Source organism: Lepisosteus platostomus, chromosome 1 (assembly GCF_059453375.1).
Source record: "Lepisosteus platostomus isolate fLepPlt1 chromosome 1, fLepPlt1.hap1, whole genome shotgun sequence".
Taxonomy (NCBI): Eukaryota; Metazoa; Chordata; class Actinopteri; order Semionotiformes; family Lepisosteidae; genus Lepisosteus; species Lepisosteus platostomus.
The window spans coordinates 70,060,336-70,204,514 of NC_142611.1; the positions used below are offsets into that span (position 1 = coordinate 70,060,336).

The 144,179-nt window shown below is 36.5% G+C and overlaps 1 protein-coding gene across 2 annotated transcripts; it reads right to left on the minus strand.

Moving 5' to 3' along the window:
- Window positions 1-5,389: 5,389 nt before the first annotated feature.
- On the minus strand, window positions 5,390-119,446 carry spock3 (SPARC (osteonectin), cwcv and kazal like domains proteoglycan 3). Of its 2 annotated transcripts, XM_088636202.1 has the most exons (12): window positions 119,289-119,446; window positions 119,017-119,148; window positions 69,624-69,663; window positions 54,332-54,376; window positions 53,817-53,931; window positions 43,206-43,317; window positions 37,741-37,849; window positions 23,166-23,282; window positions 18,716-18,937; window positions 15,024-15,086; window positions 9,147-9,284; window positions 5,390-8,031 (listed from the first exon to the last, which is right to left on the minus strand). In XM_088636202.1, the coding sequence occupies exons 2-12, from the start codon at window positions 119,146-119,148 to the stop codon at window positions 7,868-7,870; spliced, it is 1,257 nt and encodes a 418-aa protein (XP_088492328.1). In that variant the 5' UTR covers window positions 119,289-119,446; the 3' UTR covers window positions 5,390-7,867. The 2 variants fall into 2 exon arrangements, with proteins under 2 accessions (XP_088492328.1, XP_088492338.1); XM_088636212.1 differs by lacking the exon at window positions 54,332-54,376.
- Between the last annotated feature and the right edge of the window lie 24,733 nt (window positions 119,447-144,179).

Sequence of the window (144,179 nt, forward strand, 5' to 3'; positions counted from 1 at the left end):
CTACTCTGTTGAGCCCCTGAGCAAGGCCCTTAACCCCAACTGCTCCAGGGGTGCTGTGTAAATGTGATTTGATCCCAAGCTTCTCTCCCTGTCTGTGTACCTCATGGAGAGCAAGCTGGGGTATATGAAAAGACAAATTCCTAATACAAGAAATTGTATATGGCCAATAAAGTGATCTTATCTTATTAATTAAACATTAAGATCTGGAATTTGTTTTTCTCTCATTAAAACAGCCAAACCCAGACTACATCCTGCTAAGTAATTCTAACAGCTGATCTGTGATAATGCCTTTTTTGGTAAAGGTTCTAGAACATGCTGTTGACCTTCAGTTAAGGTAATATGAACCTTTGGAGTGTGGGTACACAACGATACAACTATTGAAACAGGCATTGGAAGCTTATGAGTGATAAGATAACTGCTGTCTCCTCATGTTTCATCCATTTTTGTCAATGCTGATATTGTTGATCATGCAATCTATATTACAGAAGGTTGTGGGCTCGGAAATTGTTTTGTCATGGTTAAATCACGTCTGATAGAAAACAGTTTGTTCAAATTGAATATGGCTTCTCTTAAAAAAAAAAGTGGTCACATTTAATATCCTAACGAGATTGTTCTTGGTCCTGTTATTTTTTGTATCTATATGTTATTATTGTGTCAGATTTTTCATAATATGGCATGAGTTCTCATTTCTATGCTTATACTGTAACACCCCGAATTATAGTATGTTTGGATTTTCAAATGTTTTGAAACCTGGCATTAAAAAAACCCCAAAAATGTATGTGCTATAAGGCCACGGTATGTTTCTAGATCTGTCAATTTGCTAGGCAAATCCTGGGCTCTGTCTGGCACTTCGATAAGTTGAATCTTTATATCTCTAAAAATATCTTCAGTGCATCTCACAAGTGTCATTAGAAAAAGAAACAGCTTTAAGCAAGTAGAGTTGCAAATTTATTTCCCATGCATATGACACATTGTACAGTAACTGCAGCTGGGGGATATAGCATTCTTTCTGTAGTGTGTCTTTTCAGATTTATCTGTGAAGTACGGAACTGCATAGGGTTATTGAGATGCTTTTGTAGGTATTCATTCATTACATTCATAGGTTCATTCAATACATCTTCTTGTCCATTGTCTTCCTGGTCTCCAAAAAAAAACTCATCTGGCTTGTCAGAATGTGTAGCATGTTTAGTGAGTAAATTCCTCTTTAGCAATAGGAGATTAATGCAGTCTTGAGTTGGTAACTAGAAACATAAGACATAAGGGAGGTACTGGTAACCTTCAATAAGCGAAAAGATAAAACATACTGATTAACTTTGTTGTAATACTGTCTTGAACTTTCTGTGTCAAGACCATACCTTTCCACTTCAGTGCAGTGGCCTGTGTTTTAAAGACGTGATCAGAAGTTGATGCACTATTCATACCTCGTTGTTTCTTCAGGCATTTTATTAACTTTTACTTTAATGAGCCAATGATCCATTTCATTAAAATGTCAAGCAAACTCTATAATACATATGTATGAGTGTGGCTGATGCTTTTATGTAGATACAGTATCTTACACCAAGTAGTGCAGAGACCTTAATGATGGTACAATGCACAAACATAAATCTGTCAAATATTGTACATACAGTAGCACTATCTACAGCCTTAATGCGTTCAGTTTTAATTTGATTATTCTAATATACTTTTTTTCCTCATAAAAACATTATACGATGATTCACAGAGCAGTTGTTATTCAATGGAGAAACCTTTAGTGGTGAGTCTAAACAGTCACAAAGATTCTTAAACTCTGACTAAAACCTGTTAAGGGTACATTATGTTGCTGGCTGATTGTGTTTGTATTGATATAGTTAATCTTGAGTGATCTTGTCTGTGCTTTCCTGTCCAAAGCATATTTTAAACTAAATGGTTAAAAATGTTGAACAATTTCATGTAAAACGTGAAAGTAGAATTTAGCAACTGGAAAAATATGTCATGTGTCTATATAGATGCATTTAAACTGTAGTAGTTTTCAATCCTTCTACATTCAGTGAGCTTTTTAAATAACATTTATTTTAAGGTGACTTATTCGGTAAGTAACATTATAAATACTTCTTCATTACTTCGTTTTTTATTTGATTATTACAGGCTGCATTGTTTATTTACTGAATGTTAAGGTTAATTTTTCTTTAAAGACTAATGTATTGTATTTTTTCCACAATAATCTTGCTTCACGGCTTTATAGACTTTAAATTATATACACAAAACACAGGATACAGAAAAGATAAATATCTTGCTGATTTATGATGTGTACTAACATGTAGCAAGCGTAAGACGATGGATGATGAACAATGGCTGAAAGAACTCTGAAGGAAATGTTCAGCTGTCTGTGTTTCTGACAAGTGATTCTATTAAGTCCTGCATGCAACAAGCTTGCACACTGTACATTGTAACACTGTATATTGCAACACTCCATCACGGTTGCTGGTTTCTTAAGAAGCACATTAAAATGCTTCTTATTCACAAATTAACATTTAGGAAATTGTATTCTAAAGTAAAAAGTTCTATAAATTATTTAGATGTGTTAAATCAAGTTTAAAAAGTGCATGATGTTCATCTATGTAGACTCAGGTGCTCTATCTCTGTCACGCCCTCTGCAGCCAGAGGGCGCTCCTACTCTGTCCTGTCTCTTGTTTCCGGTGCTTTGCTGTCCTTCCGGAGTATATAGCTCTCTCTGGGGCTATATACTGTATGTCAGGGTCTTTCTTTTGCCTTCGCTCAGCATTGACGTTCAGATGTCCTGAAACCCGCCTAGCACCAGGTCGCCCCACGTCCACTACCTGAGGGCATAGGTTTCTATACGGCATTTCCTTAACAGCTGAGCCCGGGCTAACTCCCATCTCGCCGCTACGCACAGGGTCTCTTACGCTCTCCTCCCATTCTACGGTTCATCCCTTCCAACATCTGTGACAGAATGCTGAGCCCTTTTCAACCCTGGTTCTCCTATCCTTATCGCTGGATATCACTCCGGTCTTCCGTGCCTGTGAGTGGATCCTGTGCCTGGCTTTCCTCGGGTAGATCAGGTAGATCACTCCGATATCAGTGATAGGATGTTGAGCTTTTTTCCTCTCCCTTTCCAATTGCTGGATATCACTCCGGTCATCCGTGTCTGTGAGCGGGTCCTGTGCCTGGCTTTCCTCGGGTTGTCCACACCAATATCAGCGTTAGTCTGGTGAGCTTTTTGCCGTTCCTCCATTCTTTTCTCTGGATATCTCTCTGGACATCCGTGCCTATGAGTGGACTACGGTCTGGTTATCCGTTTTTTTTCTTGGTGTTTTGATTTTTCACTTCCTGGTTTCCCCTTCCATCTGGTCCCCCTGTCCTGTGTGTCTTGGAACTTTTGGTTCCTATTTGTTTTTTGTAGTTTGTCACCCTGTTCTCCCAGGTTTATGTTTGTTGTGGTTTGTGCTTGTGTATGTGTCTTTTTTGTTTAAAGCCTCTGGAGCGCTACTCTACTCCCCTTCCTCTACCCAATAAAGGTTTTTATCCTGGAGGAGGGGGCAGCTCTTAGCCGTGAACTCCCGGAGGTTTCCTTTCAGTTAAATGAGGTTTTTCCTCCCCCCAGTGCTGTGCAGCTCATTTGTTTTTTGGGCGTCAGGAGTCACCCGTGAAGGGGGGGTACTGTCATGCCCTCTACAGCTAGAGGGTGCTCCTACTCTGTCATCCCTAGTTTCCATGTGTTTGCTTGTCCTTCCAGTGTGTCTATGTGTGGGGCTATTTTATTTCCAGGTCACCCTTTCCTCCTCCCTCAGCATTGAGGGATCGGATGTCTTGAGACCCGCCTAGAACCAGGTCGTCTCCTCTGCGGCCTGAGGGCATAGGTTTCTACCCGACATCGCCTGACCTCCTGAGCCCGGGCTAACCCTCATTTTGCTGCTCATTTTTGCTCTCCTGCCCATTCCACAGCATGCCCTTTCCGACATCAGTGACAGACGATATACACAGTTTTCTTTTTCCTGTGTATTACAGGAAGTGGAAATGAAAAACAGGAGCTAAGGGAGTTATCACATTTTTTATTTTTGAAAGGAGGAATGCTGGGGGCAGCTAAAGTTTATAAATTGGTTTTGTTTTAAACAATGGAACTTATGAAACATTATTATGTTTCCTGTCGTGCAGACGGGATCTAATTGTTTTTATTAGTGACAAGTTGTAAAGTAAAAACATTTGGTTACATCTATATTATATTGGGTACTTTGATGAAACTATGGTATTTATGAATGTGTAAGAGTATATATTTTTATGAATGTTGAAAAGAACATAATGAATTGATATTTATGTGACATTTCGATTTGTAATTTAATAAAGGAACTTTGTCTTCAAGTTTCTTCACATGTACTGTATTTGTGGGGATTATTTTCTATTATAACAATTATAAAGCTGTGGTCCACATAAGAGTATATGAACAAAATTAACTAGGCTGCATGTGGGTAACAATGTTGGGGCCCAGAATGTACTGTAGTCATCAAAGAGTCTACTCAGACATGCTGGCTGGAACTGCTCTATATAATCTGCAGCTCACTAGATAGAAAATGCAAAACAGCTGCAAATATATAGGACAGTAGTATGTTTTAAAATGTGGAGGTGGACAGTAAATGATGAGGTGGACGAAAAAGATTAAATAACGAGTTTTTTGACGGAATGTTCTGTAAGACTTAGGTGCTTATTTTACTGTTAAGCATAATGTAATACAACACTGGAGAGGATCAATTAGAATTTCAAGGAATCATGGAATAAAGATATAATTAAGGTTACAGGGAAACCTCTTATTACTAATTTGAAAAAAGAAGACACTACATACTGTACCTACAGTATATGTTTTTGACAGTTAATGTTTTTCAATATACAGTATCAGTCAAACCCCATGACAACTGCATTATCATTATGTTTTAATAGTGGGGTATGTGAACAGAAATACTGATTTTTCTGGATCAGGTTGCCATTACTTTTGTTCAAAAAGTCTTTAGTACAGTTTGCTTTATCAAAGGATCATGGATACATGTGTTCCATATGCAGTGACTAACCATAATCTAAAACATTTTTAATGATATACTGAGAAACTGCACATTTTAAGAATTCATTCATAAATCCAGACAATCATGAAAATAACACAACATGTTAATTCTATTTTCATATACAGTACTTAAATGTTTCGCTTTTGGAAAAAAAATAGTTGTTCTGCCTAGTTTTCTAAAATATGAAAATGAAACTGAAGATATTTTCTTACTGCTCAATTTTACAAATAAAACTTTTTTTTATCAATCATTGGAGTAAATATTTACAATAACAATATATTGCAGATAACAAAATATGAATATGGTACATGGTAAAAGATAATGCAATGGCACCATTCAGCAATTGGCTAATATTTTTTTATTTCTGCAACTCATACATACACTATAAAAATGCAATTTCTGAACAACATTTGTACCGAAAAATACTAATAATGAGATAATGATTTTCCTTGTTTAAATGCAAACAAAAAACAATAAAATAAAAAGAAAGACTCCATTGTTGTAAAAGCCAGTTGTACAAATTACTGTACACAAGCTGAATCATTCAAACGGGCACACAAGAACTATAAGCACCCAATTACTGGAGTTCCCATGATTATGAAATTGACTACATGCTGGTAAAATTAAAAACAATTACAATAATGTCCTATATATAAATAGCTGTTTTATGCAATATAAGAACTGTATAATGCAGATTATGTACTCAGAACCAAATTAATAGGAAAACATTTCCAGTCATAGCAATTGAACAGCTTGTGTGCTTTTCTACAGCCTAACATCTAGTCTCATAAAGCATGCTGTCTTCTTTCTATTCCTATATCTTCAAAAGGCACCTTACAGCCTCTACTTATGGAACTAAGAATACATAAATTGAAAAAGCTATGTTTATACAACTAAACAAAGGGATTACGTGTATTCATGTGTGCATTTGTGTTTACTGGAACCTAGATAAGTTTCACATTTTAATCATAAAATGCTTTAGTATGTTAGGGAAAGTGACAGCTAAACTTTAAAAGACATTTAGTTAAAGAAATTTAAAAGTGAGTCAAAATTATATTTTGTGAGTAATAAAACTCTAAGTACCATGATTAAAAAAAATCTATAAATGCCTTATTTTGAATCATTTATATTGATAAATTTAGGACTGATAAAAATGAGAAAAAGACATTGTCATTATTGAACTATGTATGAGTAATGATCACAAGCACACACTCACACATACTACTTGTACATCTGTATATATGGGATATTTGAATATCATTTAGCTCTGACAATTTTACAAGACTACAAAATCAGAAGTGTAAAGAGACTCAATTTTGCTTTGCATATAAGAAGCAGCTACAGACAGATTTATTTCAACAGTTCTGCTTTCTAATGTTGTGAAACAGCTAATTAATATACATATCTCATTATTCACAGCAACTTCTGATTGCTCTTAAAAACAACTTAAACCTGAAAGGTATTCTCTGTAAGATCCATGTATCTGGAATACAGTATGTCTACAAATGCAGAACCATACCAAGACATTGGGTGCTGCTCTATAGAAAGTAAAACAGAAAATTTGTGTCAAGTTATAACTGCCGTTATAACTGATATTTTTGTACATAAGTTTTAGATTTAGTGATAGCCACAACACATGGTACAGTACATCTTAAAACTTATCAACACAATGTAAGCCTTTGTAACTTAAAACATATACCTGCCATGCTAAGCAGCTTCAAAATGAAGGAATCACCTCTGCTCTCCTATTAGTTATAGAGAGTATCAAGGTTGCATTTCCTCATTGAGTATTATGTATTACACAGCAACTCATGAGCAATGTCTGATGAGGGAGAACATTCTTTTCAACTTGTAAGTTCATTCGACAAGTTGTATTGTTATGTAAATATATATCGGAAGAAAAATACAGTTCATAATTGGATATATTTTAAGACAAAAATATTTAATCTCGATACCTCTTTAAAAATGTCTTTCTAAACTGTAAATGTAATTTCTATAGAAAACAACACTACAGTACACAGAATTCCACATAAAGTTTGTGGATGAAAAAACAACATTTTTGACTTATAGTGGAATCGCCTGCAGTATATTGGTCATAATAATCAGTTACTGAAGGATTTCATACTGCCTCCACTCTGAAGTACATCGTCCGCCTTCTGTGTTGATTTTTGTAGTTCTATTAACAATACACAGATTTTTCTTCCTAATATCCACTTAACTAACCCCTCCCCCCCATTTTGTGGATATAGCACATGAATAGTCTTAACTGTTTTTTAAGACTTATTTTAATTATAGTAATAAGTGGTTTGTTCCGCTATAATACAAGAACTTAAACAGATAAAGCAGAGAAAACTAGATACAGGTCTTGGAACATAGTAACGTAAGTAAGGATAATAATAACATTAATTTGTCACAGGGAAAAAAATATGGGCCCAGACAAAAAATTTAAAAAAAAATCTCTATCGCGTTTTCAGAAAAAATATCTTCTACATGTATTGTAAACACAGAGTCTGTGTAATTATGCAGCTCTTCAAGTGAAAGTGTTTTCACTTTTAATTTTGAGTGCCATCTCAAGTATGTCTTCTTGATTTGGTTATGTTAATTTTATGCAGAAGGTGCTCTTACAGCACGACTTCTTGTAGGAATTGAATTTGGAAAAAGGACAGGGAATATCAGAGTGTCAATGGAAAAGTTAAATAATACAAAGTATACATGTTGATTGCAATCTTTGTGATGTTAGTATGGTAGGTAATCTGAAAGGGACTTTTGCCTTAGAAACGTGCAATTTGAACAAAAAACAAGCTTGGAAAGGGTTAGGACTATGATATGTATCCTTCTTCGTCGTCTTCGTCATCTCCCTCATCTTCATCATCATCAACAATTTCATCTTCATCGTTTAGTATGTCTACCTCCCCATCTTCGTCATCAGACAGTTCATGGAAATGTCCACTGCCAAAGTCACCAGAAGCATCCACGTCAACCCCTACAGAAGTATGGCAAACCAAGAATAAGTTTATTAAACATGAAATACAGTCATCAGTCAGTTGTGCACCATCCAACCGAACTCTATTTTAAAAACTTATAAACCAGTCAATATAATCCGTCTAACATTACAGGAAGAAACAGGAGAAACTGCTGATCGGTGTTACTGTAGTGAAAATCATATAATTCAGCGAGTCATGTAACAAATGAAAGGTTAATCAATATAAAGGAATATAAATTAATACTTTTATATGGGTTATTTGTGGAATGAAAGCTTATTATTGAATTCAAATTAATCAAATTAATACTAATTTTGTATAGTTCATTTGGCAGTTTTGTGTTTCTGTTTCTACATTTTAATTTAGATCATATTAAAAATCAAGTGTGGCACAGTGGCGTAGTGGTTAGATTTGTTGCTTTGCTTAGCTGGGGTCCTGGGTTCAATTTTGGACCTGGGGTGTAGTCTGCATGGAGTATGTATGTTCTTCCTGTCTTTGTGTGGGTCTCCCCCAGGTGCTCCATTTTCCTCCCACAGGCCAAAGGTCTATTGACTATTCATAATGTCATAGTTTTAATAAGTTAATTTAATATTTGGCCCTGATGTGAGTGTGTGCATGTCTGTGTATGTGTGTGCCCCATGGTGGACTGGTATCTCATCCAGGATGTACCTTGCCTTGCACCTGTTGTTTCCTGGGATAGGCTGTATTGGATAAAGTGGTTAGAAAAGGAATGGATGGATTAAAAAACAAATCCAATCATCTTCAGTAGATTCCAATCATTTCAACTTTCATTTCTATGAAGTATTTCAAACTTCATAGAAATGTACCCAAAAAGACCTGCACCTATTTTTGCTGCTGAAGGTGCTTTCTCTGAATATTGTGTTCCAGGCTTTGAATGCTTATGCAATCAACAAATTTAATCTTTATCTCTTTAATTTTTCCTGACTTTTATTGTAACATATCCTACCCTTAGAGGTCTAAAGCATTCAGGTTTTGATTAAAATACTAATGTAAAATACTCATCATTTTGTAATTTCACAAAGAGGAACATCATATTAAGGGCAAAGATCTGTATATCATACCCACGTATTGAACATGTTTTAAAATATGTACATACCACAGTCTAAAGGTCCATGTGTTCTGGATCCAACTATTTCATTTCCATATCTATCGACACACCAACACTGACCAATACTTCCATGACACTGAGTAGATGTATAGTATCCATCATCATCACAGGAAGGTATGTACAACCCTAGGGATAAATTTTTGTAGTCTTTTATTTTATGTTACAATGCAGAGACTAGCTTCATGTGCTAGCAAAATATGTTATATATATATACAATATTTCAATATTCAGCAATAGTTCTATACAGTACATTTAATATTTACAGTAGTTATTTACATTCTGTGAATTAAAATATATTAGCAGCTCTATATTCTAAGTGCATAACTGACTGAGCACTAAGCATTGGTGATATCTGCATCTTACCCAATGTTAGTGATTTAAGTGTTTTCACAGTAAAAGTCACATATTGCCTACATTTTGTAAAGTGGTATGGAGCTCATGGAAAGCATGTTATATGCTATGCAGTTCCAATAGGATGGAGAAGTACAGTTGATGTACCTTTACAGTAGCAGTAAGCTAAACTGATAAATAATTATCATTCAGTAGTTGGGTTAGATCCTAATAAATGCAAGAGAGAGATGAGATATGCAGATATATTAGGCGTCGTTTGTAAGACCTGTTCGGACCCCCAAAAAGGAAACCCCAAAAAATACAGACGCCGCATTCGGCTGTGGTTCTGCTGGAACCAAGTAAAAGTTTTGGTCAAACTACAGTACATGCATACTGCATGCATGCATACATAACAAATGACAGGACAAGCACAACACAAGTTGTTTATGCTTGTATGAGCAAGTGGATTCGGTTTTGATGTTCTAGAAGCACGTATGCTGCAGGTGCCAAAATGCGAGACAGCAAAAGGGTGGCAGAATTAGCTGCTAGCAGTAGCAGAGGGACCGGCTAGGTTGGTGAGTGTGGGAAACCAACTGCTAGGCCCATGGCCGAGAGGAAAACAAAAACTCTCCGTGGGAGAAAATATATCTCTGGAGATTCTGGCCCAATGATTGCCTCCCTATGGGCACGCTAGGTGCATTAGAATATGGATACTGGTTTTTCACTCAGTCTGGAGTTTTGTGACTGGGGAGACTGTACTGACCTAGAAGGAGTAACATGGAGATACCCTTGTAGAAGTGGAAGGTGGAGGTGAGCGGGGTTTTTGTTGCCTTTCCAGTTTCCATCTATATAAGTGAGCTACGACAATGTCGTCATGTTTATACTGGTTAACATGGTGACTTGCCAAGCTTGGAGGGAGGCAGTAAGAGAGGTGGTCAGAATGTAGCTGTACTATCTAGATTTAGATTGGAACTCTGTGTGTGTCGCGGCGTAAGGCACTGACTGGAGACTAGAAGAGCTTCTGGTCCTGATGGAGGACGATGAAGAAGAGAGTTGATTGATACTTGCTGAATTTAGTTAGGAACCAATTTCAAGATGAATCCCCCCAAAAAGATGGAATTTGTGGTATATATGTGGCTAGAGGCATGGGAGGGAGAAGAGTCAAAGGCCCACCAGCCAAAAGGAGGTGGAGGGGGGGTAAATGGGTGTGAAACCCATAGCTTTAGCTCCCTAGGGCCAACTAGAGACAGCACAGGGGTGAATGAGGAACCCTGTGTTTGGTGCAGGCTGACTCCATGTGCTTGCACCCATGGGGAGGAGTGGGAGTCAGCAATTGGTGGCTTCTGTAGTGGATAGTGAAAATAATGATTGGGGAGAGACAAAACCACATATATACGGAGGGTGGACATAATAATGAAAACACCAATGAAACTATAAAGGAGTTGGGGTGTCCATTGTCTTCAGAACAGCTTAAATTCTTCTTGGAATACTGTTATACTCTACAAGTTTTGAACAGATTCAAGTGGGATACTGAACCAATCTTCAAGAAGGAATGCCGCAGGTTTTCGAGAGATGAAAGAGGTCGAAACCTGCATCACACTGAACATTCTAGATCTTCCCATAAAGTTTCAACAGTGTTTAGATCAGGTGATTGGGAAGGCATAATAAGTATTGTCCTTATCTGTCAGGGAGGTTTGACTTGCGACCCGTGTACCTCTTTCCTAATGCTGTTTACCCTTGTTTGTCGTATGTCATTATGATTTTCGACACTGCTCCCTTTGACACTTTAAATAATTTTGCTATTTCAATGACTGATGCACCTTCAATTCGGGCACCAACTATTCGACCTCATTCAAAATCTGTTAGATCTCACATATTAAAGTGTTGATTTTAAGATTCATTTTGTAGAGGAGCTTATTGGTAATTAGTATTAAAATTAATATGAAACACATGTAAGAATCCTTTTTGACTGTGATTTAGTTATATCAGTTATTTTGTGCATTTCTATTATTTTGCGTGAGACACACCTGTCTGTGATGAAACGAGATGCATATTGCTCGTACGAGAGAGATGTGCTACAAGAAGTCCAGAGTGCAAGATGTTTATATGCATTCAAGCAAAAGTGTGAGGGATAGGATTTAATCTTCCTCCTGAATTTCTGTTATAACTTTGTAACAATTCCATATTGCAAATAGGTAAGAGATAAAATAGAGAAATGATTGGTGGTTTGAGATTTGTGATGTTTAAAAAAATATTCAAACCATTTTATTCAAGGTTTTTTAATATCTGTATCTCTAAATAATTACAGTCCACTGAGATATAGATGATCACATATGTGAACTTTCGGTCCATTTTTAAATTCCATAAACTTTCATATATCCAAATAACCCTTTTGTTTTAGATAAACAGAAAAAAAATGGAAAATTGTATGAAACATAAACTAAGAAAAACATCATAAAGGACAAAAATAACATTTCAGGCATTATAACTTTGATTCATCTATATTAATTTAAACAGTTTTAATTGCTTTACTGAAAATTTAAATATAATTCCTTGCAATTTCACACAATTGCAAAGTAGTCTGTAGAAGCATGTTTATGCATTTAAGTATTTATTTGGATAGATGACATACTTGGATATATTGGAATTGTACTGGATATGTTTTTCTTTTCAAGAAACAGTGTAGCTTCTCTGTATTGTAATTTGGAAAAATTAATTAATGTCCAATGAAACAACACATTTTCTAGTTCTCCAATCAATTGCTATACACCAAACCTTTTTTTAAATGATTGAAATATGAGGTGTGGGTGGCAATGCAAATCTATTTCCCTTTATAAAGTAACCATCTTTGCAGTGTTCCGACATTCAAGAATACAAAAGAGCTGTCATTAATTCACTTTTAATTCCTGATATTTTGATTCCCATTACCCCGTTTTCCATCAGGTATTGGGTCTAATGCTGTTTGATCCTTTTTAAAATAAGCTCTCCTTGGATGCTGTCCCCATGAACTGTGTGGGCAGCACATCTATGGAATTCATTTCTCAAAGTGTCAAAGTGTGTAAGTGGCATTTCACAGCTCGGTAGACTATTTCTATAGACCTCATCAGGTTTAACAGTGATTTAGCTTAGTACAGTATAAAAGTGAGTTTCCATACGCAAACAGAAATCTTCAATTATGTGACAATCCTTTTCACTGCAGTTGCAGAAAATTCGGTAATGACTATCTCACTTTCATACAGTGCTCCTATTTTACATATTCTTTCTAACGCAGCCCCTTGAACCTTAATTCTGTCACTGTCTATTTTATTGGAAAGACTTGAGTGAAAATGTTTTCCCTCTTTAATTAAGCTTTGGATTTGAATTTATCATTACATTTTTAATTCCACGGGTGATTAAAACAGATGTGTATTAGTATGTTATTTTACATACTTGAAAGGATGAGTGAACGTTTCTTACATATGACCAAAGTAAAACTGACTATAGACTCAGTATGTATTAATGTATTACAATGTATTAATGTAATACAAAATGTATCAATATATTGATCAATACATTTTCATATCAAAGGCTAATATACACTAGCTCCTTTCTGATACTTTTTTATGCTTCTGACGTCTGTCTGGTGTCACATTAGTGTCACACTCATGTAATCAATGCTGCAATCTAGACTTGCAGCATGTGTAGCACAAAAGAACATGAGGCTCTGCATCCTGTTCTATGCTTCAAGTCTATTTGTGTGCTTCTGTTTGTGTTAACTAGACCATAAAAACACATAAGTGAGCTTTAAGAATGCAGTGCAACTATTTTTGCATCATACAATCACAATATGGTGCCCCAATGGCCCACTATCCCACCAGATATTACAGGATGCATGTAGGGCTACTGGACATTTCAAATGTCACTAGTTTCTCTGTGCTGTAAGTCAGACCTCTGTGACTTAAGCAAATGATTTCATGCAGAAAAAACATTTGTCAGTACTTGTTTGGTTTCTGTGAAAAGTTTTGCTCAAGGTTCATTTTAAAACAGACTATGTGAAGTTTATTTGTTGAGCTAGAAAAGTACAAAGCACTCTAGAAGGATCATTCCTTCATAAAATTTCATTTAAAAAAAAGCCATTTCATCTGCTGGCAGTGCACAACATGAGTACTATATGGTACTGTAACAGACTGCATGATAATAATATCACAAATTCAATACGTAATTTAATTAATCAGCATGATCTTCTGTAAAGAAACAGGTAAAGGTTTATTCCATGCTGAAAGGAAAAGAAAAGAGACAAAAGTTTTGGCGGTGGAGCCTTCTTCAGGTGTTTTCAGCAACACTTTGGTACAGTGGTAAAGTGTGCACCTCTCACCCAGAAGGTCCTGTATTCAATTCCTGGTCAGGATAATCTGATGCATACTTATTGAATATGTTCTTTGGTTATAGAGTTTCATTGGTATCCATGATGTGTAAATCAGTTGACAGGTAAATGGCAAAGAAATTGAGTAACCTGAGTAATTAGCAAAATTGGAGTGAAAAGGTTACATTTTAGAGATGTATCAGCTGCATAAAAACTGCAAACAGTATAGATTCACTATAAGAACTCAGTCATTGGTTTCACTTTTCTGCATCTTAAATATTTTAAATATTTTACAAAACATCTCTAAAGTGAATTAATCATGGTGCTTTTTGCATGCTTAGCTTTTGCTAGATTTCCTTTCTTGGTTTATGCTGATTTAGTTTCATTTATTATTTTATTAAACTACAGTATGTGTTACTGGACAATGAATAAACTGTGGAAAACTGGAATACTAGTAATAAACATTGTTGGGCACCAAGAATTCTCGCACACCATTGTCTCGCCAAGCTCTAGTGTAACAAAACCATAGCAAAGCAGAGCAAATGCAAGGCACACCACAGTAAAAGTATGATAGTATAAAGGCAAACCTTCATTATAGATATCTAATAATTTATCTAATACAAAAATCATTTTCAATCCACTTCTCCTGCTGCGTCATATGATATTTCAATTAAATGATATTTTTAGGTAATATGAGTAATGCAGGTTTTACATTTATAAAAACAGAATGCATTTACAAAATCTCCCTTTACTTCAGCAAAAGGCAAAAGTGTAAACATAAATAATACAAGAGTATATGCAATTTAAAGCCGAATAGGTAGAGTACAAAGGAAAAATGACATTGTGTACAAAATTAATCCAAATAATAAATGCATAAAAGGTACATAACAAAACAAAGCAAATACATTTATTTAGAATTATTTTAAAGTAACAAAATGGCTGGACTGACTACACTTGTAATGTCAATTTCTGTTTCAAAAGTCTCTAATTTGTGATCCAAACAAAGAAACAAATAATTTCCCATTAAAAATTATTTTAAAAATTAAAAATTAAAGATAAATGAGAACAAATAAAGAATAGTTTTAATTAAGTAATGTAAAGCTGTTGCAATCATTTCATTTAGCTTTGTTTTTGCTATTTTCCTTAACCAAAATTACATATACTTGCAATACCGACACCAATGTATGCCTTACCTAGGAATTTCTTTCCAGCTTGCTGTCTTTGAATGCTGGAGAGTTCCGTCTGACATGGGGGGTCTGTAAAAGGTATTTAAAACATTACATGAAATGCATTCCCATCATAAAAATAACTGAAAAACTGAAAACTGATATTCTTAACATTTGTATTGTTTGCATGTGATTTATTGTATTATAGTCATATTGTAATATTCAAAGTAATGTTTTGCTTTACAGTCAAGCAATTTCTATTAATCAAATTAATACAAATATATTGTTCTTATTTTTATACATTTTGAGTAATTCCGTACATACAGTATATTTGGGATATTAGAAAAAAATGTTGTGTTCAAACCAACTATTTAATTTGAGATCACATTATGAATGTTTAACTTCTTTTTTTGCATTTTCTGTGTAGTTTGCTTTATTGTCATGCTGCATATTGAAACATAATCTAATACATATGGAATCATACTCTCCCACAATAGCAGACAAAAGGTTTTGGTTAACTTCAGAAGTTATTATATTGCTGCCATCATAAATTACATCATCAATCAAGACAAGAATGCCAGTGTTTTAGAGCTAATCCATCCTTTCTCAAAAGTACATGTATAACCTTTCAGTACATTATACATTTATACTCGCTTGCCTCATCTTTGTATCTCACCTGGTCTTTCTATTCTTGGTGCTGATGAGAGTTTTACATCTTGTGGTATAACCACAGCTCCTAATTTTGCAGTCTTTGTCTTTTGTGAATGATGGATTTTGATACCTTAACCTCTGAATTCTGGAGGCTGTTAGGGATTTTGCCAAGTTATTTTAGAATTTTCCTTGACAGCTGTGATAATTGTTCTGTAATCAACTGCAGATGTGTTTCTTGGCCGACCCAGTCTTTGCTGATTGGTAATTATACCTGCGGTTTCAATCTTCTTCAATGTATTTCAAATAATTTATTTTTAGTATGCCGAATGTGTTATGGTATAGTCCTTTTTGAGTTTTTCTTTCTTTGAGCAGAAAGGTAGTTTTGTTTTCATTATGGTTTCGAACTACAGACATTACAAAATGCTGAAGTCAAAGTGAAACAGGATGATAGGATGTTTACTTTTATGAGAGCCTAAGTAACTGACAACAAACATTTGATCAACACGAGACACCTGTGACCCACTTGTCCGAATACTTTTGCTGCTTTAAAATAAGAGATGCAACACTATCATTTTTTTAAATTGACCCATTTGTTTTTAATTGCACAAGGAGCTCCACTTATTAGTCATGCTTTTTATTAAAAATGATTTCAGTCGTTTGTTTAGATCCAAATGAAAGTGAGAGAAGGAGGAATAAGTATAAAGTATATGGCAAAGCTTGCCTGCGTAAGAGAATGGCAGCCTATCTGAAGCTGAAAAGGTGGAAAGGACTTTTAAACTGGAAACTCAATTGGGGTGAATGATGGTATAAATATTTCTAACGTCCCAAAGGGGTATTGAAATTGGATGTTGGCATAACTGTAAGAGTATTTGAAATAAGAGAAAAACATTATTTGGAGCTTCTGTACTTTGTTGGGTTGAAATTACTGACTTGTACAGTTCCTGTGAAGATAGTACTGAATCCCTTTTAATTAAGGTGTGATAAAATGGACTTAGAAGGAGGGACTGAAAGATTCAGGGAGTGCACCCTACAGTGATGCATGAACGTAAAACCACAAGTGAAAAGCCGACAAATAGGACCTCGGTATTTGGCAGCTCCTGGAAGATGCTGTCGATCCCCCATGGTGGAGAAGCAAGCCGGCAAGACTGCTACAGATATTTGAAAAACATGGGACTGGCAAAGCTAAAGTGAAGTCTGGAATGACAGACTGGAGGATGTCCCATTCTTTACATTGATCAGGAAGTGTGGTGCTTAAGATAACCTTGTACTAAAGCATATGGAATTTGTTAGAGGACAATGATAAGGGAGAACTGACTCAATAATCGGGAATGAGATAGTTGAATGTTTGTTCTGTGTTACCCTAAATATACTTTTCTGGAGGACTGTAGTGAATTGAGTGTTTTGTCCTAAGGTTTTAAACAAGTATAGCGAGAGTGATGACTGTGTTGTGAAAAAGGTAGCTTTAGTGAGGGAATGGAGTATCTGGCTTGGAGGAGATGTGCAGGCATATTAATCTGTTGGCTGCTTGTGACTACCGATGTGGCTGGAACAGGTATGTCAGGAAGAGTTCTTTCCGGACCCAATGTAGACGACACAATCCAAGGTAGAAAGTGGAAAGACTGGGAAAAAAGGCATCCAGAAGACAGGAATGAAAACAGGGGGGTGTGTCCATGGAGTGCTGGTGGTCGGGGGAGGTGTGGCCGAGGCAAACAATCCAGAGATGAGTCAACAAGGGAAATCCAAAACAGGGCACAAGTCCAAAGCCAGACGATCCATCCAAGACAGACAATTAAACCAGAACCGGGTCGCAACCGGTGGGGGGAACGGGAACAGGAACAGAAACTAAAACCTTAACGGGGGCAGGCGTATCCAGGTCCCAGACTCGCTTGGTGCGGAAACCAGAGCAGAGCCTGGAATAGTGTCAGCATCTGGCTTTTAAAGGGGGAACTGAAAAGGGGCTGGAACAGGGAGCAGGTGCGGGGGATGAATAACAAACAAGAAAGGGCAGGAGCGCCCTTAAGAGGAGGGGTTTGCGATCGTGACAAGGTAAGCATAGGGAACCACTTGCTAGGAGAATACAAGGAGATACAAGCTCTGAAATTCAACAAAATGCTTTACAAAGCACTGAGAGGCTGACAGTGTAGCAATATAAGACCAAAAATTCCCGGCAGGACAAAATAAATCTCTGGGCAGCAAGGTACAGTACATAGAGATTTCAAAGAAAGAAGCAAGAGGTGGGGGCAATGTGACTGATTGATCTTGAGCTCTGTGGAAAGGTGGAGTCTGAAGAGCTGGAAGAAAGAGGTGACAACACAGCAGCTGCAAGGAGTAGAATGGCTGAGAGAGACCAATGTCTTGGTAGAGCTGGTGAGGAAATTGTTCTTGTCCTAGTTTGTAGGAGGTGAACCCTGGTCAGATCTCCAAATCCTGCTGTGCTAGGAAAATGGCGAGCACAGAGAAATTGAAACTGGAGCTGGTGAGCAGCAGTAGAAATGTATAGAAACAACTAACATCTTGTATGAAGTTAAGGATGTTGGAAGGGACGAACAGTGGAGAGGCAGGAGAGCGGAAAAAGACCCATATGTGTAGCGGCGGAATGGGGGTTTAGCCCGGGCTCAGCAGTTCAGGAGTCGTATAGAAACCAATGCCCTCAGGCAGCGGACGTGGGGCGACCTGGTGCTGGCTGGTCTCAGGACATCCGAACGTCAATGCTGAGCGAAGGTGAATGAGAGACCCGGAAATATATAGCCCCAGAGAGAGAGACACCGGAAGGACAGCAAATCACAGGAAACTAGGGACAGGACAGAGTAGGAGCACCCTCTGGCTGCAAAGGGCTTGACAAAGGCATTGTATTCCTTTTAGCAACACAGGGCATGAGACAGCATACTCCAAATTGTGTGACAGAGAACATTTTAGAACTGTCCCAAAACGTTTTGGAGAGCACTGTATGCATATACCATTTGTTTCACAGACAAAAAGTATACAGTTTATTTCCCAGTAAATTAAGCTTGTTTAGACTATTTAATAATATCATTAACAAAATATTATTGTAAATCACGCCTTCTTACCTTGTTGTCTTTGGAAGCAAGAACACCATTCATTATTGGATATCAGACCATCTCTGTAAGTGTCACAGGAGTTGAAGAATGACTTGGTGCAATGTTCATTTTTGTCAAGGTATAGACTTGCAAGCTCTGATTGATCCAGCAGAAGGTCAAAGTTTGTGTCCAGTCTGTTAAACATCCATCCTAGAGAGTCCTTGCAAATAGGTAAAATACTTGTATCAAAGCCTAAAAACAATAAAAAAGTGTCACAGTTAATGCAAGGAATACTGAAAATATATAGGAAAACTAAGGTTCTGCCAGCAAAACACATTTTTACGTACCCTTTCATATATTAGATACAAACACGGTTAGTGGACACTCAGTCTTAGAAAATGTTTTAGGAGTTCTTTGCCAGCAGTTTATGATGATGATGATGATGTGATGGATAAAACCATAAAAAATATAAGATATGCAAATGTTTTTTTTATCTTTTTAGGTTTTGATTTTTTACTGTCTTCTTTATCACAAACCAGTATTTTCTACGTTTTTCTCTTCCATAATCTTCCATAATTGTACTATACATGATATTGTCTGGATTTAGTGATGCAATGATTAATTCAAACTTGAAGTTGGAGGTCAGCTTGTCACAATTCTTCTTTTGACGTTCATACAATGCCAAATACATGTCCATAACACCGTAAACATGAAATTAAAACGGAGGACTTCGATCAAAGATGAAAACAGGAGCACCTGGTCTGATTTCAGGAACATCAGTGGTTCAATATTACCCAGGTCCTCAGAAGCAAAAATCCAACCAGCAAAATGATTTCTAAAAGCTATAACTTATCCACATTGACATTTACCTCCCAGTTTTTACATTTACAAAGAAGATAATATGGAATTTCATAAAGCAAATAGTAAATTGTACTGTAACTATACCAATCTGAAACATACTGTATCTGTAGAACAGGCATACAACAGCTTTTCTGAAACCATTCATGAAGGAGTTTATACAGAAAACCCTCATGTCTACTGACTCACCTGTATTCAAATCCCATTTTGCAGTAAATGCATCATGATGCGGCATTTTAATGCTACACATAGAGCCAAATGAGAGAAAATATCAAAGGAGCTGAATTTAATTCTCTCTAAATTCACTCCAAGAGGAGTCAGTCACTTTTTTTTTCCATCTCCTTGATACAGGATCACTGGTGTTTGGAAAGTGAGCTGGATCAGGGGAAGCAATTGAGTTGAATGTAGGTTTTATGTTTTGTACCGATGCAAAGATACTGGTTTTGTTTAAATGCCTTATTTTTCCTTCTTGTTTTGGCATTACTCAACAACAACAACATTCACATATTCCTGATAATCTGATGTTCCAAAGCCTTATTCTGCCCCAGATGTGTTATGATTTTACTACACCTTGGAATATCCTCAGTGGTTGAGCTCTTTTTAGGCCAAAGCCACCACATATTTTCATTTAGTTTTCTTAATAATATTAACCTGTATGATTATTTTCACTTTTTTACAGGGTTAGTCCAAGTGAAATAATGCAATGTTTTCTGACACCACAATGAACGGATAACATGGAAAAGTAGAATTTATAGTAAGCACTAAAGTGTGACCTAGATTTACAGGTATTTGTTTTTTATTATCCCATTTTCGGATGGAAAACAAATTTCATTTTCAGCAATGCATGAATGGTTCTATAAATTCATAAACCATCAAAAATTGCTTTGAATTTATGTAAGAGTTGCTAGATTAACCTGTGGATTTAAAGGTCTTTCATTTATGCTTATCCAGGTGTTTTGTCTGCAGAGCAAATCCGGAATCCCTCTTTTCTTATAGTTTAAACCTGAATGCACTTTATATAGCTACATTGCAAATCATAAATGAATGAAAAATATATCAACTGACATTTACGTAAACTTGGTTACATATCAAACAGAATTTAATTACTGTATAAAGTGATATTCAATATATGAGTAATTAGCCAGGAACAATATGTACTGTATATAAACTGACATTTATGTAAACTGTTTCTTGGAATTGAAAGCCGAGGAGAAGACTAATTTATTAACTGCCTAATTTTATAATAGTGTTGGGGAGTATCTTGCTTAAATCTATTAGAGTAGCAAGCTACTTAAGTGATTTTAATTTAACTTTTCATATAAATTAGCTGCCATTTCCTGGACAAATTAGGAGCAGCTGCATTGCAACTGTTTTACAACCTTGATTGTCACAAAAGTTTAAATAAACTGATTCTACAGTATATCTTTTTCTGCAGATGAATGTAAATCCTCCACATACAGTCCGACTATGATAATTTACCCTTTAAGATGTACTGAACATTTTTCCTGCTGTATGTGCAGAAGGCAACATTAAGTTAGCCAAACTCATTTTGGAAACTAACAAACTTGTAGGAATGTTTTCGCACCACTTAAGCAAGTTAACCAGTAAACTGGTGAGGTACAGTACCATTTAAAACTCCAGTGGTTACATATCTGTCACAGTCCGCTATGATTTAGTTGTAAGGATTGTATTATTATCACCAATGACAAAACTTTTTCCAAAGAAATGTCTTTTTTCCAAATGGATGTCTTTTTTCACATTATCATGAAGTCTGCAACAGCTTTTAAAATCTTGGTTTGCCAAACTCAGTTCATTCAATAACTTGGAACAAAATGTATCAAGTCCCCACCACTGGAGTAGTTCTCCTGAACTAACTGCAGAAAATCAACCATATGTTTTTCTGAGAAGCAGTTATGCCAACATCCAGGAACAGAAAAGCAGGTGACACACAATTGTTCTAGGAGGTGATAAGTGGGTAGGAGCAGTACACAAATGTGGCCACAAACTTAAAATTGACTTGCAGGGAGGTAATTATTTTAACTATTCAAACTAATTTTAACATTATTTTAACATCATCCTCATCAAAATACCTACAGTATCTAATTTATTTAACACGCACACTTTTGGAGTCTCACTTATATGAGCCTTTATAGTAATAATGAGCTTTGCAGTATTTTGCACCTACTGTACTTTTACAGTCCAGATGTAAGTTGTCATTCAGAAGAACAACACCAAGATTGAAACAAACTAACTAAACACGACACAGGAAGTACACAGGTAAGTCATCAAAACAAGAAAGCAAAACTCAAAATTTGCCTGCTGAGCATCCTTACAGCAGAGGTGACTCCACAAGAAAGAAAGAAAGCTCTTTGGATTTACAACTTCTTATGTGCGTCAGTAAAACAAAGCAAAATTCGCTGTGGAGACGCAACGCAAAGTACGTGTGACTACCTTCAAGACACACCCGCTCCAGTATCAAGACCAGCTGGCACACCAGCTGGCATCAGCTGTGGATGGATCTCCAGCAGTGCCAGCTGGTCTTAATATTGGAGCGGGTGTGTCTTGAAGGTAGTCACACGTACTTTGCGGCCCTGAATTACATCAGCAGTAATAATTTATGTGCAAAACTGAAGGAGTCTCCTTCAGTAAGAAGTCTCCTTTATTTCCTTTATTCTCCTCCTTTTTCCATGGTTTTGAAATATGTTATCGTCACATAACTGATTCAATTAAAAGAAGATACTGTACATGGTATTATGTAAGTTATTATTGTTAAAATTGCTATTTTAATTCAATCAAATAAATTAAAAAGTCTAGAAACCGACATTTATGTAGATGCAGTTATGTGTTAAAAATAATTTAATTATAAAGTGATATTCAATATACCATATGAGTAATTAGCCAGGAATAAAACAACAACTGACATTTACTGTTTCTTGGAATTGAAAGCTGAGGTGAAGACTGTTGGAGATGGAAATTGTAATGTCACAAAGGCTTGGAATAAAGCTTCTGATATCTACTAAATTATAAGAATTAAAAAAAACATAAGCGAGTTCGAAGTAAATTGACATATTTTTGATCCCACTGATAAATTACCTTTTAAAACATTTTAGTATTTAGTATTTTGGTGCCAATGTTAAAGATAGTCTTAAACTACCTTAAAGAAATATATTTGCCCATATGTAAAACATGTAACATCACAGCAACACAGCAAGGACATTTTTCATTCTAAACAAAAACAATTGTCAGAGTCCTACTTTGAAATTGTACTTCTAAGATACATCACTAAGAATTTTTGCTAACAGATGATCAATCTTGACAGCCATGTGCAGTTAATTATTATGAAAATAAAATACTTAGGTTAGCACTAACCCTGTTTATTTAATGCAATTTAAAAGCATCTGCAAAAGCACAAATTAATTTTAAGAAAGTAGCTTTCAATGCAACTAGCTATGTGCGGTACAAGTAGCTTTAGTTTCTCCATCATAATGCCACATGTTACATCAAATATGTGTCATGCTTGTACCAATGCAGAGACAAATGCAGAGACAGATCATAGTTACAACATAGTACAACATAGTTAAAACAGTTTCTTTATAGAAAATAAATAAATGCAAAAACTCACGACTCCTTTCCGGTCTTTGGATCTTGACTTTTTTGTTCTGGCTTCCATTTTCATGCAGCACTTTGAACCAGTCTCTCAACCTGCTGACCACTTCCCTGAGCTCCATGTCACTGCAAGCTATTAGAAGAGTTATATTATTGAAACAGCCAATTTAACAGTAGTCAATGAAGCCTAATGATCTTGTTAGTTTTAATGGAAATTAATGAAGCCCTTTATCTTGAATCCAAAAACAAGCCTTTTCTTTTTATATCAGGAATTTTTTCACTTGGTCCCATTTTAATTGAATTTGTGAATGCTTGCTGTGTAAATGACAGAGGTACTACAGTACCCTGTACCCCTGTTTAACAAAGCCATGCTACATTTTCAAAGGACTGACGTGCCATTACCAACATGACACTTTTGACTGATACCCCATCTGTATTTGATAAATCCCTTGGACTTGCCTATTTTTATATGTGGAACATGGATTAGTATAATGTATACATTACATTAACTTCATACAATATGATCAGGAGAGCCAGACAAAATGTGACAAAAATTTCAAGTTCAGCACAGAAGTCAGTTACAGTAAATACAGTAGGATACACTGTTTTGGGCAATATGTAAATTGTGGATGACAATATTACTATGCTGGGGGAAACCACTATTATGATATGATTGTAACATGATGTGAAGTGTTTCTTAAAAAAGTACCTTTTCTGTAATGCTTTTCTTGTATTTGCTTAAATCTCTCTCAGATTACTACACATTTACCTGCACTTTGAATATTCAAACTGTTGTCGGGTATTCCTCTTGCTTGTGTTAAGAAAGACCTTAGAAATCTTCACTTTCTTGAACTGCTGTGTGTAATTGCTGAGACTGCAAAATTCTGTGCTTTGAATTGTATTGCCTATTGTTCTGTTGGCTCACAGAGATAACAGTATTATTTTAATTTATAATTGTCTTATAATTACTGTTTTACATTATCATTCTTCTGCTGTACTAGCACTGTGTCCTAACCAAGGGAAACATCCTTTAGAAATTAAAATGTTTTATTGGGATCTAGAATTCTAAAAAAAAGCTGAATGTTAATTAACTTATCATGTTGTCTCCACATAAATCCAGTCCCTATATTGATAATGCCAGTGACTGTCCCACTTGGAAGACAATTATAAGACAACTATATTATGTTCCTTTAACCCTCATTTCCCCCAGGGAATAATAAAGCTTGACTATAAACACCAAGAAAAGTATGTAAGAACTTGGTATGGTATGAGTTCTGACCATCTACATAATCACAATTCCACTTACAATACTAATGTGACAAACAGTAAAATAAATCTAGATCGACATGATACAATTTTGTGATATATACAGTATTATGCATTACCTGTATCATATAAAATATTGTGACATATAATTTTAAAGTACAATGCCTTTCCATAGATACATAAAAAACATTAGGAAGAAAAAATTTCCCAAAATACTTAGACATAAATAATGGTCAGTGTCAGAGGAAGTGTGCAATAATAAAAACATAATAAACTAAAGAGAAAAAAGAATCTTTTCTTGAAATACGATGATTACTAAAAAAATACAGAGGTTCTTCAGTTGATAACTGTTTAGTTTGTTCTGCATTCTAATATAAAAGAACACATAGTACAAATTAAGCTTTACATATCCATAAATAACTTTCAAATTGCAAAACATATTATTAGAAAATATAAGAAGTGGAGGAATAAATAGCTTGCTTCTTGCACTTTTGTAAAAGGCAACTTTACAAAAGGTTTATAGTATAAAGGCAATAAGGAAATAATAAACTGAAAATAGATAATGTCTGAACAACACAACTTGATTTCGAATGATTTTTTATTACTTTTTGTTTTGGGGAAATGAAACAGTACAATAGCACAATCCCATTGTCTATTAACCCTTCTCCAACCCAGGTGGCAACCCCCTCCCTCCCCAAGCACAAGAGGACCCTAAGAATCCCCTTCAGATGGCCGTATTTATGATGATGTTTGCCGCTGGAGTCCAGCCTTGAAGGCCCCCAGTCCCCTCCTAGGCCCACTGGAGAGTTCCATATGTAGACCACCAGCACAATCAACCACCCGCTTGGCAGTGGTAATGCCACCTCCACCTCTTCTGCTTGAGAAATCGAGTGACGAGTCGTCGCTCGACAAAAGAAACTCTGAGATATTTTCCCAAGTACTACTATATGGTAAATAATGTTGAAGAGACCCATCCAGAAAACACTCCCACATCATGTAAAACGCAGCTTGCCACTCGTAGTGAGAGAGAAGGGGTAAGTAAGACCCATGAGGACATTTTTGAGGAGTCAAATAACTTTTACTGTATATACAGTAGATAGCTAAATTGTCCATTGGTAGTTATGGTTTTAAGATGCCAAATACAAATGTGCTCTACACAGTATATACAGTATGTCTTCATCAACCATACACGTCCCTTTTTCTTGCTCTCATTGCCATTGGTTTATATGAGAACCTGACAAGGTGAGTTTAAAGAGAAGAGACTAGCTCTGTTGTTCCACCTATATGGAAGCAGCAACATCTATTTACTTTCTCTAAAGGTAACTAACATGTTTATTAAAGTAGTCTAAACTGCATATGTTCCAGGACCAAAAATTGAAGTGAATCCAAATCAGATAGGGATGTATAAAAAACAAGTGCAAAGGCAGAGATAACATAAGCACCGAGTTCTGATCCTGAAAAGAGCTTAAGAGACAGAAACTGTCTTTAAGTTGCTGAAGATTTAGGGTATTCAACGGCAGTAAAGTTAGGGCATTCAAAAAATCTCTTAAAAAGATCGCCACATAAAACCCTTCCTCCAGGAGAGAGCCCCCTCTCCTCACCAAACTAAAAACAAATGTTCATGAACAGTTTTTATTTATATTTTTACACAAGTATACTCAATACTAAAAACAGATGCTAGAAAAACAGACGAAAGCTAGACAATTTTTTTCAGTTTGGTATCAACTGTATAGCTAACATAAACTAAGACAAGAAATATTCTCAATAATAAGAGAATACAACTAGTTGTTTAGTGTTATACAAATCTGTCTTTCCATTTGATTTAATGTGTGTTTGGGAATTAATGTTGACGGAGTGAAAAAAACACTCACTGTAGCCACATCCATGCTTTCCTTTGGTATGGTGTTCCAGAGCTTTGTGTATAAAGACAAAAGCCCCTGTCGCCTCCAGAGTGTAAATGAGCAGTGGAGACACATAATAAACATGTTCTTTCTGTTCTATCTTTATTAATCTAAATTTGCATTAAAATACGAATCAGAACCTGCTTCCAAGATGTCACAGATTTCTGTATAAAACCTTTGAATTAATTTGACTACATGTTAGTTGTGACCTTGCATATTCCATTCAAGAATTGAGTCCCTGGAAACTTCCCAGTTCCACATGGCATAATCTGGCCTTCACCACAGAAAAAAGCTATGCATTTGGCTGCTGTTGCCTGAGAATAATCTACAAAGAAACTGAGGTGGTGCCTTATTATTTTGATTGGGATTTCTGGGCATCCCATATAAGAACCTGTTGAACTTTAACAGGAAGGCAGTTTGAAGTCTCTTATTGAATTCTTTTAGTTTGTCCTGAAATTTGTCAAACATCTGAAGACAGTGAAGAAGGCAGTTAGTCCTGTTTGATAGTTGGACTGTGCTGTTTGCATGTGCTGTTCCCTGAACAGACCCAAAGACTCAGCCAGCATTTACAGTATGCTCCCATTCTGCAGATAATGTCACTCTGGGCAGAAAAAGCTTTCTTGATCACTTATGTCAGCTCCACCTGAATAGACTCTTGTTTGAATCACTTCCCATATTTTTGCTGCCTGAGGAACTCTTTTTTTCTTGGATGTCTTCTTGAGCCAAAGCTTATCAAGGACAGAGAAAATTATACAGAAGGGTGGTCTATAATCAAGTCTTGAGTAGTGTACAAGAGTAGGCTAATGAGAGTCGACCATATTCTCACGTCACGTGATCTCTCCAATTTCTTAGTTTGTCACATAATGAGTTTTCTACTTCAGTTATTTTGTGTTGAGATAATTAATACAAATGGGACATAAACCATACTGGCAATCTGCAGATCCTTAATCATACTGGCACAGGCTTAATGTCCCATATACAATTCTGTTTATGATTAATATATTATAAAATGTAAAATTATTTCAATTAAATTACCTTTTCATAAATACATGGCAATATTTATCATTATCAGCTATAGCTGTTAAAAGCAAATACAAGCTTGAAACTGAGTTGTGATCCTACAAAGAGACTTTGTAAACAAAACCACACGGTTACCTTTTTATGCTAAGCTCTGAATTTAAATTATGCAAGAGGAGAAAGTAGTGACTATAAGTCAAGACAGTTTTAAGTTTGAATGTTTAATGATTTTCTTTCATTGTTACTAATAATTAAAATAATTGATAAGGTTAACACTGCAGATTCCACAGATAAGACCAGAAAAGATTTCTCTTTCAAAAATTAACTGTTTCCACAGGAAATGAAAGCCAATGAAGTATGTTAGTTGTTCTAACAAAATACAAAGTAATTGATCCTAAAGTGAAATGAAAACATGCAGAAAATCTGTTAGTTATTTCCCTAGAGAACAATCTGTTTACTTGAATGAATGCAGAGTTTATCATACGTTGCCTTCTCTCTTTTAGCTATGAAGCATTCCCAGTTGCCCAATGATAGGATCTGCAGTTACAGAGGCTGTTTTAGAATTATTTTTTTTCTCAAGCTCTGGAATGAAAAAGAATGCATTTGCAAAAATAAACAAACTCCCGCTTCACTAAAATCTACTATAATGTCAGCAAGAAAAGGTGATTAAAATTCTTTTTCTAACAAACACAGTAATAATCCAGATTTCTACTGCTAAACCATTTTCATTGATTTCAGAAGTTATCATAATAAGTGATTAATGTCAATGTAGTAAGGGAAATGTTACATGTCACTTTAGGACTGTGTGAACAGAACAACAATAAGTTAATTTATATTCCTTTGGCACAAAATCACTGTTTACTAATGGTTACATGGGCAGGTACAGTAAACTTGAATAATAATGTATAATATTTTAACTTCTTTAGTCTTGGCACTGTTTTTATTGCCAATCAAAAAACACCAGCAATTGTAAATGTGCAACACATGCTAAGATTTTCTTGTCTTTTTCATTTAATTTGCCATGAAAATTTCTGGTCATGTACAGTATGTACTGTATGGGCCTGATACTACAACAAAGCATTATTCAGAACAGAACATGAGGCCCACATTGACTCAAAATTCAATATAAGATGGACAAAAATAAAATCATCATTGACTATTCAGAACGGCTTCTCATTGTTTTTATCTGAACTCTAGTTATACCTCTGTGATGAGTGCAATATCTTGACAGTAAAATTAGGTGTCCCTCTTCCCCCTGGATCAGAATTAAAAACGTTTGGCTTGCCGTGGTGAGATACCATACTGTGGAAGGTGATGAGACACACAAATCTTACAAAAACACTGGCCCTCTACGACCATGATTGGAGACCCCTATTTTAAAGTGGTGTGATGACTATATTTGCAGTAATGGCTAACTCTATAAAAAACACTGGTTTACTATATACTGTATAGTCCCACATAAATTATTTGTTCATCTGAAATAATTCCTAATTTCTCCACCTGTTTTGATGTACAGTGAGAAACTGGTACAGAATGTGTGCCCTCCCATCAGGCAAGTGCTGCACTTGGTGGTAGATGAGAGTGAGACAATTCCAATATGTAAACTTCTAAAAAAAGTCCCTTACAAATGCTCATGATGCAAAATCAAGATTCCAAACACATGTAATCAAATAGCAAAAATAACACTGAGAGTAATAAAAAACAAAATACATTATAAGATGTAAATAAAACTTCAATGCAGGCAATCATCATGATACGTGATACATGATACAGTACATGATAAAATACTGTTGTTTTAAAATAAATAGAAACGTATAGTTAAATTCCACCATAGTTATCTATATTGTTTCACAAATTAATTTAATAATATTACCTTCATTACAGTAAATAGATTGAAACTTTATAAGTAGTCAAAGACTGCGTTTTGATTTGTGGTTTCATCTGGCACATTTGGCAGCATCTGATAAAACGAGATGAGAATGCAAGCCCATATTTAAACATATTGAAGCAGCTGACAAGATACTTTAGGGCTGGCCAGGCTGACTTTAGAACTGGAAGGTGATGTGTGTTCTGCAGGGGAGATGGTGGATTTGCTCATTTTAATAATAATAACAACATTACTTTATTAACCCTTTACAATTTCTTGCATTAGGAATTATCTTTTTGCATAACCCAGCTTGCCCTCCATGAGACACACAGACAGAGAGCCTGGGGCCAGAGTGCAGGGTCTGCCATTGTACAGCACCCCTGGAGCAGTTGGGGGTAAGGGCCTTGCTCAGGAGCCCAATAGAGTAGGATTCCTCTGCCGGCTGCGGGATTTGAACCAGCAACCTTCTAGCCACAGGCACAGATCCTTAGCCACAGACCCATCGCTCCACCCAAGTGCAGTAGAACCACAGAGCAAACAGTCCTTTATTCATAGCTGTGTCCCTATTGACCCATTTCAAACATTCTAAAACCTGATGTCTAAAATATCTGAATTTTAAATTGAAGGTGACATATATAAATGTGAATAAATGGGAAATTAACATTGTTTGGAAACATGAAAACAAGTTAGGTTTACTTTGGATTTATTTCTAACTAACGAGCAAATTCTGTAGTATCATGTTGTGACTGGTAGAAAATTAGTAATCTTGCTCTTGCTATCCTTACTCAACTGTAATATTCTCTTGTATTGTCACTGAACAGAAATTTCTGACTGGGTACAGAAAGGCTTCCTTCTATTGACAGCTGAACTGAGGAAATAAACTAAATAGCAACGCCCCATGGCTCCAATAAGGCTGGTTATAACTGTATCTTTCCATCCTTTAGTAGACACCCTACATATCCTCTTGAATAGTATTTCTAACACTGATGATAGTAAAACACAGACAATGCATCACATTTCTAGACATACAAAATGTCGCTGTATGTCACTACAAAAATGTACAGCTTAAAACGGCATAAGAGGTCCAATTGCCAACATATGTAAACATGTTTTAGATCAGAAATAGACTATACACTGTATGTCTTTGTTTAGTATCCCCACAGCTTCTAGTTTTCTTAATTTGTTTTGTACAAGTTACAAACGCGTGCATTGCTGAAGCTGAAGGAAAATGGGAGATGCTAAATCACTGAGACCATATAGATAACATCTTGTATTCACCAAAAGTATCAATAATGATGCAAAAAGGAAAGTTTTGATATGACCATTAAAAAGGAAAGACTCATTGAAAAGTGACAGCATTTAGCATTTCTCAAAATGCCTCTCATAGATTACTGAGAGCTCAAGACTATAAAGGAATGATGGACATAGAGGATGGAACATACAAATGGTGCATGACTGGTAATAGCTTTAAAAAGGATTGACACAGGATTTATATATGACATAGATAGGTAATTAAGAGAAATGTAAGTCAGAAAATCTTTTAGATGCCAGTAAGTTCGCCTATTGTTCACCTTTGATCATCTTGTCCTGTCAAGCTTATGCATTTAAGTATTGTGAGATGTGTATTAGGACCACTGTATTGTCAGGGGAAAAATAACTAATAGTTAAATGAAAGCGTACTATACCATCTGTTTGCTTCTTATCAGTGTCTGGATATTCATTAAATCAGTAGAGTGAATGATAGATCATAGATAAAAAAATTATGATGACGGTGCCATTTTCTCAAGTCTGAAATGCAGCACTTATTAAACAAATATCAGGCTTATTAATGCAGCTCAAGATTGCTTTAACCTTGTTACATCTCCAGTTATAAAATTCCAAAGCTCTTGGATTTTTAAAGTTATCTAGTGTTTAACAGAAACAAATACTATAGATAGAAATATCTTTACTTTGAGTAAAGAGAAAAGATTGAAGTTTATGTGCATCTGGATCCCAGTAATTTCTGTTCAACGGCTAAAAAATATTACAGCTTTTGTTGTAGATATTTATGGTCTTACAGATGCAGCCATTCAAAACAAGCGGGGTATGCTGCAGTATAACATGGTGGGTGTGTCGCAGTATACTGCATCATACCGTATGCAAATTAGATAGTGTTAATAGTATCCGGAATCACCTTGTAAAACCGCCAGGTGGAGCTAATAAAGGTTAACCTCTCCTGTACAGCATTTGAGCTGTCACCAGAAAACGCCGGTTTAGAATCCTGATCACTGCTGAGGGACAATCTTTATTCAATTAAGAATTTAAGTTGTATACTCTTTAGACTTTAAAATTTAAACAGTGTATTACAGCATGTTAATCGTTAAAAATTAAAAAGGCAGTATATTTTATAAAAGCAAGATTGTTCTGTTGGACAAAAGTACACAACCTACCACCTTTATCATAAATATTTTAATTATGCAGGGATATTTTATGCATCAAAGTTTTTACCGAAGATATTACTAATAGTATAAATAATGAATGACCTTGGACAAGCTGTAAGCTCGAAGTATTACCCTGGTCCACAACCAAAGTAGATAATAGGCATCTGGTACAATGTTATTATGTACAGTACATGGATAAAGCATTCTGATATTATAGCAGGAAATTTTAAAAATCATAGCCATATGCGCTATAGCACAGTGCACTCTAATTGTGTTATGTATGCAACATTCTCTTACAAGAAACATCCGCTGTGGATTTAGGCAAAATATACTGTATGCTATTAAACCATACAGATAATGTAAAAAAGTTCTATAATTCAACATTTAGAAACGAAATGACCTGTACGTTTGCAAAAACATATCATAGCTACTTAATGTAAGGTTTTCAACTTACTGTAATTTATCCAGGAATTTAAATGATGTATGTTAACAACATGCATAAAAATGCTGTAATACACATATTTTGGTTCAGGTACTAAGAAATGAAAATGACTTTGGCAAAGGTTGGACTCTGTGGGTTTAGAAAATATAAAGTGATTGCTAATAGCAATCAACCGTTTCAGAAACAGCCTTGGTTAAAACCAAATCCCATCCAATATGCCTCTGTTCTTTCATATATATTACATGACAGCGATAAATTAGAGAATCTTTCACAAATATCATTAATAGTGACAATGTAACAAAATATAACATGTAAGGTATTGCTTTTTAAAATCAACCAGAAGTTTAGGAAACATAATCACTTCTTAAAAGCAAATTCCCCCAACATCTTATTCATTCCACAGGTAACTACTGTAGTAAATATAACTGACCTTTTAAAAGTAATTTTACCCAAGAGTGCTAATGTGTTACCCAAGATTCTAACAGCTATGGATTCACTGGTATCCACAAATTTCTTTACAGGGTAAACAGCTCTGGGATCAATAAGTCAGCAGGAACTATGAACATGGAGCTGGACTGAGTAATCTCCTCTCCTTCATATCATGATATTATTTTATTCTATCCATAAAATATAATTTCTATTGGGATTTTAGTTGCTGCAGCTACTGAAGTAACACGACCGCAATATTGAACAACCAAGCAAGCCTTTTAAACAGTTCATTTTCAATAGTGCGTAGATCATCTCAGAATACACACTTTGTGAGCCTGCATTTATGTAGGGGTGTGCTGTCAAGAATGCTTACCATCTGATATTACTTGCAGCATGTGGAGAAATTCTAGCTTCACACACTTTCATCAGTGCTTGGTATGGAGGGAGATCAGTGACATCACAGAGTGCAGACATGCAGTACAGTAAGAATACACTACTGTGCATGACCAAGCTGACAAATTTGGATTTCAGGTGGATATCTGCGTCAGCATGCATAGGATGCGAAGGCACAGGTAATAGGTCTATTCCATCCTTAAAAGAGAAGAAAGAAAACACAATGTTTCGGCCGGGGAGACTTCTTCAGGTCATACCTGCTCACTGAAGAAGGCTCCACGGCCGGAACGTTGTGTTTTCTTTCTTCTCTTTTCAGCAGAATTTTGGAAGGATGTTAACCATACATAATACAAAATAACTTCATATGCAACAGTACATGAAAGATACTGTTTGAAGAGTTAATTAATATGCAGCTCTTTCACTTTTTAAAATCCCAGCCCAGAGTCTCACCAAAACAAACAATAAATAATAAATAACTTTATGTGGGAACTTTTTAGAGAAAAAATGTCAACATAGTTTATGCCACTACATAAAGTGTGGTTGTACCTTAACATTATAGTTAACTAAAGAGTGCTACAATAATACTGTAGAGTGTTATTAATAATACTACAATTATATTTTTCAAACAAGAATGTTTCCATCTCATTGAAAGATATTTTCCACATGAGACAAATGACATTTACACCCAAATTACCAAAAAGGAAACATTTTTATCTCAAATTATTAATTATGTGCAACACAAAAGTTCAAAACTAATTTCTAAATCATTTGAGCATATCAGTTGAGTTGAGAAAGATACTTCAGGTCAGAATTTCAAAACAATCACCTAGATCACACAGTATTTGCCTACTTGTACTTATACAACCATAAAAAAGTAGGTACTGTAAATAAATGATGGATGATATTCATAAACCTTTCTCTAGGATACTGTATTTCATCTGACTCTTAGGGCAAGCAAATGTACTAACCATTCATAAAAAAATGGAAAAACAGAGCCAGGGAATCATAATGACTAATCATCCTCATCTCAAATGCATCTAAAGCTATGGGATAAAATAGCAAATCAGATCTTTGGTAGATAAATATGCATTGAGGCTGACTGTCCCATGTCAGAACCGCAATAACCATGGTTCTGCCACTACACAGGCCCTCCAACACTTGTAAAATAATTCAACTGGTGTGTATTAGTTTTTTTATACATGAGGGTGGATTTGAAATGAAATTGTCTCACGCAACTTTAACAAGTGGGTTTATTTGTGTACTGCGTGTAAGAGTATGGAAAATGGGGAGGTGTGGGTCATCAGGTGAGGTGCGATGAGGTGAGGATAACATTTCTGGTTGGAAATTTCAGCAGAGGTGGTTTGATAATCATCTATCTCTGAATCAGTTTTAATATATCATTTTATTTAAGTCTTATTTAAGTATTGTTTGTAAATAAAGACAGGAAACTCCCTTGGCATTACAGCCATCGTGGATTGTTTTATGAGTTGATGTCCCTAGAGTCACACTATCAGATGCAAGGATCTTGTACAGGATCCACAGTAAATGAAAGGCACAATCTACTTGTTCTAAATCCATCCAAACTAATCTACTTGATCTCTCTGATCACATAACTGGTGTCACAAAACGGACAAACTTCATGACTTTATGTAACGTATTTTGGACTTATAGAAATATTTTCATCAAGTACTACATTGAATACTAAATCTGCAAAGCTGCAAGACTCCAGGAAAATGATTAAATGAGAAGGGAGAAAGTAGTTTATAAAGAATCATCACATTCTTCAACTAGACAATGTGGAGAATCAATCAAAATAAACAGGAAGAAAATAATGTTGGAATACAGTAAGAGCACAGAGCTTAAATCCAGATAAGTAAAATTAAAGATTGCATTAATCTGACCTTGGAATATGGTGTGCAGTTTTGGTCTCCATTCTAAAAGGTTGTTGCTTAAGTACTGTACAAAGCAGCACCAACAGAGGGAATGTAATATTCAGGCAGACTAAGGGTTAATATTTCCAGTTAATATTTTTAACTGACAACAGAAGATTACAAGTGGACTTGACTCAGTTATTACAAATTCTGAAAGTCACCTAACCAAACCAACTTGGAAGACTTGAAAATTAGTAGAAATACAAGGAACCAGTGACGGAAGTAAAAATTAAGTTTACGACTAAGACCAAAAACAGGACATTTTATTACACACAGAAATGTGGAAGTTTGGAATGAATGTCTAGGACATGTGGTTAAAGCTGACATCATTGAATCCTTTAAGAAAGGAACTGATAGATGTCTTACAATCATATTGTTACTATGCTATCTTGCTTGCTTTACAAGCAGGATGGGCCCTTTGTTTGCAACCTTTATGTTAAACAAATTAACTAATTTGAATATGCCAAGAGTCTTGTAAAAAAATATTGGCACTCACATTTTTTTTGAAATCCTTGAATGAAATGGTGAAAATTGTTGATAGATGAATAGTAAGAAATTTGTGCATGTAAATGATCTGTGACCTGCACATGCATAAAAGACACACAGGTTCACACTGCAACTATGCCAGGGCTTAATGACAAAGAGTGGCCTACAGAGCAAAATATACAAAGCATGTAACCCATATCATGTGTTGTCAATTAAAACGTTTATAAATAAAGCAATTCTATAAGCCAATGTTTATAGAATAACTCCTAATTCTTTATCCCATCTCATATTTATCTTGAATTTGGGCTTACTCTCTTTTTTCCAAGTTGCAACATTTATTAAATTTCCCTGTATATAAGTTTTTTTTTTTTAGAAAACGTCTGATTTGAATTCCAAATAGAAGGAAATTAAATTCCTATTTGTAAAAATATTGTACCATTCAAAGCTCTAAATTTTGAAAACATTTCACATGGTTTGCTGAATAACATAATTAAATTAACCCAATGAAAAAACAAATGGCACAGAGATAAACATGGTCAGTACCTGTATGGGAGACCTCCTGGGAAAAACTAAGGTTGCTGCTGGAAGAGGTGCTAGTGGGGCCAGCAGGGGGCGCTCACCCTGTGGTCCATGTGGGTCCTAATGCCCCAGTATAGTGATGGGGACACTACACTGTAAATAGGTGCCGTCCTTTGGATGAGATGTAAAACTGAGGTCCTGACTCTCTCTGGTCATTAAAGATCCCAGGGCATTCCTTGAAAAGAGTAGGGGTGTAAACCCGGTGTCCTGGCCAAATTTCCCATTGGTCCTTACCAATCATGGCCTCCTAATAATCCCCATCTATGAATTGGCTTCATTACTCTGTTCTCCTCCCCACTGATAGCTGATGTGGGGTGAGGTACTGTACTGGTGCACTATGACTGCTGTTGCATCATCCAGGCGGATGCTGCACATTCGTGGTTGTGGAGGGGAGTCCCAATTTCCTGTAAAGCGCTTTGAATGGAGTGTCCAGAAAAGCACTGCATAAGTGTAAGCAATTATTAACTAAATCAATGAATAGGTAATAAAAAGAATTATTTACAAAATAATTGTTAATTATTGTACCTGGTAGTACTGTACCTTGGTAGTGTTTTTAACTGAATTTAACATTTTCAATATTGACAGTATTGATCAACATAGAAAATAAAAATGTTCCACAAAAGCAAAAAGCTGCAGGAATGTTTAACAGATCTAGTATCAAGTATAAAGTATAAAGATCAAGTATAAGTTCAGAGAGCTCTGCACATAATTATGTACTTTTCCTTTTTATACTAACAGAAAAAAAAACATGGCATGAGAAATCTTAATAACCTAGTTCATATTGCAATGGAAAATACTTTAGCATCCAATAAGAACAATAAAAAGGAGCAGGGATCACAAACAGTACATAATATTCAGTCATGAAAACTGCAACTTCAGTATATTTTGACAGTGAAATGTAGAATCCACCACAGTGACATTGATGAGTCATTAATGTGACATTTGCCAGATCTGACACATTACCTCAGTGACCCTGAGGATCAAATTAGTAACAGTACAATATGATGTGATGCATCTCACACAAATCTGAGCCAATATTTGCTGACTGCTTCAGGTGAAAATATGTTTTCTGGGATTCCTGGTGCGAAACAGTGCTTATATAATCCTCTGTGTCACCACACATTACTGTAAAATCTGTATACTGTTGAACAGACAGAAAAGCGTAGGGAAATAAGATAAAATATTTCTTTTCTTGACATGGTGTGTCACAGGTTTTACAACACAAAATGAAACACTGGCACCTGCAAGAAGAAGGAAGATTTATTTGCAAAAGTGAGGAAATCTTGACTAATAATTTCGCATGATACCAAATAGCAGGAACTATCTGAAAATTCCCGACAGTCACATTCAGTTGCGTAACCTGTAACCTTCATTTTCTAGGGTAATATTATTAATCATGAACACATATTGTCTTACAGGTCTCACTGTAAAGGGTAGCTTCCACTGTCACCAGCCATAGGAACAGGATGATGGAAATATTTGAGCAAGTTCATAAGCAAATGATTAATGCAAACGATACTAGAAATTAAGTACCATTTACTGTACATTTCCCTATAATTCTACCCACCAATTCATAGTTAAAATAAATAATTTTAATTTTTATCATTTTATCAAAATGATTACAGGCTACTGTAAATGCATTAAAGGTCCAATTGTATAAACTGCAAAATTTACCTTAAAACTACCTTAAGAGTTATTTTTACAACTAGCCAATAAAACTTTATTGGACTATATAATTTTACAATTAGCAATTAAGTTCCTAATGTTTTATTACATATTATTACAGAACATCACCTTAGGGAGATACACAAACACAGCAGAAGAACAATTGCAATGGAGTAAGTGCTTATTATTACTTACTCTTCTTTTCCACTTTATTCTTTGACTTATTTGAAAGGCAGGGACAATACCCAGGACACTTCATTGAGATCTGTTTCCCTGAAATACATGCTTGGTATTCCAACTTGCACTAAAAGACAAAATAAGAAAGAAAAAAAGGGTTAACTAGGAAAGCAATACGGAATGATTGCATCTGACTGTGAATTCAAACTGAATTGTTGGACTTTATAACTTATTGGTAACCAGAAAGCTTTTCTATGGTACAATTCTTTAATCATAAAATAAAATCTGTTCATGCAGACAGGGAAATATTCATAGATTATTGCAAGTGTTTTTTATAAAACAATTAAAAGTTGAAAAAGGAAGCAATTTTTGACATTATAATACATTACAATTTTATATGCAATTGTTTAAATGAGGGAAATAATGAATGTGATCATTCTTAATAGGATCACTGAGAGCAAGATACACACTTCATGTACTGCCAGAACACTTGTTTGTTTAATACACAAAAAATATATAACTCTCTCATTAAAAAGAATATTCAGTTCTGGAGACAATGCATTTATTCTGCATTTTTTATTCAATAATATTTGAATAACTTAAGTATTTTACACACATTCCTAAAGCTTGTTAGTACTTTGGATTTATCCATGTAGGGTTTCCATTATCAGGAAACTGCTAATGCTGGTGAGGGATGCCTGGCAAGACCAAGCAAATACAGTACTGTATGACTACTCTCTCGCTGGATGGGATACCAGTCCAGACTACTATTTCCAACCAGTAAAAAAAGTCCTAAGGCATTCAAGACTATATATATATACACTATATAAATATAGTATATAGTCCTATGAGGTATTAAGGTTAGTATTATTAAAACTGCACATGTGGTATGTGACCAGCCAGTAATGTTTTTAGACAAGGCTGACTGTCACTGATCAAATCAATGAAAGAGATTTTCAAGTCGGTCCTCAGGGGCTTGCAAAAGATTTGGTTTCATTAGAAGTAGTAGTAGTTAGCATTTATTTTACGATTTACACCATCATCTCATCACGATAGTGTGTAGGACAACATGAAAAAAATAATGTAATTCACTTTTTTTAATTCATCCCACCAGTAAATCTTTAATACAAATTAATTTAATGACTATTAGAAAATACAGTACCTATGAAAATAAAACAAAATATATGAATACCATGTCTGTAGAAATGCTTTAAAACATGTAAAGTAGTAGAATGCGCTTTTAAAACATACCTTACTTATTCTATCAATATTTCAGTTGCAGCATTTTGGTGTACTACGTACAGTACATTATTTTTTAATGGACATTAGTACTGAAAACTAGGTAAAGACCAGTTTTATCAGTCTCATGCAATATTTGTTTCACATTTATTTGTTTACGAAATCATAACTCCTAATAGTGATTACTGGCCAAAGCACAATCCTTGGGGAAAATGCTTTTATAAAAAGGGGTACTGCTGCAGGATGCTAAACATTTTATGCTATGGGATTTTTTTTTCTTCTCCCAACTGCCAGATGTCCAATCACTACAGCAAAAACCCTCTCTAGGCTCTTTTAAAACATCAGCAGCTGATAACCCTTGAAAGGTGTTAAGTTGGTTCAGATATTCCAATGATAGGATCAATTTGGTCATTAATAGAAGAGATGGAATGGAGACCTACAGCCATTACGGTTCATCAGGACTTCCAGGTATTGAACACTACTGACTTAAGGGGGATTTTAGTGGTTCACATTTGTCTGGATGTCTTAATGGTTTATTTTTTGCAGATTTCTAACATAATTAAATAACTCACAACTTTATTCTTTAATGAGGAAATACTGTATTTTTTTTAACATGGCAAGTTTTTCAACTAATTAATGTTAAGTGATAGAAAATCTGTGATACCAAATGTGTTTATCCTGATGAAGGCATTTTTGAGCTGAAATATTTACAGTGTATAAAAAATTACTATGGATTACAGAGTACGCATCCACTTTGTCTTTACAGTATATCATTTTAAATGGTTCATGCTTCGTCAGCAAATTCCACTTCCCAATCTGTTGGAATTGTAAATTAAAATAAAAAAAATCATTACCATTCACTTGCTTTGGGTGCTGTTTTTATTTCAAATCAATCTCTTGACAAAAGTCACACAACGCAACACAACACTAGGGCTTCATTAATGAAAAGATATTTTATTACAAAAATAATTCTTTACACTTTTTAATTACTTTATCAGTCTCATACAGGACAGAAAGTATAAACACTAGGTCTGCTCTTGGTGCTATAACTCATCTTACCCTTTCTTAATTTAGAGTGTTTGTTTTTTAAATGTATAAATTTACACTTTTAATAACACTATCTAAAGGCAATGTGCGATGGTCAGATAGGTAATGTCACAATAAGAAAATGATTTAAACATCAGCAGCTTTAAATGGAAACATGGTACAGCAAGTGGAAATTAACACCATCCAGAGTAGGACTTGGTGACAAATAAAAACGACATGTTCCCTTCGAGAAGCAGAGAAGCAGAGAAGCAGAGCAGCAGCCTGCAATCTTAAAATACTATATTCTCAGTATCAGTAAACGGCTTTAATAATCTGCAAGAGCTGTTTTGTTTCCTTTATAACTTCGTAAGTCATTGAGATGAAATAACACAGCGCTCTTGTGTCAACATTTGTATCCCACAGGTAAAGGCAATTTAGAGCCTTTTTCTCTGCCATATGTATTTTTGAGATTGAAGTCATGACATGGAAAATGATAATCCTTTCATAAAATGACTGTCCCCCATCCTCAACTGCCATTAGAAATCGGAACAAAGTGGTTCCTGTCTGATCTTTTAAACCATTTTTCACTGGCACATGGACAGCTCATAGGCAGGCTCATGGGTAAAATCTCTCTCATACACCATCTATTAGAAAGATGATAGAGTATACTTCTGACAGCAGAAGCAATAGTCCAGCCTTAAGCCAATAAATGTGCACCAGAGGAATAAATGTATTTTTAAATCCTTTAAGTTAGTGATAATCCTACTGGTAGTAACTCTTCTTAAGAATCACTCCAGTGCTCATTTGGCCTGACCCTTTATATCAGAATCATTAATGTCAAATGGAAGCTGATGAAATTTGTTGTACATAAAGCAGAAAGGAAACTTGTCTCTAGGAAACAACATTTCCCATCATATAACAAGGATGAGAAAAGAATTGTTCTAGGGACATCAGGCTTATCCTCTAAAAAACATCACATATGCTGGAGCAAATATTTGATAACTGAAGTTAAAACAAGCAAGTATTTCTCATAGTGGTATATACTGATACATTTACTGTATATAATACATGATGTACACAAATTACATTGTTTACATCAGGGGTGTCAAAGTCTCTTTAAAGCTGCAACTGGCTGAAGAGCTCTGAGAAGCTGTTAAATTAGTCCGGTTAAGCCAGAAACAGGTTTAGTTTGTTAAGGATTGAGTTGGAATGAAATCCCACAAACACATAGACCCTCCAGGAACCGGATTAAACATGCCTGGTTTACTTCAAGGTAACAGAAGTGAAAAAAAAGGAAGAGGAAAAGATAAACATGTACTGTACATTAAAGTCCTTGAAATGTACAATATGTACAGGATCAAAAGAAAAGCCTACATTTTCTGAGAGAATGTTATTGGTTAAAATCATTAACATGTTAATAAATAAATGCTACAATCTGAAAAAGAAATCTTGTCAGGATTTCTATTTTTAATTGTATTCTATTCATTTTTTTTTTTACAAAATATAATTTTTATTTACAGTACACATTCTCATTTAAGACTGTTATTTTCCAGCTTTTAAGATCAATTAAATCTTACAGTCCTACCCATATAAAGGTTGTCAGTGCAAAAAAAATGTATTTTTTTTGTTTTTATACAGCATGTTAAAATAAATGCAGCACAATTCACATGGTAACTTCTGGATCCAAAAAGAACTTCTTGCATACAAAACAAAATATACACATAAACTGTAAAAAGGCATTGGCCAGTATTTTCTTCAGGAATTATCCTATTGTTTGTGACTTTAGTCTAGTTAAAATACTTCAAATGTATACCCATATCTTCAAACACCAGCATCCACTCAAACAGCTATCCTCTTCCTTACAGTATAGTATCCTGATCATACAGTCCCATCTTACTTTAATTTGCACAGTTTATTCATTTTGAATATAATCTTCACTAAATGCAGTATTTGAAGAAGGTGAACTTGAATTCTTTAGGACACCTGTTTTCTGTGCAGGGACTCATGTATTTGCAGGTCACATCTTGGTCTATTACAAGGGAAAGTTCCTTTTAAATATTAGCAGAGGGACACATCTCACTTTGGACCAAGATACACAACAAAGACGAGCAATCTAGGCATTCAAGTAATCTAGTGATTGACCAGCCGGGTCTAAAATATGCAGCGCCATACTATATTTACTTCCAACAGAATTTAGTTATATTATTATACCGTATGTCCATCATGTTTGTCCTATACTGCATCTGTGAATAATAGGGAGGAATATGTCATGTCATTGTAATACTTGTTCTCCATTCATGTTCAACTTATTTCCATTTTTGCCCATTGCATTTTAACTGGGTTCTGCCAGTTCCCTATCTTTATTCTTCATTCATATTCATTTGCACTCTGTCACAGTGCTAATCTGATTGCAGGTGCAGAAAGACGGGTTAATAAAATTCTTGACATACACCACTTTATTTGTCACTAATGTCCCCACTTATCCAGAGTTTACAGCCATGTTAGTCACAATATAGCAGGATTACGGCTGCAATTCATTTTGCACTTATTCCACAAAGCCCAGTAATGCAGATGCAGAAAGTGTCTTGAGATTTTTTCTTCAATCCATGCGATTTGAGGTCCATGTTTGCTCCTGGCCATAAGGACACAGAAGTTTAAACCCCCTTCTATCTATAAATCACGAGCCTCTTGCATTGGGGAGCAGCTGGAGAGAACGGAGGGATGTTAAAATGACAAATGCTGGGAAACAATGGTCTAGAAACCTGTATTTATACCTCCAAACCGGCAGGAATGAGGTCTTGTTCTCCTAAACCTTCTTTAGGAACTTGCGTTTAATGTGTCTTAATGTACCAAAGCTCAAAATTCAGTCTAGTTTACCAATCCAGCTGACATTCCAGTTTTGATGAAGTCTGTCTCCATGGTTTGGTCCAAAAATGGTCAAAGCATATTTTTTAAAACTACATTTATAACCTTCAGACTAGAAGAAAAATGAAGCTCAAGTATAACATTTTAAATAATACTTTACAATACCCTGTAGAGACTATTTGCCTGATGCATAAAACATATTAAATGTTGTATAGAAAATCGAACTATATAGAGTAATACAATATTTGCTCCATATGTATTTGCTGTATATGTAAACGTGGCACATAGCCTCTCTTTAATTGAATGGTTTCAATATTTTCTGTATTTTGCGACTATGCCGCATCTTTATTCACCTTTGTGGAGTAGGTATGGCCGTCTGTTCCACAAACCGGAGAAGGATGGACAAATGAACATTGCTTGCATTTTGAAGATCCTGGCTTCTGCGTAAGCACCCCTTCTTTCATACTGGATAAGAGAGAGAAAGAAATCAAAATCACTCTTGCCCATTTGACAAAGCTATTTCAGCACCTGCAAAGTTTATATTTTCGCATTACTTTTTATTTTTTTTACACAGTTGAGATGTAAGTTTCTGGCTAAGATGTTTGACAGCCCTTTTAATATTTACACAGCTAAGGAATACAAAGAATGATATAGCATTAGAATGTGTGACTTGAGTAGTTAAGAGTTTTACATTTAGTTACAGACATCGGTTCATAGGCAAATTTAACCGGCGAAAAAAATTACTCTGAACAATAAGTGAAAGACAGTGATACTAATGAAAAAAGTGGCTTCCGTGTATAGAAAGCAGGAAAGGAAAATATCAACTTCAAAATGTCATCCCGACTTAAGCAGATTGAAGTCAAAGAGGATTCTCAGAGGAGGTAAAAAGGGCAGGGCCTCTATAAAAATCTTAAGTCTTAAATCAAGAAGTATTGGTTTAAATATTGAGCAACGCTTGCTCTCTGAAATAAAAAGGATTTAGAAAATGAATAGAAGAGCAGGCAGGCCAGGATACTGTTGAAGGAGGACACAAAGAGTGGTATGCTGGGTAAGAGAATTCTGTCATGATGCAGAGCTGTACTTGGTGAACACTAGAGATGCCACTGGATTAAAAGTGTGAGCATGCATACTAAAAGAGAGACAGATGGTTTCTCTGTTTTATTTAATATTACCAGAAATGCGTCAGGTATGTTTTAATACCCAAGGCTGGAACACATGGTAGGCTAATTAGCTAAGTACTATACAGTACTTTGGCCAGGCTAAAAATAAGCTTATCATTTATTCTTGATAATTGAGTTCTTTTATAGGCTGTTGAATACTTTCCTCACATAAAATATTCAGGAAATGCTTTAGGAAGTCTGTTTACAACACTAGACTCACAAATAAAATTTTGTCATTTCCCTGCAGGACATGCAGATCATTCTTAACTTTGGCGACTTAAAATTCAAAGCTAGAGAGCTAGAATTTGTAATATGTAAGTTCGAGAAACTGACTGAAATAGCAAAGATCCTGTAGCCTCTAAAAGGAAAATACATTCTGGTGAAAACATTTTTTGGTGTGTGTGGTTCAGGAAAGTTCACTCTTTTTCTTGACTGATGTTCAGCTTGTTTTCAAGCAGTGCATTTTAACATGAAAAAATAAATAAAACCGAGATCTTAGGGGGCTCTGTTAGATGTAGTTTAAAAGGTTATCCATTTTTATTAGGGAGACTGAAAGAAAGCACATTCGTAGAAAAAAAAATGATTGCTAGAAATTGAAACAGGGTTTCAAAACACTTTTTCAACACCCACTTAAATGTCTGTCAGTATTGAGCAGAAATATCTACAGTACAGTATACTACTGGAGCACACTTCTATTAGGGGGTTATGAAAATCAGTTTAAACAGGCTATATACAGTACCAAAGAACCGACCTCACAGCTGTTTTTTTCTTCAATTAAAATGAATTAATTATGTAGCACATTATTGTTACAGGCTTTCAAACAAAAGCATCTTTGTTTCTTAAAATTATGAAACAACAATAAAAAATTGTTTTTATTTCTAATGTCAGAAAGATTTGTTCCCCATCAACCAGAATTAATAGGCCCTCATATTAAGAATGTTGACACTTTTTCACAACCAATGACACATTAACTGCAGCTTCTGAGGAAAAAAACAGAAAATACTTTTGAACTCAGGTTAACAGACTAATACGGACAAAATAACACTGTTATTGTCCAAAGTTACCCTGAGTGTCTGTTAATTGCGAATGTCTTTTGTTAGCTCATACTGTAAACACACTATTTTATGAGAAAAGAAGTATATATATATACACCATACAGTATATAGTTTTTAAATTGTTTGGCTTTTTTCTTAATAATTGCCATCAACACAATGACAATTGCTCCTTTTTGTTATAAATAAACAAGTTATTTAATGTGTTTTATACTGTAAAACATTTGTTAAAACGTACTGTACAAAACACAAACATCACCCACCACAGGCAACTGGCCTACTGTACCTTTATTGGGTACCATCAATATTCCTAATTTTGTGTAGTAGTTTTACCTTGATTTTTATGTTTTTATGTTTTTTTTTACATATTGTTTGCATTTCAGTTTAATTTTAAAATATTGTTTTGTAAAAAAAGCTAAGGCAGTCAAAACAGAAACAATACCCATGGTAAGCAATTTGCCTACCCCCTGTTACAAGCATGGTTATATCCACCATAACGACAGCCTCACTTTGTGAAGTTAACTTTCTTTACTTCAACTGCCTGTACTCCAAATAAGGGACAACAGGTAGAAGTCTGATACACAAACACATACAGTACAGCGTTACTCCATCTCAACACTAGTAAGCCCAGAGAGGAAACAAAACACATGTACAGTACAGTACTGTAGGTTCCTCCTATTTTCGTATACTCTAAAACATTTGCTCTACCCTACAGGGCATCACTGATATCCATGCCTTTTAGGTCTGTTTAAAGGTATGCTGTACCAAGGCTGTTATTTATTGTTTTATTATTTTATTGTGTCTGTATTGTGGGCAAGTTCAGCATTTCTGATTGTGCAGACCATATTCTCCTTCAGTGTTTTTTGCCCGTTAAATCTGAAGTCTGTTAAAGCGAAGATCGCTAAACCGAGAGTTTACTGTCTTGTGGATTTCAACATTTGAATTTGAATGTCCGACCATTTTTCTAAAAGTCTTCTCTCCTGCCCATGTTGTTACCCTGTATAGGACTGCACAATGCATTAGCTGTAATGCCAGGTAAACATTTATCCCTGAGCCGCTATCATATAGTTTATTTCCTATTTACAAGGAAAAATAACCAAGTCCTTAATCCTGATTTTGTTTGTGTTCAAAATCATTTGCCAAACAGACTGAGAGTACAATCAGTATAATTTGTTTGCAACTAAACTAGCTGTTCAGAATGAAGTGAAGTGACCCTTAATCTAATAATTTAATCTAATCTGTGTAAAATTAATAACTAAACAAAGTATGTAAAGACAGTAATTTAAATAAGGTGAAAGATAAGTCACCACTGACTGCTTTAAATTATATTAAACATCTTAATTATATATCTTTGGCTTAATTTAATCTCAAGAGTAAAAAATATTCTCCAAAACAGACAGATTTATAATTACAAAAACACTTAGATTTAAGTAATCAGAGGTTTTCTACAAATTACATGGAACAACAGTTCTTGAATTTACAGTGGTATCAAAGTATTCACCCCCCTTGGACCTTTTCACATTTTACAGTAGGGATTTTCACATTTGTGATTGGGATGTTTTGTCACTGTTTGACACAAACACTCTAAATCAAACTGAAAACAAGATTCTACAGAATGTCTACAACATTAATCAGGATTTATTTTATCATAAATATGAGTAAGCCAGTTCCAGAGGGAACCACGTTTTCCAAAACATGACATTACCTCTACCATTCTTCTGAATTTCTCTTACTCCAACACTCTCCTAACCCAACTTTGTAATGCTGAGAAAATTATAGTCTGGATTTTCCATTCTACAACAAGGTTTACAACTTGCTGTACACTGCTTTTGATTCTGTTGTCTCAGTCTCTGTGAACTGTGGATTTATATACCTTCACTCTGGTGCTTGTTGGTGGTTTCGCTGATAATTTCTTAGGGTTTTCCTTAACAGCTCTGATACTTTTTCTGTCATCAACAACAGATGTTTTTCTTGGCTGACCCAGTCTTGGCTGAATCACAATCATACTTACTGTATGGTTTCCTTCATCTTCAGAATATTACAAATCATTAACTTTGGTGAGTCCTGTTTTTATGGTGTGGTTCTGATTGACTTTTCCCTTTCTTTCAGCTTCAAAATTGCCTGACTTCAACAGAATTTGTTCAGTTTTCATTTTGACTTTCAAATACAGAACTGAAGTCAAGGCACTGCAGGTTGATAGGATGGTCACACATGTCAGCCAGCACTTTCACTCCTTCATTATAAAGCAGTTCCATGCTAGCATGTGAATTGACATGAAAAGGTTAAGGGGTCTGAGTGGACTTTATTTAAAAATAACATACTGAGGAGTTGTTTTTCATGAGAAATGATTGTTATTAGAGTTCATGCACAAATACTGCACCAGTTTAGACTTCAGAATCCCAATACTTTTGGAGAACACTGTACATTCATAGATTCATTCGCAGACGCATTGGTGGCCATTTTGAAACACCAATTAACCTGGCAATGTGTCTTTGCATTGTGGGAGGAAACCGGAGCTGTTCATCTCTTAAATATTTAAAATATCAATTTTGTTAGTGCAGCATATCCTACTTGGCCATTATTGAATAACCTTAAAGTACATGTTTGTAGTGTTATTAGTCACATACCAGTTTGTTATTGAAAACAGAGGTTTCAGGAATTCTTAGATTTTATAAATTCCATAAATCATAAAACACTACCAGCAAGAAGACATAAATACTTAATACTATTTTACAAAACCAGGTTTTCAATAATTTAATCTCTTAGTGTATAAAAGTGATAGTTTTTTAATAGTGAAATCTAACTTCACAATCACTGGTTATACAGGGAATCAAGCAGTGCACATAAAAAACATAGATGATAAGAAAATGATCATATATAGCATATATTAGTTAAATATAACAAGTAAAAATTGAGAGATTACATGGTTTTGCTGAAATACAACAAAAGATGACATTTCATAACTATTGATTCTAATGCTCAGATTTACACAGGTTATTATTTCAACACAGTTGTTCTGCTCTAGGTCACTGTGATGGACAGTTTTGTGTCAATTTTCAGTGATATGTTATCACAGCCATTACTCAACACCATCATGGTAGTATTATGAGATTTAAACACGCTTGTGTATTGGAAAATCGATGAAACAATAGATGTGCATGACAGATGACTGTCCTTTTTATCAAACCTGCAAGGAAATGTATTGTGATCCATAAGCACCATGCTGATGAGTGAAAATATGTACTGTTTCTTCCTCACAGTTCACATTTAATATACATTTTGTCTTATATACTAATATCTGAGAATATAAATCTAGATATTTTCCAGACACCCTTGCATTACAAGGGTAACTTTGAAAAGTATGTGAAAAAAAATTAGGCCATCTTGTAATCTGGCTATTGTTTTTGCCAGTTCAGACTGTAACAGTTTTAGTGCATTAAACCGGAGTAATTTACGCAAATTATCTGTTGAAGAGGTAGAAGAGAGACACAGTCCAATCAAAATTACTTGTGCTACGCTGCCAGATTTTCTTGGTCCAGAATCCAACATTATACACTCAAATCACTTCACAGACCCTTTTTTGCGATCCATTCACTTTCTTGGCAAGGAATTACAGTCCATTTCTTCCTGCCAAAATTTTAATAATTGGACTACACATGTAAAGATTGAAATGTAACCAAACAAGCAAATATTACAGAAGAATCAAGTGCAGAACATAATCTTAAATATGCCCTTTCTAATATATTTAAATTTACAGATGCTTTATAGAAAATATACACTGAGAGGCAATGTAAACAAATGAGTACTGGAACCAAAATCAAACAGGAGATTCGTTTTTAACTTTAAAATCTGAAGCACAGTGGAGGCAATGTCACAGCCTGAAGGACATGCATGGTTGCTTCTAGAACTGGGTCACTCGACTATTGATAATGTAACTAATGGCAGCAGAAAAATTAATTCAGAAGTTAACAAACATTTTGTCTGCTTATATAACAGCAAATGCTTCCAAACTTATTGGGTGATGCTTTATCATGCAGCATTACAACGGCCAAGGCAACTAAAGAGGTTCATCACAAGAAAAAAATGGAAACTCTTTGACTGAGGTTGAGTCAATATCAAGAAATAAGTCCAATTGAGCATGTATTTTATATGCTGAAGTAATAAAATGGAGGTGGAATATTCCCAAAGAATATGCAAAAGCTCAAAGTGGCTGCAGTAAAGGCTTCACAAAGCCTCTCAAGTGGACACACACAAGATTTCGTGGAGCATAATGGGCTGTAGACTTCATACAATTACTGCCAAAAAGGGATATGCAACCAAATACTGACTTTTACAGTCTGAAATGTACTATGAAATTTACTCATTTAAAGGTTTTGTGCCTCAAGACTTATAGATACTTGAAATCACTGGATTTAACATAAAGCATGTTGAAGTCATCCAGAATGCACAATAAAATTAATGAATAAATTAGTTACATAATTTCATATTCTTTATTGAGTAGATTTAAAGAAGCAGTAGATTAAATGAAGCTATCATCTCACTAATATCTAACACATCACAAATGCCACCTATCAACAATGTCTTCCAGAATTTGCTGATAAAACATCCGATTCATTGTTCTGTCAATGATGGGCAAGCCATCCAAGTTCTGAGATAGAAAAGTGGCCTCACACCAAGATACTTTCATCTCCGTGCTTAATAGAGTTCTTCTGTGGGGAGGCAGTGTTTGGTTTTTTGTTACACAAATAACTTTTCACTGTGGCCAAAAATTTCAACTTTTGATTCATTTGTCGAGAAAAGATTCTTCCAGTAGTACTGTAGATAGCTCTTTGGTGATGTTGAGATGGGTGGTAATGTTTTTATTAACGAGCAATGGTTTCTTCCTGGCTATCTACCCTGTGACTAACCCACTGGTTATTGGTTACTTGGCTATAAGTCTAAGAGAGCTCAAAGAAATCACAAAACAATATTGGCCAATCAAAACAATAGAGCAGAATTTCTTTCTGAAAGGTCTCTACTGAAAGAAAAAAAAAGTGAAAAATAAACAAAATAGGCAAACTGCAGTGTTCCCCAGGAAAGTTTAAAAAACAGGCCTAAAATTAGCCGTGCAGTGGAATAGCACATTAATAAGCTTACACCCAAAAAATCTAGACCAAATTAACTTGCTACTCCATAACCGCCAGATTAAATATTCTAAGATCCACATGTCCTTTCCTCTTGATGGACAGATAAGACTCCAGGCATGAGACATTTGTATTGTGTATTTGTAACGTCTGTTGCACAAAATGGTGACATAAATAACAAGGACAGCATTGTCCACATATACACCATCAATACAATATCAATATCAAAAGAGTTTTCATAATCTAACTATACATTGTGCTTTCCAATATCACCTAGACATCTGTGTAGTATCTCCAAAACATAGGAAAATGCTCTTCATGAGGGTTGTGAGAGTAAATATGATCGTATTACAAGAATGTAATGATGTGTTGAGGCCAAAACAGTTGCGTCTGACTGAGAGCTCACAAGCAAGGCTCAGGCAGTGGTGAGGTGGAAAACACCACAACAAAAGAAAAGAAGAGCCAAAAAAGAAAAAAAAGAGATACAGAAATAAACCCAACACTCAGGGCTCCAGAGCAGTAGTGGTAAGGTACGGGGAAAGTGCTGAAATAAGTAAGCAAGTGCAAAAAATGTTGAGAAAAAAGAAAACTGGCTTTAAGAAACTATGAGGTAGCAAACACTCAATAGCTCAGCTAATGACAGCCCGGAGTGAAGGGTGAGGTAAGAATTTAAGGGAAAGGAACTCCTAAAGAAATAATAAATTGCATTATTACATATATAAATACATTTCTTTTTGTGTTTTTGTACTAGTACACAAAATACAGAAGCTTACATCTTGATTTTACTGTGTAAGCCAGGGATGTATTAATGATTGCTCTTTGTTACTTCTATTTAGTTATATAATAAAGTCTTGAGACCCATCTGTAGGTGTGATAATTTATTAATTACTCTCATCAGGGGCTGTACAGTATGTATGGCACCGGTGCTCATTATTAATTTATAATCCTGAAGAGGGTTATATGAACTATCCTAAGGAATTTATTTGGTAGAACTGAAAAAAAGATGTTCTTAAAATGTTCCTAATGTTTACACATTACACATTTTGTACTTTTCAATTTGTGATAAATAAAAAGACACCTCTGACTTGATCATTTCTGCATTTTTGAGTTGTTTACTGCTTTTCTTTTTCACATAGACAGTCTTCTGCTGATGATCGATTTAACTGATCAGGTCTGGATGGCGCTTTTACAGCTGTAAAGAATTAACGTCAGTGGGGACCTTAGCCAAAATCATGGAGAGCTACACTGAAATCACAGAGTATTCAGTCTTTTTCATCCGTTTCATCCATTATTAATATTTTTAAGTATACTGTCATTTATTGTCTAAGTAACAGTCTGACCAACATAGGGATCTTATTGCTTTTAGTGAACTTGGAATGGAAAAAAGTAATTCCGAATGAGTTTATTCAAGTGACTATTTTGTCTCTTTCTGGCGCATATATTGATGAAACACATTTAAGTTTAAGTTTAAAGCGATAAAAGAGCAAACATCCATCTGGAACTGGTAGGTTTAAAATTTGGTCTTGTCCATATGTCCTGTCACAGCCTTAAATCTGCAATAGTGCCTGACAGGCTTAACAACACTGTCTGACAGACAACAGACAGACACTATTGCAGATGCAAGGTCCTTTCTGAAAACAAGGTCAGTAGAGCAGTTTAGATATTACTTTAATATCTGGCATATACAGTAGCTAAAGGTACATATGTTATTATATGTTCCTTTCTATATTATTAAATATAAATAATTTGCATATTTATATATGCAATATAGATATATATTATAGATTTTATGCACATATACTCTATATAATGTTCATTGATTAATTTGCACATTGGTATTTACAGTTTTTCCACAGTTTATTTCAAAGAACAGGAAAGCATATTGCAAAGCTGGCAACACAGTCACCATTGTAAGGAAACTGCATCATTGAAATGTGCTATAAAGGATTAACTTTACCCACAGCTCTAAAGGGATTGAGAATCTGATTCTAGATAAATGGATAGGCATGGTTAATCTAATCACAATTCAAATAAAAATAGCGGTCAATGTATATTTCACTGACTGTGAACACTTAATGGACACCAAAAGTCCAGTTAAACCAGTAACCTGCTGCTGAGTAGCAATAAAAACCCACAGACATATTGTCTCTCCTGGACCAGGATAAGGTATTTTTATTTCTGTACTTCCCAGAACTATCTCACATTTTTCTTGCATAACTACATTTTTTATATTTATGTGTAGTTTACAATTCCTAAATCCTTACTTTTTGACTATTTCCACATATATCGTTAGCAAATTTATCACAAATACACTGAAATATTCAGGAATTCTGTGAACTCTCTAGTTTACTCTCTAGTTTCTTAAAGTAAAGCTTGCATTATTCTAATTAATATTAACTTATTATTTCATTATACTGGGAGCCAAACCATTTAAATGCGATTCTAATTCTTTTCTATTGTCTCTACTGTTGTTTCTACTGTCTCTGCAGACAAAGACCGCAGTCTTGCTCTATGTGGTTTAGCATGCAATGCTGATGAACCCTAATAAAGGTGAAAGATCTGTCGGTGGCTCAGCACTGTAACATGTTAAGAACTAATTAACATTCATTCCCAATATATACCTGTATATGGAAGAGCAGTACTCCAAGCACAAGCTCTGTGGGGCTTCACTCCATACAATGATCAACCATGATGATCGAGCTCTTACTATTACTCTGTGTATCCTTTCCTGAAGCTAGTTTTCCTATTACATGATGTACCATTATTTCTCACAGCTTTAGGTTTAATAATGAGTCAATCTTGTCAAATGCTTTCTGGAAAATTCATAGTTTGCAAAAATCCAAATAAGAAGCAACAGGGAGAAAAATACACAAAATCACACATGCTTGCAACTTATTGCTCTCCCTGTATGATTGCGTATGAATAGTGTTGAAATTATTATTTCACATTTCATAAATGTACTGTATATGTTTGCAGATATGTATTAAAAGATAAGTGTTACTTATGTATGATTTAATGTAGGCATGGCATAATCCTAAAGATGGTAAAACAACTCCTTTGTACAGTGACTAGAAGTCTCTTCACCTTTTATAGCATATATTTATAGCATAGTCTCCAACATGCTATCTCTCTCAATTTAATTCTTTACTGCATTAAAACAAAATATAAGTTCAATATAACAGATGCAGTGTTTGCCACATTTTCCCATTTTGTATTTAGTTTTTATAATTATTTGTCAGAATTATTTTTGAAAATTTTCTCAAAATGATCATCAAAAGAAACGTATAAACTATATTTATATACTGTATATGTGTTAGAAAATAAAGGATGTTAATTTTGTTTAGACATTTTTGATTGATTAATGCTGAAAGACCAATACAATCGGGTGACTTTGAACATTGTATAAGTCAATTCTTTCAACTCATGAGTGGAAATTCAAAATTATTAAAAAATATATTTTATTTTGGTCATAAAAATAGCTAAAAAGATCTATTCAGATGCTCAGTAAATCATTTTCACACACATAAAAACACAAAAAATGAAAATGGCCTCTCTGCTAGTAAACTGGATAGGGCTAAGTAAATCAGACAGCTAACAAATTAACTAGTGTATGAAAAATGTTTTTTTACCTGTGTGTCATCCTTCTTTGACTAACGCAATTTGCTGTTTGGTAGTCCTGGGCCACACACACTTTATGACGGCTACATTTAACCTTTAAGCAGGGATCTCTGGTGGGGTCCAGAGCTAGAAATTTGATAAAAAGTGAGAGAAGTTAATGTATTTTTATTGTATGAAAGATGTTGCATTTTTTCTATATACAGTACATAACACCTTCATTATTTATAGGATTAAAAAACAAAAGGCAAGGAAGAATAAAATGACTTCCATAGGCTATACTACATAAATATTTTTTTTTACAATATCCTGTATTTTATTATCCTGTAATTAACTTTTTGTGCTTAACAGTTCCAGCATTCTATGGCAGCTTACTGCTGCATGCATATATTCTCCCAAATCAGTCAATTATTGAATGAAAACAGGTGTTTATAACTATCTTTAGTAGCACATGTTAATATCACACAGCTGAATACACCCAAGGGAAAAGTAACAGACCACTTATCTGCACAAGCCACTGATGGTTTACCTTGATGGGATAAAATATGCACATCTGACCATAGAATTGTAGAAGCTGTTTACACAAAATGCAAATATAATTCATATAAATTACCATGCATGTTTTTTCTACATTTTAATTCTAAGTCATTTGAATTTTATTTTTTCTCTAATAAATTAAACACTGAGCACAGAGATTTTGTCTGACACTAAATACTTACTGTATTGTATTACAGTATACTGACACTGGACACCTACAGTATTCATATCCTATTTTATAATAAAAATCCATATCATCACCATATTAAGAACAACATTTCCTGTAATAAAAGAACATACGTCACATGCTGTAGTATTAACTGGTATTTTCCCTCTCCAAAACCTATGAAAATATCACATTTCCGAAGGTAACATTTTATATTTACTCTTATTAATTGCCATCTATTGCACATACTGTACATTTGTTCACTATCATTCACGGTCAAGAGCGATTGTCTTTTACAAGCAAGAAGATAACTTAATAGTACAATATGGGTTCCACTATCTCTTGCTGGTTGAGCAGGTCTTTTCTTGGGAGGTATCTGGTTGTGCACTAAGTAATGGCAAGCTCTCTCCTTGACACTCTTGCTTTGTTTCCTTGTTCTTATTCTGACAACTTTTCAATTTCAAAGCTGGGCTTCTTCCTGGATATTCTTATTTTTTTCTGGTTCAGTTAAGGGCCAAAGTCTCCCAGGAGGTGATATTGATGTTATATTTCTTTATCTTTGCTTTTTCTCTTATCTGTGAAAAGCTCCTTCTGTAGTATCCTGGTGCGATTGCCTAGACGAAGCAAGGATAATAAGGGAGCAAGATGGCAGATGAACATATTTCTATTCTTGTAGTGACTTTTTGGGAGAGAACAAAGATGTTACTGCATTTCTCCTACCATGTGATACATAAAATTGTCCTCAAAAAGCTTGGGTAACATGACTCTAGTCCTTTTAAATTCATAATATGAACCACTGATCAATCAATGTTTAGAACAGCTAATTAATACAGGGTTAAATGTGTTGACTATAATACCTGGGTGAACAGGATCATGGTCAGTCTCAAACATAAGCATCATCATTCAGAAACTCGAAGACGTACTGAATTAAAGGAATGAATCAATGCATCATCAAACATACTCCATCCTTCCATCCATTTCCTAAGTGCACTTCCAATTCAGGGTTGCGGAAGAGCCGGACCCTATCCCTGCAAGGAAGAGGCGCAAGGCAGGGGCAGGGTACACTCAGGAAAAACGCCAGTCTATTGTAGGGCAGGCGAAAAGACGTGCACACTAGCACAAGGGCCAATTTTCCCAGAGCACAATTAACCTAGCAGTATGGATTTGGAATGTGGGAGGAAACCACAGCGCCTGGATGAAACCCACGCAAATACGGATGGAGCACGTAAACTACAAACTGCAAACCAAGGCAGACAGCAGCCCCGCTCTGGGGCTGAACCTAGGGCCCCAGCATTGCGCGGCAACAATGTGGACTACTGTGCCACGGCATCACCATGCCTTCCTCAAACATATTAATTTCATCATAAACTATTAAATAGTTCAATTCTGTTAATATGGTAATACTAAGTGTTTTGTCATCCTCATCACTGCTTACAGTAATCCTGGTGAGGGTCACAGTGGTAGAAGGTTGGCATTCCCAGGCCAGCCATGAGATATGATACCTCCAGCGTGACCTGCCTCTGCCCCTGGGTCTCTTCCTAGTGGGTCGCACCCAGTACACATCCAGCGGGAAGCCCCGGGGAGAGATTCTTACCAATGCCCGAGCCACCTCACCTTGCTCCTCTTGATCTGGAGGAGCAGTAGCTCTACTCCAACTTTAATGGACACTGCCCTCAAATGGTTTAAGTCTTACCTCACTGATCGCTGTCACTTTGTCTCTCTCAATGGGTACAGGTCTGAAATTGGTCTTGTCAAGTCTGGTGTCCCTCAGGGCTCAATACTGGGCCCCTTGCTCTTCAGCATTTACATGTTCCCACTTGGTCAGCTTTTAAGATCACATGGCCTCAGCTTTCATTTTTACGCTGACGATACTCAAATATACATCCATACCAAACCCGACACTGATGTGGCTGTCTCTATTCTATCTAATTGCATCTCTGACATAAAAATTTGGATGACTCAAAACTTCCTTCATCTTAACTGTGACAAGACTGAAGTCATGCTTATTGGTACCCCCCATCAACTTCGCAAAGCCAGTCCTGTAACCCTGTCTGTAGATGGCTCTGTACTTGAGCTCCAATCAAAATTGAAAAACCTTGGGGTTATATTCGATTCTGGCTTAACATTCGACCCACATGTACAGCATACTGTCAAAACATCTTTTTTTCACCTTAGAAATATCGCAAGACTACGCCCTATGCTATCATTAACTGTGGCTGAAAAGCTGATCAACATATTTGTATTCTCTCGAATTGACTACTGCAATGCTCTGCTCCCTGGGGTATCTAAATCTACTCTGAACAAGCTGCAGTATGTCCAAAATTCAGCAGCCAGAATCCTGACCAGATCTAGTGCAAGTGTTCACATTACTCCTATCCTGGAGTCCTTGCACTGGCTTCCGGTCAAATTCCGCGTAGACTTTAAAATCCTCATGCTCACCTACAAGGCTTTACATGGCTTGGCACCTCAATACCTGTCTGAACTTTTATCGCCCTACTCCCCACCTCGCAACCTCCGCTCTTCAAATTCTGCCCTCCTTACTGTCCCCCAAGCCCGTCTACATTGTATGGGCGACAGGGCCTTCTCCTGCTATGCCCCCAAGCTCTGGAACTCCTTGCCCAAGGATATTAGAGAGTCACCTTCTCTAAACTCCTTCAAATCCAGACTCAAAACCCTCCTTTTCAGAAAAGCCTTTACTTAACTGGTTCCATTCTTCACCCCTCTGCTCTTCTTAATACCATCTTCCACGGTCTCCTCTATTGTTATTGTTGTATTGCTGTAATTATAATTGTGTCCTGTCTTGTGAAAATTTTCTTATTTATTGTTGTAGTCTTCTTATTTATTGTTATTGTCATCCTGTAAAGCGCTTTGAGAAGCCACCTTTAAAGGCGCTATATAAAATAAAGTTTATTATTATTATTATTATAATGATTTACCAAAAAATGAATCATCAGGAACACTCTTTGATCATTTGTGTCTTACCCTGGTTTTACTTGCCTCTTAGCCCACAGATAGCTACACAAATTCTTCTGAACAATACACTTTTTAAGCAATCCAGTTAAGAGCTGCTAAATTTTGCAACCTCCTAGTCATTAGAAAATGAATGACTGACATTAGTGATTGACAGACTAGCGATTCCTGTTGTGTCTTCGAATGATGTGATATGGTGTACAGTTTCTAAATATGCATGAACATGATATGGTTAGGCCAATAGGTTTATTTATCTGGATTAAAAAACACCATATCAGGCTCGACCTGGCTGTTGCTCTGTTGGGTGAGCTAGCATTGGCATGGCAGCCAGCCTCTGTTCCACCCACCTGTCACTCAGCACCAGTTGCAATAGACACCAATTGACAGGAGAGCTGGATTACCATCAGACTCTGCTCTGGGCTCTGATATAGAGTGTGTTCTCTCTGTGCTTTGAAGATGTCCGTCCGTGTTTTTGAATTTTTCATGGCCTGACTCTGGCTTGTTCTCTCAAGTTCGCCGGTTATGGTCCCCATGTACGACCCGTTTCACCTGAACTTGTCCAGTCCTCTGACCTGCTTGACCATCCCACTTGGAGTACACCTTTATGCTTCAGCCTGTCTCCAACTCAGCTGTGTGGTTTCCTAGCTGTGCAGCTGCCTCTCTGGCTGCCTGCCTACGATCTCAGCTTGGAAACCCTCATGCTATGCCACCATCCCACCAGCAGCTTTGCAGCTCTAGTCTGCCTGTGCGCTGCAACGCTCTGCTCTCCTGACTGCATGCTGCCTGAGCAGCTCCCCACTGTGCCTGCAATTCCCCAGGTCTCAGCTGCCTCTTGCCCCACTAGTGGGTTCGTCTATACACCTCCCAATCTACAGAGCAGTGGGATCGTTCTACACCAGAGTTAATACAGTATTTGTGCAGTACTGAGCAGTTTCCTCAGTACTGTTTCCATGCTTGTATAAGGGATTATATTCTCTTTATTGCTGAGGCAGGCTTTGGAAAATTCAGCAAAAGCTCAAGTGAACCTGTAGCAGCATTCAATAACTCAGCTGCACTGCAGAAGGATGCTTTGTAATAAAATGGTATATAGACATCACAGTTAATGAAAATATAGAATATAGAATGATGTACACCTGTTTTACTCCTAAATGGAATTTAAAGGCACAGTATTATTAATTTATTCAGTTGACTATTTTATCCATATCAATTGCCGTTTGTACATTATGTTTGCTGGTCATTTGACTTGATCAACTTGAATGAAGTTCTTTGCTGTAGGGTAATACAGAAATACCCCGCATAGGATGTGAATCCACAATCTTCCATTTATGATTCCAGAGCCTTAACCTGCGCTCCACACTGTTGCCTATAGCTGATATATTGCTGAGGATTACTTGAGGAACTCAGGCTGGGATTTTGGGAGATCTGGGAGATTCATCATCAAGATATGAGATGGCTAAGGAGAATTTCTGTAATTATATTTTGTACTGATGATGCTGGTGATAGACAGGTGAGGAAAATCTCTCTTGACATGTCTCCTTTTTAAAAGATTGTCATGACCTTGGCATTCTTGAAATAATTTAGGATTTCCTGTTCGTTCTAGATCTGTATAATAAGGGTGTGGAGGTGTGTTATTTCTTGTCCACAAAGATTTAAAATGATTTTTAAGGGAATTTCATCACCTCCTGCTGTTTTGTTGTTCTTCATTTGTGTGATATCTTTTATAATCCCTTTAAGTGTTGTCAGAGTTCCTGTGCAATCTTTAATGGGGTGTTTTAGGTTGGAATTGAAATGCTGTACTATCATTGACGATGGATTCTTTATTGAATAGATCTTTAAAACACCCCTTCCAATGATTGCTTCCCTTGTGATGATCATAGTGATCAAAACCTTTCCTTATCTGGATCCATTCCAGAAACTCTTTTCTTTTTTAAGCTTTCAGGCTTCCAATTAGAATAAGTCTATTTTCCTTCATAATCTTGACCAAATTATGGAATTGTCATAGAAATCTTCCTTAGTTGTGTTGTATGAACAAAGAGTAGGTGCATATGTGGGAATCACATACTGTAGGTGTGTTGGTTCCCTGCTAATTAGAGCAAAGAATCTAAATGAAGTTATCTGAGGAGAGTTTTCATTCATAAACAGACACACAAAATAAACAGGTAATTATCTGAAAGTTATCACTTTCCCAACTCCCTTAGACCGAGAAAGTAATTAGAAGATACTAATCTTAGTTTAAAAAAAATAATTTTAAAATGTATTTTTCAAAGTATTTTGCAACCAGCAGAATTAGTGTAAAAGAAAAGTGTTCCCCAGGTTCAACAATAATAAAGTAGAACTTTATACTATTTGTACACATCTGTCTGTATCTATGCAAACATAAATTGTATATACAGTACAGCATACAGAATATATGCACAGTACGTTCTAAGCAAATATTAATTTACAGTATGAAGCTAAAACAGGGCAGGGCATTTTATTTTTAAATAAAAGTATCGTAGAACACAGTGAAATTGCACTTGTTCAACATGGTGACATCGTTTGAAAAAGTGTTGTGAAAGATTACCAGAATGGGATAGAAAAACCCACCTCCCAGCCAATAAGTCCACAAAATGTCTTTTGTTTCAGTGACCTTGAAATCCTTTATTATCAGGATGCTTGTTGTGATAAAATTCTACTGCAGCACCCATATACAAAACAGCACATTCATCTCAATGTGTGTTCATTCTAATTAAAATGACAGATGTGGTATTTTGCCCCCTTTCCTATATGACACCAAACCACTGAAATATTCTAGCCTTAAGAATGACTTTTAGTTACCTAGGGTGGAATCAACTGGGATGGAAGTCTGGTTAAGAGGAAGATTAAGGATTTCATTTCTGTCACAGTTCTTTTTCTCTTCATTTTCTCTTGGGTATATCTATGTATTCTTTATTCATTTAGGATAGTTATTTTCCTCTACAACACTGTATTTTATTTTTAATACCCATGCTTAATGTTTCTGTTTTGTCTTGGAACATTTGCAGGCCTTTTGTTGTCTGTTTTTGTTTATATTTGGTATGAAAGAAAAACACATTTTGTCATGATACAGGGGTATTTGAAAGAAAAAGTTGCTTGTAGGTTTCCTAAAAAGTATGACTATGTGACTGCATCCTCTTCAAACTGAGAATTGAACAAAAGATGCTTTCGTCATTGTACTACACAGGAGTTTTCAAATTTCTGTACTGGCATCCAAACTGGGAGTAATAAGCAATGGACAAAGCAGAAAGATAATATTCCACTTCAGATAATTTATTTTATTTCAGCATTTGTCCCTCTAACATTCACATACGATTTTTTTAACCTCCCTGCTAGAGGCTGCTGAGTTTCATGTAATTTTAGTCCATCTACAAATGCGTTTATGAATCGTATTTCAAAGTCGAAGCAGACAAATGTCTCTTATGCATCTTGGATCTCATTGGATCTCTCTTTCCCTATTTATGTGTATTAAATGATTGTGTTACAGTATAACATACAGATATGTCACAAAACACACATGGAGAAAAAAGAGGGCTCACACCAACATTAAAATGAGGAGACAGAAAAACACAATCCACAGTGCCATGGAATGAAACAACAGGGGCTTGGACTGCAGTTGCTGACATGCACAGTAATTGTTTCACATGCATGTGCTTTTGGTAGAATCTAACAGAGGAGTACAGTACATCACTGATTATACTTAGGTGAATGTTAGGGGTTGGAGGGAAATTTTATATTGTACATTAAAAGAGCTCACTTACTTACACATCACTTTATTAGCCCTATAGAATTTCTTGCATTAGGAATTCATCTTTTCACATACCCCAACTTGCTCTCCATGAGACACAGACCGAGAGAGAAGCTTGGAGTCAGAGCACAGGGTCAGCCATTGTATAGCACCCCTGGAGCAGCTGGGGGTAAGGGCCTTGCTCAGGAGCCCAGCGGAGTAGGATACCTCTGGCGGCCACGGGATTTGAACTAGCAACCTTCCTGCCACAGGCACAGATCCTTAGCCACAGTGCCACCGCTGTATGGTGTCTTAGGCACGAAGGTTAAGTAACAGAGTGCAGCACTGGATGCAAATTCTTATTGTAAAGTACTTCTGTGGGACCTATCTAACTTTTTTGACTATTTGACGTTTTTTTGGGTAGAAACCTGGAGGGTTTATATTTATTTTTATATGGAGGCTATATTTATGTTAGCATTTTTATTAGCATTTAAATTGCTATAGATGGGAGTATTGTTGCAGCAGGTTGAACAATAACCCTTTAGTTGAACAGTTGCACCTTTTGTTTCCTCAAATCTCTGGTCAGAGTTGAGAGTTGCTACTGTATCCTCCTCAGTGCAATGTGGATTTTCAGTACTTTATGCAGCAAAGGATAATTTGTTGTGAAAGGAAGTTTAAAAATCTTCTGTTCTGGTTTCAGTCAAAATTAACCACACTGTGCTAAAATGAATTAATATGTATCGATTAATAGACATTAATATTAATACCCATTCATAGAGATATTTTCATACCCCATTCAAAATGTAAACAAATGATGAAAAGTGCATTAAAAAGGAGAGAAAATATCTGACAAAGGAATCATCCAATTTCATTTCAGAATTAAAAATCAGATAAACTCATGCCAAAGACAAACAAATACCATGAACTATTATCCGTTTTGAGATTATTGCCCTAGGGTACCCTTAGGCCTTTTTCTGATTGAATCAGAAACTACAGCAACAAGGCATTCGTTCATACAGCATTCAAAATCAAATTAGCTATTTTTTTAAGCTAGCAGAATACAGAATGTTGGCTCAGTTGTTATCGATCGGTTTTGAGATGAAGATATAGAAAAAGCAGTGCTTAAATAATAAAAAAGTACTGTCAGATTCTTCTCACCTAGGTTTTAAAGATCTCAGACTCAAATGGTCAAGAATATTTTAAAGCCTGTAACACATAACACTCTTAAATTTGCCATTACAAAATTATTGTTCTTACTATAAGTATACCCTGCTAAAATAAAATGTATAACCATATATGTATTAATTCAATTTTTTGTTCCCTGTTAACATATTGTACCGTAAAAGAGACATTGCTTTTTAGTACTCTCTGTATGAGCACCATGAAATTAATGTTATGTCAGACAAAAACCAAGTCAATAGTTTTAAAAATGTATCCATTCCCAGAATTTACAGGAGCAGTGTGAATTTTTCAACAGGTCAAATTAGAGGGATGTGGATGTGTTCAGTTATAAAAAAGGATACTTATAATACCTAGATGTAATTGTGCTTCACAAAATTGAGCATTTAAAATGTAAGATTAAAAAGAAATCATTTTAGAGAGCATTTGAGGGCACTGAAATCCTACCACTTTAAACCACACGAGAAGATCCTGAAGGCTAGCAACACTTTCTATCCCTGGAAATACTTACTAATGGAATTACTTCCCATTCCGATTAAAACACTAAGCACATCTTAGAAGTTAAATAGGTTTTGACGGCACCTTCACAATAATGATGTTCTCTGCTGTAGTTAAGATGACCTCTGTCCTTGAGAGCTTAATGCAAATCCTGAACTAGCTTTAGAAGATTATCCACCAGCTATCTTCTGACTCTGGATTCTAATGATGTTTTGCAGAAACTGCTTGTACTGTGGCTTTTTCAATGAACTAAACACAGAGCAGAGTAGAACCTATTTTAGATACTGAGAAACATAAATGTACAGGTGTAGCTTTATTCTACTTGAACTGTGTTTAAGTAGTAGCAAATAAAACTTGCAGCGCTAATTAGTAAATTATATTCAAACAATCAATTTATATTTTCACATAATTTCCCTTGTGGTAAAATGCCTTTAAGAGCTTTACTGTAATGCAAGAGGCAATACAATACACGGAAATACAAGATTGTTTTGCTCGGAAGTGTGTAAGCTCCAGTATTGTATACTAATCTAAAAGTGTGTTTTTTAAAAGGATTTTGAAAACACCAACCGCACAAACAGAAAATTGTCAGTCCACATTTTAGAAACTGTATTACAGAACACCAGAACAGAACGTTGAATACCAAGCAACCTGTGATTTAAGTAAATAACTGAGGATTTATGAGATTCATAAATATTCTAGATATTGGGGTACAAATCCATTCAAAGTTGTAAATGTCAGAAGCAAAAAAACAGTCTTTAACCATGTATGAAGTCAATCTAAAGAAGCTAACAGCTATGCTAAGATATTCAGTCATGTTGTCAAATGTGTTTCCTTGGGCTTCCTTTAAGAAAGCGCTGAATGAGATCGTCAGATCAATTAGCCACTAGCAAAAAAAACATGAGGGGAATGGCCTTCTATAGTATGTAATATTTGTATTTTCTTACTGCAGTGAATTGTTCATTTGTTCCCAATTATTGACAACTATAACAGCAGCATTTCTTACAAGATGCAGCTTAGCTTCTACCAGACAAAGGGAATGTATAATTTTATCGACATTTCAGAATGGAAAAATGTCATATATTAGTAGCATTTCCCATCTACACCTTAATTCAACAAACTAAACAGGTCAAAGGAGAGAGATCTGTTAAAGTTATATTATCTGGAAAAAAGATCATGTCACTGAATATTCACAAACATACTACATAATCCTGAGAGTGGCTGTAAATACCTACTGCGTGTATAGGAACAATACCAACTAGAGTAAACATATACAGAGTAAACATAAACAGAGTAAACATAAACATTTCATCAATTTCCCTACGGGATTAATAAAGTATTATCTATCTATCTATACTAAGAAATAAAAAATGGGCCAAGGTTAAATGTCCATGGAACACCACAATAATTTCATATGAAGAAGAAGTATCCTGATCTAAAAAATACTCAAAATGAAAGACAGAACACATCATCATAGTCCCATAAACTATAGTCCCATATATTATAAACAATGGCTTACAGTGTCAAATGCTCTACTCTCCCCAATCTCAATATCACAAGAAAACTTGCCATGACCTATTCAGATGGCAGTATTACCAAACTCATTACTGTACTAAAGCTGCAACTTTGTAAAATCCCTGGCATATAAAAAACATACAAACCAGATCTACAGTAGCAAACAATCTAATTCTTAAGACAAAGAAGGGCAATGAGAAGGATCACCTACAGTACAGTTCAAAGGAACTCTGGGATACAGTTTTAAATCTTCACTAGGGTTTAGCTGTAGAAACCTCAGGAAAACTTGGAATAACACCAAGTTACATATACAGAAAAGTCTGATTAAATTATCAAAATGATACGAAATAAATTCCCTAAGAATGTTTTAATAACTTGCATTTTCAGATTTGATCAAACAGATACTACTGCTACTTAAAAACAGTAGCAGTAGTGGTAGTATGCACATCTTGTAATCCTAGAAATTTAAGTCTGAGTTCAGACCCATCCTGGGACTCAGTTTGTTGTAGTCTACTTGAGTTCAGACACTGGACGACAGGGTGGAGCAGTGTATAAACCCATTTTTTTCTCTTTTATTGTTCTCTTTTTTATTATATTATTCAGAAAGAGCAAAGGTTCTGTTTACCACATAGGAACATAAAAAGGCCATTCAGCCCATCTGGATGTTAGTACCTTATTGATCCAGATCTCATTCATCTGTTTATTGAAGAGAGCCAAGGTATCGGCTCCAACTACATGGCTGGGCAACTTGCTGCATCTCTAATAGGAGCACAGAAGCAAACTGAACACACTTCCCTGCACACACATTGTCCACACAAGTACAGCCATCAACAAAATATAGAAATTTTAGCTGAAGTGGCTAAATAGCTAGAATTATATGATATCAAAAATGAACCTTTTGGGTTTTTTTTATTGAATCCTGAATTTAATCAGATAAGTTAACGGAGAACACAATCTCATTTACAATGAAGACTTGGAGAGTACTCATTGCACAGCATTTACGGCAACAATAAAAGTGAAGTACCTTGCTCAAGGGTACAACAACATCCCGCCAGGGATTTTAATCCAACACCCTCCATTAACCACTACTGTTACTTTTTGCCTTTGTTTAAATTGTAATCGGGGTGAAAGGAGGCATCATGCAATATGTATTTTTATATTTTTCTGCTAGGTATAACAGCTGTGTATAACATGACATTTAATATCTTTATTTAACAAGCATGCGCTAACATACTAAAATATCATAATCTATATACTCAAATCACCTGTCATACAAAATAAACATTACATGACAGGCTTCAAATTTGTGAAAGAAGCATGAAGCACAAAAATTAATAATATGGTAAAAAAGGCCAAAAGCATAGAAAAAACAGCGTACAGTAGGTGTTAAATTTTATGTTTTCCCCAGGTGTCTAACATACTGTAGGTCGCAGAGGGGTGTGTGTATTTTTTCTCTCTGAATGGTGCTTCCTGTCTACCTTTTATACTCAGAGCAACTTTTGTTATCTGAAGAATACACACTCTGGTCACAGTCTAAAGATACTATTAGTAGTAGTAGTATTATAATAATTTGCTGCATTTTTTTATTTAAACATGACAAGCAGAAAGAAAAACAAGTTTTAATAAGATGTTTGGTCAAATTCTACAGTAATGCTGAAAAATGAGCTTACAAATAAAAAGATAGCATGCTTAGTACTTTGGCTTTCACTTGCTTGGCTGAAGACATGATGACACTAGGCCAAGATCACAGCTGCCTCATTCTCCCCAGAAGAATCCCCCAAAACACAGCTGTAGATTTCCAAGACCGAGCTAAGAGTTTGGATCGGCTGTGGTTTGACTAGAACCAAGCAGAATGTGCGTGTAGCACACAGAAATGTGCACGATGCAGGTTTGCACTTATCTGAGCTAGCAGATTCGGATGCAGTGCCTGAGAAGCGAGAAGCATAAGCTGAGGATGACAAGACGTGAAGCAGCATGCAGGTGACAGCACTAGTGAGTCGTTTGGATTAGAGCAAAGTGGTGGGCAGAGGAAGACGCTTGGCGACCGCAAGAGTAGGCTGACGCAGATCATAGAAGAGAGCTGCCACTAGAAAAAAGTTAGCTAGATGATAACATTTTCTGAGTTGAATCCCCGAAAAAGAGAAGGAATACCAGCTACCATATGTGGCTGGAAGCTTTGGGAGGGGGAAGAGCAAGAGGCCAATACTGGCCAGTTGAACGCCACCCCAAAGGAAGTGTAAATTGGAGACAGGAACTCATGGCTGTAGCTCCCTAGGCCCGGTCAGGGACAGCAGGAGGGTGAAAGAGGAAGCCCGGATCCAGGACCAGGTGGGAGTTAGCGATTGGGGGCTCCTGTAGTAGATGGCGAAAAGAAGGATTGGGGAGAGAGGAGAGACAAAAGAACTTGTACAGGCTTGGGCCATAGGTGCGGTTGGAAATTCGATCACAAACGGAAAGAGAATGGAAGGGAGGGGAACGGAGCCGGCTTGATTAGGAAAAGAGACGCAGAAGGGAACAAAACCACTGCGGAGACAGCAGCCACAATTGCTCAATTTTTGTGAGGCTTGCTGGCATCAGGAGACCAGAGAGAAAAATGCAGACGGCAAGATGGGCACAGAGCCACCTGTTTTCGGTGGAGCTCTGAAGCTGGTGAGGTGAGAGCGGCTCAGATCCTAGATGTACGTGATGACAGTAAGGTCCCAGCAACCCCCAAATGCAGAATGGGATATGGAGCTGCGCAGTGTTCAGCTAGGTAGCTGTGCTCAGCCAGCGAGTTTTTATTTGTGGGGAAGAAGAAGTGCGACACTAGAATCAGATCTCCACCCAAGCTATTGTTCAATAACACCAGGAAACGTTTTTTTTCCAAATAACTATCTTCAAAATGCTATTTTATAAAAACATTATATTTAAATTATGAAAGATTATTCAAAGTCAATGCCTTTACAGATAAGTAACATTAAACTATTACAGAAATGTAACTGATACTATGTATTAGCATGTTTCTATAACAATTTTAAAGTAAAAATGGTCATATTTATGAATGTTCCACTCATTGCTTTTCTTGTGCGTTTTTATTTTTTTCTTCTTTTCTTTCCTTTTGCTTTTGTCTTCTGTGAAAATTGATCCATTACAGATTTCAGAATGTTATCTGTAAAAGGTGATTTCAGTAATCTATACCGTTTCAGCATATGAGGATAGGGGTTCAGCATACAGTATAGTGCATGCTATGTTAAGAGTTTGAATTATACCTTTAAAGATGCTCCATGAAAGTGAGCAATTCCTGAATCAATATTTGTGCTGAAAAAGTTCCAAAAGGTTACCTTAAAATTCAGAAAACTACTACTATTCTACAGAATATTGCTAGAAAGGAAATGGAATGGGTTTAGAACTTCTAAATGAAAACCTACTGGTTAAGTTCAGATATACTGTAGTAATAACAATTATCACTACTCCTTGGTGAAGCATGAAAGAAAAGTGAGAAATTGAATTAAGGAAGTAGGCCAGATTAAACAAACCTAGAGTAGAATTTATCCAGGACATACAAAGTGTGTCACCAAATCTTTGGTGACTTGGAGACATCTGATCTGTCACATTAACTTCACATCCACAAATCTAATATTGTAAGTACTCATGGATGGTTTTAGTATTGTATGTTCTAATTTCTGCAATATTCCCAGATCGGGAACGGTCATCTTTCTCAATGCCATTCACATCTATACTTGGCTTACCAGAACTTGAAGCATCAATAAGGATGGTTTGTCCCTCTTTATACTTTTTCACACCCTTCTACAAAACAGTCTGATGCCTTGTCACCTTTTGTGAGGAACGTAACTACTCTTCTTTTCTTGGACACACTTTGCACATGAAACCTTTTGGCTTAGAAAGTAATGTCCACTAATAATAGGAGTGCAAATGCATCACGTTTAATAAAGCTAGTTCCTTTCCAAACATCCCTTGAAATTTCTTTATAGAGGAGTATGTGCTGCTCTTAAATCCAGTGTGTATAGTATACAGTATATATAGTCATTATAGAGCATTGCCACTGAACTAATGCTGTACTGGTGCATAATTCATAATGCAAATTACTGTATATTAAGATAAACAATTGTACTTTCGCACACATATTACTAGGACATACAAATTATACTGTAATTACAGTGAGTGGCATTATATAGACTTATCCATCCCTTTTCTAACCACTTTATCCAATACAGGGTTGTGGGAGAGCTGGGGCACAAGCAGTGGGCGCAAGTTGGATAAGATGTCAGTCCAACACACAAACTTTAACATCCACACATACTGGGGCCAGTTTTGCCAGAAGCCAATTAACCTACTAGTGTGTTTTTGGACTGTGGGAGGAAACCAGAGCACCTGGAATCCCACGTGAACACACGTGCTGTGTTTTAGTGTACATGCTCCAGAAGAGTATGTATTTCTTAACTATAGGATTTGCTTAATAACCTTGGAGAATAAAAACTGGATTACAATTGGTTTACAATGTATACTCCTTCTAATATGACAGCATTTACAATTTGAACATCAGTTGTTATTATTATTTTGAATTTCAGTAAGGAGTATCTGAAACAAGTGCTAGATAAAACTCCATGTTTAACTGATGTAATGTTTTATGCACCATCTTCAAGCTCAGATAACAAGCACAACTGAAAGAGCTACTGATAATTATTTTAATTTACAACACCTCACATTTCCTCTCCTAGTATTGGAAACGTGCATAAAAATAGCTTAAGGAAATGAAAGTTTTATTTGTATATCTCAGAAATAAATCTGTTTTGTGTCATGAAGTCACCCAATTTAATATTTTCACATAATTGTTCATTGACAAAGCACTGCAAAGGAAGAATTTTCTTTAATTACAAAACATGCTCACAATGTAATAAAAAGAATTGAGAAGCAGGTCCTATTTTTGAAAAGTTTGAAATGTTAGCAGGTAAAATAGCAAACCAGTGGGAGTGAGGTAGAGAAGATTAATATCTATTTATACAGTATCCCATTCTCAAAAACCAAGAATAAAATATTTTAGTTCATTTATTATAATTTTTAATAAGACTGTGAGTCTCTCCTTTTTAATTGTAGAAAATGTCACATTTAGCTTCTTAATTTTACAACAAGGTTTTAACAAGTGACTTGTTATTTTAGTGAAGAACAAGTAAAAACGTTCTACAGAAACTAAGTGAATTGTCATTAAAACAATTATACCTTGATCAAAAGGTTTTCCAGGATTCCATGTTCCAGGTTCCTGAAAAAAAATGCATTTGGGTTATAAAAGAACAAACACTTTAAAATTAAGAATAAAATTTGAAAAAATATATACTGTATATATACAAACCTCAACCTCCTATACATGGAAGCAGCATTAAAAAGAAAATGAAAGCAAAATTTAATGAAAAATATTAATTTCAATATTTTTAATTACACTTTAAGGTTAAAAACCACTGTGATATAAACATTCTAATATTCTAAACAAGCAAAATAGTTAGGACCAAATGTGTTAAATATGTGAAATGAGACAATAATCAATTTCATTTGGCTCATTAACATTTGAAAGTTTTAATAACAGTGATGGCTATAATGATACAGAACAAAACAAGTATTTGAATTATGAAAGATTAATCATGCGTGAGTATAAATAGTACAATTTATTACATTACAAAAATATACTGCTTTTCCCAGAATCCAATTTCTGAATACCTTAGAATAGTTTTATTAGGGATGTTCACTCTTGCCTGTATTATTTGTCTTGTCTTTTGAAATCACTATCTTAAGATATTCATTAATCTACTGTCAACAATCTCAACATCACAGCTCAAGCTACAGTATGCAGATGACTAGTGTATACTGTGATACTGTAAGTGGACAGTGTCTTAATCCCTGGCTCAGCAAAAAAAATATTTTGAAATTTTTGCTTGCCATTTTGCAAACCACTGGTTTACGTTTCATTTCACTTCAGGCTGAACACATGACATACTGTACTGTACATTTATTATATTCTCTACATGTTACCACTGCAAAAAAAATTAAACAATAAACCAGTGAACTGCCTGTATGGATTGTAATGTTAATCTAAATAGGATTCCAAGAAACAAAAGTCTCTAGAAAAGGATTATTTAAAAACAACCTAACAGCTGTATTTGATACAGAGCACATGACACAGTAAATTTCGATTTTTAGAAAGTTTATGATAAGTGTTCCTCAATTAAATTCTTAAATTGAAGGCAGTGGCCATACCAAATATTCATGGCATGTACAGTATTTGGAGTGAGAATCTATTAAAGATTCAGATGTTTTAGAAGACACCTTATTCACATCCTTCAAATAACGGGGCGAAGCAATTAAAACGGTGAAAAAACAGGACATGAAGTTAAATGTGTATCGTATAAATGATGTAATGTCATGTCATTTCCCAAACCCCCTTTTAACATACGGTGTCGCAGGAAGCCGGAGCCTACCCGGAAAGCAACAAGCACAAGGCAGGGTACACCCTGGATGGGGCGCCAGTCCATCGCAGAGCAACTGCAAGCCAATCATACAGTACATGGGGACAATCTGGAGGCCATGGTAAAGGCTGAGGGGGGAAATTTGGCCCAGACACCGGGATAACTCCCTACTCGGGGATCTTTAATGACCACTAAGAGTCAGGACCTTGGTTTAAAGTCTCATCCGAAAGACGGTAAATGATGTAATTTTATGTTAAAATTCTACAATGCATTGGTGAGGGATGTGGAACTTCAGAACAAGCTATGCAGCCATGTTGATATCCTTGCTTCTACCAAAAAGTCAGTGGATTAAATCTTCAGATCCATTAGCTACTAGCGACAAAACAAGCTAGACTGGCCAAATGGCCTCCTCTCACGTACTGTATATCCCTTATTATTATACTCTTGTGTTCTAAACTAATTATTCTGTTGTAGTCAATATCTTGGAATTATCACTTGTTAAAAAAATAATCAGTATACTCTCAACAACACAGGGTTCTTCCCTTTTTGTGCGTGTTACTTAATGGGGAACCTGCCTTTAAACCTATAATCTGCAGTTATTAAGAAAATACTCCCACAATCCTTTCTTTTACAACTCACAACTTGTAAAGTACAACTCCTCTTAAAGCTCTAAATAAAATGTTAAAATTCCCTAAATTGTTTCCTAAAAAAAATGGGACAATATACTATAAAACGTTTAGTTTATTTCTAATAAAGTCCTTCTAAGATATCATCTGAACCCAAATAACTAAGTATACAGCTAGTAAATCCCTAAATTCTATGTGTTTGACAATGCACTTACAAATACTATCCATTTGTGCCCATTGGTTTGTGTTCCACAGTTGATTATGAATATCCACTGGGTTGACTTTTTCAATACCTTTGAGAAATACTTGGATAAGGTCTTCTTGTAGTCCTCTCTGTTTGAAATTAAAATATTCAGTTCTTTTAGCCTGTCAGTGCAGGGCACTCCTTTAAGACCAGGAATGTATCTGGTTGCTCTTTGTACTAATTCCAGAACAGTAATATCTTTTTGATTATCAAGATTTTACATAATGTTCTAAGTGTTGTATGACGCTGTACAATTTTTACATAACATCCCCAATTTTAATTTTACACTTCTACCTGTACAGTACATCCTCCCAATTTGAGTTTATTTTTGCTTTTCACACTGTCTAAAAGATGTAAATGATGGGCCAACATGAACACTTAAGTATTTTTCATAAGTAACCTCTTCTATCTCAGCATTTCTCATTTTGTATTTCTAGTTTACATTTTTGCTACATGCATGTAATACTCTGCACGTACAGTATACAAGCCTATGCCAGGTGTTGTTTTTCAGTCTTGGAATTTATTTAGATCTTTTGAAATGCAATTTATTGCTTCTACAGTGTTTTCAATTCTCAATCCAAGCACACAATTTCCTCAATGCCTACCACCTGTAATTTGAGAATTAATCATTCAAGGGGTACTTTCAAAAGCCTTCTGAAATTCAAATTACATGGTACTGTATCTTGTACAGTAGTACAGTATGTCCATGACTGTTGCACCTTATGTAAAGCTGACCTAAGTATTCCGGGTTTCCTGGTGCTGTCAGTCAGGCTGGTGTCATTCCTTAGATTTATACTAATTCTTTGCAGATAGCTTTACAATCTTGCATTGAAGAATGGGGTAGATAGCTTGACAACCGATGGGTTTCCAAAGATGCTCATGTGACATCTGTATCATTCCCTTATCTCAGAAATGTATGGCAGTAGAGTTTTTTTTTAATTATTATATTTTGGTAATTTTTTTTTCATTACATATCTCATAATTTAAAATAGTACATCTTTAGTCAACTGGGGTGAACCTCACACCAGCTGATGAGAATTGTTCATGCTTTCGTCAGATTGTGTCCTACCGGAGCAATCTGACCTTTTTCACACAATACCTACAGGAGAGTTAGGATCAAAAGAGTGATGCATATCTCACTGACCGTTCAGAGGCATCATCACCACAGAATCAAAGTTGTATGTACTGTAGATCTGGCAATTGAAGCCAGTGGAAATTTAGCAGATTACTGTTTGCTGTCAATTTGTGGAATCCAATCATGGCTAATAGTAAATTCCTATTTTGAACAGGCAATATTTGGATTATACAGCCTAACTCAAAAAGATTGACTTAAGTCTTCTGTTTATACTGTAAAAGATCATTAATGTATCCTTAACACTAAAATATAGACACTCACTTGGAGTGGTTTCTTATGAATCATAACAGCAATATAAAGGGTAGATGTTTGGATAAATTTGCATTATCTTCTAAGAACTGCTTTAAATTACACAATACAAACCCGTTGTTCAAATTATAATTTGACTAAAGTACTCCCAGGGAAGCATTACTGAAACTATCCTTTAAAGCTACAGTTCAGTAATGGGTCGATACAGATTGAGTTTCGAATTTTGAAAAGTAAAGAACATGTCCCGAAAGTCAACAAGAAATTAAACTGAAATTTAGGAAGTAAAAAAATCCTCCATCAATGCTAATGACACTAACACACACATTCTTTCACAGGATTCGTCATTATTATGCTGTAGCTTTTTTGACACCACTGGAAGTATTATTTGAAACAAATCAGTCATCCATTTTAACAACATGCAGTGATTCCAAAAGATAGGTATGTTAATGATAGCAGAACCTGGTAGCATTTTCCCCTTTAAAGTGTTCTTAAGTTGATAAAGAGTTGAGACTCATGATAACAAATTTGTGTGCACTGTTTTCATACTTTTATTTTATGCGAGAACAGTTCTAATTATTAAATGATAAAGCTCTAAATAAAATGTAAAAATACCTTGAATTGTTTTCCAAAGTAATGTGATGAAATACTACACAAAGTTTGGTTTGAATCTTGACGATAAAGAGCTTCTTCTTAGATATCATCTGTACCCAAATACTTAAATATACAGTTAGTAAAGCCCAAAATATGTTTGACAAGTTACAGGCAGTTCATTTGGCCAGTTTCCTGCTGAATCTACATCCATTAATGTGTAGCCCTCCTGCATTTAGTACACCTACTCCTGATGTTATCGCCAGGAGAAGCCTGGCCCATCTAAATGATTCTTGGCTCCCCACGACTTCTGTATCTATTTTACCACTGTTCTCTGCAGTGCTCACTGTTGACCATCTGTTGAATTCTTCTCAACTCAAGATGTCACAATTTCCAGTCAATGTCAATGGTTATTGTCTTTCCAAGCTTCCTTAGTGTTGTAATTGCCATTTTCCACATGAACTATTTGAATTAATCAATTATATTTTATCTGCTTGACAGAACTTAAATCTATTTTCACTGTTGCACATTTAGGGAGTATACTTACAGTACAGTCCTAAAAATCAGTTACTCAGTTAAGTTAAGCCGTGCAATGTGATGTATAATTCCTCATTTTTATATTTATATGAAATATACATGGATAATTAAGAAAACACTTAATTGAATTAAGGGAGAACAGATTATGCAAGACCAGAAGAATTTAACCAGGACATTAGGGTTTTTAGACATGCCATGGTTTTTAATGGCCATGTAAGCAAAAACTTGGCTTGACGATTCACCAGAAGGCCAACACCTCCTAAAGAGCAGTATCTCTGGTCTTCATGTCGGGGCATCCAGAGGAAAAAGTGAAACCTACGCCACTTACAACCTGGATTTCCAGGGCGGTCTCTCAACTCAATAGAAGCCAGGACAAAGTATTGAATAGCTTTGTTTCTGAGGATTGACAAGATCAGCCTACAAGCTGGTAACACTGATGCCACTTCAATGCAGGATACGATGTAGTACACAAGACACAGGGAAGCTTCCTCCTTCCTACCACAGGATTACGCTTCTTAGACATACAAAGAGACTTTCCATTTGCTATTTGTCCACAATCTGTGCTTCCCATATTTCTGGACTGCGTATAACTCCTGAAATAGTTTAGAAAGGTAATGTTCAGAAAATAAGAATACCCCAACGACTCACTCATCAGCAGCATCACAATAAGCATATACAGTAATTAAAGCATTCATGATCTCCTCCACTTATTTCACGAAATATAGTGTGTGCTGGTAGCCTCGTCTCTGTGGCCAAACTGTTGTTCCTACTGCTAACTAGGTTAGCACCAAACATAACTACTGTATACTGTATATACACACAGACAATAAACTACTCAAAATTACGGGGTGTCTGAGTTATTAAAAATGTATTTTAATTGGTGGTTTTATTATTTTTCAATCAACATCTGATACTATGGACGGCAAATTCTTCTTTCCGTCCTCTGTTACTGTGACCCTTAATAAGCAGTTCTCTGATAATGGATGATAACATCATTTACATTATATGTTACTATAAACAAACGCATGGCACTGCTTGTTAGTGATGCCTACTGTAGCTTGTCACAAAACATTTGAAAACCACAAATTGGTCAACCTGTTGGATATAATGAATAACAAACACAAATAATGCCATTTACTGTATGTAATGTGGGAAACAAATGTCAGATCAATCCAATTATATTTTCACTACTACCTTGTAATAGGTGATTGTTAATATGATCATTCATCTGTGTCAATTTTGTAAAACAACCCTTAGATTACATATGAATTATGATGATAATAATACAGTTCAATGCTGGAGGTATACACTGTTCAAATGTTTACATTTTAAAATAAAAGCATTGTAGTCTATAAGTCCTTAAAACAGGCAGAAAACATGTACTATTGTTTAACTAGGACTAAATCAAATGCAATTAAATCATTAAGTCATCCTTCATGGGGAATGAGCCAAAGCAGTCCCCGAGACAGGATAAAAAGGCATGCAGGGAGATGATGTATAGATGATGGTAGAGAAGAGAAGACACGAAAGTAATTTGTACAATGAGAAAGAGCTTCCTCCTTCACAGAATGGGAATAGTAAACTTCAACATTATTTGACCAGTCTTAATGTAAGACTTACTGTAAGGGACTGTTGTTTTTTTGTATTTGTAATTTACTGATTTCCTATTTACTGTATTTACCAAGTGAAAATAAATCTCACTTTGTCAGTGTTGCATTACTTTGAATGGGGAAATAGGGTCCCATTTGTTTAGCATGTGTTCTAGAGAAGACGTTTAATCCTGAATAAGATCTTTTATTTCATTATTTGACTTGAATTTCCTTTTTGCGAAATGCTATATTTATCCATCAGTTGTCAGGTACAGTTCCACATCCCCATGTCGGTAGAAGGCAGGACTGATGCATGTGTTGTTAGAAATACAGTGCAATGCAAAAGTATTCACACCATTCCTACGATGTCCCATTTTGCAAAAAAAAAAAAAAGATACATAAACTTTTTAAAGTTTATATTTTATTCAAACTTGAATGCTCAAGCTGAGTCTTTAGAAGACTTGTAAAGCTGAGAAGTTACAGTAAATGTCAGCACAAAGTAAAAAGAAAACACTGAGAAGCTGATTGCATAAAAATCTCAGAGTGTAGTTTGAGCAAATGTGGCAGCATTTATAGCTGCAAGCATTTTTGGATCAATCTCTACCAACTTTGCACACCAGCTTGGTGCAAATTTTGCTCATTCTTCTTGATGGATTTTCTTAAGTTTCTGAAGTTACATATAGTCTTTCTGCAGAGTCTCTGTAGTATTCAAGTCAGGACTTTGAGTGGGCCTCTGAAAGGCATTAACATTCTAATTCTTAAACCACTGACCTGCTGCAAGGTGACATTTTGTCTAAGTTTTAGATCTGAAGCAGATTTTCCTCTAATTTGCCTCCATCTATGTACTCATCAGTCTTGACAGGCTTCCCAGTCTCTGCTGATGACTAGCAGAAATACAACATAATGCTGCCACCACTATGCTTGACAGAAGGGGTTTGTGTCAGATGTAACACTGCAATTAGAACACAAAGTTCCAGTTTTATCTTATCTAACCACATTTTTTGCCATATGTTTACAATATTACTTAGGTGCTAATATGCTTTTGTTTTTTAAAGAATGTTTTAATTTCAGTTCCATGTGGAGTGACTGGGATATTACTGACCCATAGACAGTCTCATCTCATACCTAACCTCCTCCTTGCTCAGTTGCTCCTTTTGAAGGAACAGCTTGATCTACAGTAGGTACTGAGTGCATTACACTTTTTAATAATGGACTTCTCACTGCTCAAAGAGATACTGATGGTCTTTGTAAGTTTTTTATACAATTTTTCCCTATTTGTGCCTTTATACAAATTTATCCTTAAGTTGTTTTGAAAGCTACTTGGTCTTCACACTCAAACTGTTGACGCTCACAACCCGATTGAGGAACTTTTATTCTGAAATCACGAGAATCACTACTAAAGCACACAGACAAGCCAGTCGACCAATTGACTAGTTAGTTAATTGTGTGGCTCATTAAGGTAGTTTTGTGCACCTAAATTCATCTAGCCTTTCTGCAGCAAATTTTGTAAATGCTTATGTAAATCCCAACTTTCCCCCCTTTCTTTCACATTATCATCACTTTGAATTCCCTGACAGGTGTTGTAAACTTTTGAAATTACTGAATTCATAAATTGTATTTCATGTATCCTTTACTCAACTATTAACTCATACTTTTTGTAACATTATTAATATTTTTAGATTGAGGGGTGAACTGTTACTTTACGGTTATGTAGTGTCTTTGGACACAATTTGTTGTCCAGCTGCAAACACATGTCTTAGGACAGCCTTCTATGTGCTGTATACTATGTGTATAAATTCAGTTAGGGTTTCATAAAGAACAAATATTAGATGAAAACAGCATGATTGACGATCCCCAGTCCTACACCTCTACCCTTTCAATGGCAAATTAACTTAAAATGGCAGAAATAGCTGTTCTTTCAAATTACCATTGCTCTTTTATGTCCACACATATTTCTGATAAATGTATCTTGTATACCCACATTGGTTAATGTCTCATATTGCAGAATATTTATGAAAATATAATGTTTCATTTAACAAGGACTCAACCTCTCACAATGCAAATCTGCATCTAATTTGTTACTGTAATATTTCAGACAGGCAGCTAATGTGTCTAAACTTCTGCTACACAGAAATCCAGCAGTGCATCTTGTCAGTGCCTTTGTTTTTCCCATCTTTTAAAGGCTGTCACTTCAGAAATCTCCATATGGCTGTTTACTACTGCCTTATCAGTTATTGTTGTGTACCTACTGATGAAAAAAAAAAGAAAATCTGTCTTATTGATGACTACCTTTTAACATGTGTTGTCTGCTTCTCAGCAATGATCTTTACTCTGTATGAGTGCACATGGGAATAATAATGCTGTAGGCATCTAAAATAAGAAATGTGCAAAGGAATGATATAGTTAATTCAAAAAAGAGAAGTCCTTTAAGGAACAATTCTAAAATTACACTGATTCTCTGAAAATTCTTTGAACCTGTTCTTAGCCTGCTACAGAAAAAACAAAATATTGAGTCAGTTTGACAATACTGCTTCTTTGCTTTATGATATTTTAGAAATATTCTTTTGTAATGATTAAAAAAAATAAAAGTGTTATCAGACTGGAAAAGACCATTCATGTAAGTTTTATCAGAGGTTCCACTCTTGTCGAGTCACTGCACTGCTGTACACATTTTAAATCCCACCAAAAGCATCCTTTCTCACTCTGGCGATAAACAGTACCTAAGAATTGTGTGATACACTTCCTACATCAAACACATGATAATAAATATTTATAATTAACAGGCATTATAATTATTATCTGACCACAGAAGTAGAACACACCATTTACAGTGAATATCCAGATTCAGTTACCATAAAAACTGTTTCACTCTCCCTGAAAACCCCCACATGCGAGAGAGTCAGTAAAAGAGAATGTTCTGTGACATCATGAATTGATTTTTATTGTGTGAAAGATCACTGTGGATAAAAACACACTTTTGTATACATCTTCGGACCTTTAGATCGGAAATTAGTAAGAAAATAAATTATAAACCAAAACGGAAAACTGAACTATTCTATGCCATCATTATATTTTATTTTAAATATTTTAATATTTGTTAAGTCAATTTGATTAAAAAGATTTAATCAAATTGCCTTAACATACTGGTTCTGTTTCTTAATGAAAAGTCAGATCGTATTTCAAGCAGCAGTGCCTAACATCATTGAAACTTTTAATTTCTCTGTAATATATCCAATTATTTACTAAATGCCTTTGGAAATCTCTGTATCCAGATAGGTCAAGTGAGAACAGTTCAACCTTGAAAGCACAAGGACTTTCACAGTTACAGTACAGTCAACTGTTAAAAACAAGTCCTGTCACATTATGCTATCACAGTGTTATTGTGCCAAGCACCAAAAGTGTCAGTTTCTAATGACTGGGTAGCACAAAGCAAAAGATGATACTGGCTGAAAGATGGCTTCTTGGAATTAAATAAAATTGTACTGTGAATCTTGCTAAAATCAGAAATTCAGCTGCCAAATATTATTCAGTTAACGGATAAATTATTTACAATGTGTTACAGTCAACATATAGGGAAACAAGACAGCAACTGATACACTAATCAAACTTGGGTTTCACTGGCCCTGATATATACAGTAAGCCAGCACTTGAAGCAGGATAAATCAAGCTTCCTATCCTATTTTTAGGGACTCTGTTAACTGTTAACAGTTGTGGTTTTAAAACAATAAAATGCATTAACATGATCAATCTGTGATGAGCAGTAGTAATGATGAGTACAATCTCTTCTCCATAAATACAATTTGATATATGTCATGTAAACACAACTGAACACTCAGTTAAAATATATCCCTGTATGTACAGTACTGTATGAACCCATCAAAACTGCAAAAAGTAAAATTATTACTAGAGAACGGTGTAGTTTGAACTTTGTATATGTGTAATGTATATTAAGAAGCAATTAAAACAGTGCTATCCTCTTAAAAGTAATCTTCCAATAAATCCTCGGGTTATGTCTGCTGTTGAATGAAATGAAAAATAAACACAATAGAAAAGTTTTAGTTGACGGAAAAAGCATTGTTTCTCCATTGTTGACAAGTGTTCCAGTTGTTCCATTTTTTTATCCTGACAAATATGGACCTGGTGTTGGAAAATTCCCATCAAAGTAATTGCAAGAAATCTTTAAATTAAGCCAATATTGCTGTTTTGAAATGGGCCCTATATGTTCTCACGTGTTGAAGAACTTTGACTAGTTCCTCCTTTTAGCAAGTTGATTTCTGCTGTCCTTTTCAAACTGTCCCCCTTTAACGCAAATATGTCATCTGATTGAAATATTGTTCATTCCACATATTTCACAAGTTAAGAAGAGTATGAATATCGCTTATATCCATCCATTTCTTAAACCACTTTATCCAATATAGGGTCCCAAATTCAGCGGATCCATCCCAGCAAGCAGTGCACGCAAGGCAGAATACAGTCTAGATGGGATTTCAGTCCATCGCAGGGCACAAACACACACACAGTCCCGGTATGTCTTTGGACTGTGTGAGGAAGCCCACAAGAACACAGGGAGAACATACACACTCCACACAGACAGCACCCAAGGTCCCGAATTGAAGCCCCATTGCTATGAGGCAAAAATGCTAACTTGTGCACCACCATGCTGCCCACCATTCATTAATAATGAAAATGCATGTTGTGAGCAAAAAGATTTTCTTAAATGCATTTGGTCATAGTGTACATATCAGCTGTGTTAGTTAAGAAATAAAAGAATGTCTGTTATTGTTCTTTGTTATCAATTTTCCTCCTGACTCAGAGGTTATATCAAACAGTTTTTGTTCCACACTGGTGCTGGATTGCAAAGAGTTTGCATAATTATAGCAGGAGTATCTGAAGCATGTACTGCATGTGTTACATACACATCATAATTCTATAAAATCAATGCTTTAACTTTTAACAGTTCACCTCCAACAAATAAATGACTGACAATTACACAAAGAAACCAGTAACATGGGATGGTGAATACTAGAATGTCACAGCAGTTGATTGCAGTTGTTTTGAAGCCCACCTAGCAGCCATTACTTGCCTGATGACCATTTTAAAGACACCTAGCAATGTTACTCAGCATTCTTATAATGAAGCCCTGTGTGTCATCACAGCAAGACATGACTGGAACACTCAGCCAAAGCTACTGTAAATGCTATCATCAAACTTTGAAACAGGTCAGTTAGTGGCAGAACAGTCTGAAGATATTCTGGCAGGCTATGATTTGTAGTGCTGAAGCCTCATCATATCCAAATACATACATACTCGTCATCACTGATTGATACAGCAGTGTTGTGTAGCAAAAGTACATGACCTTGGTCACAGAAAATGGAATGATGTATTTTTTTTTAAATGAATCAAGGTTTAATCTGAGCATTGCTCATGGCTAATTTTACATGTACTGTATTGATACTAGTGACAATGATTTGTACAGAACTGTGCTGGGTTGGCAGAATAAAAGCAATGATGTGGATTACAATTGCTCAGTCTTAATCACAAATTGTTGATGTAATGGGTAATGTCAAAGCTGAGTAAAAAAATATCTTGTGACCAGTTCTCCTTCCACAGTTAGAGCAAAGTGGCATTTCCAAATGATAATTCAGGGTTACACAAGCATTTCTTTGTGAACATAATGTTCTAGTGTAAGACTGGCCCACACAATTGCCCAACATGAACTCAGCTGAAAACCTGTGGGATGAGTTGGGCTGTCATGCCTGACAACAACATCCTAAAACAAGGCCATCAGAGATTTGTTATAGACCTTGCAGCATCGACAGACAGCACCACCACAAGCACTTGTAAGACACTGGTGTCAGTTTATTCTCATAGATTTTTGGCATGTGTCAGCTTACCAAGTATACCTGGTATTAGGCATCCATGACCCCTGTATGACTTCTCAATATTTGTAACCTCAATCGCAAATTTGGTTTGTTTCTTCTGCTTAGTACATTTAACTATGAAATCTGTAACTGTGTAAACTTAACAAAGAAATGTATTTGTCACATGAACCCTTACAGAGTCATGATATTATTTGAATACTGCAATTACATTTTGATGGCCTCGCGCTTTATTTTAAGCAACAAATCTGAATATACCCATGGGCATTCAGAATTTCATTACGTTTCAATATGTTTACTCTGCTCTCTTACTTTGTAGGAGAAAAAATACAGCCACAGAAATAAACACAACATAAAATACAAAAAATAACTTAAAAAAAACTAGTTACAAGATACACGTTACCTTTCAGTTATTCATGTTTTTAGCTGCTTACCATTTAACTGAGCCATTTGAACATCTTTTTTTCAATTGTTTTCTGTCATACCCTAATTTTTTAAATTTCAAACAATCAACAGGCAGAAACATGTGCTTCCAGATCATGAAAGTGGTAATTCTGTTCGCTTATGAATGTTGTTGACTGGAACTTCAAAGTGAAAGTGACAGTAGTCATTCCAATGATATATCGCAGCAGCAATGCACTTGACCGTAGATTTTAAGACAGGTGCATCTTTATTTTTTATCAAGGAACAAGTAAATGTTACTTTCCCACTGAAAAGTAGAAAGAAGAAGCAAAGGTGGCAGGGACATAAAGAACTGGAAGACAAAGGACAGAGCTGGTGAGAATTGACCTTTAATTGTTGCTTTTCGCCCAGCACACATTGTCACAGCTCCCAATTTAAACATACTTTTTATAAATATATAATAAAGGTAACATAAAGGAGTAATTATAATTCACAGGAGAAATCTAACATGCAAGCATACAGAAACGTTTTTTTTTAATTCTCCAGTGACTAGTAAGAAGACCATTATGTTTCCTCTTGTGTTTCAACACTTTACCTAGCAAAAAAGATGTTGCCACTGGTGAGTGATTTATTTTCTTTGTGCTAAGAAGACATGTAACTATTTTCAGAAAAGTTCTTCAATAATCACATCACATCCAAGCAGTGCCATAAGAAATTTACATGTAGACATAGAGCTGCTGCACAGAAAAGTGACTATGTGGCTACATGAAAGCCACTTTGCTCAAAGGAAACAACAATGAAACCGAACTAGACAAATGATCACATTAAATTAGGTAATACTGCAATGAGTTGATGAAACATGCTGTAAGGGTTTATATGTCAACTCTGCCTAAAGTGGATCCACTTTGCTGACTAGACCAGTGTGGTATTTCAATACTAAAACATTAGTATTTAAAATTAGCAACAAAACCTGGATGAAATCATGAAGCTTAGACAGCAAGGGATTATTTTAAAAATTGAAGGATAATGCTAATATGTTTTACTAACTCTGGAGGTGCTGCAAGTTCTGTTTTTTTCCATAATTTACTGTACTGTACTGTTATAATTTACTACTATTAACACCAATCTCAACAGGCTCTTCAAAAGATTTGATCATTTTAAGAGTATTTTTTTCTTACAAACACAATAAAATGATACTGTGGGACATGCATAAAGTACAAATAAGATGTCAGGGGTCTAAAGGACAGTATGGTGGCACACTGGTTAGCATGACTGCCTTGCACCATTAGGGCCCTGGGCTCAGTTCTGGACCTGAGGTTCTATCTCTGGGTGGAGTTTGTATGTTCTCCCCATGTTTGTGTGGTTCCCATGTTACCAGGGGCTCCAGTTTCCTCCCACAGTCCAAAGACATGCCAGTTGGTTACCTGGAAATAATGACCCAGGAGTGAATGTCTGTGTGTGCCCTGTGATGGACTGCCGTGCTGCAAAGGGTGTATCCTGATTTGTATACAGTATGTTGCTTATTGTGATAGTCTGCAGCTTCCCTGTTACCCTGGATTGGACAAAGTGATTAGAAAACGGATGGATGTACTGTTCGATACATTTTATCCTGCAAGTGTGACCTGACAAAATACAGCAACACTAACCAATACACCATAGTGCTGCCCTTGAGTAGTACATTTTAGGCAAATTCTAAGTGAAATTTTGCATTTAACCTTCTAGATTACCATTGATCTTTATCTTACAAAGGGCAGTTATTTTTCTCCAAAAAACGCTACAGAACATAATGGGCTGTCAGTTTAGAACAGAATAATACAGATGTGTATGCAAAACACGGCAATGTGTAAACTCTTGAATTGCATATACTCTACCTCCATTAGAAAAGGGTTACATTATGTTACGTGTACATCATGCTAACATTTTATCTACTCAAAATTGAATTAAATATAAGAATGTTGACCAATGATGCGAAAATCCTTAAAATGAAATTCATTTGTGTTTTTCTGTAGTTACATCAATAAATGTGTTCCAACAAACTACTTTAGTGTTCACAAACTAATTCCACATTTAATCCCTCAGTATATATAAACCTGCCAGGAAGCTGTGCTCAAAACATAATTACTATAGATGGGAATGTAAATTAAAGGCTGAACTTCAACTCATGGAAATGTTCCAGCTCATTATATGCAACTCAATAGTGTGAATTACCCTTTGAATGCCAACAGAAAGCCATCAAGATTATAAATGTACTGTATTAAAACATTATAAAGGATACATTCTGGAAATATTATTTACTTTCACAAATAAAATTTAAAAATCTATCCACCTAATTCTGTATCTAATTTTGCCACTCCAGCAGTGGTTTCTACTTGAAATGTCTTTTTTTTCTTCAAGTCTCAACAAACCCCATGCAACAAGGTCTCAGGTATCAGTATCAGCCCTCCAAGCCACCACTGTCCCTGCACTGGCACTATGGATCTGAACAGTGTTCCATATAAATGACCAGGAACCAACGATGTGAGTAGGGGGAAAGCAGAAGCTCCTTATGTAGCATTACAATCATTTTATCTGCATCCAAACCAGCTAACCAGGGTCATTTCTGTCAGGCAAAGAGGCCCACATGTAGACATCATCCAGCAACTATAACAGAACAGGGGATATCCCTAATTTAAAAAATGACAAAGAAGAGGAGACCTTTTTCCAGAACTTGAACTCTAAACATTCTCAAAACATGACTAAAATGTGCCAACAGTGCCCTGTTGGATAGCGCATACCCAGGGGACTACGATCTAGCTATATAGGATATCATCTTTGTGCAGTCAAATGTACTGTGTAGAAAAGCGGATTTTATAAAAGGTTAGGATTTTTGTATTATCCCAAAGACTGTAGTAGGAAATAGCTTGGCCTATTATAAAATGCAAGTCCCTATTTCAGCTAATAACAGTTGATAACAGCTGATATGACACTTGCATTATAAAAACAGATAGAGAAAACCTGTCCCTTTGTTTACCCTTGAGATTCAATAGATAATGTATTGGTTGTACAGACAATCTCACCATCTAAAGTGCACCTTAGTCACACACTGGTAAATTTCCTTTGCACTGCAATGAGCCAAAGAGAGAAGAGAACTGCCTGTGAGGAGTTAATAAAAAACAAAAAATGGTCATGCCATTTGTGATATTTTTAAACTTTCTACTTCAGAAAAATCTCCATTAACAATGTACAGTAATTGTGGGGCCAAAATGTAATCTGCAATATCTAAAAGTTACACCAGTAAACAAACATGTAAAATACTTGTAGCCCGACCAGACATTCTACAAGTTGACACTGGGAAGAGTCTCAGTATTACTCAAAATTTAATTAAGGAAACGTTTTTTTTTTTAAATTATGGAAACCCAATAAGTGAAATGGGAAATACATCAATCTGGTCAGTTCACTGTCTAGGACTACAAGTTTAAAAATGTTGTACTGTATATAAAGTTGTATATTGTGATGGCAGATAAAGAAGAGTAAATATCAATACCAAAGGTGTCACGGCTATAGTCCCTCCTCCTTAAGGGTGCTCCGGCCCTTTCACTTCAGACTTGATTATGTGCACCTGACCCCTGTTCGAAGTCCACCTTAAACGCCAGGTGCTGACGTTCATCCGGGCTCTGCATCTGATTTCCGTATCGTGCGAGACCGGGACCTGGAAGCGCCTGGTCCCGTTAAGGTTTTAATCTCTGTTCCCGTTCCCTTTCTGCCGGTTCCGACCCGGTTCATGTTTTTAATTTCTTGTTGGATGGATCACCTGGCTATGGACTTATTCTTGTGTTTTTGGATTCCCTCTCTGGATTATTTTTGGATTGTTTGCCTCGGCCACACCTCCCCCGTGCACCAGCACACTTTGGACACGCCCCCCTGTTTTCATCCCCGTATTCCTTCATGATCTTTTTCCTAATGTTTCCTCACAATTCTGGATTGTGTCGTCCGCATAGGGTCTGGAAAGAACTGTTCGTTACAAAAGGATGTCAATTGTTTGAACTGTGGTATGACCAGAAGTAGGCCAGCTTCCTCCAATACAAAGTTTAATGATGGCAAAATGATATGTACCAATCAATTCTCTACACTAACAGAGCACCAACATTGCATGTCAACACTACTGCCAAAGTGCTAGCATATACAGCACAAGTTTCACCATATTAATGAAACCTGAAACCAAGCTCAATTGTGAATATTCCCACTCATGCCAATCAAAATCATTCTTGGCATCCAGTGACAGAATGACACATGGGGAATCAATGTCTTTGCTATTTTAACAATGTGTTGAGAAGACAACAAACAACATTAGAAGCCAAACACCCTTTAATACTGTTTATCAAAGCTTGGTAAACTAATTTGTATTTCTAAATATCCATCAAGTTTTAAAATATATAAACATATAGTGTGGTATCTGGACAAATTAGTGAAATGGGACGACAGCTCACACAAAGTGCAGGACTCATTATACAATAATGAGAAACAGCGGCAGTATTAATATCCCTACAAAAAACTTGCATGTACTGTATCATGTCAAGCAAAAGAGTATCTAATTGGGGCCAAAACATCAGATAAAATTCAGGAAGGATGGCATCAGTGCCAGGAGATTGACCCTTTGTCATGTCTGATAGAGACCTCCTCAGAAAGAATATACAGTATTTACTTCTAGCACAACTGTCTTTGCAACAGACGGAATAGGTAAGTAAAGAGATTGGGGACACCTTGTACACCTCCCATGATCAAACTGGATACCAAAGCAATATAATTTAGAGCACAAAATAGGAAATGTCGAGTTTATTTTCATGAATGTTTAATTCCACTTTCTGGTGGTCTACTGATCAGAATATCTGCAAAATATTTATTACTAAAGCTTCAAAGATAGTAAGTGACTGGGTTGACTATTTACATAATATGGTCTAGGTCCCCAGTATTAAAAATTCAGCACAAGAACCAGTGAATTTATTTTGATGTTTATTTCTAGTTTAGTAGTCACTGAAAAAAATAAGCTGTTGAGCATGTTCTAGAAAAGCCAACTTGGATTCCAATTCAGTAATATTCCTAAACTGAGATTTATGCAGTTCTGTGGCAAAGAAGTAGGTTATCTTTCATGAAGCCTCTGAACAATATATACTGTAAGGAAATATATCATCAACTGAGACATAGTGGCATCCACAATGTCTCAATTTGCCATAGCATTGTTAATATTCTAGCAAGAGGTGCACACAAATTTAACAGATAAAACTGGCAAAAACTGACAGTGTTCTGTTGCAAGATCTACATTGTATATAATAGAAAAGAGGCCAAATATAGATAATTTTGGAGTATGTTTTATATATATCTGAAAACCACGTAGAGTGCATTGGCAGAAAGGTTAAATAAATGCTATACCCACATATACTCCTTTCCTAAAGAAAAAGACCCAAATGTGAACCTCTCTCCACTATTTTCACTTCCCATGTTGAATCTGTAACAGTAATGCTGTCATGATCTGACTCCAAAACACAACCCTCACACATAGCCCAGCTAACAGAAATAAAAATGTCCCCTCCATAAAAAGGGAAGTAAACAATTGGCTTATGATTATCAACAGCCTAAGAAAAAGAAAAACAAAACTGCAACAGAATGAAAGGAGGAGAAGGTGCCTGTACTGGCCAAAGAAAAAAGGAAAAATAAATCAATAAGATTTCATTTCTCAGCAACTGCACAAAAAAGAAGAGGTGATAACTGGAGCTACAGCATCATGCTGCTATTCTGAAATACCGTACCAGTCAAAAAAATCTTTATTTTGAATAACATTTTTTTGACAATTACCAAAACATATTTGCAATATTTTGTGAAGTAAATACAGTATAAAGTACTTCACCAGCAATGTACCTAGAAGACGAAATAATGCTATATCTATCATCTCTTACAATTTAGATAAATAATCATAGTAATTCCTGATAGAGCAAAATGCATACCTGCAGTATTTTGTTAGTTCACTTGTTAATTTTAAATAAAAACCTATCAGGTTAAAGAGCAAGTTGTTTCACCAACAGAGATAGATATACACCTTGAAAACCTCCAGACTGCTTTGAAAAGAAGCACAAACTTATGACAATAACTGCATTATCTTAATGCAGGTTTTTCTAAAATTGTCTTATTAAAAGACATATTAGAACAAATATATTCAAAGTAGAGATGGCAGGCAGAGGTAAAGAATATTCATCCTAATAGCAACATAGACCTAAAGTACCCTGACATACATATATTTATAAATGTTATTGTTAAATGAATGAATAAACAAAAATGCATCATTAATGCACTGAGTTCTTTGAGTTTCATACTGTATGTGATATCTTGGAGTGAACATCATGGTACCCTGGGTAATGTTTAGAGAAGACACCTGCTCAAGTGAGGCATCCAAGTACTGGCAAACAGCCTGGACAGAACATTTTTATGGGCTGGGCTAAACTGTCAAGACATCCACTGGACACAGAAGAGGGATTCAAGTTATTTTAGATGATCACCAAAAATGTGTGATTACTGTTCTTTCTTTCAGTTAATAAGTGTTATTTTAATTTACTTAAAGTCAATGCATTGGTATTTTAATAATCACATAATGGAGGGTTATTTATGTCTTTTATCCAAACATCGTATATACTGTAATACATTATGTGATGATGTAGTGGTGGACTTGGTTATATATGCGAATTTGGTTATGTTTGAAGATACTCTGCACCGAACCTTTGCAAACACCAAGACTTTACTGTACTTGGTTTCACATAACAATAGCAGGCAACATAAATCACACAGTACAGAAACTGCCTTGAAAAGGTAGATCATCAGCATACAAGAAACATCAATGCTCTTTTGCAGAGCTGTGACCCAACAGAAAACAAACAATTAAGAGTAATCTGCCATTGGGCCAAGATGGCAACTTCTCAACATATCAGAATTAAGCAACAACCTAGGTACTGTACATATTTGTTTTCTATTCTCAAATGTTCAGATTTCTAGTAATAGATTATTTGTTTTATAAACTCTGGGTTTGGAGCTGGTAGTTATTAACCAACTCAGGTTAATCCAAAAAGGGACCAGTGAACACACTTCCACGTGTCAAGGGAATCCTATCACAAGCTGAAGATCCACAGAGACTAAAAGAACAGGTGTCAGACAAGTCAGTCACAGGGGTTTGGTAAACCAAAGTTTTTCTGGCTACTTTAAGACCCAACTCTGGCAGAACTCAGAGTTGTTAAATGCTGCTTCAGTAATCCCAGACACAGCAGCCTAATAGTACAGCCCAAGTTCACACCAATGACAATTAGACTAAAAGTCTCAACGTGCATTCCAAGCATGTGTCTTTCTTGGTTGGGCCACATGAGAGTTTCTTTTTTTATTTTATGACCAGAATTTCCTTTCAAATGAACCATAATTTAATGTTTGTTCCCAACACAATCAATACATATTTTTGGGGAATAATACCATGTATTGGAACAAAAAATATTTGCAATTCTCAATGGAAGCAGACTACACAGGCGCACTATTTATTGACAACAGCCATTCCTATTTCTCTAAAAGAAATCTTGCTAAATTATTTTTGCTCATTTTATATTATATTTTTTATTAGAGAATCCTTTGTTCAACTTTTTTACTGTACGTCAAGAACATTTTGCAGAAGCAGTTGCTTCACATGAACTTATTAACATCTGTATTTACAGTATATGCACACAGAGTACTGTAAGGTATGCATTTTTGGTCTTTGGAATTTGGTATTTAAAAATGGTTTTGGTATTTGGAATCGCAAATTCGCTATTCTTAAACCATGTGATTTATGTTCACCACTTGTAAATCAATTTGCCAAACCACTTTTTACACCGTGCCCCACAGTGTCTACAGGACAAGCAGCATTGATTGAAGGAATGTGGCTTTCAGTGGAATAAAAACACATGTTATAAGGCTTACTGCTGCATGGCAAGCTGGTGTTACATCGGCATCACAAGACCATCTGACCTTAAATTGCCATGGCAGGTCATGAACCAGGCTTTAACACTTGTGCAAATGTCCTTGAAGTCCCCAGTCTAAAATGACCAGCAGCTGATTGCTGGCCACAATTTCATGTCTTTCTTGTCTCAGTTGATTGTGAAAGCTGTCTTCAAAAGGAAAATGTACACTAACAGGAATTCATTACAAAGTGAAAGCCCATGCATGTAAAGGACATATAACACCAGTGATATCAGATGTTAGTTTTCCAATTAAGAACGTTGAACATTACAGTGATTCAGCATCTCTGAATAAGGGAATGTTAAAGATAAATTCTGATAAAATCATACAGGCACCCTAAGAGGCAAATCTACAGAAACACATTCTTCAAACCTGAGACATCTTTTAAAAGCCACTGATTATAGTAAGAGACACAGTTTAAATATGAGGCAATTTTGCGCATATTCATTCTGTTACCAAAATGACAGTATGAATTATGAATTCCAGGTGTTATTCATTTCAACTATGCCTACATTACATTAATATGGCGTGGCAGTTCAATATACAAAAGTTTAATCTAATCAGGCACACATTTGTGAGCAAGAAACAACAGAAACTAAAAAAACAAATATATTTTACAGAAAAAAAACATGCTTTGCTCATAATCTAATAGGCTGACACGATCTGAGAAGTTTGTAACAGCGGCAGTCAGGAAGAAGCTGAGTCATTCCTTTCTTACTGCCAAACAGAATCATAAATAGGAGCATTGTACCAGTGTTTTTACAACACATAATTGACTAAATCACATTAGTCCAAGCTGCCAAGCACAAAGTACATTCTGCAACACATTGCAATAAAAATGTCTGTTTTAAAAAGCTTTGGTAATGTGACTGGTAAAATTTGAAATTAACATTGTCATTTTCTGTATCAGTTGTCAACCTATATTTTACAGGGGCCATATGAAAAAATCATTTTATGGTGCATAAAGTGACAGAAATCTTGCTGTTGGTCTTTTAAGCTTCCAAACATATTTTTTCAATTTAAAATATGTAAAATATCTTTCTCAGCCATTTTACTAGTGTTTCCTACAGTATATACTAATGACAATCTGTCTCCATAGAGACACCAAATAGCAAAAGCCCGCTGAACTCTGAAATGACAAAATGCCATTTTGCATGAAATGCCAAAATCATTATCCCTAATATTTCTTAATGAATTGTGGCCAATTTCATGTGCTTTGGATTCTAGAAAAAAATACAACTTAGTTTTAAGAACTAATTTTAGTTCTTTGAACATGCACGGAACATGAATTAACAGGACATACTTTTAAGAATGTGTTTCAGAATTGTATTACCTAGGGCTCTGGAATAATTACTGCAGAGATATGTATAATTTGTAGACTAAATATCCTCTAGAAAGTAAAAGACATAAGGAAAAATATAGTGTAATGTATCAATGAAATATAAAGTCAATATTAAACACTCTAAATATTGTAATTGTTACGATCCCTGCCTCTTGGCAACGAAAGAGGGAGAAGAAGGCGTAGCCTTAGTTCATTAGTCCACCTATCAGTGTACGCTTTCACCACCACACCTCCGTCTCATCTGGTATTTAAGCATTAGTCTTTCCCTACCCCCTCGCTCAGTATTGGTTTCCCTTTCGAGCTACTTAGCTGCGCTACGCCTTCTACCTCCTTGTACTGTTCTGGTTCCGACTTTGGTTTATCCCCTTTTACTAGGTCTTTTGGATTACGGCTCGGCTTCGGTTGCTTTCTCCTAGTTTGGTTCTCTGGCTTCCCCTGGACTCTCGGCTCTCTCCTTCGTCTACGGTTTTGGATTACGGTCTGGCTTTGGCTACTCTCTCCCTGTTTGGATCACTGGCTTCCCCTGGATTCTCGGCTCTCTCCTTTGGCTACGGTATTTGGATCATGACTTGTCTCTATCGGCTCCCGCAAGTGGGTTCACTACTTGGTTTCGGTTTCACTGGCCGAATCCGTAACAGAATACGCTCGATTTTGGATCAGCACTGGCAAGCTTTACTCCAGTTACAGGCTTCCGTCCAACAGATTTCAGCGCACCTGTCGGCAATGCAGCCTACCAGTAATAGTGAAAGTAACGCTGGAGCTGCCGCTTCTGCTCCGCCCCCGCCAGCTTCTACACCTGCTCCTTGACCTCTTCCACTTACACCCCCTGACAGGTTTGACGGCAACCCTACGAAATGTTGGGGCTTCTTGGCACAGTGTGCGCTGGTTTTCAGGCTCTATCCGGTAACTTTTTTTTCTCCTCAAGACAAGATTGCCTTCGTAGTTTCTCTGTTAACTGGCCGTGCTCTGGAATGGGCTACTGCCTTACTAGATCGCGGGGCTCCTGAGGTACAGGACTATGATCTCTTTTTAGAGAAATTTAAGGGTTTTTTTTGTCGTTCCTCAGCTGGACAAGACTCCGCCTACCGCCTCTCATCTATCCGCCAGGGCCGCAGGTCTGCACAGGATTATGCCATAGACTTTCAAGTAGCAGCAGCAGAGACTCACTGGGATGAGGTCCTAATTTTTCTTTTTCTGCAAGGATTATGTGAAGAAATAAAGGATCACCTGGTAACTATGCCACAGTCGGGCAGAACTTTGGAGAAAGTAATTTCCCAGGTGTTGGAGTTAGAGTTTAGAATTCGTCATGTCTACATTGTTTTGTGGTAATAAACAGATGCCACTTCTTGCTTTTATTGACTCAGGGGCAGCGGGGAACTTCATCGATGCCTCCTTAGCTCAAGCTTGGAAACTGCCCCTGACCCAGGTGACTCCTCCTCTTTGTGTACAATCTATTGATGGTTCCCCAGTGTATCCAGGACTTATAAGATGGCAAACTGAACTTATAAGATTGCAAATTGGCGCCACACATGTGGAAGATATCTGCTTTTATCTCCTCGAGACCCCATCACATCCCCTTGTACTAGGCTTTCCCTGGCTCCAACAGCATGACCCTAACATTTCATGGTCCCGTAGAGAAATTTTAACTTGGGGACCCCAATGTATTGGTAGTTGCTGTCGTCTGCCTGTAAGAGTTGCACTCATGGAAACACCCCCTTCTGGTGTTCCTATGATACCCCCCCAATATTCTGATCTACAGGAAGCCTTTAATGAGCAAGAGGCCTTGGCTCTCCCACCCCACCGACCTTATGACTGTGCCATCGACCTTTTGCCAGGAACTATTCCTCCTAAAGGTCGTATATTTCCGCTCTCCAATACGGAATCGGAGGCCCTGAAAGTATATATACAAGATTCTCTGAAGGCTGGAATTATATGCCCATCTACTTCACCTGCTTGTGCCAGTTTTTTTTTTGTGGAAAAGAAGGATGGTGGGCTCCGTCCCTGTATTGATTATCTTGGCCTTAATGAGATCACTATTAAAAACCTTCTATAGAAGGTTTATTCGAAACTTCAGCTCGGTGGTTGCTCCCATAACCTTTTTATCTCGCAAAGGACCCAGACAAGGTAAATGGACCCCTCAAGCAGAAGAGGCATTTCAGCACCTGAAACACCTTTTCACCACTGCCCCCATCCTGAAACACCCTGATCCTTCTTTGCCTTTTGTTGTTGAGGTGGACGCTTCTGGCCATGGTGTGGGCGCTGTTCTCTCTCAACGTCACGGAGAAAAACAGATTCTTCACCCCTGCGCCTTCTTTTCTAAGAAGTTATCCCCTGCACAGATGAACTATGATGTTGGTAACCGTGAGCTTCTGGCTATTAAGTTAGCATTGGAGGAATGGAGGCACTGGCTGGAGGGAGCTCATCATCCATTCTTGATATACACAGATCACAAAAACCTGGAGTATTTACAATCGGCCAAACGTCTATGTCCTCGCCAGGCCAGATGGTCCCTCTTTTTCACCAGATTTAATTTCCTTATCACCTACACTCCAGGCTCTAAAAACATCAAAGCTGACGCTCTCTCACGGATCTACGACCCACCTGAGGCTGAACTGCTTCCTGAACCCATCATCCCTTCTGGTAAATTCCTGGCAGCTGTCAGATGGGACATAGAAGTCGTAGTTAGATGCGCCTTGGCTGGACAAACTGTACCTCCTCAGTGCCCTCAGGACAAGTTATTTGTATCAACCCCAGTCAGATCTTCTGTCTTGCAATGGGGACATGACTCCCGCTTCGCCGGACACCCTGGATTCCGACGTACCTTGGATTTCATCTCTAGAGATTTCTGGTGGCCAACCATGGTTAAAGATATTAAGGAGTATGTCCAAGCCTGCTCTATATGTTCCCGAATTAAGTCTTCTCAGATGAGGGCGACCCTATCCCCGACCGTCCTTGGACCCACCTCTGAGTTGATTTCATTACTGACCTTCCACCAATCCAAGGATACACGACAGTCATGGTAGTAGTAGATCGTTTCTCTAAATCTGCCCATTTTATTCCCCTACCTTCCTTGCCTTCAGCTAGGGAACTAGCAGACCTGTTCGTACTGCATATCTTCCGTCTTCATGGCATCCCTAAAGACATTGTTTCCGATAGGGGCCCCCAGTTTATTTCACGATTTTGGAAGGCCTTCTGTAAGTCACTGGGAGCCTCAGTTTCGCTTACTTCAGCTTACCACCCTCAGGCCAATGGTCAAACTGAGCGTATGAATCAAGAACTGCTAACCTACTTACGGGCATATATCTCATCTACCCAAGATAACTGGGTGTCATTGCTTCCATGGGCAGAATATGCTCATAATTCTTTGTATACTTCTTCGACCGGCATGTCACCATTCAAGTGTGCCTTAGGTTATCAGCCTCCTCTTTTCCCGGACTCCCCGCCAGACACAGAAGTTCCTTCTGTTCAGGAGTATATCACTAACCTGCAGGACTTCTGGAAGAAGGCTAAAGCCGCCCTTCTTCACACTGCAGCTCGGCAGAAGACCGTGGCAGATCTGCACCGTCGAACCATACCCAGATTTCGACGTGGACAATTTGTCTGGTTGTCTACCCACAACCTTCCTCTAAAGCAACCTTCTGGCAAGCTTGCTCCCAGGTTCATCGGTCCTTTTCGTGTCCTCACCCAGGTTACCCCTGTAACTTATCGGCTGGCCTTGCCTCCTACCCTCAGGATTCACCCTACATTCCATGTTTCCCTCCTTGAGCCCTTTCGCAGATCCACTCTGTCTAAACTGCAACAAAACCCCCACAACCTCGAGTAACTGATGGACTCCCTGCCTACACCGTAAATAAGATCTTAGATTCCCGATGGTCTCGTGGGTCCCTGCAATACCTAGTGGATTGGGAAGGCTAGGGTCCAGAGGAGCGGTCGTGGGTATCGGAGAGAGATATACTGGATTCAAACCTGATCCGGGATTTCCATCAGAGTTTCCCTAATCGTCCAGCTAGGGAGGGGGGTAATGTTACGATCCCTGCCTCTCGGCAACGAAAGAGGCAGAAGAAGGCGTAGCCTTAGTTCATTAGTCCACCTATCAGTGTACGCTTTCACCACCACACCTCCGTCTCATCTGGTATTTAAGCATTAGTCTTTCCCTACCCCCTCGCTCAGTATTGGTTTCCCTTTCGAGCTACTTAGCTGCGCTACGCCTTCTACCTCCTTGTACTGTTCTGGTTCCGACTTTGGTTTATCCCCTTTTACTAGGTCTTTTGGATTACGGCTCGGCTTCGGTTGCTTTCTCCTAGTTTGGTTCTCTGGCTTCCCCTGGACTCTCGGCTCTCTCCTTCGTCTACGGTTTTGGATTACGGTCTGGCTTTGGCTACTCTCTCCCTGTTTGGATCACTGGCTTCCCCTGGACTCTCGGCTCTCTCCTTTGGCTACGGTATTTGGATCACGACTTGTCTCTATCGGCTCCCGCAAGTGGGTTCACTACTTGGTTTCGGTTTCACTGGCCGAATCCGTAACAGTAATATACTTTCTGTTCACTGTTCAGATTTTGCTGCAACGTTTTTTTTATACAGTTGGAGTTTATTAATACAGCAATGAATGACGTACATACTATATTACTATTTATATATCACAGAATCTTTCATAATTCCTATAGTAGAAAATCTGTTGGTAGAACAGAGTTGGTAGAAATGTACACAAAAGGGCATGCTGGTGTAATTGCTGCCAAAACTGTAATCCGAATAAGTCTGAATACTTATGCAACCAATATATTTAATTTAGTCTTTTTAGATTTTGCTGAAACTCATTGTAACTTATCACACCCCTAGAAGTCTTCAGTTTCTGCACTCAGGTTGCGAATAAAATATTAAGTTAAAAAATGTTTGCATTCTTTTCTGCATTTCAAAATAGGACACCATAGGATGGGCTGAATACTTTTGCAAGGTACTGTATAAGCAGAGGAACAAGTAATAGGTTTATTCCATGCTGGAAAAGAGAAGAAAGGAAACACAACGTTTTGGCTGTGGACCCTTCTTCGGGTGCGACATATACTGTACATACTGTAAAAATTTCCTTCAAACATATCCGCTGGAAATACAATTAGATGTTGAAATAAAAATGTGATGAAAAAAATGTTAAAGAGCTGAAATAATAATGCAACAGGTGAAAAGTAAACAGAATGTTAAGACTTCCCACTTCATAAACTAAAAAGATATTAGCCTATTTAAAACTGTTTTTGTGAATCCTTCCCAAATTATTTTTATGATGTTTAAGATCTGCTTGTTAGCAGCCTGCTGCTTTATTGTAATTATTGTTACTACTGCTACTTCAGCCAGAGTCTATATGTGGGACAACAAATGTGCACTGTAACCCCATGGTACAGCTCCAGTAAGGCTGGGTGCAAGTAGCAGCCAGTTACTGCCTTGATATTTATTACATTTATTGCCTTGCCCTGGCACTGCAATAACAAGCTTCTCTGTGTTGCCAGCAATCCAGGCTTAATAAGCAGTCCAGGCTGTCTATTCCTCCAGCACCACAGTTCTTTATGTTGCTACAGATCTGCTAATATTGCTCCCTGTTTCTTGAGTGTTACATATGATGTCAGTGGTAATGACATTTATCAAATGGAGGATTTATTTGCTTCAAAGCTCTTTCTTTTAGATAACCTTAAGTAGTCTTCTGTGAAAAAGCACAATAAGTGGATATAAAAGTATTTGGACAGTTAAAAAACAACAACAGAAAAGCATCAAAGAAAACACCTTCTATAATTTGTCATTGTTTTGAGGATACAAGAATGCCACTCTATATAATAATTTAGGAATGAACTGAAGAAAATTAATTTGGGAAGAGTACAGAATGTTATTAAGGTACTCACAAAAAGTAACTACCTAATCATAGTATTTATTAATTTATTTTTTAGTATTAGAGTGATACAGTGTAATCACATTACAAATAAGCTCTTGCCACTTGTACCTGTTGTACAAACTTGCGGGCACCTTTTATAGCACTCTATGTTTCAGACGTGTCCGAGACCCACTGTATGTCTCTCATCCTTGGCACTGCTACCCCACACTTTTTTATACTGCACCTCGTCATCACCTGACGCGCACCAGCCTTTCCGGGTCTGCAATCCGACCACCATTCGCCTCCCCCAAGCCTCATGAAAAAGCGGCTCTTCAAACTTAACCTCACGCTGGAAAACAGCCAGGTTCCCTGCACCTCCCTGCTCTCTCCTTCCAGTTCTGAGGTCATCCACCCTCCCTGGATCTCCAGCACCCTCCTCTTGCTTCATTATCTCTGTTTAGTCCAGTCCACTGTGGCCTGTCTTTGTGGTCTCATAACCCCTTCTCCAACCCTCCTTTTCACTGTTTTTCACTGTTTCACTTTTCACCACGGCACACAAGTACACAATAATTTCATAAGCAGACTTCGACAGAACTTCTCAATGGCACGTGAGTTTGAGTTGATCCAAGAGAATTTCAACATGACAAATAATATAGATGACCAGTTTCTTTGAAAACAATGGGAGGGGTGCTTTTCGTTGGACCGGAGAACTCTCTGAAGCATTTATCTTTAATCCTTTTTGTTTTCAAGCATTCGACATAATTCTATCAGATGACCAAATCAGGCACACCACATAATTGAACAATTGAAAAATATGAAGATGCAATTAGTAAAAGTTGCAATCACCAAATAATGCAAATCCACAGAACAACCCTTCAAGGAATATTCTGGAAATTTAAGGATAGCTCTTTTTCAAATGAAAAGTGATCAGGAGCTTGGTTAACTTGACCACACATTCAGTAGTAATTGATTTTATGAAAGTCAGGGGTAGGCAAACAACAATTACAGCTAATTAGATTAGGTGTAATGAAGATAAATGAGGTGAAAAAAAGGTTTTATGAATAAGGATCTGCAATGAATATGATTGTATTGCACTGCCGTATGGTGTGTAGCTGTAATTGGCTAATATAAGAGAAATTTTTAGATTGCCTGGGAGTGAAATTTTCAATTTATATTATATTCTTTAAAAGGGGGGGTTTAAATTAAACCTTTACCAATATTAGAGTGTACACTTTCACTCAACACAGGAAATTGGTAATTTGCACAAACAAAAGGAGGGGAAACTACAGAGGAAGGAAAGTGATTTCTGTGTATTTCATGCTCTCAATGTTTGATGGAATAAGCATGCTTTCATAAAAGTAACAGAACTCTTGATACAAGAGTATTTCCGAGTAGAGTGAATTCCCATGCCTCCACTATTAATACCAAGAATCGAAGTTCCTGATAAAGGGTTGAAAAGACACTTTCAAGTGAGCCTGGGGGATTTAGTCATGCAAATTAAGGAAGTAGATGGATGATTTGATGGAGACATAATTATAGAAACAATATGACTGGAAAATTATTCTGCCAAAGATTATATTGCCAGAAAAAAAGATTAAGGTTGTTTTTACTTCCCAGTAATTGAAATAAATATCTTTATTCACTCTAAATCATAGAGTCGTTGTAGTAGTTATTTTTTAAAGAAAAATCAGACAGAAAATTGAATGTAATTTTGCAGTGATTATACAAATTATCCAGATGCTGCTATACAATATTTAGCAAATCTGTGAAAATTGCTCCTTTTTAAAAAATAATTGGATTTGATGTATGGGGAATTTAGGATCTTATCTCATTCCTTTTAGATTTGGATTAGGTGTAAATTTTTAGGTGCCTCGACTAATATTGCTAAGTCATTTGCTTTACAAATATTACAAATATTACTGTACAGTATACTTATAAGCACTGTAACAAGAATGGGTATTTCTACTAAATAAATTGATAGTACAGACCCTGTGAAACTGGGCGACCCTCTGACACTGATGGACCAAATATGAAAACAAAAGGTAACGGTAGTACAGCAGGTATTTTTTCGAACTCCCAATAAAATGCAGGAGTACTGTATATAGTCAAAATGACTGAATCTAAACTAAACATGCACAAATATATATTGAGCTTTTCTGCAGAAAAATGAGTTCAATTTTAATGCATGTCTGCTTACTCACATTCATGTTTTAACAATGCCCTACTGTATGTACAGTAGTAAGGTTAGAAATAGCATGTCCGTTTCCTGCAGATGAAAAAAGAATATCAGAACCAGGTTTATGACTTGATAAAATATCAATATAAAATTTCAGGCTTTCTCATGTATTTGATTAGATAGAAATGTTCAAGTGTACTACTTTCTCCATGTCTCATTCAGAGAGGCGTTTTTAGACAGTCTACACAACAGGAAAGTAGCAATATTTCCCCTCCTGTGAACTTTCATGTAACACAATTCTGTCTTGAGGCAGGAGGGCAGGGTCCATAACTTTAACTCATCTGTCCTTCTTTCACTGACTGTTCAGTCATGTTCAGCTAACTTTCACTCCAATTTTCTGGGCAGCCATCAGCACAGCACCGCAATCTTACAGTCTAAGACAAAACAGGACCACTAACATACTTAGCTTAAGAATCGTATCCCAAAAAGAATTATGTAGCATCCGTCTTTGGGTGTTTCTTGGTTGTTTTTCTTTAACTTTCAGCATGAAATGGGCCTGTAGCTGTTCCACTAATATGTTTTTTACCTTTAATCGTGGTTATCTTTGCTGCCTCAAAGCTCTTGGATCCTAGGTTCAGTTCCAGACTGGGGTGCCTACTGTGTAGAGTTCTACAGTATGTACTGTACAGTATATAATGTATATGCTCTCCCCATGTATAGTATGTGTGTGTTTATTCTAGGCACCCTGGTTTCCTTGCATCTTTCAAATACATGCTGTCTAGGTTATGGATGCCTCTAAATTGTCTCTGTTTGCCTGTTTGTGTGTACAGTATATACAGTATGCATGCACTCTATCCTGCTCCTGCTTTTAATATACACTCTGAGTTGCAGCAAACATTAACCAGGAAGAAGCTGCTTTCTGAGCAATGAATGGCTGTCCCTTTGATCAATTACCCAATTAACCAATCAATACAATCGATCAATTCAATTTGATATGGACTTTAAGAACAATGTAATTGAAAATAACATTTTAAAATGTCACAGAACAGAATGATGAAGAATTTCATGAAATATGAAAAGTCCAAAGCTGTAAAAAAACTCTCTTCCATGCCAATTTCTTTGGACCCATCCTCCACTTGTAGCAGTTTTAGAAGAAGAATACTGTTAATTGAACAGCATTTTTAAGTGGTACAACTATTCTAGCTCTGAATAAAAGCTTGTGTATACACCTAAAATAAAAGGTTGCATAATAACACTAAACAACATGGTTTATACTGACAGGATAGTAAAATATACACCACATGCAATTTCTCATTTTAGATACCATTTTTAAAAAAGCAATACAACTTGGTGACAGAGTAAACAATGAGCACTTACTACTGCATTCTTAAGCACTTAAGAGAAATGTGGAAATGAATAGTTCATCTTATTAAAAGGTAAATAATAACTGCATTTAGGCAAGCACATTTGCTTGGAAATTCATCCTGAATTGACTGATATAGAGTATCTGGAGCTTGGAGTTTGAAAATGAATTTCATAGTAATAATTATAAGGACTTGACTATACAGAATAATTTTAACTTACTAATATTTCAGGTGGATATCCCATGTGTGGTTATGTGCAATAAATCATAAGCTCATTATCTAGTTTATTTTAATAAATCATAACAGACATGAATTATATACAGTACATATCTTACAGGCTTGCAGTTATGATAATTACTTAAATTAATGTTGGATGCAATTAAATGTTGAATGCATCAACTTCCCACTGTATTTTCTTATTTTATGGCTGTTCTGCATCTTCACAACACTCCTCTTGCAATTTCACAATAGCAGGCCAAATCTATTTGTCAGTATACTTGTCATGATCGCTACTCCTCCTCTTAAGGGCGCTCCAGCCCTTCCTCGTTCTCTCCCATTACCCACACCTGTTCCCTATTTCAATTCCTCCTTAAAAGCCAGACGCAGATGTCACTCGTGGCTCTTCATTGAATTCTGCTTCATGAGAGCCCAGGTCCTGCTGCCTCTGGCTCTGTCATGGTTTTAACCTTTTGTTCCAGATTCCCCCCCCACCGCCGGTCCCGACCAGGTTCATGGTTTTATTCCCTGGATGGATCTCCTGGCCTTGGACTTTAGCTTCTGTCTTGGAATACCCATTTGGATTTTCTCATGGATTGTTCACCCCGGACTCACTCCCCCTGGACACCTGCATGACTTTTTCCCCAGCGTTTTCTCACAATTCCGGATCGTGTCGTCTGCAGAGGGCCCAGAAAGAACTGTTCGTGACAATACTGTGCAAAACATGATATTGTACTGCTGTGGGGACTGTAAGTAAACAGTTTGGGGGGGGGAACCAAAACAGAATAAGAGGAAATTTACACCAAAAGTGAAATACAAAATATCCTCAAATGGAAAATGGAAATGAAACACAGAGAACCAAAGGAGAAACAAGATATTGTAGTGTTTTAATACTGTATGATGATAATATGAATAATTCAGAAACAGCATGTGCGTAAAGTTTAATACTACCTATTAAACCAGGGGTGTTAAACATATGGCTTTTGGCAGGGTAGGAAGGGCTTGGTAACTATGTTACAGGAGAAAAAAGATGCAGTTCAGGAGATGTGGGGAACTTTGGTTTTGTTGGTACAAGTAAACAGAAAGCTGACAATGCTTAATTTGTGTGCAACAGGTAGCTACTTCCCCAAAGAGCAACTGCAATATTTATAGTTAATTTTGCACCCTTTCTATAACTGTAATATCTAGCAAATAGTGTTGTGCATTTTACTTGTTTTTTTCCATCTGATATCCCTTTAACTTTGCCTTTTGCCAGTTCTGTTTACTAGTTACTATATAAACACTCAATTCCAAACAAGGCAAGCTGCTTGTCACATCTCATCACAGGCACTGTGTTAGTGATATCCCTTAAACAACATATCTAGGTGAAGCTGAACACTAATCTCAGAACCCATATACACAGTAACTCATATTTCTATTCTGCAGTATATGATATACTGTACACACATTCCCTCAGATTACAAAGCTAATGTGTTCTCCAATAATCATTCTGAGAAATCATGAATAGGGAACATAAAATTCCTAACAGTAAATTTTAAAAAGTAAAATGGGAAGAACTAATGGTTACTGAGTGAGATTCTACCCATTTTTTTAACTGGCCAAAAAATGTTACATATAACTATGATGTTTTAGCTATAGCACTTACGAATTGGTATGTGAACATAGAAAGTCTATGCCTTGACCAAAGACATCAGATATAATAAGTTATAAAACTTCTTTTCTTCTGAAAAAAAATCTTGGTATGAGCCCTATTTAATTCTCTCCACGTGCAGACATTACAAAACTACAATATCTAAAGCGATTAAACCAGTATACCGTAGGTACACTAACACCTTGGATACCCATAACATATTTTTGACCATACTATATAGGATATGGATTAATCTGGAATTAAACAGGTCTAAATGCCAGGAAAGTGTGCCTCCGAAATTATTTCAATGGGATATCCCATTACTGTATGTTTATAAGTTCATTCTTGATCTTGTGTAGATTTATTTTGCACATGAGAATTCCTGTATACAGTATGACATACAGTAGCAGACTGGTGCTAATTTTAGTATTACTCCTGTGGCACACTGGAGATATTTTGGGGAAAAAAAATTGTGCCAGAGGTATTGGTGAAGAATCTGAAAGAATATAATTAATTAATATGAATGAAGTATAATTGTATTAAGAAGAGCAGTTTCCTTTTAAGAAAGCATGTTATTGGTGATATTGGAGACATGAATAAAAAGATGTTTTAACTTGATTTAGTAAATGCACTTGAGAATTAAATGTTTTGGCACCCAGTTGCTTTTATCTGTTACCTGGCTACATCTCTCTGATCTCTCTGATTAACAGTCCCAACTTCCATTTCACTAGACATATAACAATAGATTTGTAGCAAGAAAAAAAACTACTTTTCTCGTTTATAAATCCTTCAAAATGCATATATATTATATTTTCAAGGCAGCTAACATAAAATCTTTATGAAAAAGCTCTATCTTGGAGTGACAAAAAATAAGTACACATTGTTCACATACTCAAATATTGCAAGTTTTCTAAGTTTAAACACCAATATTTTTCATTTCAAGTGACAGAGTAATATTCTACATTTCTCAGTATCTGTCAATTAACCATATCACTCATCAATCATGTGATAATGAAAGGGATTTCCCAAATAAAAGTGACTGTCATTAGTTAAATAATAGTAAATTACATACATTAAAATTGCACCTAAGAGTATGAGAAAGGGTGAAGAGGCCAGCAATGCTAAGGAATCTAGATCTATGAATGAGCTCAAAAAATGTTTGAAGGATTATATCAGGTGGAATTGTGGCTTCAGTTCCTCTAACCCTGTTTTTTTTTCTATAAAGTGTTACATTTACTGCAAATTAACCAGCTTTGAGGATTTTCAAGAACAGAACCCTTATGGTTCGTGAGGGATTTGTGTATATGAAACCTCAGCAGTATATAGAAATAATCTTTGATGAATGTTAGCTATCATTGTCATTTTAATGACCTTTTCTTTCAAAAGTGGTAATATTTGACGTATTCAATAAAATTATGAAACTCTGTATTCCTTAACATTTGCACAAAAATCAAAAAGGATATATCAAGCCAGTGAATTCTTCTCAAATTACTCTTTCTGTAATACTGACATACAATCTTTTAAAAAGAAATTCCAAAGCATAATATAATACATAAATGCTGTAAAGACGTGATATTTGATGCAATACTACTGTATATAATTATTTGGAAAATTTCATTTTACATTATGTCCCCAAACTCTATTACATCTCCCGTACAATACATCTAAATCTAATTTTAATAGGTTTCAGAATTATTTTTTGTATCATTTAAAAATGGTGTGGAAAGGAAAGTGGGCGCAAATAATAATTTAATAATAAGGGTAACACATTAATTGAGTTATCTAATTACTTTGAGCTTCACTATATTATTAAGTTCTTCTCCAAATGCAATATCCAATTTAAAATTAAAGCAACAATAACTTTTAAAGTATATCCCCCTTTCAACAGCATGTATAATGATCAGAAATACTGTGAAACAACCATTATCATCAACAGGCATGGAAACTTTTATACAATTAAGTGTAAAGCATTGCTGAGTAATCCGAAGACCCCACTTTTTAATAAAACGTGGTTTATCCTTAATGATTAATTTCTTGTGAGATAAAATGGCTAAGAATGACGCCTAATTTATGATAAATGCGATACAATCTAGCCTGAATGATTACGTAATTTACAGTAAATGTTAAAGTAAAATCTAGCCTGAAGATCAATCTCCAAACTTGTATCAAAATATTCCCTGTAAAGTAACTGCTTTCTTCAGAATGAGTGAAAAGAATATACTTGTATTTTAGCACAGACATCAATTATCTTTAAATAGCAACATCTGACAGCTTTTATGAAGCCCCAGATGGGATGATTCTCTAGATATTTCTCCCAAATAAATGTATAAAGAATTGAGAGATACATTTTACATACTTTAAAAGTCAGCATTAAAAACACCAAAATATAATTAAATAAAACTAAACCAGCATAAGAACATATGAAACATTCAAACACAAGAAGCCATTCAAACCTTCTCGACATGTTTAGTTGCTTATAAATTATTACGCCAGAGGTCTCATCCATTTGATTCTTTGAGGATCTCATGGAATCTGCTTCTAAAATAGGGCTTGGAACCGTGTTCCAGCACAACTGTTTCACTGTAAACTACAGCAACATATTAATACTAAATAATTTGACTAGGAAATACTTTTTACAAAATACATTATAAAATATATTTTGTCGACAGTAGATTACATCCGAAGTTATGAGATCTCAGATATTTCACACACACGGTGGTTTAATTAGCTTATAAAAGACTCACATGACCTTAGTAAAAGGCTCCATTGTATTTCAGCTACAGGCTGTACAAAACAATGAAATCACAAGATAACACATTTCTACAGCTTGTTAATTCAGCATGCAGACATCTGGACCCCAGATATAAATATCTACGTGTCTAATAACGTGCTGGTTATACAAGGTGTAAGGTCCTTAAACAGATTAAAATCGCATCTTCTCATACATATTACCATTTGTGAAAATATACTTCATTCCCAATAATTACAAACTGATTATTCAGAAATAGCATCAATATTATGAGAAAAGGAATTATTGTGAACCTCTTTTCTTTTTCTTTAGTCAGCCTATCAAAACTGTTCAGGACAAACTCCCGTGTCTAAACTCTGTACAGTGGCCAAATCACGTTCATGGGTGTATCAGTGCGGACAATTGTGTTGCACATAAAACACCATTTCTACTGCAGTACATTGTCAAAATAACACGTCTCAGTGAACCTGAGAGCATATGTTTTTGAAATGTTAATACCAGGGACATCAGCCTGAGAAGCTGACAGAGCTTTTAGATTTCTCCCATTAACCACCTTACGTTTGGTACAACATAGCTGAACCACAGGGAGAAGCTATGACCATCCCCATCTAGGACAACTGAGACTATGACACCATAATAGGTCCATAAGACTATAAGGGACCATCTGATGGTCCAGTTCCATACAGCTGCTGGAGACACAGTAGGTCCATAAATACAATGACTGTAAATAATTAATATAATATAGACACACAGTACAGTGGTAACGTCCTGAACTAACAATACTGGAATGTGTGGGATTTTACCATGGACATCAAAACCAAATATTAGCATATCAGCATGGGGCAGTGTTTTCAGATTAATCATATCTCAGTGTTTTCTTTGAGAATTGTGATGCACAGGCATCACGACCAATTACTTCACTAATGAATAATTTACTAATGTGGGAACAGTAGTAGTTGGTGGCAGTGTAATGGAGGCATTCAGTTTTTCTAGCCTATCAGTGTAGGATATTCCTTTAAGCCCTGGAAGACATCTAGTTGCTATGCTCTGAGTCCAGAGTAGCACTATATTTTTAAACTATGGTGAACAAAGTTATACACAATATTCTAAGTCTGACTTGCCATTGCACAATTTTAATGTAGCATCCCTTGGTTAAAGAGATACAAGCTCTGCTTGTCGGGTTTTAAAAGGGAATAAATCTGCCTTCAGATAAAGAAATCACATTCCTTTGCCTCTATATTTATGTCTTGTCTCTTCATGGTAAAGATTCAGTTATTTAAGCTTATTAGAGTAAGATGTTCTTTTGAGGCTGGGGATGATGCTCTTGATGCTCTTCTTTGAACTGACTGATATTGTACACAGTATTACAATTATATCTCACTAGTGCATTGTACTGTACAATTTAAACATAAGATTTACTTACTTTAAATTCTGCATTTTAACTACTCTCCCTTTTTTCTGCACATTGTTTACAAGCCATAAGAGTTGTCAATAAAAACACGAGTCTTCTTCATAAGTTGCTTCTTTTAGCTCAGTTTCCCATTTCAAATGTGTAGCGTATGTTTTTGCTGCCTGCCTCTGTTCTTATCTATAGTACATTAAATACCATCTGCCACCTTCTATTGTGTTTGCTAATCGGGCTAATTTAATAACACCCGCAAACCTGACAAGTTTACTCACTGTACAGTCTAGATCACTGAATTAAATCAGGAATACAATAAACAAGTAATGCAATGTATGTAATTGTTTAATGCAATTTAAAACATAATGAAGGACAGCCAAGGCAGTAACCATGTTGAAAACATGCTGAATAAATATTTTGTACAGACTGCCAGTTCAAGATGTGAATGGTGTAAAAGGATCATGTGATGAAACCACACAGCTTTGTGGTGTGATTTTGTTTGTTAATTTAGCATAGATTATTATTTTTGTTACACCCACCCAATTTGGAATGGCAAATTGTGTGCTTTTGCATGTCTGTGCTCATTCGAACATAGGGTTACAAATCAAAGGTAGCCATTTGGCTCATACTGCCTGTTTGGTAGTTTATATCTATTTGTGACAAGTATATGGATATAAGAGGAAGAATTAAATATTGAACTGTCAGGCCGTTCAGCAATCAAATCAGGAATTTTGGACCACCAATGTCTACACAGCTTAGCTAATCAGTTCATCGCTACAAAGGCTGCAACTGCACAGAGGGAGAACGACGAAGCTCTGGCAGTCTTCTCCTACCCATCCAGCTTTGAGCCTCTTTTAACTGAAGGTTCAGCACCAACTAGTAGAGAGGCACATCCCTTGTTGTCAGCACTGCAAACACCCAAGAAGCCACAGGTGTTTGTCGAATGTTAAGAGAGTCCTGAACAACTGATTACACATGACCCCAGGCGGTGCTCAGCCAATTGTGTAGCATTGCTTGGGGAACTCCAGTCACAGTCAGCTAGTAACATAACCCAGGCAAGAATTTGCAATTCCTAGATCATAGCATTCAACCTGTGCTCAAGTACGCACCTCTATCAGTTGGGCCACTTGGGAAACCATGGCTTTTTAGTGAAATACTGATCTCTTTTAAATGTAGCCATAAAGTCTACTGGAAACAGACGATGATGTACAGTATAACAGTCATGTTAATTATATTGTCTTAAAGTGCAAACCAATACCTAAAGAGAAAATTCCCTCTGCTTTGATTGTGTGAGTTTGGATATACATGGCATTGGACTACTGTAAATAGCTGTATGAAGACAAAGAGCTTGTTGGTGCTTTTAATGGGCATTTAACTGATCCTGTGAAAAAGATGTTCTTGAAATGAACATTGAGCTGGTAATTCTACTCAGAAGAAGGGGAAAGGGTTCACAGCTTTAAGTTTAATAGGTTGTTAACATGTAAGAACTTAAAGATGACCTGCATAAAGCATACATGGACTGCTCGTGCACTGATGCTAAGATTCTAACACCAAAATGGAAAATCAAGGAACCCTCAGTGAGCTCATTGTGCGACTGAGCAGTCCAGGAATGAAATGGGATCTCAGTGCAGCATATCAAATTAAATGGACGGGACCAAGAATAAAGTTTGTAGAGAATGATGCTGCAGAAGACAAAAAAAGACTCAGAAACCAGTAAGGATAATGAGAATAGTGATACAAGTGGCCTTTGTAAATATGAATTTTTTCTGGTGATGCAAGGACCTTTATAAGAATATGACAAAAGGAGCTTTTGGGTGGAATTTTCATACTATAAAACAAATCTAAATTTATTTTACAAATGACAGAGTTAAGATAGCTTATTTTATTCCATTCTGTTCTGATGATATCTAATGTGATATAGTATTGTTATCAATCTTTATGTGTAATGCACATGCTTTAAATTATTTCTCACTAAGGTCACTATAAATGTCTTACATTCAGGTTAATGTTGTACTGGCTCTATATGGTGTATTCTAAGGGTTAAAACATTTAATGACAGAACCAAATTCCACACAATGTTCTATGATGCAGAAAACAGCCTGAAGCTCCTTACCTTATCTGGATCATTCATACTTTGCAACACAAATAGCAAAAGACAGCAGACCAAAACACATGGTTTTCTGAAGCGATAGCAGTGCTGCCCAGAATTTTTTTAATGATGTTTTGGTTTTGCACGTTACAAGAGCAACACATCTAATGCCGTCAATTTATATTTCTCATTGTATGAAACAGACTGATCATCCATCCATTTTATCAGTGCTTAATTCAATAGAATTATTGTATTTGACACAGACACAGATACAGACACGCACACACCCATACCAGGGCCAGTTTTTCTAGAAACCAATTAACTTTTCTGTATGTCTTTGGACTGTATGAGGGAAAACATACAAACAACACACAAATAGTACCCCAGGATCAGAATTGAATCCAGGGCTCTAGCACTGCTAAACACTGCATCGACCACATACCGATCGTATGAAATGTAAATATCATTGAAAGATTCATACTGTAACAGAACCTGAATTACAGAATTTTGTAAGGCAGAAACTCTAAGAATTAATTAATTTCTACATGTGAACTATTTTTCCTAATGCATAATCCACTGATGACATGCATCTTTCTGTCTATCGCTACAATATCATCCTGCTACCTTACACAAAGCATGCCAAGATAACATTTTTTTAAATCGTGCTGAAACTTGAATTCAATAGTATATGACACAAACTGTTGTTACGTGAGTTTGCTGGCCAGCTCACTACCATCTAGATGGAACGCTTCTGGTTTTAGATGCTATGCCTTGGTATAATAATCTCCCCTAATCTGCTTTACATTTAATTTTGACCCTCTGCTTGATTGTGTAATAATATAAGATTGAACGGATCACCGCAGTGCAAATGAGCAGATTTCCTCAAAATAATTATACACCTTCTATGTTTCCTGTCTTCCTGTTTTCCAAACTGGATAGCGCCCTGAATAAATGTAACTGGAAAAATAAAATGCCCCACATTAAGCTTTCATCTATACAAAACAATAAAAAAACAAGGTGGCTTATTATCACTCAACTTTCTCCTTTACACAATTTCCATCAAACGCCAGTTTTTACTGAAATGGTTTAACCAGAACCAGCAAGAGGATCCACCCTCTTGGTTGGAAACAGAACAACAGTCTACTAGACCAATTCAACTATTGCATCTTCCTCTTCTTGGAAATTCTAAATTGTTTCAAAATCCATGTATCTCATCTACAATAGAAGCCTGGCTTAAGATCCACCAAACGAGTGGAGTGGAGATTTTAACTCTTATTTGGCACAAGACCAATTTTATGTTAAAAAACAAACCTACAGTATATATTTCCCAGTCTGGAATTCAAAGGGCATTACACAGCTTTATCTGCTCTTTGACAATAATCAGCTTCTTTCATTTGCAAAATTATTCCCTCAACCAAAATAAGTTTTCTCAGTACTTGCAGTTAGTGTATGTCAGGTCATTAAAGCAAACATTACTTTATCTTCAGTATTACCTCCTTTGTTTAATGTTGATTGATATATTTCTTAATTTTTTAGGAAATGGGTACACGTTGTCCAAATTATACAGAATTTCGACTGCAATGTACGATACTGTACCAACAATGCTGGAAGTGAGCTTCCTATTTTTCCTTGGTTGGTTCCTTAGAATTCTGAACTTCAGTTTATTTTAACACGTTTAAGTGCTTGATTAACTCTAAAATCCAGCTTATTCAGTCAAAGCTTTACACCGTAAACATTTCACTCAGAAGGAGCTTTTTCCTAAGGGACTTGTTGGCACTGAAATATGTCAACATGGTAGTGAATTGGTACCTGACAATCACCTACTTGCTTTCTGGAAATGCAATCCTGTTTTTCAATTCTGCTCTCAAATTACATCTAACCTTTCTCGCGTCCTTTACAAGTGCAGCCCACTTGACCCTGTGTTATGCCTTATTGGGGATCTCGGTAAACTCAGAATCTCTAAACGCGATTCAATTTTTTTACTCCCGTTATGTACTGCAGCTAAAAAGGTTATATTATTCAATTCAAAGGATAAAAAAAAGATTTCCCTTTCACAATGGTCATCAAGAATGTTTGAAAATCTTTTCAATTTAAAAAAATCTATAGTTTACCGTATAAATAATGTCTTAATTTCAGGATATTTGGTTGCCATTCATGAATTACTTTGATTTGACCATTTATTACTATTATGTATTTCATTATTATCATATTTTTTCCAACTCTGAATAAATCGGCTGCCCTATTCCTCTTTATTCTATTTTTCTTCCTTTTCTGTGTTGTTCTGTTGTTTTTCCTTTATGTTATTGTAGACCTTGTCAATTCTAGCTCATTATGTGATTTGCACAGTATGTATGTTTTTAGATGTAATTTGTTGACTTAAAGTCCTTTGAGTATTTTTAAGGATTTTTTCAAATCAAATTAAAAAAGTAAACAGTACATTATAATCTATACAGTAATCCTTTGTTACATAAGCTATATACAGTATATAGCTTCTACTGTATATATATAGCTATAAACTATATTGGTGGTGGTGGAGGGGAGTCCCCATTACCTGTAAAGCGCTTTGAGTGGAGTGTCCAGAAAAGCATTATATACAGTAAGTGTAAGCAATTATTATTATTAATTATTAAATAATATACAGTAGCTTTCCTTGAAAGCTGCTTGCAAAGTGCCCATTTTCCTTTCTACATACAGCTTTCTTGGGAAAGGTGCTTTATAAATAAAAGTTATTATTGCTTTGTGTTACAGTTCATTAAATGAAAAAAACAGGTAGGAATGATTACTGTACATCTCATATAAAGGAAAACCTGTACGGTGGCTGTTCGTGTAGCGAGGGATTACTGTACAGTGTAAATGGTGCAGCTCTACCCTGGATGAATTAGATCACAGCTGTTTGTGTGATCAACATACACGCAGTACCACTCTAGACAGCTGTGACCTCTCTTTGCTACACGAAAAGACCTGGTCTTCTGCAGCAGGAGAATTCTACAAAGCCTTGGTTTCGATGGGGTGATGTCATCTTAAGTAAGATGCACAGCCTCTTGCATACAAAACATCATTACAAAAGCAACAGAAACTTTTCCAATAACAAAATCATCTTTCAGCAAAATCAAAGCTAATGAAAACTGAATATTGTCCTTTACTGAAATAGTGACCCAGGATATATTCTTTATATTGCCTGTTGCTGTCACGGATGTCTGAAGGGACAAACTGTGGAAAGGCAGGAGAGCAGAAAAAGACCCTATGTGTAGCGGCGGGACGGGGAATTAGCCTGAGCTCAGCAATTCAGGAGTTGTATAGAAACCAATGCCCTCAGGCAGCGGATGTGGGGCAACCTGGTGCTAGGGGGGTTTCAGGACATCTGAACGTCAATGCTGAGCGAAGGTGAATGAGTGACCCGGAAAAATATAAACCCAGAGAGAGAGAGACATCAGAAGGACAGCAAAGCACAGGAAACTAGGGACAGGACAGAGTAGGAGCGCCCTCTGGCTGCAGAAGCCATGACAGTACCCCCCCCCCTTCTGACACCCATACAAATAAGTGAGCTGCCCAGCACTAGGGAGAGGAAAAACCTCATTTAACTGAAAGGAAACCTCCGGGAGTCCACAGCTGAAAGCTGCCCCCTCCTCGAGGGTATAAACCTTTATTGGGTAGAGGAAGGGGGGGGTCAGGTAGAGCTCCGGAGACTTAAAACAAAAATGACAAGTACACAAAGATAAACTAGGAGACCAGGGAAACAAACCACAAAAAATAGATAGGAACCAAGTTCCAAGACACATGGGACAGGGGGACCAGAGAGGGGAAGCCCGGAAGTGAAAAATCAAAACACCAAACAAAAAACAAGAAAAAAACACAAAAACCCAGGAAAAATACCGCAGACTGGGCAATAAGCTCGTTCACATTCTATCACTGATATCGGAGCGGACAACCCGAGGAAAGCCAGGCCACAGCCCGCTCACAGGCATGGATGTCCGGAGCAACATCCAGCAATAAGAATGGAGGAACGGCAAAAAAGGCTCACCAAACTAATACTGATATCAGCAGAAGACAACCCGAGGAAAGCCAGGCCAGATCCCGCTCACAGGCACGGATGTCCGGAGTGATATCCAGCAATTAGAATGGGAGAGGAAAAAAGGCTCACCACCCTATCGCTGGTATCGAAGTGGACAATCCAAGGAAAGCCAGACACGTGGCCCACTCACAGGCACGGATGACTGGAGTGACATCCAGCAATGAGGATAGGAGGGCCAGCTCAACATTCAATCACGGATGCCAGAATGACAACCTGAGGAAAGCCAGGCCACAGCCCGCTCATAGACACAGGAGTCGGGAAAAGCATTCCGCGATTAGAATAGGAGAGCTGAGAAAAAAAAAGCCCAGAGAAAATAAAACTGCAGAAAAACAAGAAACGAGCCACTCGCGGGGTCAGCAGGAGGCTCAGCATTCTGTCACGGATGTCTGAAGGGACGAACTGTGGAAAGGCAGGAGAGGGAAAATAGACCCTATGCGTAGCGGCGGAACGTGGAATTAGCCCGGGCTCAGCAGTTCAGGAGTCGTATAGAAACCAATGCCCTCAGGCAGCGGACGTGGGGCGACCTGGTGCTAGGCGGAGGTGAATGAGTGACCCGGAAATATATATAGCCCCAGAGAGAGAGACACCAGAAGGACAGCAAAGCACAGAAAACTAGGGACAGGACAGAGTAAGAGCGCCCTCTGGCTGCAAGGGGCGTAACAGTTGCTGAAAGTCTGTCATTAAAAATGTTATTTTGTAAAATATTGAAAGATATTTGAAAGATCGTGGAAGACAATTGTTTATTGGACATAAACAAGAAATACTTTTTATTTATTCTGAAATAATGTGAACCACTATTAATGCACACAGAGTCTGCTCAACTAACTGTATGGCTCTTTACAGTAATTTTGTGCATCTAACTTAATTTAGGTTTGCCGAAGCCAAGAGCTTGAATACTTACGCAATCCCGGCTTATCAATTTTTACTCTCATTTTTATCTATTGCTTCTTTTTTTGGTTTGAATTATGCATGGAACAGGTTGCGTTTGTAACAAATGTTAAATAACATCATAAAGAGCCATTCTTTAAAGCAAAAAAACATGAATAGCAAAGGTCTTTGGCAAAACACTAAAGATAAAAGAATCATAGATTTTCTTTGTGAGGCATAACACGTAGCCAAAATTACTACATTAGTTACGACATAATACTGCATTAGTTTTGCCTAATAGAGCATTAACACAATCCTGGTAGCACTGAATGATTGACCTGACATGCTACCAGACAGACTGCTTGGGGATGTACCGTAACTCTTCCTGTGCAGCTGAAGCCAGCTGGTGGGCTCGGTTGTGGTTGCTGGAGTTTCTCATGATGTGCCCACTGCAGTGTGAAAATGATTAAGTACTGTAGATGGATCCGAATGATTTCAGGGTCCTGGGCCAGTTAAGCCTTCTATGATATGGGCTGTCCCTCACAGGACTGGATTCACGATATCTCTAGCTTAGTCAGCTCATTGTCACTTGTTTTTTTTTCCTTGTCTTGATTGTAATGCATCAAAAATTTCCCAATAAAAACAAATGAGGTCCAACCATCACATTGTCCAAGTCCAAACCTTTAGGTTCAAAGAAAGCTTCTTTTCCACAGCCACAATACTCCAAAACTGCACCTCTTAAATCCTCCTTCCCCCACCTACGCCCCACTGTTTATTTGCACTGAACTCACAACACCATCACTGCTTGGATTTTGAACACCATCTGAATGCTGCCAAAGTTCCCATATTCCTGTCTTCAACAACTCGTGATGTCATTTTTATGTCATTTATGTGTTTCATTGTACTCAGGTACACGTCAGTAAACATGAACATGAACCACTTTGAAACAGATCAGAAGTTCAACAAAATGTGAAAGAACGAACAGAAAATTGACAACGAGTAAATGTATGTACTGCTTGGAATGTTGTATGAGGAGAACTGTGAACTGTTTATGAACATGAATATGAACTGTTCAAGCCACATCAACCTTGCATGGGAATTTCTTCCATTACCAGTGGAGACCACATAAGTGATGGGTATCAGGGTATTCCACCAATAGCATGCAATCAGAGAGATAGAGATGAGGAGAGATGTCGCATATGCACAAAAGGAATGGTCTTCCATTTAATCAGCAGAGTAACTGCCAGATCAATGCCAGACCTGGCTCATCCTAAGGAACTCAGTGATATTAAGAACATATGAACACATCTAATAGTATTTATAAAATGCTATTTCATGGGTTTAATATCAGGGAGCTGTACGAAAGTTATACAAAAAATGCCTTATCCTGATCCCAGGCTGAAGCAGGAAGTCTTGAAAGACCCTTGTTTTGTAAGGATAAGCCTTATCATATCAAAAGATGAAGGGATTACATTGCATTTGTTGTGGTACTTGCAACAGGTGGATCACCGTTCTCAAAATATCAAAATATTACTATGAAATGACATGACCATTGACAACAACAAGCAGACCCATTACATAAATGCCACCAAAATGTAATTTCCTTGACCTGACGTGAGCTAACTTTTTTTGTTTCCACATATGTGCGCACTGTGCCATCACTAAATGAGCAGGAAAAAAAAACCCTGAAAAACCTGCAGCTCTGGGAAATCAAGCCACAGTGTTGCTAACAGTGCCTGCATCAGATAGTAACAGCTACGAGTCATCTGTATCTGATGACGTAATTAGGCTAAATGGTTTTCCATGATGTAACTGTCTTAACTGTCAACTGGCTTCAGCATTGCAGAGAAGAAGTGATCCATCAGGTGGTCCCAACTAAGTCATTACATGTGGTTTGGCCCAGTATTGTTCAATCACAGGTACTTGCTGTCATTCTTAGCACTACTTAAGTCTTGTAAAAGGATACATCAGACAGTGGCGCCCTTACAACTTCATGCTATACAATTTCTCCCAACAACAGTCCATTCTCTTTCACTTTTTATGCCACCTACACATCCACATCTCACGCCCATATTCACTTTAGTAGGTATGTAATGTGTTACTTGAGAAATAACTGCCTCTGAATTCAGCTTCTTTAACTTCAGCAAACAATGGTGTAGCTTTTATGAACTAATTGTAAAAAACATATAAAAAGTTCTAGCCAACAAAAAACAGTTTAAAACAATAATTTAAATGTTACAACAATCAAAATGAATTACTTCAGCCAATATTGAATTTAATTGAGTGTATTTATACATTCAGACAATTCATATAAAGTATTAGGTTATAATTGCTGACACAAAAACAACACAGTTTTAGAAATACCCTGCAAGAACTTTCACTGGAAGAAAAAACTCAAAGTTGATCTTACTTTCGATATCACTCTCTTTTATAAGGTTCCAGACTAATCTAATTCCTCTGGGCGTAACATTTCACAATTTCCAGAAAGGAAAATAGCACATCTAGTAATACTTATAACTACTAAAGTACACTTAGTCTGAAAATAGAAAGAATAGGTCCTTTCAGTTTTCTTTTTTAAAGGGGGCCTAAATGCTTGCTTCACAGAAATTCCCTTGTGTACCATGACTCAACCAAATAGAAATACAAAGAAAGTAGCTGGTGAATGGTTAAAACCATATGCCAACTCCTGACCAAGGGACTAGCATTTAAAAGCAATCAGCTAACTGCAGCATGTCTGCTTGGTCTTTAAGGTTATTGCAATTATTGTGTAGAACTACATGTTAGAAAGAACAAAAGACCCTTTTACATACAACTTATTACAATAATTAGCTAACGTCAGCCAGAAGATTTATTCCATTTGCTCGATACAAAATAACACAAGCATAAAAATGCTATAAAAAAACAAAAGAATTTGCAACATTACTTGCAACCATTCTGTTCTGATAGCACTGATCAATGTACAGTATCAATGCCTACTATATTTTGTATTAAGGTAGTTTTCATTTGTCATTCCTAAATGTACTATTCACCTGGTCTTGTGCATTAATAAATTAAAAGAAAAGTAATGAGGAAAATGTTTGTTAAACACAATTAACTAATTTTCAGTATAACTGCATGCTTAGCAGAACCACTGATATCAAAGATTTTTTTTTCAGATACAGGCCTCACGGTAACCCCAAATCCTGAATGCTAATTACTGGTTTAGTAAATGTAAAAGCTGGTGAATTAGTAAATATGAAGGATCAAGGGGCTTATTTTAGAGATAATTATCATCTGTGTTATTCAGGGGACTGTTTGGTACAGATTCTACATTTGGCCATTACAATGACAAAACAGAAGAATAACAAAGCACTGCAGAAGAAACTTCCTTCCTGAAATGTTTGGCAGAGCATCAGGAAAATAAAAGGACTATAGAAAAGGAGAAAAAAAAGGATTATCCGTAGACATTCTTCTGTAATCAGGTTCACAGTAATTTTAACACTTCATGAAAAAGACAATGCAAATTGTACTAGAACCAGTGATGAACATGGGTCTGTTTCAGAAACAGCAATCATTCAGAATCATTATCCCTTTTTAACATTGTCTTAAGTGATGCAGGAAGTGAAAAAATAGTCTTTTCCCAGTGTTACAGCAAAACTAAAATCCAATCCAATAATTAGGTAATAACTGGGTAAGCTAAACATGTCATATAATGCCCTACAATATTTCACCACAGCTCTTCTCCATCATGTGCAAGATGACTTTGCAAACTGCTCGTAATATGTAATAATATTAATGTACAACGAAACTATCTTAATATGAAGTCCTGGATCAAAGAAAGTTAAATTACCAAGTGTTTCCTTGGGGGTTACTGAATCTGAAGTGCACCATGAGCACAGATAGCTAATAAAATTTATATTCCCAAGGAACCTGTCATGTTAAATACCAGTTAATTAGCATGGGGGTATTTTTAGATTTCTTACTTTAATGAGTAAGTATTCCTCTGTTACAACTGTCTGCAAAGTCAAATTGCTCATGTATTACATTTATAATGTTTTAATGTATTGTATGTAACAAATCTGAATGTACACTTCACTTTAACTTCACTGATACAATATGTAATCCTATGGTAACATTTTAACACATTTTGCGATTGACTACTGTTATATTTATATTTGTTAATTCTGATGGAATCATTTACTAAAATATTCCTTATTGTTTGTTTCCTAATACGAAACAGTTTTATTTTTGTCAGTTGGCTGTGAACAGATAGACCCTAACTGAAAGCCACAAGCCTAACAACAAATACGTTAAATGAAACTGCATCTGTAAAGAAATCAAAACAGTAATCCAGCGAATGGTCTAAATTTTACTGAAACTGAAACATTTCTGAATAGATGGTTTTCGTTTAATTACTTTCTTGACCTATTTTTTTTAAATCCAGCCTTTGAGATTTTACTAAATCAAACGATAAGGTACTTCAATAACATTTATATTCCAAAGTTTTAATAAAGTCGTTTTAATAAGACAGGGACAACTCTCATACATTATCATTGTAACTATCACTTTTTACAAGTAACACAATACTTATTTTCCTTATTAACTACCCAATACATATAGTTTATAGCAAACAACGAGTGAAAACTAAATTAAACCAGGAGGTTTAGGTAAATCGGATAATCAATTGGCAAAACGTACCATACCTAAAATATCCGATTTGCTTTTTATCCCTCGGGAGAATAACCATTTTTCATGCAACTGCTGCTAAAACCCGCCTATACTTCACAATTTAGTCACATTGCGATCTCTAACCCAGTTTAAAATGTGTCAGGCAAAAGCACGCTTAATAGTTAATTACATAACTTACAAAGGTGAAGTCGATGTCCTATATTAAACACAGATCGTAAAAGCTATTTGATAGAACACAAATATTAAATACTTTACTACCATACTGGTTGACCTTATCATGAAAAGTATGCCGCTTCAAATAATATTCAGCTACTGCAGTATATAAAAATCAAGCTATATCTTTCTAAATGAAAATGTTCAGAACTCATAGTTCAGATACACGTAATTCCAGGTCGTTTGAGAAAATTTATGTTAGGCATGCTTTTAAAATAACGGCAAAGAAAAAAAGCCAGAATAAATAGCATTGTAAAAGCCACATACGTCTCTAAATTTATCCCAACGTCCAGTGAGCCATTTATCATCCAGAAAATTGGCGGTGTCCGACCTGGCTGCTGCCCCGACAACCTGACTGCAGGCTACGGCACAAATACACAACAAAGCTGTGCTCAGCATCTGCAACACAGAGAAAACAAAAGACGTGTCAGAACCCAAATGTCTCTTTCTATAACCTAATGCATGAATGGTTAAATTATACAGATATATATCATTGCGCTGTTCTGGTAATTAAATGTAATTAGGGCAGAAAACATCACCTTGTAAGTAATCTCAGTGCTGTTGCACGTAGCGGAGCGTTCTATCGCCTTTCTGTCGTTATCTGAGCTCTTACTGCCTCTGCTTCTGTAGTGCTACCCTCCTTGCTTTCCTGTCCTCACTCTCCGCACTGAGCGCAATCCCGCAATCGCGGACGCGCGCCACACACCCCCTGCTCTTCACTCCAAGCACTGGGAGAGAGAGAATGAGAGAAAGAATGAGGACAACGTTCAGAATTTTTTTCTCTCTCGAAAATTAAACCTTGCATGGCGATTACACAGTTTTACATGTCTTGCTGCGATGATTGTTGTGTGCTTCTCTTCACGGGTTATTGTATTGTAATAGTGTTTCCAGTTTCCATAAAAAATGCAGAAGTGCGAAGACAAGCACCTTTTGATCTTTCACTACAGTTTCATAGAAATAAGTCCAGCAGATTGAACTGTATTTGCCTAAATGTTTAAAACAAATGGAGTAAGTACTGTAGCATGGTGCGCGTGTATGATGATGATGATGAAAATGCTGTGTAATTTGCATGAATGAAAAGATTTTTATGGTTGTGGAACTTTAAACGGGGAAATGTATATGGAAGGTCTCAAGTTAGATTTGCCTCTGGCAATCTCTGAAATTGGTTCAATATGGAAGATAAGTATTTGCAGGTTGTGTGACCAAAGCAGCTTGAAGACCAGCTCCATATGGCGTATAAAGTATCTGAATTCTATGGGTGTACTTTTCTAGATTAATGCTGATCAGGTACTGCTGTTATTATGACTGTTCCCTGACTTCACATTGTGACTGGGATTAAATCAGTCATTGTGCTGCTGCAGCCATTACAAAGTATAACAACTGAATAACCAGTCCAAATATTCTAGATTATTGTACGATACAGTATATACGGTATGAAATGTGGCATTTTTATTAGCATTTTCGAACTAATCAGAAAGTAAGATTTTATCATTTATAAAGAATATTCTATGAATTAAAGACCAATGAGAGACAACTTTTGTGTCTTTTGATACTGTGCCATTTTCTTAAACATGTTAATTTCAATTTATTGTTGATATTACAAGTTAAAAGATTTTAATGAAGATTTAACAAGACTGCAGAGGCATTTTTGAAGAATTATTTCTTTTTCAAGATATACAATCCTAGTAAAAGTTTTTAATATGCAGTCTTAAACACTGTCCTTTTGCAGAGTAGGGTAATAAATATTAAATGTATGCATAAATATATATGCTCTATCTATATATTGTATATGTTTGTGTTTAGAGTACATACAATTAGATTTGTTTCCCCAGACTCAATGCCCAAGTATTTTATTTAAATATACATTTTCTGTTACTGGTATTCACAAATAAAAATGACACATTATATTAAATTCAAAGTATACGTTTCATTCTTTATCAGTATTTTTTTATATACAGTACATTAATATTTTATCAGTTCAAGAGGTTTTATTGGGTAGACCAAAAGCTACTGTATCTACTGTACATTAGGATGAAGTTCTGAAATTAACCCAGTGACAGACATTTGGCTTTTATATTGTATAAATAGCACCAGACATTTTATATTTTCAAGAATGTTTAGGTATCAGGTTAAGAACCAGTGACATGGACACATTAATTATTAATACAGCAAGTTGCTATTCTTTCAGTGATGCTGATGTGTTTGTACACATGAAGAACATATTAGAGCATTGACACATGAACTTTGCTAGACAACAAAGAGCAATTTAAAAACCAGCGCTTTCACAAATATAAGGCATTTAAACCTACCAGAAAATGATTTTGAAAGTTGATTAGTCACATCCTTAACTATGAAATGCATTGTCTCCAGTTGTAGAATAATTAGGTGTGAACTTACCCATAAAACATTTTAACTTACCTGTAAAACAAAATATTAAAAATCATCTTAAGCTTTGAAAGGATAAGTTTCTCAAAACATTAGTACTGTATGAGTAAATTTGGGCTCTTTGGTTTAAGGAATTAAGGGACTTTGGCGCCCCCTTGTGTTTGATACTCTATAGCATGAAATCTATCTATTGGTCTTACAGTACATCAATACTTAACCTGTAATGGTATTTTGTAGTACACTGTAGTTTGCCTACACTGTTCCTGTTAAATAACAGTTTAATAGCATAATATTCTTTAACAGAAGTATTATTGAGAATGTTAGGAAAAGATCTGCATTTTATTGTGACCTTTGCTATGTTTACCTCAGAACAGGGATTCTTAACAGGGGTTGATCAATGTATAATATACTGTATTAACTCAGATATTAATTATAAATTGCATTTTCATAGAAGATTTCTTCAATTTTAGACACAACAACAGTAAAGAATTCAATAATGGTTTGATGGTTCAGGACTCTGGTATGAATAAAGCTGACAGGACATCTTTCACAGTTCCTGGAAGCACTTTAGAAGTCAACATGGTGTAGAAGGCAGAAGAACTTGTGGAGTTTCTTTCTTCACCAGGGAAGAGAATCCGAAGTTGTTTCCCAGCATAGAAAGTGTTCCATCAAGTCATATCACACCAAGGTGTTCCTTCCAGTCAAGCCCTTGTTTGGCAAAAATAAAATTCTTTGTCCATTTTTAGCCATGTCTGAATCCTTCATGGTTGTTAGAAAAGGCTTGCAAAACAGAAATCCTTCTATTAATTAATTGATTCCTTATACTCCCATAGTGCTTTTCTAGATGCCCCACTCAAAGCACTTTACAGGTAATGGGAACTGCAGCCAGGGTGAGCCAGTTGTCATGGATTTTGGAAGGGCAAGCCGTGGAATGGCCAGGAGAGCAGTAAAGACCCTACGCGTAGCGGTAAAAGGAGCAACGTGGGGGTTAGCCCAGGCTTAGGGGGTCAGACGATGTCGGTATAGAAACCTATGACCTCAGGTCACGGAAGTGGGGCGACCCGGTACTAGGCAGGTCTCAGGACATCCGTACCCTCAATGCTGAGCGAGGAGCAGAGCAGACACAGGAAGTAAATAGGCTACAAAACCAGACACACTGGAAAGACATGAATAATCACGGGGAACTAGGAACTGGACAGAAGTAGATCGCCCCCTATAGGTGTACAGGGCATGACACCAGTATGCTTATGATACATCAGCTCTCAGTGGGGAGAAGAACAGAGTGATGAAGCCCATTCATACTGTAGATGGTAACAGTGTTCACATACCATATAATAATAATAATAATAATAATAATAATAATTGCTTACACTTATATAGCGCTTTTCTGGACACTCCACTCAAAGCGCTTTACAGGTAATGGGGACTCCCCTCCACCACCACCAATGTGCAGCATCCACCTGGATGATGCGACGGCAGCCATAGTGAGCCAGAGCGCTCACTGTCAGCTATCAGTGGGGAGGAGAGCAGAGTAATGAAGCCAATTCATAGATAGGGGTTATTAGGAGGCCATGATTGGTAAGGGCAAATGGGAAATTTGGCCAGGATACCGGGGTTACACCCCTACTCTTTTCAAGAAACGCCCTGGGATTTTTAATGACCACAGAGAGTCAGGACCTCGGTTTTACGTCTCATCCGAAGGACGGCGCCTGTTTACAGTATAGTGTCCCCGTCACTATACTGGGGCATTAGGACCCACATAGACCACAGGGTGAGTGCCCCCTGCTGGCCCCACTAACACCGTTAGCTGCTCATATAAAAACGAGCAGCTGACTGCACTGTGACACATCAGTATTCTCTCTTATAACCTATTTCAGAGCATTCAAAGACATGTTGGCTAAACCAGAATGAATTACATCGCTCGACAAAGGAACTTTCTCGATCTTCTTTCGCTGATCTTTACCACATACTGTACGAGCGCAACCATTTCTGTTGCACGAGGCTTGACAACATCTTCTCCAATAGTTTGTTGTTCTTTACACAGATTTTGCAATCTTTGCAGCTTTGCAAGATGCTTCTAGACATGTTTCTTGCTTTGTTGCAAATCCACATTTTGTCAAAGTTCCCGGTGCCTCAAAACAAGTAATTTTCTGATAAAATGCCTCATGAGTTATTGATACTGTTCCAGGGTGAACAGGAGAAAGCACTGATGGTTTCATGTTGACACTGCAAAAAATTGCCCCACATAAGTAGCACTGAGGCCTCTGTATGCCATGATGACCTGAAGTGAATGTGAAGCCAAAAAATACAGTACAGTATGTGCTGTGTGAGTCATCAAAATGCCCTTTCTTTTACATCACCAAATCTTTTAAACATAGGTGATGCAAAGGTCTTCATGATCATTTCAAGTTTCATTTAGAACATTATGGTTAAATTTTGTTAAAATAATTTATTATTAGTTAAATAACAGACCGCAGATATTACCAATATAAAGAGAAATATTTATATAATGGGTGGGCAATCTATGTTTTTTAAATATACTTGATTCCCACACCCCTTGGCTTCCCCTTTGCACACCAGCTTAAAAACCCCTTCCTTGAGAGATAATGCAGTATCTAAGATGTACATCCAAACTTGCTTTCTGTGCTGCAATGTTTACTGAAATGTACATGCCTTAATATTGCTGCAGTTATGTTGTTCTGCGTCAGAAAAAGAAAAAAGTGATTAAACGGAAGCCATTGGTACACTTCATTAGTAGCATCCATCTGTGGTAGTACAGAGTCACTGGAAAGCCATCACACACTAATGGCTTTCTTTGCAAACTATTATCTTGCAATAATGCATAATTACTCCTTGTGGGCGCAACAGGATTTTCATATCTGAAGTCTACATTTGGAACACAAAAATACAAGAACAGTTACAAATGAGATGAGGCCACTCGGCCAAGCGGATCTTATCTGGTTGTTTCTTGAGAGAAGCCAGGTTATCAGCTTCAAAAACATTGCTGGGTAACTTATTCCATACACTTACTATATAATCGGCTGTGTAAAGAATTACGTCCTGTACTCAGCTTTAAATCCTTTTTCATATAATTTCCTGATTCGTGTTTCACTGTTGATTCTGAAGTCCACTGGGTTGACTTTGCCAATAACGTACACTTCTCTATATTGAAAGTTCAATTTTTTTAGCCAATCAGTGTAGAACATTCTTTTAAGCCCAGGAATGTATCGTGTATCAGTTTGGCCTTCAATAAACTGATTCCAGAGAAGCAATATCTTATTTGAATCACAGTGACCAAAATTGTACACAGTATTCTATACGAGATCTTATTGGCACATTGTTCATTTTTAACAGACATCCCTTGATTTCAATCCTTCTCTTTAAAATACAGTATAACATACCCTAAAATTGTATTTGCCTATTTTCATTGGTAGCCCCTTCAAGCTTAGTGTTCCCTATTTTATCTTGATTTTATGCTTCTGCTACCTGTATGTTATACTGCATACTTATCTACTGTACGTACATTATTCACTGTATGAGTTGTTTGACCAAACTTGAATTTTACTCAGTCTTTTTAAATTTAGTTTGACAACTTAATTTTTTAATCTAATTTGACATTTGTACAGTGTTTGATAATACTGTGAAAATCAAAACTAGTTCAATAAATATTTATATGAATTGAACTCTTTTATATAAATTAAGAAGAGCAGATGCCCTAGTGTCTATGATACTCCATTTGGAGCATTAAACTCTTAATTGTACGGTTTCCTATCAATTAACCATATCTTATTCCAAACAAAAATGCATATACAGTATGGTATGCTTTGTGCATGACCATTAATGCTGTTGCTTTTTCAAAATACTCTGAGACGATAGCAAAGCAAGATATATCTTTTCACTAAATTTTATGTTGACTAAAATTTTACTTCCATATAGGTTATCCCTAGCTTGATTCTAATTATTGCTTCCATAATCTTACATGTAATAGACATCAGATTTATTGGTTGATAATTACTGGGTTCAGTTTTGTAACCCTTTCAGAGTATCATGTACTAATTTGACTGATTTCTCTCAATGGTTTACAAATACCATCTTGTTTCCTTAAGTACAATTGATAGAATGCCTTGTTCCTGATCCTGAAGGTTAGTTAATGTGTGTGAACATATTTATTTCTTTATACAGTATGCAGTGAGGGCATGCTTCTCAATTTGTTAGTATAAGCTCAGTGTCTATTCTCAATCGGACTTACAATTTATTTTCCTTGCAGCAATATCTGCCTCCATTGCTTTATGTGAATCTATTCTTTCTCATCTGCCTTGGCATATTCCATTCCAGTGTGTCTAAAGTATCACAGTCCATGGGTTGTCCTAAATACAGCCTACTGTAGAAGATATAATTGCCTTATATAATTACACCAAAGCAGTAAGTAGCTTTCTGAGGTTACACAAACTTCATCATCTTAAGGGAATCTACTATATCTCTTTGTACAAAGACAAAAGAAACACAAAGAAACCATTGCTGTCTAAAAAGAACATTGCTACTTGTCTTCAATTTGCCAAAGAACACATGGATGATTTAGAAAAATAATGGAAGAATATTGTCTAGACTGATGAGTTAAAAGTCACACGTTTTGGTCATAATGAGAAAAAAAAAATGCCTTTCAGCAGAATAACCTCATCCCAACTGTCAAGCATGGTGGTAGGATTATAATAATAATAATTGCTTACACTTACAGTATATAGCACTTTTTTGGACACTCCACTCAAAGCGCTTTACAGGTAATGGGGACTCCCCTCCACCACCACCAGTGTGCAGTATCCACCTGGATGATGTGACGGCAGCCATAGTGTGCCAGAACGCTCACCACACATCAATGGGGAGGAGAGCAGAGTGATGAAGCCAGTTCATAGATGGGGATTATTAGAAGGCCATGAGTGGTAAGGGCAAATGGGAAATATGGCCAGGATGCTGGGGTTACACCCCTATTCTTTTTGAGAGACGCATTCGGATTTTTAATGACCACAGAGAGTTAGGACCTCGGTTTTACATCTTATCCAAAGGACGGCGCCTCTTTACAGTATAGTGTCCCCATCACTATACTGGGGCATTAGGACCCACATAGACCACAGGGTGAGTGCCCCCTGCTGGCCCCACTAACACATCTTTCAGCAGCAAGTTTTTCCCAGGAGGTCTCCATCCAGGTACTGACCAGGCTCACACCTGCTGAGCTTCAGTAGGCTGCCAGTTGTGAGTTGCAGAGTGACATGGCTGGTTTTAGGGCTGCTTTGGTGCATACTGTATACAGTAATATCTGTTTGGTAAAAGTACTGTACCTTTGTAAAAAATCATAGCTGCTAATTCCTCAGTAAGTCTCTAGTAACTTCACTCCTATTGAGAATCTGTCAAAAGATGTGAGCGCTGAAGTCCGTAAGAGATTCCTTAAGGAACTTGAGAGACTTGAGCAAATCTGCCAAGTATGGGCAAAAACTTCTCCAACCCAGTGTACAGTTCGTAATTTGACTGGGGCATTATTTTTTTTTATTCTTAAGCCTGTCCAGTGTAGCTTTGGCCTTATGTTATGGATCCTGCTAAAAACTGCTGTCCTACTGAAAGGGGACTTTTGCTCCAATTAGTAGCAATAGAGGCGTGTATTGCCATACGTACTGTATATGTACATTGTAATTCTGCACAACATGTTCATGCACAGTACAGCAGATGACAGTTCAACAGACAACACCACACAATATAGAGAGTACATTAAAAAATGGTATATAATAAATAGTAACCACGGAAGCGCATTGCTGCCACCAAGGGGAAAAAAATGTGCCCCCTTATCTCATAATTACTAGAAAAGTATTTCTTAATTACGAGATAACCGATTACCTCGTAATTACGAGATAGCAATGATTACTTAAAGTGTATGTACAGTACAAGCTGTTACGTTGTGCACTGAACGCATCTAGAAGCTACCGTGAACTTGGCTGCCACTTTCAGTTTAATGGTTGTGTCAATGCCCAGTGCTGCAGAATTTATACGGATTTACTTTCGACTGAGGTTTAGTCAAAATGAAATCTTGCCATTTTTAGCAAATATGAACAAGAATTATTATAAGCATGAGGACCGGTTTTGTGGGATTTAGAGATCAAAGAACGATGGTTCTGTTATGAATGGGTATATGTGCAATCAGTTCCACTGCTTTAAACTGTAAGTCCACACATAGCGATATACTGTACTGTAGGTATTACATAACAATTGTGCTGTCGCATGATCACATAAAGTACACAAGAATGAAGCTCAACTTCACCAAACTCAGAGATATAAGGGGTCTTCGGTTTTTTACCCTTTTCATGTTTTAACTTTATCCATGAATTGTTTTGAAATCTCCTTGGTCTTTTTTACGGTTGAAATTTTGCTTGGAAATTTATTCCAAGATCAATAAACGTGAATCATTATTATTGCACACAGAAGTCACTCAACTAATTGTGTGGCTTCTTATAGTAGTTTTGTCTAATTTAGGTTTCCACATCAGTGTTTTATTACTTATGCAATCACTATGTCTCAATTTTTCTTTAAAAAGATTAATCTATTCACGTCTTCCTTTTTGTTTTGTTTTTTGTTTTGAATATGTGGAATAGATTGTGTTTATACTGTAATAAATATTAATGGCTACTTCAAAGTGTCATAACTGCAATAAATAACTTGTCATAACTTCAAAGCAACAAAATGTGAAAACCATTCAAGTCAGGATACTATTTTCGGGCACTGTATGTCACTCACAGACATTACCAATGGTTTGCAACCGCTTCATCTGATCTTTACGTAAAAAAATAGCCTAATTATTTGCAAGTCAAGTCTACTCCAACTGTTTCTTATAACCTGACATCCATTGTTGACATCTCTACATTTAATGGCTAAGGCCTTTTCTGATTTTTTTTGTTAAAAAATAGGCTCATAAATACAGCATGAGGTACAATTGCTTGAGAAAGCTTACAAATTGCAATGAAAATGAAAAACAAGATTATATTAAAGCAAACACATTGTAAATACACAAATGGTAAAATTTTAAGGAAATGATTTAAATAAAGTAAAACAACTGGGAAATAACTCTAATTTAGCTGTATTATGTATTTAGTCAAACACTTGTACACTTTTGCCTAAAGATAATTTATACTGTAGGTTACCAGATTTAGTAATATGTTGTTTACACTGTCTAGTACTTTATTGTATGTACCAATTTGTCATGAAGGAACTGATGTAAAATAATTTTGAAAATGTTCTTTGGCAAGAACAAAGGTCATTGTTACATGATGGAAATGAAAATGCTCAGCCAGCAAATTTTCAATAGCAGGCTTAGGTGCTTGGCATGTAGTCAATACTAAACCCATTATTTCACCAGTGCTTCAGCTCTTTATTCTCTGTCACGATGCCCTAATGGAGACTTGATCGTTAGATCAGGAAATCCTCCTTTGAACTTGAAAATATTTTAAATCATCTTAATATATAATGGACAGTATATGCTTGCTAATGCACATCCTGCCTAAAGTAAAATAATTTATTTTGTATGTATTCTCTAATTGGTATAATGGCCAATACTTGCATTCTCAATAATTCTCAATTTAGAAGAGCAGATGTGTGTTATTACTTAGAACGTTGTGTTCATCTTTGGTCACGTCATTTCAAAAAGGACAAACAGTACAGTGGCTATCAAAGTATTCACCCTTTAACCTTTTTACATTTTATTGAGTTACATTATATAATCATAATGTATTTAACTGGGAGTTTTGGTATTGACTTAATTGCTATTGATTTAAACACTCTTCAATTTCAAAGAGAAAACAAAATACTACAGATTCTCTTGAATTAATTATACATATAAAATGGAAAATAGGTAATTGCATTCTGGTAAGTATTCACCCCCTTTGAGACAATATTTGGTAAAGGCATGTTTAACAAAATTACAGCCAAGAAAGACTTCTTTAAGTTTTACCAGCTTTGTACATTTGTACACTGCAGTTTCTTATTTGTACAATTGCTAAAACTCTCTCAGGTAGAATGGGAACGGTTGGTGAACAGCAATTTTCAATTCCTGCCACTGATTCTTGATTGGATTGAAGACTGGGCTTTGACTGGCCTACTTCAGAACTCTGATGTTTTTTCTTTTTAAACCACTCCAGTGTGACATTGGCTGTACTGGATGTTCTGGGTTATTGTCCCTCCTGGAAAATGAATCTCCTCCCAAGTCCCATGTCTCTTGCAGACTGCAGCCGGTTTTTCTCCAGGATTTCTCTACTGCATCCATTTTTCCTTCCGGCCCTGATGCAGTGAAGCTTCCCTATACCACGATAGTGCCAGCACCATGCTTCACAGTAGGGATTGTGTTCTCAGGATGATGTTCGATGTCAAACATAGGGCCAAAAAGGTCAATTTTGGAAGAGGTTTTTGTCACTCTCCCATGAGGTCTAAATTTGTGAGGCACCCAGGCAATTGTCATATGAACAATATGAACATATCCATATTTCTACCATCTCTGCCTTAAAAGACCTTATTCTTTTAGAGCTGTCACATGCTTCTTGGTGGCCTCCTTGACTAGTGCAGTTCTTGTCTGGACACCCTGTTGTATGCAGTTTCAGCTGTGCCATATTCTCTGTATTTCTTTATAATGGATTTTACTTGCTTTGGGGATATTCTATGTAATGCCTTGGAAATTTTTTTTTTCGCTTCCCATGATTGGAGCTTTTCAGTAACCCTATCCCAGATTTACTTTGAAAGTTCCTTTGTCTTCATGATGTAGTTTTTGTTTTGGAGCTTTACTAAGCAACTGTGGAATCTCCCAGAGATAAAAGATTTATCCTGAACTCATGAGAAACACCCTGCCTGCACACAGACTCCATTCAACAAAGTATGTGTTGGTTTAGATGTGTCATAGTAAAGGAGGTGAATAAAGTAAAGGAGACTTCAGCTCAGCTTTTAACACTATCATCCCAGAGAAACTAGTCAAGAAACTCTGGGTCTCAACACCACCCTCTGCAACTGGATTCGGGACTTTCTGACAGGCAGACCTCAGGCTGTCAGGCTTGGAAACCACACCTCCGGCACACTAACTCCGAACACTGGGGTCCCCCAGGGGTGTGTGCTTAGTCCATTGCTCTACTCCCTCTATACTCACGACTGTAAGGCCAAACACAGCACCAACTCCATCATCAAGTTTGCCGATGACACCACAGTTGTAGGTCTGATCACAGACAATGATGAGAGGGCCTACAGGGAGGAGGTCAATCTCCTTATAACATAGTGTGATGACAACAACCTCACCCTCAACGTCAGCAAAACCAAGGAGCTGATTGTTGATTTCAGGAAACTGCAAACCGGACATGCCCCTATCCACATCAACGGGACTGAAGTGGAAAGGGTCAGTAACTTTAAATTCCTTGCTGTCCATATCACCGAGGACCTCACATGGTCTCTCAACACCACCTGTCTGATCAAGAAAGCACAACAGCGCCTGTACTTCCTAAGACGGTTGAAGAAGGCTAAGATATGTCCCCAGATCCTCACTAACTTTTACAGATGCACTACAGAAAGCACACTGACAGGCTGCATCACAGTGTGGTATGGCGACTGCAGTGCTGCTGACCGCAAAGCCCTACAGCGGGTGGTGAAAACTGCCCAGTCCATCACTGGTGTAACCCTTCCATCTATCCAGGACATTTATGACAGACGGTGCTTGAGGAAAGCTCTAAGCATAATCAAAGACCCCACACACCCCAGCTACAGACTTTATGATCTACTACCATCTGGAAAACGGTACCGGAGCATTCGGGCCCGGACTACCAGACTCGGAGACAGTTTTTACCCCCACACTATCAAACTGTTAAATTCCCAGCCTCTCTCACTCTCACTCTCACCTCACCTCTCACCTATGATCTGAACCTCACAGTGCCTTCTTCCTTTCTTTCTTACCAAAAACCCAAACACACATTGAAAATCTACCTCTACCATACATGTCAAAAGCTCACTCCCCATAATTTCTATCCCTTTATTTTATTCTGTGGATGCATATTTTTGCACATAACCTGTTACCTTTTTGTTGTTTTGCACATTGCCTGTTGTTGTTTTTTGCACATTGCCTGTTGTTGTTTTTTTGCTCATCGTCTGTTGTTGTTTTTTGCACACTGCCTGTTGTCTCTGTCTTTCTTTTGCTACACAATTGTATTGTTGTTGTTGTTGTTGTTTTTTCTCTTTATACTACTTATGTCCGAGAGCTAGCTAAATAGCATTTCGTTATACCATATACCATGTATATGAGTGTAATGACAATAAACTTGAAACTTGAACTTGAAACTTGAATATTTATGCAATCACTTATTTTCTGTTTTATATTTGTAATTGGCCATAAAAGGGCAAAAAATCCCATATAAAGATGTTGTGATTCTACGGTATATTTTAATACAGTAAAATGTGAAAAGCTCCAAGAGGGTGAATACTTTTGATAGCCACTGTAGCTGCACTGGAATCTGTTCAAAGAAGCTCAACGAGGCTTGGTCCTGGCCTTACAGGAATGTCTTACAATGACATGTTAAAGGAACTTATCTTTAGTTGGGAACATAGGAGCCTGCAAAGGGACTGATAAAACCATCCTGATGATCATCCTCAAGATTGACAGTACAACACGAACCACAGGACACCAGAGGAAAGGATAACAGCATTTAGGACTGAAAATAGATTGCAGTTCCTTACAGAAAACATTGTAGGAATCTGAAACATTAGTATGGTTGAGGATGATCGTTGTATTTATTGTCTACAAGTAAACAAATACTCCTGGTTGCATCTTGTTTGCCACAGTTCTTACAGTATGTGATTAATGGTAACTTTTTAATCAAATAATGGTTGTTTTATGTTAGGGTTGAAAAGTTAGAAGACATCCTATAATATTTCAGATGTAGTTATTAACAAACAAAAAGGTGTATTAAAACAGAAGAGAACAAATATTTCTTTATTGCATTCATTCAGTTTATACCTTTTTTGCTTTCTGTAATACTTTTCAGTCAACTGTTTCTATATTAAAAATAGATCTCAACTGGTAAGCGGGAAGGTATAATTTCTTTTGTCATAAAAGACATTTTCATTTTATTTCTAAATTGGCTAAGCAAATAATGACTTCTGTTTCCTCACCATTTTCACTTGTACTATTTCAGCCTGTTCTCCAGTTTTCATTGATGGAATTTGAACAATGTGGTAATAGAAATTTGAAAGAAAGGGTAGAAACTACTCGTGCACACTGCCACTCCCCCGCATCTTGGACTTTCCGTAGTGCATCTCTCTTGCATGTTCTGGAACATTCCTCATCTCAGAATGTTCTCAGGTGCATCTCTGCATCTGTTTCACATTTGGTCTTCCCGTGAACGTATCTTTATTCATGACCCTCCTACCTCTCCAGCCCCACTCTAAAGACAGCAGCTCTGCAGCCTCCATACCACCTGTGCTTTTCTCAAGGGTCTGCTGATGTCATCAACCCTCCAGCGTCTCCCTGCGGCAGTTTTGTTCTCTGCTCTCCCTCTCTCCTCCTATTCAATTGTCCTCCCTTCCCTCTTCTCTCTCCATTTCTGGTCAAATGTTCAACCTTCTGTACTTTATAGAAGTATACCTACAGCCCCAGCCTATACAGTTTGTTGTTTTGTCTCTTCCCTCTTCCCCATCCTTCTTTTTCTTCCTACCGGGAAGATCGCTACTTTTCCAGGCCAGCAGCTGTTGTGGTCAACAGCACCTTTTTCAGCATCCTACTTCCCGTCAAGCTATTCCTTTCAACCAGCTCCTTGTGCTGATTATCACTTCCATGTCACCTGTGTTCTCAGAGGTAGCTCCAAATCACCATTTGATAGGATAGAAACACAATGACGACATTGTCATAATTTACTCAAACAGCACAGTTCTGCTCACATCCACCCATCAGCAAGATATTCCTACTCCACTTCCGTGTCACGCACCACTCTATACTTCTACAATGTGTTTCGTTCAAAGCCAGTAGGAAATCAAGTTGGTTCCCCATGTTCATCAAACTGGTTCTACTACTGCTGCTAGCTGCTACTACTGCCACTGTTCACCAGCTCACGTTATGTCATCTGCAGTACACATGCTTTTCAAACACTGCATCCGAACCCACTTGCTGAAACAAACACAAACAAGGTTTCATCATTATTTCAGCCAAAAATCCACATGGTTACCTCAAAACCACAGCCGAACTGGCTGTTAGATCAACCTTTTGAATTAGCAATTTTTGGTGTTTCTGGGAAGTCTAGGTAGCCTCACCATTAAGGTAAGGCTGCCAATTCCCTCAGCCAGGTGAGCTACTGTACGCCAAATTTTTTGTCTGCATATTTCATCTCTCTCATATTTTGGAGGATCTTATTGAACTACTAAAATGGAATTATATCGCTTTTATAATAGAAATTCAGGGGGATGGGTAGATCCTAATCTTGCATACTTCTGTTATCTTATATATATATAGTAAGTCCCGCAACCAGGACCAGTAGTGAAGCTCTCTTGTACTCCTCACATTACAATCCTCAATGCTTGCAATACAGAGGGGGGGTCTGAGCAGTCTTGCTCTTCAGACATTAAAGTCTGGCTACCAATTCCCTCAATCATGCAAGCTACTCTGCATGTTTCGCCTCTCTTTATCTCAGATTTATTAGGATCTAACTGTTTTTAAAGATAAGAATAGAACAAATTGTTACAAATAATCACTATATCAATTAAGATAAAGCAAATTGGCAACAAGGCTTATCAAAGAAAGACAGTGCTGTCTACGCATTGTACACTCCAAAACAATGTGATCTGGCTGTACCTCTCCCAAAAGAATAACTTCTGTACATGGTTGAAATCAGACTCACTTCCAGAGTATCTACATCTCCATTCAACCTCACAGAATATTGTGATATTTCTAGCTGCTGTTATACAGACTAGCAAAAGAAGGTGTGCCTGAAGACTGACTTTGACCTGGGAATCATCACAGAGCAGAGGCAGACTAATTATCAAATGCATTCTGCCACAAATGCATAGTCTTATCCAAAGGATTATGTCATATACACCCATAAAAGTATTCTATTATGTGCTGTTTCCACTACGCAGCTAATTCATGGGCTGGTTCTACTAAAACCTTGAGTGCATCTGTAGCATAGAGCTGGGAACAATTTTCATCTGGGACAAGCACTATGCCTACTGTACATTCTATGTATAAATTCTAAGTTAAAATGTGAGTGTGCTTAAGGTGGTGTGCTTAATTTTTAAAGGGGATTTAAAATGCACAGTATTGTTTCAGACTGCATCCCAATCAGCACTACTATCTACTTTATCAAGTGTGGCTGGGAGGAGACAGAATTTCAGATGAGAAGAAGAAAGAAACAAGAAACTAGATGACAGTGACTGTTGAAACAGCTAGCTCAGCTATTAACATGATTGCTTGAACTAACTTGTTTCTACCAGCACAAGAAACAAAGTTCCTCAGATGTATTTCAGTGGCAGCCAGTTGCTACCTTCCAAACCAATTTTAGGATACTTTTTGCAAGTGCACAACTTTTCCCTAAACTCAGACAAATTCTTATAACCTGGCATACACTGATGATTTTTTACATTTAATTTCCTAATGGTCTTTTTTAATTTTGTTGTTTTTTCACATTTGCAATGCTTTGTGTTACATCAGTTTCAGTAATCAGTATACTTGTTAAATACAGGATAATAATCATAATAATAATGTGACAGCAGCCATAGTGCGCCAGTACGCTCACCACACACCAGCTACTAGTGGGGAGGAGAAACAGAGTACTGTACATACATGGAGATTATTAGAAGGCCATGACTGTTAAAAGGCAACGGGAACCTTGTCCAGGACACCAGGGTAACACCCCTACTCTTTTAAAGAAACACCCTGGAATTTGTTATGACCACAGAGTCGGGACCTTGGTTTTATGTCTCATCCAATGGACAGCACCTTTTTACAGTATAGTGTCACTGTCACTATACTGGGAGTAATAGGAGCACCCCCTACTGACATCACTAACACCTCTTCCAGCAACCTTGGTTTTTCTAAGCTCTCATCCAGGTACTGACCAGGGTTACACCTGCCTAGCTTCTGTGGGTTGTCGGTTCTGAGTTAAAAATATAAAATACATATACTCTAAAAGTAGAAGTTTATTTGGGTATTCACACTTCATTAATAATTATAGGTTTTGTATACCCCATCCTGTACCCAAACAGCATTGCTGAACTGTGCTCTGCTTATGCGGTGGGCTTATTTATGCACATTCCAAAACCAACAGTTCTAACAGGAGATTTAAGGTATCAGTGTGATCTCAATAAAGACACAGCTAACTCACAGGCAGTCCACACAAAGCCACACAGTAAACCTGTGCCCAGTTAAACCCAATCAGCTGGTGTGTGGCCAAATACTGTATGTATTACCCCTTGGTGACTTATTGCTAATGATATAGAAGTAAACCGCTGATGACTTAACTTTGTAAAGAGAATAAAAATAATGTGTCCAAAGTGACTGGTGAATGTGCAAGGCTTCCTTGAAAGCTATCTTAGTCACCTGTGTTACTTCTTAGACAGAAACCATTTAGGTGTCTTTTAAGTAATGATGCTTGAAACTGTAACGGGGTATATTGCTCAATTATTGATTCTGTCTCCAAGTGTAGTCTCCCACATGTGGAATTAACACCAAACTAATGGAAAATACTACGAAACAAAATGGTAAAGTGCAGAGAACAAGTACATTCCCTCCGATAGATTGCCATATGTAAACTGGATTGTATCAGTATCCTTACATCAATGCTGTATAACGGAGCAATGACCTTGCTCAGTGAGCCTTGAAATCGAACAATCACACAAAACTATAAAGGATGTTTTTTTTCATTGTGAAAACAGCACTTGTAAAACTGCATAGAGTACAGTTTTACAATAAAGTCTCTTGCGATATATTAGAGATAGACTGTAAGGTGCTATCATTTTGTGTTGTGGTCCATTTTCTAAGTGGTGAGAGCATCAATATTTTATAAGAAGCAGGTACTTAAAAAATTCATGCCTCAAGCTCACGCCTGATAAGCCAGAGGAGATAATCAACTGAGTATTTTAGCTGATGTTCTTTGAATTCCATTTCATTACAGGAAATGCATGTGCAGTATACATAAAAGAAACAACGCTCAGGTCAAATTAATGTTATTTTAATCAAAGATCACTGAAGAAGAGAAAAGATAACGATCAAAGAAATATGGCACATTTTCAGTTTGAATTGTCACACACGCTATCAAAATGAAAACATTGCAAAAGTTGGTAGCCATATCAAATTTTGTACGTTAGTACTGGGTATGACCTTCTGAGCATTAACACAGTCGACACAGGCATAGACCTGATCAGTTACTGGACAAACTACTGTGAGATGTTGTGTCACTATTTCTGTGCATCTATAATCAGACACCAAAGGCTGTTCAATCGCTGTCTCTTGTTGATAGCATTGAGTTCACGGATCCGAATACTTATGCAATAAAAATATTTCATTTTTATCTCTTTACTTTTTGCTGACAATTACTGTAGCTTATATTACCCTTCAGTTTGAGCATTCAGGTTATTAAAAAGGTATTACTGTAAGTCTAAAAAATGTGCTGCAAAAATGCAGCATTTTGTAATTTCGTAATTTTGTAATTACAAGGCACAGCAAATACTAGTGTTTTTTAAATTACAATTTTAGGAGCAAAATGTAATATGCATGTAGTGTATTATGTGGGTTGTATCTGGGAATCACATTTCAGAGATTTCATGTGGATGTTCTGCACTATCAAGGAAATGTTAAGATCCGTTCTTCTAAAATGACTGTGCTTTTAGCATGACTTGAAGAGCAAAGCATCAAAAGTATATAAAATTGCTATGGCTGCTAAATCAAAAAAGCCTTCTGGAATAAGAAAGCTAGGATACACTCTTTACTACACAAAGACTGGGGCAGGAGTGGCCCTGCAGGCAATAGTTCATTGATTTTTAACTACTGAGAATTTGAGAACAGTGTAAAGGAAGACAAAAGAAACCAGGCTCAACAATAATTTTAATCAATTTTCAGAAGCTGTCAGCGGTACACTGCTTCTTCAGGCAGACAAAAAGCCAGACATTTCAAGGCAAGCAAGCTTTATCTGGTACATCAAGTACTTAATTGTTCCGTCTACAGGATTTCTAATCATTTTGTACAGAAAATTGCATCATCAAGGAAATTTGACTGAAACGTTGTGCTCAGTCTGGAACAAAAGCTCTCACAAGAATAAAAGGCAAAAATAAATGTACTGTAGATATCCATGTGGTATATTCCATTGCCATTGTAATACAGTTTTGTCCAAATTAATGAGAGAATTATGCAGTGCAGATCTGGAGTTTTAAACTTTGAAGCACTTTCCATGTGTACCAATAAATTATACTGATAAATATGATATACTGTAATTTCCATCTTGGTATGGTATGATTTTGTTATATTAGTCACGTTCAAGCGACTATTTTATGAAAATAATATAAAATATGACTTACTGTATTTATTTGTTCCTGAATTTAATGTTTGAAAATTGTAACTAGCTCTTCTTAATGACTGCTTTCTAATACTGTGGTTTAAATATATACAAACATGTTATTCCAGAGCTCCATGGTGCTTTCCGGTCAAGCGAAGAAGAGTGAATGTTTTGTCAATTTCCAATGCACTCTACTATGCACTCTACATCCCAGTTGGAGTTTTTTTTGGCACCACATTCCAAAAACGACAATGCTGCTCTGGAATCAGTTTAACCTTGTTAAGAAATTAACAAGGTTAATTCCCTGTATCAAAGGCTGGTCGTACAGGGACACATTAAAGAATCAGAATCTGTTCTGGGTTAAGCACAGGAAACTAGAAAGAGATATAGGTACTCAAAAATACACTGAAAGGTATCGTCAATGTCAAACTACAAGCCTACTTTAAGAACATTATGAAAATAATGTACATTTGCGACTCAAAACAGGAAGCATTTCTTGGCACAAAAGTCTGCACCAACCTGCGCAGTTACTGTATATGTTTGGCACCCCCTAAGATCCATCAGGAATTGATGTGATGAGGTCTTCACGTGAATTAAATAGTAACCAAAATTTGTTAGGAACCCTTAGGTATACATCGCCATATACATTCAAACGAGCCCTACTACACACTTTCTAAATCTGACTGTTTTGGGGACCCTCACATACACCTTTCTCCACACATGGACAACAAATGATTTCAGAACAGAATTTCCCAGCGAGGAATGGAAAAACGAATGAAATTATCTTTAAAAACTGCAAGTAGGTATTTCTTTGTTTTGGTTTTTAAGATGGAAACTAAAATTTCACTCACATACAAGCCATAACCACACTAGACGTCAGGGTCAATGATCTGTTTTAGTTCTCAGCAACCTAACCGCCATCAGCCTGCTTCCACAATGCCCTCTTGTGGTTATTTATCAGTTCAACCAATGAAGTAATAAATCAAGGGACAAACACGTGTTTTAAAATTTAGCAACACTAATTATTCTTGTAATTCTTGTTATACAAACCCCATTAGAAATATACAATACTTTTTTTCACATCTGCAATACCTGTGCCAACATTCTGTGGAGAATAGAGGAGTACAGGAGGGCTTCTCTGACCACCGACCTTTGAGCCACATTTCTTTTACCACATCACAGTGCTATGCAGACTTATATTGGAGATTCTGGACTGAAACTGTCCACTCCAACAACCCCAGAACAGGTCATGGAGAAGAGAGACATGAGGACATGATTACTTGCTCCTACAGTATATTCCCCAGAGATGTGGAGGAAAAGGGAAGGAGCAAGGCATCTTTCCCAAAGTCTTTAGAAGTAGTGGGAAGGCCACAATCTTCTCTGCAACAATAGGAGGAGAGCGACTCCCTCTCATTCTGTCCCAGTCAACTCCACAGTGATAGAAAAGCACAGGAAAAACATACATTTCTGACCCATGGCATTTGATTTCTGAAAGAATAAATTGGAAATGAGGAATTTGCTAGGAATTTTTATAAAGTGCTGTCATTTCACAATCTAGCAGATATTTTTCTAACACACAGGCATGATCCTGTTAATATTTTCTTTGTTTTGAACATTCTCATTTTGCCATGACATCAGCCATTCATTTTCTAACCCCTACTTCCAATTCAGGGTCATGGGGGAGCCAGAGCCTAACTCAGCAAAAAGGCACAAGGCAGGGTATACCCTGGACAGGATGCCAGTCCATCACAACACAGACAGACACAAACACAGACAGAAACCTACACCAAGCCATTTTTTTCAAAGGCCAATTAACCTACTTGTATGTTTTTTGACTGCGAAAGACATAAACTCCAAGCTGGCAGCACACCAGATCAGGAATTCAATCCGGTCCTGTGACACGGCAATGCTATCCAATACCACATTGCTGCCTGCTATGATATCATGCAAGGCTTTATATCTTGAATTTAAATACCATACATTACCAGGCAATTAAAATCTCAAATTTGTTGTGTTATTCCTTTGCTATTCTGTCAGACTTCATTGGGAATATAAACTCAGTTTTAGAAAGTTAAATACTACAGGCTGCATTTTTATATTAAGAATATGTTATTATTTGGTTTTAAGAATTGTGTTGTTATGAGAAAATAACCCTGAGTTGACTGTATAAATTGAATTCCTTAGCTGTATTTAAGCATGTATTTTCTTATTTTCAATTAAAAGTTCTGAAGCATAAATTCAATGCATTTTCCTTTGCTTTTTATATTTTAATTACACCATTTAGACTGCAATAATTGAAATGTAGGTCAAGGCTTTCCTTCGAATGGCTGACTTTGGGTTAGTGCTTTTTCTAAACTAGACCCATAGTACTTCGGTTCACTACATCTAGAGACATTCCGTTGAATAGCACATATGTCAGTGACAGATATTATATTCAGCCTTCTCCTATGTATGCAAGAAAAATGTCAGAAAAGCTAAGAACCATGTATAAGAATATTATGATAAGGTCAAAAACTAATACAAATTTTGTCTACTGAAAACAGTGAGGAAGGTGATCTTTTTATGAGAGATAGCGATGGATTAATAATCTAGGGAAGTGTGACATCATTTTCACTAGACACGTGTTTTCTTTAACCCTTGCCTCATTTAGCCTCTTGTACTTATTGATTTCCACAAATAGTGTATTATTTTGTTTATTTTTTTATTAGTATAACTGTTATTCTAATCATGGCTATTTAAACATTATCACTTATTAACACTCTATCCCATATCTTAATTTATTTCACATGAAGTTTTTAAATTTAAATTACTTTTTATATTAGTTCTGGAGAGCATTATGTCAATTGCAGTCATTTCTTTTAGATGCTTCTAATTATGATGATCATTGTAGCTGGGCTGCTATCTTGAACCAAATCCTGAGGAGGAGGATGGTGTTGGAAGTGTGTCATAAGGCCTCAGGTGGCCTGTAGCACAGAATCCTTTACTTGGGCTTGATACCGAGAATCATTAACAGCTATTGAGGTAGTACTGGTATACTGTATAAGTCAGAATAAAACAATGTAAAGAGTAGATGATAAATAGATAAATAAATGAATAAATGAGTATTAACAGTAGTGTAAAAAGCTATTCCTGAGCCTGGTGGTGCTGGCTCGTAGACTGTGATACCGTCTTCAGCAAGGCAGGGGTGTAAAGAGACTGTGAAAAGGGTGAAAGGGGTCTTTGATGATGCTGCGTGCTCTCCTGACACACCACTTGTTACTGATGCTCTGGATGGTGGAAAGTGAAGTCCTGGTGATGGACTTGCGTGTCTTCATCACATGCTGCAGGGTTCCCTGGTCAGATACAGTGCAGTTCCCATACCAGATGGTGATGCAGCATGTCAGGATGCTCTCAATGGCACACCTATAGAAACTGGTGAGGATAGAGGGATTTTCAGTCTCCTCAAGAAGTGGAGATGCTGTTGTGCCTTTTTGACTATTGATGTATTGTGGGTCCAAGAGAGGACTTTGGTGATATGCACCACCAGAAACTTGAAGCTGTGCACTAACTCACTGAACCATCGATAGACAGGGGAGTGTGGACAGCTTAAGGTCGACAATCATCCCCTGGTCTTGTCGACATTGAGAGAGAGATTGTTAGCCTTACATCAGGCTGCAAGCCACTCCACTTCTTCCGTGTAGGCTGATTCGTCGCTGGTAGTGATGAGGCCCACAACTGTGGTGTCATCAGCATACTTGAGGATATGATTACTGCTATATTTGGCAACACAGATGTGTGTCTGAAGGGTATACAGCAGTGGGCTAAGCACACAGCTTTGCTGTGCACCAGTGTTCAGAAAGATGGTGTGGGAAGTTCTGCAGCCAGTGATCTACAATACATATCCAATTGTCATGGAATCTTTCATAAAAGTGGGGAAAGCACCTTGAATTGTACGCCCACTTTTAGACATACAGTACAGTACATGGCTATTTGTGCAGAGGTGAGCAGGAGGCTGCTGCAATCATGTAAACATCCTGTTACAGGTAAGCAAAATTCAGGGAAAGGAAATTAATTATTTTTCAGCGTGCTTGTACTGTCTGTCACTTCTGATTGAAGTCTAAAACAGCAGTGTCACGGATTTCGGAAAGGCATGCCGTGGAAGGGCAGAAGAGCAAAAAAAGACCCTTTGTGTAGTGGCGAAACGGGGGTAAGCCCGGGCTCAGGAGGTCAGATGATGTCGGGTAGAAACCTATGCCCTCAGGCCGCGGAGGAGACAACCTGGTGCTAGGCGGGTCTCAGGACATCCGATCCCTCAATGCTGAGCGAGGAGGAAATAGTTACCCAGAAATATATAGCCCCAGACAAAGACACACTGGAAGGACAAGCAAAGCACAGGGGAACTAGGGACAGGACAGAGTAGGAGCAGCCTCTAGCTGTAGAGGGAGTGACAAGCAGAGGATGATTCAGTAATGACTTGACTTGGTCAACAACAAAAGTGAGCTAGGAGCTGTGACTTTGATAGCAGTTCATGATCACATTGTAAAGTAACTGTTAATGCAACCTCAACAGTCATGCCTCTATGCTCAACTTTCAGTTGCATTCTAGTCCAGCTCCAAATCTATTAAGCAAGTCAAACTCAATGGTTACTGAATTGAATGTGGCTGTTTCACATGCAAACTGCTGTTCTTCAAGACATCTACATTTTGCCATAGAATATTATACTAGAGTATAATAATTTTGCTTCTGGTAGACGCTGCTAAAACTAGAATCCCAGTTTATTACCAATTAAAATTATTTTTATCAAGAAAACTATCATTTCCTTCCCTCTTGTGGGCATACTGTACATATCCTTTGGTGAGTATATAAAACTAAACATGGTGAAAGAAATGAAAAAACACAATTATGAAGATGAGTACCCATATTTTAGAGATACATGGTAACATGATTTTTTCTTTGTGCCCAGTGGAGCTGGAGAATGCATCTGCTTAATATGTGACAATGTTATTACCTAATTAAAAGTCATTCAAATTTCCAAATGGTCTTCTAATTGGAAATTACCTCAGACATGAAAGAAAGAAAGAGATTAAATTCTCGTGCAGCAATGACATGGTTCAATTTAAAACAACAAAGTATGTATCATGTTTACACAACAGAAAAGAATAACTGTGTGGTACAAAATCAAATGTAAAAAAAGAAACAGAAGAAATACTTCTGTATGTTGTCACTGAGATGGTAAAAGACTGCTTGTACAAAAAGGATAAAAGATTACAAAATGTCAATTTATCCAACTTGTCATTATCAGTACGGACATCAGACATCAGAAACATCACTTTGAAAATATCCTGAAGAAAAGGTTGACGTATCTTGTTAGTTTTTCTACTGTGTGTATGGATCACACCCCAAAGTTACTTTTGTTTGTCAAAGCTTCAATTACTGATCTTATTATTACAAAAGACCTATTAGACATGGTTCCTCTGTAGCACAGAATAACTAGAAAGCAGTTTGTCTGGATTTATTAATAACTTGGTATAATAATCAAAATACAACTAGATATTTAAAACAACAATAACCAACAGCACCCCTTGTATGCTTATTATGTAAAACATTAATAAGTAGACATTCTTAGCATTGTATTGTGCTTCAGCAAGCATTATTTGCAAAATTTCGTGCTCTAAATGACATGAAAACAAATGTAGATGAGCTGATGAATTATGTTCCAGGTTAGCGACCACCAGTACTTTTCTTTTTTGCATGATTTGACACCCAGTACTGGCATTTGGTTTTGAACACCAAGATAAGATGGCTTTTCCATGGGTGCTGGTTAGCATATTAAACATTTCACTGTTGGGATTAGAGAACCAGATCAATATTCCTTCTTAGGCAACTTTAATGGTGTAGTTTAACGAGACCACCAAAATATTTTTAAGGTCATAAGAAATATAAGAAAGCTTTCAAAGAAAAGGTGGTTATTTGACCCATTTGGATAAATAATGTAAGGATCTTTCAAGTATCCAGCAACATCTTGAAAGAATTAAGAATGTCAGTTTTGACAGCTTGGATGGGCAGGTTTCTCCTTGCAAAACCCTGGTTTACTAATGCTTCATTTAATTGAGGGAAGAAGTCCAATTGATTAACATTATCAATGCCTTTGTGGATTTTACGTACTTAAAATCCTCACCTCAAGAATGCAAAGATTTAGTCGATTTAACTTGGCAAAAAGGACATTTATTCATACTCATTAATGTACAGCATCTGGGCACGCTAATTCCAGATCAACAATACTATACAATCTTATAACTTTGTGGAAGAAACCGGACACAATATTCTAAATTAGGTAATAATAGTGCATTGTATAATTCAATTGTAATATCTGTTGATTTAATTCTACACTTTAACTATCTTACTTCATTTTCTTGCTTCCTGTTACATTATTCCTCTATATTGTCTTGTAAGATGAAAATGACATCAGCAGAAACACCCTAATCTTTTCTGTAGGCTTTTTCTTCAAATTCAGTGTTTCCTAACTAA

What these genes read in the sequence shown, in the direction of transcription:
- spock3 (XM_088636202.1), bottom strand. Translation starts at nt 119,148, where the DNA reads ATGCTGAGCACAGCTTTGTTGTGTATTTGTGCCGTAGCCTGCAGTCAG. An exon ending in TTGCTTCCAAAGACAACAAG is followed by an intron (nt 15,087 to 18,715) that starts GTAAGAAGGCGT and finishes TACCTTTTACAG; the next exon opens with ACCCCCCATGTCAGACGGAA. An exon ending in ACATGGACCTTTAGACTGTG is followed by an intron (nt 8,032 to 9,146) that starts GTATGTACATAT and finishes ATACTTCTGTAG; the next exon opens with GGGTTGACGTGGATGCTTCT.